Here is a 144,179-nt window from a genome sequence, read left to right as displayed (position 1 = left end):
ACACGGGGCATGAGCGGAGGGTGGGGGGAACAGGGGAGACACGGGGCATGAGTGGGGGGTGGGGGGTAACACAAGGGAGACACGGGGCATGAGCGGGGGTAGGGGAACAGGGGAGCCACGGGGCATGAGCGGGGGGTGGGGGTAACACAAGGGAGACACAGGGCATGTGGGGGGGTGGGGGTAACAGGGGAGACAGGGCATGAGCGGGGGGTGGGGGGTAAAACAATGGAGACACGGGGCATGAGCGGGGGTGGGGGGTAACACGAGGGAGACACGGGGCATGAGCGGGGTTGGGGGTAACACAAGGGAGACACAGGGTATGAGCGGGAGGTGGGGGGTAACACAAGGGAGACACGGGGCATGAGCGGGGGTAGGGGGTAACAGGGGAGACAGGTCATGAGCGGGGTTGGGGGGAACAGGACACATGGGGCTTGAGCAGGGTGTGGGGGGAACAGGGCACATGGGGCATGAGCGGGGTGGGGGGAACAGGGCGCACACAGGGCATGAGCAAGGGGTGGGGGAACAAGGCGCACACACTGGGCATGAGCGGGGGGTGGGGAAACAGGGCGCACACATGGGGCATGAGCGGGGGGTGGGGGGAAAGGAGAGAGACACGGGGATGAGCGGGTGGTGGGGGAACACGAGGGGGACACGGGGCATGAGTGGGAGGGTGTGGGGGGTAACACGAGGGAAACACGAGGCATGAGCAGGGTGTGGGGGGAACATGAGGGAGACACGGGGCATGAGCGGGGGTGGGGGGTAACACGAGGGAGACACGGGGCATGAGCGGGGGTGGGGGGGTAACACGGGGCATGAGCGGGGGGGTGCGGGGAACACGAGGGAAACACGGGGCATGAGCAGGGGGTGGGGGTACAGGAGGGAAACACGGGGCACGAGCGTGGGTAGGGGTACAGGAGGGAGACACGGGACATGACCGGAGGGTGGGGGGGCACAGGAGACATGGGCATGAGCGGGGGTGGGGGGTACACAAGGGAAACACGGGGCATGAGCGGGGGGTGGGGGGAACAGGGGAGACACGGGGCATGAGCGGGGGGTGGGGGTGACAGGGGAGACACGTGGCAGGGCATGAGCGGGTATGGGGGGAATAGGAGAGAGACACGGGGCATGAGCGGAGGGTGGTGGGAACAGGGGAGACACGGGGCATGAGCGGAGGGGTGGGGGGTAACACAAGGGAGACACGGGGCATGAGCGGGGGTGGGGGAACAGGGGAGACACGGGGCATGAGCGGGGGGTGGGGGTAACACAAGGGAGACACAGGGCATGAGGGGGGGTGGGGGTAAAAGGGGAGACAGGGCATGAGCGGGGGGTGGGGGGGTAAAACAAGGGAGACACGGGGCATGAGCGGGGGGTGGGGGGTAACACGAGGGAGACACGGGGCATGAGCGGGGGGTGGGGGGTAACACAAGGGAGACACAGGGCATGAGCGGGAGGTGGGGGGGTAACACAAGGGAGACACGGGGCATGAGCGGGGGGTAGGGGGTAACAGGGGAGACAGGTCATGAGCGGGGGGTGGGGGAACAGGACACATGGGGCATGAGCAGGGTGTGGGGGGAAGGGGAGAGACACCCGGGGCATGAGCGGGGGGTGGGAAGAAAGGAGGGAGACACGGGGCATGAGCAGGGGGTGGGGGAAGGGGAGAGACACACGGGGCATGAGCGGGGGGTGGGGGGGAAGGGGAGAGAGACACGGGGCATGAGCGGGGGGTGGGGGGGAAGGAGAGAGAGACACGGGGCATGAGCGGGGGATGGGGGAAGGGGAGAGACATGGGGCATGAGCGGGGGGTGGGGGGGAAGGGGAGAGAGACACGGGGCATGAGTGGGGGGTGGGGGGAAAGGAGGGAGACATGGGGCATGAGCGGGGGGTGGGGGAAAGGGAGAGAGACACACAGGGCATGAGCGGGGGTGGGGAGAGACACACGGGGCATGAGCGGGGGGTGGGGGAAAGGAGGGAGACACGGGGCATGAGCAGGGGTGGGGGAAGGGGAGAGAGACACGGGCATGAGCAGGGGGTGGGGGGAAGGGGAGAGACACAAAGGGCATGAGCGGGGGGTGGGGGGAGGGAAGGGGAGAGACACACGGGGCATGAGCGGAGGGTGGGTGGAAGGGGAGAGACACACAGGGCATGAGCGGGGAGTGGGGGTAACACGAGGGAAACACGGGGCATGAGCAGGGGGTGGGGGAACACGAGTGAGACACAGGGCATGAGCGGGGGGTGGGGGCAACAGGAGACATGGGGCATGAGCGGGGTGTGGGGGGAACATGAGGGAGACACGGGGCATGAGCGGGGGTGGGGGGTAACACGAGGGAGACACGGGGCATGAGCGGGGGTGGGGGGGTAACACAGGGCATGAGCGGGGGGGTGCGGGGAACACGAGGGAAACACGGGGCATGAGCAGGGGGTGGGGGTACAGGAGGGAAACACGGGGCACGAGCGGGGGTGGGGGTACAGGAGGGAGACACGGGACATGACCGGAGGGTGGGGGGGCACAGGAGACACGGGGCATGAGCGGGGGTGGGGGGTACACAAGGGAAACACGGGGCATGAGCGGGGGGTGGGGGGAACAGGGGAGACACGGGGCATGAGCGGGGGGTGGGGGTGACAGGGGAGACGCGGGGCAGGGCATGAGCGGGGATGGGGAGAATAGTAGAGAGACACGGGGCATGAGCGGAGGGTGGGGGAACAGGGGAGACACAGGGCATGAGCGGGGGGGTGGGGGGTAACACAAGGGAGACACGGGGCATGAGCGGGGGTGGGGGAACAGGGGAGACACGGGGCATGAGCGGGGGGTGGGGGTAACACAAGGGAGACAGAGGGCATGAGGGGGGTGGGGGTAACAGGGGAGACAGGGCATGAGCGGGGGGTGGGGGGATGAAACAAGGGAGACACGGGGCATGAGCGGGGGTAGGGGGTAACACAAGGGAGACACAGGGCATGAGCGGGAGGTGGGGGGGTAACACAAGGGAGACACGGGGCATGAGCGGGGGGTGGGGGGTAACAGGGGAGACAGGTCATGAACGGGGGGTGGGGGGAACAGGACACATGGGGCATGAGCAGGGTGTGGGGGGAAGGGGAGAGACACACTGGGCATGAGCGGGGGGTGGGGGAGAAGGGGAGAGAGACACGGGGCATGAGCGGGGGGTGGGGGAAGGGGAGAGACATGGGGCATGAGCGGGGGGTGGGGGGGAAGGGGAGAGAGACACGGGGCACGAGTGGGGGGTGGGGAGAAAGAAGGGAGACATGGGGCATGAGCGGGGGGTGGGGGAAAGGGAGAGAGACACACAGGGCATGAGCGGGGGTGGGGAGAGTCACACGGGGCATGAGCGGGGGGTGGGGGGAAAGAGGGAGACACGGGGCATGAGCAGGGGTGGGGGAAGGGGAGAGAGACACGGGCATGAGCAGGGGGTGGGGGTGGGGGGAAGGGGAGAGACACAAAGGGCATGAGCGGGGGGTGGGGGGAGGGAAGGGGAGAGACACACGGGGCATGAGCGGAGGGTGGGTGGAAGGGGAGAGACACACAGGGCATGAGCGGGGAGTGGGGGGAAAGGAGGGAGACACGGGGCACGAGCGGGGGGTGGAGGGTAAAAGGGGAGACAGGGCATGGGTGGGGGATAACACAAGGGAGACACGGGGCATGAGCGGGGGGTGGGGGGGTAACAAAAGGGAGACATGGGGCATGAGCGGGGGTGGGGGAGTAACACAAGGGAGAAACGGGGCATGAGCGGGGGTGGGGGGGTAACACAAGGGAGACACGGGGCATGAGCTGGGGGTGGGGGGTAACACAAGGGAGACACGGGGCATGAGCGGGGGGGTAACAGGGGAGACAGGTCATGAGCGGGGGTGGGGGGGAACAGGGGTGACACGGGGCATGAGCGGGGGGTGGGTGTCAGGGAAGAGACACACGGGGCATGAACGGGGGTGGGGGGAAACGAGGGATACACAGGGCATGAGCGGGGGTGGGGGAAAGGAGGGAGACGCGGGGGGTGGGGGGAAGGGGAGAGACACAGGGCCTGAGCGGGGGGTGCGGGGGAAGGGAGAGACACGGAGCATGAGCGGGGGGTCGGGGGAAAGGGGAGAGAGACACACAGGGCATGAGCGGGGGGTGGGGGGAGGGGAGAGACACATGGGGCATGAGCGGGGTGTGGGGTGAAAGGAGGGAGACACGGGGCATGAGCGGGGGGTGGGGGGAAGGGGAGAGAGACATGGACATGAGCGGGGGGTGGGGGTGGGGGGGAAGGGGAGAGACACATGTGGCATGAGCGGGGGGAAGGGGAGAGAGACACACGGGGCTTGAGCGGGGGATGGGGGAAGGGGAGAGACATGGGGCATGAGCGGGGGGTGGGGGGGAAGGGGAGAGAGACACGGGCATGAGTCGGGGGTGGGGGGAAAGGAGGGAGACATGGGGCATGAGCGGGGGGTGGGGGAAAGGGAGAGAGACACACAGGGCATGAGCGGGGGTGGGGAGAGACACACGGGGCATGAGCGGGGGGTGGGGGGAAAGGAGGGAGACACGGGGCATGAGCAGGGGTGAGGGAAGGGGAGAGAGACACGGGCATGAGCAGGGGGTGGGGGTGGGGGGGAAGGGGAGAGACACAAAGGGCATGAGCGGGGGGTGGGGGGAGGGAAGGGGAGAGACACACGGGGCATGAGCGGAGGGTGGGTGGAAGGGGAGAGACACACAGGGCATGAGCGGGGAGTGGGGGGTAACACGAGGGAAACACGGGGCATGAGCAGGGGGTGGGGGAACACGAGTGAGAAACAGGGCATGAGCGGGGGGTGGGGGCAACAGGAGACATGGGGCATGAGCGGGGTGTGGGGGGAACATGACAGAGACACGGGGCATGAGCGAGGGTGGGGGTAACACGAGGGAGACACGGGGCATGAGCGGGGGTGGGGGGGAACACGGGGCATGAGCGGGGGGGTGCGGGGAACACGAGGGAAACACGGGGCATGAGCAGGGGGTGGGGGTACAGGAGGGAAACACGGGGCACGAGCGGGGGTGGGGGTACAGGAGGGAGACACGGGACATGACCGGAGGGTGGGGGGGCACAGGATACACGGGGCATGAGCGGGGGTGGGGGGTACACAAGGGAAACACGGGGCATGAGCGGGGGGTGGGGGGAACAGGGGAGACACGGGGCATGAGCGGGGGGTGGGGGTGACAGCGGAGACACGGGGCAGGGCATGAGCGGGGATGGGGGGGATAGGAGAGAGACACGGGGCATGAGCGGAGGGTGGGGGGAACAGGGGAGACACGGGGCATGAGCGGGGGGTGGGGGGTAACACGAGGGAGACACAGGGCATGAGCGGGGGGTGGGGGGTAACACAAGGGAGACACAGGGCATGAGCGGGAGGTGGGGGGGTAACACAAGGGAGACACGGGGCATGAGCGGGGGTGGGGGGTAACAGGGGAGACAGGTCATGAGCGGGGGGTGGGGGGAACAGGACACATGGGGCATGAGCAGGGTGTGGGGGAAGGGGAGAGACACACTGGGCATGAGCGGGGGGTGGGAAGAAAGGAGGGAGACACGGGGCATGAGTAGGGGATGGGTGAAGGGGAGAGACACACGGGGCATGAGCGGGGGGTGGGGGGGAAGGGGAGAGAGACACGGGGCATGAGCGGGGGGTGGGGGGGAAGGGGAGAGAGACACGGGGCATGAGCGGGGGGTGGGGGAAAGGGAGAGAGACACACAGGGCATGAGCGGGGGTGGGGAGAGACACAAGGGGCATGAGCGGGGGGTGGGGGGAAAGGAGGGAGACACAGGGCATGAGCAGGGGTGGGGGAAGGGGAGAGAGACACGGGCATGAGCAGGGGGTGGGGGTGGGGGGAAGGGGAGAGACACAAAGGGCATGAGCGGGGGGTGGGGGGGCAAGGGGAGAGACACACGGGGCATGAGCGGAGGGTGGGTGGAAGGGGAGAGACACACAGGGCATGAGCGGGGAGTGGGGGGAAAGGAGGGAGACACGGGGCATGAGCAGGGGGTGGGGGCGAAGGGGAGAGAAATGGTTCATGAGCGGGGGGTGGGGGGTAACACAAGGGAGACACGGGGCATGAGCGGGGGGTGGAGGGTAAAAGGGGAGACAGGGCATGGGTGGGGGGTAACACAAGGGAGACACGGGGCATGAGCGGGGGGTGGGGGGGTAAAAAAGGGAGACATGGGGCAAGAGCGGGGGTGGGGGAGTAACACAAGGGAGAAACAGGGCATGAGCGGGGGTGGGGGGTAACACAAGGGAGACACAGGGCATGAGCTCGGGGTGGGGGGTAACACAAGGGAGACACGGGGCATGAGCGGGGGGGTAACAGGGGAGACAGGTCATGAGCGGGGTGTGGGGGGGAACAGGGGAGACACGGGGCATGAGCGGGGGGTGGGGGGAAGGGGAGAGACACAGGGCCTGAGCGGGGGGTGCGGGGGAAGGGAGAGACACGGAGCATGAGCGGGGGGTCGGGGGGAAAGGGGAGAGAGACACACAGGGCATGAGCGGGGGGTGGGGGGAGGGGAGAGACACACGGGGCATGAGCGGGGTGTGGGGTGAAAGGAGGGAGACACGGGGCATGAGCGGGGGGTGGGGGGAAGGGGAGAGAGACATGGACATGACCGGGGGGTGGGGGTGGGGGGGAAGGGGAGAGACATGTGGCATGAGCGGGGGGGAAGGGGAGAGACACACGGGGCTTGAGCGGGGGGGTGAGGCGAAGGGGAGAGACACACAGGGCATGAGCAGGGGGTGGAGGGGAGGGAAGAGACACACAGGGCATGAGCGGGTGGTGGGGGGAAAGGAGGGAGACACGGGGCATGAGCGGGGGTGGGGGGAAGGAGAGAGACACGGGGCATCAGCGGGGGGTGGTGGGTAACACAAGGGAGACACGGGGCATGAGCGGGGGGTGGGCGGTAACAGGGGAGACAGGGCATGGGTGGGGGGTAACACAAGGGAGACACGGGGCATGAGCCGGGGTGAGGGGGTAACACGAGGGAGACACGGGGCATGAGCTGGCGGTGGGGGGTAACACAAGGGAGACACAGGGCATGAGTGGGGGTTGGGGGGTAACAGGGGAGACAGGTCATGAGCGGGGGGTGGGGGGGAACAGGGGAGACATGGCATGGGTGGGGGGTAACACAAGGGAGACGGGCATGAATGGGGTGGGGGGTAACAGGGGAGACAGGTCATGAGCGGCGGGTGGGGGGGAACAGGGGAGACACGGGGCATGAGCTGGCGGTAGGGGGTAACACAAGGGAGACACGGGGCATGAGTGGGGGTTGGGGGGTAACAGGGGAGACAGGTCATGACCGGGGGGTGGGGGGGAACAGGGGAGACACGGGGCATGAGCGGGTGTTGGGGGAGGGGAGAGACACATGGGGCAATGAGCGGGGGTGGGGGGAAAGGAGGGAGACACAGGGCATGAGCGGGAGGTGGGGGGAAAGGAGGGAGACACGAGACATGAGCAGGGGATGGGGGAAGGGGAGAGACACGGGGCATGAGCGGGGGGTGGGGGAGAAGGGGAGAGACACATGGGGCATGAGCGGGGGGGTAAGGGGAGAGACACACGGGGCATGAGCCGGTGGTGGGGGGAAGGGGAGAGAGACACGGGGCATGAGTGGGGGGTGGGGGGAACAGTAGGGAGTCACAGGGCATGAGCGGGGGTGGGGGGAAGGAGAGAGACACACGGGGCATGAGCAGGGGGTGGGGGGAAGGGGTGAGACACACGGGGCATGAGCAGGGGGTGGGGGGAAAGGAGGGAGACATGGGGCGGGGGGTGGGGGAAGGGGAGAGACACGGGGCATTAACGGGGGTGGGGGGAGGGGAGAGACACACGGGGCATGAGCGGGGGGTGTGGGGGAAGGAGGGAGACATGGGGCATGAGCAGGGGATGGGGGAAGGGGAGAGAGACACGGGCATGAGCAGGGGGTGGGGGTGGGGGGAAGGGGAGAGAGACACGGGGCATGAGTGGGGGGTGGGGGGCAAGGGGAGAGAGACATGGGGCATGAGCGGGGGGTGGGTGGAAGGGGAGAGAGGCACGGGGCATGAGTGGGGGGGTGGGGGGAACAGTAGGGAGACACGGGGCATGAGCAGGGGATGGGGGGAAGGGGAGAGACACATGGGCATGAGCGGGGGGTAGGGGGGAAGGGGAGAGAGACACGGGGCATGAGCGGGGGTTGGGGGGACAGGGAGAGAGACACGGGCATGAGCGGGGGGTGGGGGGAAGGGGAGAGAGACACGGGGCATGAGCAGGGGGGAAGGGGAGAGAGACACGGGGCAGGAGCGGGGGGCAGGGGGGAAGGGGAGAGAGACATGGGGCATGAGCGGGGGGTGGGGGGAAGGGGAGAGAGACACGGGGCATGAGCGGGGTGGGGGGAAGGGGAGAGAGACACGGGCATGAGTGGGGGGTGGGGGTGAAGGGGAGAGACACACGGGGCATGAGCGGGGGGTGGGGGAAGGGGAGAGACACACGGGGCTTGAGCGGGGGGTGGGGGAAGAGGAGAGACACACGGGGCATGAGCGGGGGGTTGGGGGGAAGGGGAGAGAGACACGGGCATGAGCGGGGGGTGGAGGTGGGGGGAAGGGGAGAGACACACGGGACATGAGCAGGGGGTGGGGGGAAGGGGAGAGACACACAGGGCTTGAGCGGGGGGTGGGGGGAAAGGGAGAGACACATGGGGCATGAGTGGGGGCTGGGGGGAGGGGAGAGGCACACGGGGCCTGAGCGGGGGCTGGGGGGAGGGGAGAGACACACAGGGCGTGAGCGGGGGGAAAGGACGGAGACACGGGGCATGAGCGGTGGGTGGGGGGAAAGGGGAGAGACCCAGGGCATGAGCAGGGGGTGGGGGTAACACAAGGGAGACACGGGGCATGAGCAGGGGGTGGGGGGTAACAGGGGAGACAGGGCATGGGTGGGGGGGTAACACAAGGGAGACATGGGGCATGAGCGGGGGTTGGGGGGTAACACGAGGGAGACACGGGGCATGAGCGGGGGGTGGATGGCTAACACAAGGGAGACACAGGGCATGAGCAGGGGGTGGAGGGAGTATGACTTCACATACTCCCCATCTAGGAAATACTTGCACCTGCACTAAACATTTTGCTGCACAAGTGGAATCTGGGTGTGTTCAGGGGTCTGCTTATATCCACCTTGAGAACGGACAAACCACTACGATCAGGTATCTATATCCATACCATACTTGTATCATATCGACATAGTCGATATGCAAGTGCTGGAAAGGGCCATTAGGTCTCAGAATGACTCTGCTAACTGTGCCCAATGTATGCCCAGCTGTTGTTGACACAACATACAGTTCACTATATAAAATTCAACATGCTCCATCAAATTTGGTACAAACCAATCCTCAGCAATAGTTGCAGCAAGATTCTCCCTAGTTGTATGCGCAGAGTAGTGGAGCTGTTCTAACGAAACCCGTAATAAGGCTACAGGCATCACTGGTTTACCAGTGCTGTCCTGTTGCGACAATGCTTCAGAAGGGTTTAACGAACACCCTCTTTGCATCTACAAATTCTTTTCCTCGTGGTGTGCTTCCCCCTGGATTTCCACCAACTGCGTTTTAGACAAATGGTTATACCCTTCAGATGCAATCATCATTACAGTCATTCTTTCATTTATATCAAAAGTTTCAACATTCATCATCCCTATATCTGTAGTTGCTATGCGCTTAGCCTCAGCATCCGCTGCTTGATTTCCATGTGAGATAAAATCTGCCCCTTCAGTATGGGTTGTGCATTTAATGATTGCAATGCCTACTGGGAGTTGTAGTGCCTTTATGAGCCTATCCAATAAGGCGGCATGTTGCACTGGCGTGCTGTCCACTCGGAGGCAGCCCCTCTTCTTCAAACGTGTTAGCACTGCATGCAACATTGACGTCACATGGGTGGAATCACTATACACTGTTACTTCCTGGTCTGCGTGACTCTCGATCGCGAGTATCAACACTAATAATTCTGCAGCTTGTGCAGAATAATGAGACGGCAATCGAGTACTAATAAGCACCCGAAATTCCCCATTAGCCGTGTGCTTTACCACAGCGGCACCTGTATACAGTTGTCCATCATTTTGATCGATCCTTGAAGAACCATCAATGAAAACAATCTCTCCTCCTGCTAATGTATTCACCTTTATTCTGAGGAGCTCATCGCAGAACTCTTCATAGTTTGCGCAATCGTGTACAGGCTCTCCCTCTGTCATTGGCTCAGCTATAAACATGGCTGCATTCACTATTTTACATCTAACTATTTTGATCGCTGGGTTGGATATAACTACCTCATAGGCAGAAGCCCTTTGAGAAGTTAGTGTGCCTTTTGGTTTTTCTAAAATGGTAAATAGTGCATGCTCAACAAATAACATCATGGAACATCCCATTACTATGCTTGTAGCTTTCTCTATGGCGAACGCAGCGGCGGCCAAACTTTGTTCATATGGAAAATGACCCTTCATTACTGGGTCTAAGATTCCGATGTAATGTCCAAAGGGCTTGTACCCCAATGTGGTTTTCTGCGTGAGCACTGCTGTGATAACAGTGCCGTCTGTATGTGAAAACAAGAAGAATTCCTCTGCATAATTGGGAATCCCTAAAACTGGCACGGTGCAAATTGCTTTTTTCAATTCGTCAAACCCTTCTTCCATCTCCTCAGTCAACACAATCTTTTCCTGTGTTGCCTGTGCTTTCTTCAAGGTCTGTATTAGGGGTCTTATATATGAACTGTAGTCAAAGACCCATGTTCTGACATAGTTACATAGTCCCAAAAATCTCTGCATGTGCTTTATCATGTGTGGCTTGGCTGTTTTCAAAATAGCCTCAGCTCTTTCAGGGGTAACCTTTTTCCCTTCATGCAAAATCAATTGGCCTATGTACAACACTTCTGGTTGACAATATTATAACTTTTACTTGTCAACCTTATATCCTTTGTCAGCGAGTATAATCATTAGCTGAATAGAATCTTGTCTGCACTCTTCCGCTGAGGTGCTGCAAACTAGAATGTTGTCCACGTATTTCAACACAACGCTTTCCAAAGCGATATTGGTTAAGTCCATCTGAAGGAGTCTATTAAAAATCGATGGGGATTCACAGTACCCCTGGGCTAACTGAGTGCTTTTTAGGTGACTTTGTCTGAACGTAAATGACGTCAGATTCTGTGAGTCTTTATGCAATGGGATTGAGAAAAATACATTTTTCAAGTCAATGGGCCTCATTACGACCCAGGCGGTAAGTTACCGCCTGGGTCGTACCTTTACCACCATGGCGTAAACTACGTTTACACCATGGTGGTTGGCGGACTTACCGCCCCATTCCGAGGCTGGCGGGGCGGTAAGTCCCCATTAACCCATTTACCCTTCCCCATTCCCATTTTTGCCCCATAGGGCATAATGGGAGTGGGGAAGGCGTTAATTACGCCACCGTAAATTACGGTGGCATAATTAACAACAAGGTCCCTTAGCGCCATGGATTTTAACACCTGCTAAAAGCAGGTGTTAAATCCTCCATGGCGCTAAGGGACCTCGGAATCAGGCAGTAAGGGTCGGCGCTGTTTACGCCACCGTAAACCCCTTACCGCCTGGGTCCTAATGAGGCCCAATCACTGTTAAATATTGTGCGTCAAAAGGTATATTACATAGAATTGTAGATGGGTTCGGGACTAGAGGAAACTCAACCTCTACAATTTGGTTTATTGCCGTATGGTCCTGTATTAAATGCCATGACCCCCCTTTGATTTTTTATAGGGTACCCATCAGTATTACATAGTGACTCTGACGTCATCAGGATGCCCTGTTCCATCATGGCATCCATCATGGTGAAAATCGTCTTAAAAATACCTTCCTCTGCCTCTTGAGACATGGAATATTGTCGTGCTTGAAGTAAAATTGCTCCTGGTTTCAACTTAATCTTCACTTCTCCAACCCCCTTCAATAGCGCAACGTCATAGTTTTTTCTGCACTAATTTTGCCACCTCGCCTTTGCGAGCATCGTCTTTTTTGCTGATTCTTTCCTGCAGTAGTCTGCAGTAATGCGCAATGGTCAGCTGAATTTCCGACCATGGTTTAGCCTCTATCCCAACTAACCTTTTGAGATGCTTCTGTAATGGCTCTGGCAGCGCTTGACATAATATATGGTAGAACACTGGTATAGATTTCCCCCAAGATTCACACCTTTCCAACACCCAAGATTCCTGAAAATGTTGAATGTAAACCAACGGATCATCTCCTTGTTTCATCTTTTTTGTCATTATAGCTCCCATATCAGACATGTCTGGATATAATACTCGAAGCGCCTTCCCGACTGCCACTATTCAGTTGCTGAACGGTGCTCCATTGTGAGCCGTGTTGACTGTACTCACACTAGGTTATCCTGCTGTCAGGTGAGGACAAAGGCAGTGAATATGGCAAGGAAAATGTGCACAAAACCATACAGTGAATAGTTTTGACTCAAACAGTATGCACACAGGAACCAAGACTCATGTATACTAAAACCCAGGAGTGCAAATAGAGTGTGACCACAATACAAATATATAAAAAAGGGATGTGGGGTAAGCACTTAAAGCTCCTTATGACTGAAAGGAAAGTCGGCAAGCTCCTTACACACAATTGCTGTTACAGGTACTGACAGCGCTTAGCCCACGTAGAGGGCAAGCAACGACAGGATATGTGAGCTAACACTCTTGATGGCATTGAATAAGGGAACTTAAAAACAGTCCTCACGAGGACGAGAAATACCACTTGAATGTCAGCAAGCCCACGAACCCTGTTGATCAAACAGGGACCCAGAAAGGCTATAACAGCAATGGGAGCATAACTAAATACATGTGACTCAAGACAAGGGGCAAGTAGGAAAAGTGATTACAGAATAGTGAGGAAAACAAAGGCATTCACACAGGTGCTAGCTACAACAGCACGCCACACCTAATAATCAATAGGAAATAAATGCAGAAGTCCAAGGGAAAACATGGAATGGATTCCAAGAGAAAGTAAAGGAACAGGAGCAGGGAAGATGAAATTACAAAGGCAAACTTCCCCCACCCATCCAAGGAAAAAGGCAGGAAGCTAAATCTAAAGAGGAAAGACTAAAACATCAAGGTTTACAGCAGCAAAGGACAAAGTCAAAGAAATATAGAACACAGACAAACTGGGCTGCATCAAAGGGGAAAGCACTGAGAAATGCTGCCTGCAAAGAGAGGAAGACAGAAAGGGAATCTAGGAAGCAGAAATCAATTAAGCACATAAATACGAAATCCAGGGATAAGGAACAAGAAATAGAAACTTGGAGCTAGGCACAAAGCTAAGAACCTGGAACAAGGGACCAGTCACAAACAGGAACACTGCATCAATGACCAGCGCTGGACTGAGGCAAACTGAGGCTTAAGGCTGCTTAACGAGCACACGCCTCAGGTGCGCTGCTTGCTGCACCTTCAGCCACAGGTTTTGCCTATCCTCCAACCAGCCTTGTCATGCAAGGGTGGAGATTAAGCGGTGGGCCATGCATTCTGGGAAGCATAGTCATTTGATTAAAGCATCATACTGGCTGCCAAAAACCTGGAATGGATCCGGAAGGGAAGTAGCTTGGAAAATAAGGATTTAACACTCCCAATTCATTACAGCACTGTAGACTAAGGTTTGGAAGGAAAGTCCAGTAGGGAATAAACCCCAAATCATGCCCCCAAGTGGTGGGAACAGGAGCGAAGGGAGCGAATCGTGACACCTGCCCTCGTCCACACGTCAACTCTCTCACCAAGTATGGTGATTAAAAGACCTTTTATGTCCCCTATAGCCAACTTGTTGCATCCTGTCATTTTCTCTAATTCATGTATCCATTTCCCAGTGCCAGAAGTTAAACTCTGAAGTTTACACCTTAAATTATCCTTGTGCATCTGGGGCCACGGTATATACTGTGGTCTGTCCCCTCCTTTTAATAACAAAGGAAACTGTGACGCCCCAAACTCATTTTCATCTCTCATCATTTGTCTGTCCACCGCAGGGGCAATATTGCCACATCGCCGTCTACCTGGCAATGATCTTAACCTTCTTGCATAAAGCAGCGACTCCCCACTCTGACCGTGGAGTGCCCCCGAGGTTGGTCTGATAGTGCTAATGGCTCTGTTGCCTTAGACACATGCATGTTTAAATCTGACCATCTTACTTCCTTATCCATAGAAAAGCATCCCTCAGACACACATAAGTCATCTCTCTCTTCCCCATGGAAGGCTTCTCTTTCTTCGTCTGACATTTCTTGTGCCCAACTCGTGCAACTTCTCTCGTCTTCACTTCTATTTAGAGTCAGCCTGTCTAAAGACAGCTACTTATGTATCGCACTACATGAGGCTTACCCCTTCCCCCGTGCCATAAAACTGAGTGCTCTTGAGATGGTCATTTTTTCCCTTCCCCTTTGGCTTTTTCTGAGCCTTCATGTCATGGTATACTTTATCGATTGCTTCCGCAATGTTCCTCGAGTCACACTTGTCTTCTAGATTTGCTCTACACGTGCCTGGTAATGACTCGTATTTTGGGAAGAATTCCTGTATATCCTCCCATGCTACTTTTGGATTAGGATCTCTTACTTCTCTTTGCTTTCTAGCTTCCTCTCTCACTTTGTCTTCCTCTTTCTTTTTCATATCCCTTCTTTCATTTGCCCTTCATATCTCCTCATCCCTTCGTCTTTGCATCCTTTTATCCCTTAACTTTTGTTCCCCTTCTTCTATTATTTTTCTTTCTAACCTCTCCTGTTCATCAACTGTTCTTTGTTTATTGTCATATTTTCTTTGCTCTTCTGCTCTCTCTTGTTTTTTAGCCTGCTCTCGTGTGTCTATCTTTCCTTTTCGCTCCTTCGTCCTTTAATTGTTCTTCTCTTTCCATGACCCTTTTATTTTGCTTGTCTTGATCTCCCCTTTGTATTACATCCACGATGCCTTTATCATCGAGTTTAAGCAAAATCTGACCTCCCATCCATTCATTCTGTAAGAGCGCTACCCCATCAGTTTTATCTCTTGTGGGATATTTCTACCCATGCCAAATGTGCCCCACTGCCTCAATTTACAAATGGGGAAAGAAACAGCCAAAAATGGAAGCGCTAACCCCTATGCATGCAAAAATCTGCCAAACTGCGCATGGGTCACACTCACCAAAGGCTGCACACAAAGTGGGGGTGACAACAGAATCTCACTGCAGGAGAATGCCAGTGGGAGCTGTGACAGTTAACATGAAGCAAGGCCACAGAATGGGGCTAAAAAACAAAAATGCCTTTTAAAATGCAGCTTTTGCAACCTTCACAGTGCTGTTTTGGTACTAGATCCATTCATTGTCCAGTGAACTGTTGAAATTAAAAAGGGTACAGATCATCTAGTGTGGCCAGAGAAGCCGGGCCTCATTGACTGACAGCAGCTAAGAAATGTATCTTATGAAAAACCAGCTCAATAACATTTGGTTCCATTTCCACTGGAAAAATGCGGCTAAAAATGGCCACATGTAACAAATTCAGCTGTGCAGAGAGAACTCCAAGCAAAGGCTGGATACGTACATCCAGATTGCAGACACATCCCAGCACTCAAGGATAGAATAATACTGAGTTAAATGTGTGTGTGCTGCATAAGAAAATTGGATTTAAAAGACTCAGGGCCTCATCACGAGTTTGGCGGTAACCCTTAAATGCGGTGGTAGCACTATTACCGCCGCATTTAAGGGTCCACCAAATCACGGGTTTGGCAGATTTTCCCCCAGCTCTGAGCTGGGGGGAAATCCGCTGAAATTTCGCACTATTACCACCGGCGGGAAATCTGCCGGCGGTAAGAGCGTGAAAATTCCCCATTGAGCACAATGGGGAATGGGGAATTCCCGAATGGGCTCAGTGGGGAATGGGCAATACCCGTTCTGCCAAACCTGTGATCTGGCACTATTAGCGTCGGGGGTTTGGCAGTAGGGCTATTAACACCGGCGCTAATAGCGCCGGTGTTGCCGCCCAACTCGTGATGAGACCCACAGTCTAAAGGTGTTTTTCCCTGAAGAAAGTGCAAAAAACGCCTGTTTAAAAGTATGTTTTTGTGAAAGCCCTAATTCTTTAAATGTCCAAATCCCTTATAAATTGTGTTAATTTTTATATGTTTTAAATGAAAGACCTTAAAGTGAATCTTAAAGTCAAAACCCAGTTTGGAGCGAACTATTCAATTCTGAGTTGACAGTAGCCAGCCTGGGAAAGATGACACTTCATGTTGACACTCTACTATTAGCAGTAAGGCTTAATTGATGCTGGAGGTTCTTCCATATTGACAACAATGAACTGATTAGACATTCGTCTCTGGCCCAGCCAAGGACAATGGCAAGCTGAGCACTGTTCCCTTTAGGTGAGGGGCTGGGAGCTTCCCGCTCAAGAAAGTGGACACCCCACCCTGATCAAAGGAATTTGACAGCTGTTGCCAGTTGAATGAAAGTTTAAAAAAAACTGACAAGAACCTTTGGTGTTTAAATGCCTATTTGTGATTAAATTTTGAAACTCTTTAACTTTGCAACATGAAGGAGGACAAATCTAAAAATTGGTAGTTGTAAATCTAATTGTATGTCCTTTCTTTGAAGATGTGAGTGAACCCTGTACTACATAAGGAACAAAAGTTACACTTAAAGAATAATTGTGGCAAAACTATTTATGCTGCAAATATCATATTGTATACCCGTGTTCTAGGGGTAATTGCCCAGATATGTACTGAATTAGGAATTGTTAGGCCAAACTGTTATGATTAAAATTGATAAAATTCCACAGAACAACAAAGACAGGTCTCACTGAGATGGGAATTGAATGTAAAGATAACCTATCAAATATGTAATGCATGTGTTTGATTTTAGTAGAACGCATACTTGTAGAAATGTGCATTTGTGGGAAAGTTAAATTGTGGTTCAAATCAATGTGGGAGTTCCCAAATCACATCATAAACAAATGACAGCTCTTTCTGACTTCCAAACAGAAAAAGGCAAGTGCCTTTGACCTATCACAGCCTTGAGGGTGTGGTTTGAAATTCTGCCTCTACCATAAACTTTGTGATGTCACTTGGCATGATAAATATAGGAACTTCACCGCATACAGACACACACTGATTCCTGACTCCATCCTGAATACCGCGTGACGCCCTGTTCCTGAATTCTTCATCTTGTCCTGATTCCAGACTTCTTTGCAAAACCCAGGCCTCAGCATTTGCTGAACTCTTTTCAGCTAGCCCCAAATCCTGAACCATACCAAACTTAAGGGAAACCATTCTGATCCAGTCTGGCTTGCTACCATCAAGGATTGCCCGCTGAAACTCACCATCACGCTAACCTACAGTGTCCAGTGACCAGAAGGGCCAATCCATCTAATCCAACCTGAGGTGCAGTAATATTGACCAGAAACACCCAGCTGACCATCCTGCCAGAGGTGCCCAGCTGCTGGTAGACCTGACCCATCATGACCAGAACCCTGACGGTCCAATCTTAATTTACAGTGGACTGTAAGTATAAACAGGAATCATAGTAACCCATAGTATATTTGCCTTGTCCTATCCCAATCTCAACCTATCCCATCTTTAACTTCAGAACCTCCAATATTGTCAGTAGCATTCTTGCAACCCTGTTTGTAATCCATAGTGCAGCACTGATTTTCTCCTTTGTTTCATTAGACCATAAGCTATTAATGATTTGGATTAAATAAAGTAATTCCCATACAGAAGACGTAGCATCCGCCACTTGAAGAGTTACAAACGGTTGTGCGTAACTGTGGAGATTCCCGGGCGGCATTCTATTTTTCTTAGTCATTAATATAGTTTAAATAAAACCAATCTGTAATTTTAAAACAGAATTTCTGCTTTGCTCTGCTCCATTTCTTTCAAAAACGCCTCTCATTAAAACTTACATAACTTCTTCAATTTTATAGCTAGAGTCCAAATTTCAACATTTTTATTAAAAATCACATAGCGGAAATTAGGCGTGAATTTACATTTTGCAAAAGTTCACACGTGTCTTTTTCTCATTCAAAGTATTTCCACACTCCCATTCTGATTTAAAGTGGGTTCTGTTGCTCATCTTGTAGCGTATGTTTGGTAGAACCTGTTCAGTGTTGCCTCCATAGGAATTTACATCAATTTAAGCATTTTTGCACATTTTTCATTGTTTTTCCAAGCCAATTTCAACTGTCAGTTAAACGTGTCAAAGTTCCAAAAACGCTTTTCTCTCTTGTTTGGGGAGGGAAGATTACATTTAAACTCTAGACACTGTTCTACATTCCTGAGTACCTGCTGCTTACTGACATTTGTGTAGAACTGCTCAATTGTGAATTAAGAACTTTGCAGGGGGAAATCTTAACCTAAGCGCTATCTGTTCACAAACCAAAACTGTCTTTTCCCTGTGTTTTATCTTCTGTGCTGCTCAAAAGTGAATTCAATTGCCTTACTTATTTTCTGATTTGTATTTGTCACCACATTGGTGATTGCTGCCCCATATATATTAAAACTTATATTTGATTTGAATTTTAAATAAATAAATTAATATTTACCTTTACCAACCAGCCTGATTCCTGGTCCACTGTGACCTGGGGCGGGGGGTATTTTGAGATGGGTGTGATGTGAGTGATATATTACTTAGAATATTGAACCTATAGACATAATAAATAAGTATTTCATCTGTGCATTACATGCTAGGCGAGACCCAGGTGTATTGCATGATTGAAATCCTTAACACTCTTTCTCCTTTGCATCTCTTTATTTCTCTTCCTATATCTAGGAATGTGCTTGCTTGATCACTTCTCTCTTTATCGCGTCTCTCCTTGTCCCTCGGGACCTTGGAGCTTACATCTTTCTCATTGTTTTTCTCCAGACCCTTGTCACTACTTTGCATAGGTGACTCATAAACCAGGTTTCTGTACCTTATCGCTGCTTTAAGTTCCCTTGATGGGTATAACCCATTGTCTTTCTTATTCTCGTCTTTTATTTCAGACGGGGCGGGCGGAGCAGAGGGCTCTTAACCCCCTCTCTGCATACATCAAGTATCCAATCTAAAGGAGGCTCCTCATCTTTCTCATGTTGATACATTTTCCAAAGTTCTAAGCTCGCTATGCGTTTTTCTAGCTTTTTTCCAGTATACGCAGCATGCAGATATGTCGTTATATGCTGCAAGACTGCCTTCGACAGTGATCCGCCTTGTGGCCATGGCATGAACATTTTGTCTGCGGTCACTTTAACCCATTCTGCACTGTACTGTCTAAGTTTAGGTGCATGTTTTGGCAACTGCTTGCAGAGATGCACAAATGGAGTAACATCCTCCATTCTTAACCCTTCACTTTTAACTTGTTAACTCTTGCTTGCTTTAATCACAGGTTCTAAAAACACGTTTTCAAGAAAACAGCACAATATGAGTGAGCACCAATCGTCGCAAGCTCCAATCCCGTTTATCCAGACTTTTACTTTAATCTTGCTAAAAAACAACCATCAAGTGCAATTAAAGACAATCACTTTCTTTTCCTCAACTTCACACTTCACTCATTTATCATACATTTTTCCTTTGGCTATGACGTCATCGTGCTTTCAAAACTACATAAAACAGACAGGCAAACTTGATCGGTCACATAAAGTTTTCTACAATCTTCTTTCTTAAGACTTGTCTTACCCTCTAAAAAATGTTCCTTGCGGAACTTAAATCTATCTCATTAGGACCGTCTTTAACCGGACCCATTTTCTAGTCATCCACAAGCGGAATTTTAGAAAAGATTTCTTCTAACGTTCTTTAAAACTTAGGTATAGGGCGTATCCTCTTTATCGTGGCCTCTCACACGATTTTACTTATTATATTTGCTCGGCCAAAATAAAGTCAATATCTCATTCCCCCTATATGTATATATTTATTTATTTATTTTTCAATTTGTATCTTTTATTACGTTTATCCTGCCTCCCTCCGTTACTCTCCTTTATTTTACTAGGAATGCATCAATTTGCCACACTCCTTAGTTTCTACTAACTATTCACATATTTTTTCTTCTTCAGACCCTCGGGATTGCCACCTTTGTTACCGCCTCTTCAAACTGTGGTCCGTTCCGCTCATCGTAGGAGTGGGAGGGGATACTTATAGAAAAAAAGGGACCTGTCACACCTTCATTGCAAGGATATTTTTGTCATTCATACTTACCACTATCTACAGGGAGCTTCACGTCCTGTCAGCCGAATGCCAATGGTCGTGCAATATTACAGAGACTATAAAGTTTACTTATATCGATGATGGTCGATGGACTTTTAAAAACCATCCTCTCCCTTCTACCAACTGAACTGGGTTCTTCCAGCTCTTTAAGATGAGTTGCAATACCCTGGTGATGGATGGGTCGTAGATTTTATTCATACATCAATAATCAAAACGCCTCGGGTAGTTTGGCAAAAGGGGAGTCCATTTTATTAACAAGTATATAAAACGGGGAGTACAACGAACATTAGCAGTCGTTCGACTCTCTTACTCAATGCATCTTAGTAGAAACTGAGGTTATATTGCATAAAATCGTCATCATTGACGTTGACCTGTGTCACTACCTACGTGGCAAAGTACAAAAACCTATCGGAGGGAGTGATTGGTTCTAAGTGAATGTATAAGCATACGTTCCATATTAGTATAGAACTGTGAAGGAAAGTGATAGGGTGCTTAACATCAGGTGGGGCAACTAAGCCCTCCCTAATCATGGCCACTATGAACGTCACTAAATCATGACGTTCCATTGGCTACACAAACTATAGGACCCTTGATTACATGGTCCTCTACAATTGGTTGGCTTCCTCCCGCTATCAGTACTTTTCCACCTACGTTTAGCAGCATGCAGACTGAACATCCATGTGCTATTGGGCTCATGTAGAAACCAGCTTCCCACCAATTATTATATCAATCCATCATCACCTCAACAGTCCAGTGTCAATTAGTGCTCTGAAGTTTGGCCTTGGGTTTGTGCTTTGCTCTGAGAATTTTAAGGAGTGTAGGCACAGCCATCCTTCATGCGTAGGTGTTACCACCTTGATTGTCCAATTTCTTCCTTCCACGTGACTAGACACCATGAAATCGAGCTTTTCGTGTATTTAATATTCTTTTTTAATAGTCCTTTGATGTATTTTGTTTTGCTCAAGCTTCCTGAACAGGAGCCCCTTGTTCCTTCACACTATTTGTATCCAATGTCAGCCAAGTCCTGTCTGATAAGACTTTTGGCTTCCTGGCTCATCCTATCTCCGTCTGCTGAGATTCATTCGTGCAATTAAAACTTGTTTTTATCTGTACCAAACTGAAGTGAGGCCTTCTTATTTATGTTCAGAACTGCTTTATAACGTACACTGGAAACATTTATCTTTTATTTCTCTTCCTCTCTTTTTCCTTCTCTTCCTTGTATGCTTTCTCTTATTCTATTTCTTTCTTTTCCCGCTCTTCTCTTTCTTCTTTTTCTCTAAACCCATCAAAGCCTTGGTCATCTAGTTTGAGTAATATCTGTCCTCCTATTGATTCAATCTGTACTATCATCACTACGTTAACTTCGTCTTTTACTTTGCTTTATTTTTTTGCTTCTTCGTCTATCTCTATTTTTCTGTTCAGTTTGGCCTTTCTTTCATCATGTGTTGACATAAATTTGTGTTCTCTGCTTTTGTCCTCTTCCATGTTCCAAGTCCTCATTGTTGTAAACAGGGGGCTTGTATGTCAGATTTACATACCCCGCTGCTGCTTTTAATTCCTTTAAAGGATAAACTCTCTGTTTCTCTGTATCTGTGCCCTTGTTATCAGAAGTAGAAAGGAAAGCTGAAGGCGTTCCATCCTCCCCTTTATGCTGATTAAATATTCACTCCTTCTCAGGTGGATCTTCCTTCTCCCTCTGGTACATTTTCCACAATTCTAAAACTGCTACCCTTTTCTATAACGTTTTCCCCTTGTATGTGGCATGCAAGTATGTTATAACATGTCGCAATACCGTTTTTGCTACAAACCTTCTTGGGGCCATGGCATAAGTGGTTTATTAGTTGTGCCGTTCACCCACTCTGCGTGATACTGCCTTATTTTAGATGTATATCTCGCCATTGTCCTGCATAGATGTAAAAGAGGAGTGTCCTCCATGCTGACAAGTTGGTTTTCGACTACCAATAATTACCAGATCTTTTATTCTTTTATTTGCTTCATCAAATATACCACACTTATTAATTCGAGCAGGCACCATCAATCGCCACCCATCACCAGAAAACCACATTTTTGAATAATTTAAAATGAATCTATACAATAATGTCCTTTTTACTTCTTCATTTTTACTTTCTGTCACTTTTTACTGTCTCGTTGTTTTATATCTCTTCTTTATTTATGTGTTATTTTCCTTTGATTTTTATCCTTCTGATTGAAGTCAATCTCTTGATTTAAAACTCTGGCGATCACCTTAATGTTTTACTATCGTTTCATTTCTCTTAATATAAACACAATAAACGTTTTACACTGACATACTTATAACCCCCTACACTTGTGTACTTTTACTTCTCTGCATACGTCTTCCTTTACTATCTCTAGTAAATGGGTCTCATCTCATTTTTCCCCATTTTGGAATGTATTACACATTCTTCTTTTTGGCCTTGCCTCAGGAATCCTTAAATAATACTCCTACTTGGAGTTAGAGAGCCCGATTTATGGAATTATTTGCGCATAAAATAGGGTACTTGCGTCCCAAAGTGCATGCAAATCTGCGTTCATCAATTCATGGACTTGAATGCACTGTACTTTTCCTGGACTTGCGTGGAGTTCATGCAGGCTTGGCACGTGTCTGTGAGCTGTTGAGGGACTTGCGCGAGACTCCAGAAAGAGCGTGGGCGTGGCTTACGCAGAGGGCTGGGAAGGGGGCTGAACAGCAAAAAGGGGGAAGAACTTGCCAAAAAGTGGGTGTTCTAGTGGGACGGCCTGCAGGCAGTCCCTCGCACGTCCACAATCACGCAGAACGAGACATATTCATGGATTCGATCCTGCAATCTCTCGGTCGGGAAATGGCCATGCAAGTCTGTCATACTCTACACTTGCTCAGAGTCTTTACTCAAGGGTGAGTGATTGGTGTAATGACAATCACAGGTGTTCTAGCCTCTCAAACCTTCAAGACTACAATTAAAACATCCACCTGACTCTCCAGGAAGTGCAAGCGCTGTTAAAAAAAAAACAAATGAAAGTTTCATTGTTAATTGAAATAGAAACTCAGCAAAATCTGCCCCTGTGATAATCCAGATAGTCAACTTTATGTAGCCCTTCATAAATGGTTTGTCCAACATCTAGGTACTATGATTATTATCCGACCTCTGAAAGATGTTAGCCAATAAGATAGCTCAGCTGGTTGAGCACTCGTTGCTGCAATCTGTGCGTGATCTGTAGGTTGCAGGTTTGAATCCCGGCAATGCCAATTCCACCTTTCGAGGTCAATAAAGGAGTACTGACTTTAGTTTGGTGATAATTGTGATAAATATGTTCCATCTACAGTGCTTTGCCAAACGTGATATATAAATAACCATTTGACCATTAAAATTTAGCATGATGTCCTTGCTTCTTTGCACTGTTGTTTCATAACATTGGCATACCATTAGGTAGTAATAGCTCCAGGAAAGCAGGACTTTCATTAAACATCAAAAGACAATTCTGCTATCGAACCTCAAAACACAATACAATTCATGTTTGCTTTACTATGTAATTGGCTAGGTTTTTTTGATTTCAACATTTAAATATATACAGGAGAGATCAAATGGCCAGACTTTACAGAAATAATGAAAGGTATATTCTGTCAAAATGCAGAAAGCTGCCGCATAGTAATTATTTCCATACAGTTTTTGCACACATCGGCTGGATGTCACATATATTTTACTCTCTTGCAAAGGAGAAAAGTCATTTTTACTCTCTTAAAATCCCATTTACTCTCAAAGTTTAAAAATAGGGAGTAAAATACTCCCACCTCAAAGTCATATCTGAAGCACTGCCGATAAGTATGTACTACATCAACAAGCAAGGGGGGAACCAGGTCCCCTGCCCTGTGAAGACTGTGGATCATCATGTGGGAATGGGCCTTGGAGAAATAAATCTTCCTCACGGCAGTCCACATTCCGGTGGAATCCAACCTGGAAGCGGACATGCTCAGCAGGTTGGGAGCAGACAACGAGTGGCAGCTGAACAACCACGTTTCATTGGAGATCTTCCACAGGTGGGGCCTCCCCCAGGTGGATCTCTTTGCCACCAGGCACAACAAGAAGTGCCCCCAGTTTGCCTCCTGGCAGGGGCAGGGCCTAGGCTCCCTGGACGATGCCTTATGGATCCAGTGGAACGGCATGTCGGCCTACGCCTTCCCGCACACTCCACTGATTCACAGAGTGCTTTGCAAGTTCAGGGAGTCTCACCAGCTCAACGTCATTCTGATAGCTACGTGGTGGCCAGGCAGGCCATGGTTCTCGGAGCTACGCAGCCTCTCGGAGGTCCCACCAATCCACCTCCTGACGGGCCCAGCACATCATCTGACACAACAGGAGGGGAGGGTCATCCACCCCGCCCCTCAAAAGCTGGCCCTCAAAGCGTGGTTCCTGAGCAGGTGATACTCGGCCACCTCAACCTATCCCAGGCCAATCTGGAAATCCTACAAATGGCTAGGAGCAGGGCTACCGGAGCCCAGTATAAAAGTAAATGGACCAGGTTCTGCCACTGGGCCCGCTCCAAGGATATCGACCTGCTGGCTTGTTCATTGGACGACGTACTGTCATTCTCGGCGCACCTCGCCAACTCTGGCGTGCAGCTGGACACTTGCCGTACATACCTCTCTGCCATTGGGGCCTAGAGGAATTCTAGGAAGGGGTCTGCACTTCCTCCAACTCGATGGTCAGGAGACACCTGGCCGGACACGCTAGACTCTACCCGCCCATCAGGAAGTCACACCCCACTTGGGATTTGAACCTAATCTTGGGCGCCCTCGCACACAAGCCGTTTGAGTCTATGGCATCCGCGGACATCAGGCTAGTCACCATCAAGTCGGCCCTACTAGTTGGCCTTACTTCGGCATACAGGGTTAGCGAGATCCAGGCCTTATTTGCCTCAGAGCCGTGCACTACCTTTCACAAAACATAAAACAACCTAGAATTCACGGAAATGATCGGTTACATGAACAGATCTGAGTGCGTGGAACAGATCTGAGTGCAGGAAACGGACTGGAATGCGTGGAACAGACTGGAGTGCGTGGAACGTTTCGGAGTGCGTGGGACGGTTCGGAGTGCGTGGGACGGTTCAGAGTGCGTGGGACGGTTCGAAGCGCGTGGAATGGTTCATAGCACACTAGAATGCATGGAACAGACGGGAGCGCATAGAAGTGCGCGACATACATGAATGGTTTGGAATGCATGTAACGTTTGAAAGAGCATGACCATCTTATCACATCACCATGCTTACTCTCCTCTTTACATCACCATTCAACTAGAACACAGAGATCCTATGGGACCATTCGGTATAGCTGTTCTCATACCAACATCTGCCTCATTCTCCACATCACCCTAACTAATCACTGCTGGTTTCACACCCCCCAGCCAGGCGTTCTCCTCAGGCCTAACGCAGCCAGAACCGGTCTGGATAAAACCTGCCAGAACGAACACATACCCCTGATCTCTCAACCACCACACCTACCGCTATGAAGCAGCTGTTACACAAATGCCACACCAGCTGCACACATATCCGGTGCTCACAAGCACCTTTGACTCTCTCTATTCTCTCCACTGAATTGAACTTCAGTTCCTGGGGCCGTTCAACCTACCAGCGCCTTCAGACCATACCAATTGTACATAAGGCGCTATATAAATGCAAAGTAACATAACATAACATAGCAATTGCAGCACAGAGGTGGGTTGGCATGTTGGATTTTGGGATGCTTGTACACAAACAGAATTCCGATCCAACTTAGGGGTGCGTGTACACAGTGTAGCAGCGAGCAGGAATGGTTTACGGGGGTATGCACACAGATTTGTCAAGATTTCAAGCAGGTTACGATTTTTCATTTGCATGTTGTTAGGTGCCGGATACAGTTACGGGGGACCCTGCGCAGGGTCCCTGAGATGCAGGCCTGCTTGCCGGGAACCCCATGCACTGTTTGAAGGGTGCGTGTAGGCGCACCCAGGGGAGCATGCACAGGTAGCTGTCGTGGCTGTTTTGCTTTGCATGTGGGCATTTTGGGGGGCGTTCCGGGCACGACTTGCGAATATGGATACTTTGTACAGTAAATTCCATGAATACGCAGATGCATATTTTTAATCTGCACGCAGGCTCACACAGTGTCCTTTCTGCGCACATTTCCATGAATCGGGCCATTAGTGCATACCCTTCTGCCCCACTTGGAACCAGGAATCAAGGTATCTCTTTCTTTTCTCACTTATCCCCCAAAAATCCATTACTTTATATACCTATATTCACAATACAGTCCCTCCCGCTATGTTTGCTATTCTCGATGCTCTACTTACACCCCCGGCTCAGCGCGAGTGTCTCGGCATCGACTCTTCCACAATCGACCAGTTCGCCTTCCGTCCATGGGGCACCCATGGAGACTGGACAGGGATTTCGTGAAAGGGGCCCGGTTTTTCCACGTGTATTTGCGTGCCGCTCTCCGTAGGAAGCTCCACAATCTTGGGATAATGGCAAAAGCAGTCGATTGTCTGAGAGTCTGGATCAAGGCCCATGTCGACTGGACCAGATCATCTGCGCTGCTACCAAAATGTGCTCTAGCCAGTGGTCCAAGTGTACGAAAAGAAGTAGGGAACTATGTTCCCTACTGGTCTGCACCGCTCCCCAGAAAGCCCATTGCCACACACCCTCCCATGCACAATAAAAACCCCAAAACACACTGTTTAGGGGAACGCTCAGTGCAGTGCAATGAAAGTGAAAGTTTTGAACTCTTTCCCACACTTTTATTTTAAAACTAAACCATTCCAGAAAGCTTTCTTTTTAAAACAAAAGTATAGGAACAGTAAAACTTAATTAAAGAAGTAGAAGAGCACCGCTCCCGACCGCTCCCACCCTCTTCCACCACTGGCTCTAGCACCTTAAAGCATCGTGTGTGCTAGATTGAATTATCAATAATGATCTAGGCCCTAAATAACCAGACAGATGGAAAGAATATGGCAAAGTACTACTTTATTGTGAGCATGAATGAAGTAGGGCAATCTGGGAAAATACAGGTAGTATGCACTTACACTTCACTTTTAGTTACACAAGGCTTTATACCACAATGTACGTCAACTATGACATCATCCTATGTGGCAAACTGTAAAAACCTATTATGGGGAGGGATTGGACATATGTACCTGCTACAGGCTCTGTGTTAGCGGCCCTGTAGTTATGGTTAAGTTGCTCAACTCATAGAAAAAACACTTTTTCAGCGGTTTATAACTTTGCCCCCCACTGGACGAATCCTCACCAAACTTTGCGATAAAGGTATATGGCCCTACAGAATGACTTTCCGCAGTTTGGTGTGGTTTCGTCCAGGGGGGAAAAGTTATAGGGGGGGTCTCAAAATGTTTGGAAATTTTTATAGATGCAATGGAAAAAAATTGTTTGCTTGCACCTATAGCTCAAACCACTGGACGGATGTTTACCTAATTTGCGCCAGGAGTGGTGGCTTGGTCTCAAAAGCCTGCTTTTGTAAATTTGGTGTAAATTCATCCAGTATTTTTTTTTTAATAGGCAAAAAGAAGGTACAAAAAAACTTTGTGATATTTGAGGCCGGTCCGCAGGCTCATTCCCTGTTTCGGAGTGCGCAAAAGCCTCTTGGAAAATCAGAGGACGGCGTGATGCTCGTGGACATCATACGTGCCTACTGATTGGTCAATTAAAAACATGAGGTGCACCAAAACATTTGAAACGGACACCATGTGGGATTCACAAACACTGCCCGTAGTCCACACACATCACTGTAAAAACATATTAAAAAACACAACATTGCACTAGTCAAACTATCTCTGAGGAGGTGGGGGTGATGAGGATTGGATGGGATAGGGCCATAAAAAGACACAAATCAGGTGTCCGGGGACAGTCCTACTCCCCTACTCCTCTACACATTCATTCTGTCTTAGTTCCTTTTCACTGCTTTAATGTGCATGAAGGTGCCAATAGGAGCTACACAAGAAACACTCATACATACATTCATACTTAGTTTAACTCTGTATTGACTTCCGGTTCCATTTATCCTTTTGAGTTGTGGACTTTTATAGAGTTACACACCTGGAGCCCTATTACAGAATCTTTGCACTGGCATAATTGCAGTTTTGCACGGTGTTTGCACTAATTGCCCAAGTGCAAAAAACGTAGGGGCTGATTCATGGAACTTTTTTCGCACTGCCAACCAACACGTTGAACCAGCCCTGATTGCCAGAGCGGTGCAAAGTGTATGTTTGCGGAGCAAAGTCACTTTGCACTGCCAAAGTACTCTTTGCACAGTGCTAAAAGTTCCATGGATTAGGCCCATATTCTTTTAAAGTATTTTTGCACCAGTACTAAGATTGCATTATTTCTAATACCGTTCATTGTTAACACTAGGACAAGCTTTTCCCTAGTGCAAAAAATTAATTGCAAGAGTTTGCTTTTGCCTTGGGGTAATGTTTGCAACATTGCACTTAACGCTTGTCAAAGTCCCTGGCATACAGCCCCTGGTGTAAGAGTGTCTTTAAATTGGAGAAACCCGCTTTGGTCCCGATGTGTACAAAGCCATCAAGCTACATGTTTCCCTTGGTCCAATAAAAGTTATCTGAACCAACAACATTTAGAATTCCGTAGTGTGCTTCGGGGCATCTGCGAGAAATGACGTCAGGCCGACGGTTGGAGTTTAGAGCTTGAATTCGGTCTGGGAACTCTCGCTAATCCGTTCCAGACGCATATAGGAATATTGCATTTCACAGTCATATAGGGGGAGTAGACAGCTATAGGTTTCATGGGAAACAGATGAGCGGCCTCCATCAAAGCCACAGTATTATAACATCAACCCCAAAAGTAAATAAATGGACCCACTCGACAGAGAAAAGAACCTGGCGTATTACCATGCGCCTTCTCCATCATAATTTTATTGCATTCCTTAACGGAGAAGCGAATTTGACATTTTTGAAAGTTTGGCCCGACTCCTGCTCGATTGTCGTGTCATTGTAGCATGGCCCTGGCCCAGGTTTACCATCAGGGAGCTGTGCGTCCACCGCTGTTCAGAGGTGTCCACAGAATAATCGAGAACTTGCAAAAAATCCTTGGTTGATGTTTGGTGTTTCGTTATATATGAGTATCCAGTGGTCGAAGTTTACAAAAAACAGTAGTGAAGATATTTTACCAACTGACCACCGCTCTCACCTCTTCCACACCAACTCCATTCCCCAGCTCACAATTAAACCTGGGTCATGCCATTCCTCCACTCCTACCCCCCAACACTGCTTTACATCTGTACCATGAAGACTGAAAGTGAAAGAAAATGCACCTTAAATGACAACCCTTGTTCTGCGCAGCAGAGTATGCAGCTTTATGCGCCTTCCACTTTTAATCCCACACATTTCGCACCTCTTGAGGGACATGCCAAAGGGTATTGCCCTATCCCAAAATCCACCTCCATCCGTTTCTTTCTCTCACTCGTGGGCACACACGCGTAGTGCTTCGTGGTGGCCCAGGAAGGTCTTTATGTCCCAAGAAGGCCATTAGAATAAACAAAAACGAAGCAGTGGCTCCCAGGTAGCTCAGCAACATTTTATAATTGGTTATTTATAAGCGCGGACCAGGGATTGCATTTGTGTTGCTCCACGTTGTCTTGCTTCCAAAGAGAGCATGTTGCCCTTGAGCTATCCTCCCGAGAACATTAGACATTAGAGCATTCCCTGCAGGACCCAGGCTCATATCCCCGTAGGATCCTACTTTCCAGGAAGTAAGGGAACATTGGCAGATTTTCCCAAAACACTGCAAGCTTCATGTCCTTTTTACTTCCTGTCCACTCTGACCTAAGTAGGTATTGTTATGTGCCTGGTAGATACTTATTAAAGTAACACACAGGAGCCTTCAGCATAAGTCCTTACTTATTTAATCATCAATTGTAACTGACTCTAGCCCACCACCACATTCCAGAGTTCCCCCAGCCCATTCCACATTCCATTCTGTTACATCACTTATATGGATCTCTAGAACATTTCATATGACAGACAGCCAGCATATCACATATAACAACCCCCCTTACTTATCACCTAACTGAGTACTTACTCATCAACAAACGTATCATTAACAATGCTTAAATATTATATAACTTTGTACTTACAGATTGATGACTTCAATCCTATATTTGTTCAATCAATCAATCTTGCTTATGAAGCACCCTACAAGGGCAACAACAATGTCCCGTGACTCAGAGTTATCACAGCACCCTAAATCACAGGAACTTGAACTCACAGGAACAGCAGGAACAGTATCCCCACCCACAAATTCAGAATGTCCAGAAATATCCTCTGAGCCCATGCCATGGAGATATCATCCAACATAGGACAGCCAGGAACCATCACATCAGGTTCTTCATCATTGTCAGAGTCCCCATTAGGATGCTCTTGAAACATTTGCCTAAAGAATGAGGCATTCCTTGTAATGTCATAGTTGTCTTCTCCCGCTGCTGTGACCATTTGTCCCTTAATTGTTTTCACTTTTAGAATCATGGGTTTATATCTTGAATCCAATTTCGTACGCATCTTTTGTCACACTACCACAGTCTCGCCCGCTCCTAGGTGATCATCTTTGGCTTTTCTCTTCCGATCAGTCCACTCTTTAACTCTTCTTCTCTATTATATCACGTTCTCTAATCTCATCATCCTCCTCCAGTGTATAATCATCCAATTGAGGAAGTCTGATTCGAGGTTTGTAACGTATCATTAACTCTGATGGCGAGTTACCAGTCATTTCATGCGGAGTGTTACGATAGCTTCGTAACATCTGCGAAACAGCTTGAAGTAATGCCATGTTATCCACAATAGCCTTCTGGCGGACCCGTTTAAAATTAAGCATACATCTCTCCACCATACCATTTGCTTGAGGCCACAGGGGTGTAACCATTTGATGTTTGAAACCCAGGTGTGCCGCAAATATTCCAAATTGATGTCCTTGAAATGGTGGACCATTATCAGTTTTGACTGCTTTGGGAATACCCCATTCACTGAATAGTTCATCCAAAACCACAGCCACATGATGAAATGCAGTTGACATCACATGCTTCACCAAACGAAATCGAGAGTATTCATCCAGGGCCATGACAGATATCAGCCCTCTTCCAGGGGCCCATAAAAATCAATAGCCACCCTGTTCCATGGACCGTCAGGTAACGGCACAATCTGAAGAGGAGGTACATTACTAGTAGAGGCAGACATTTGGCATGCAAAACAATTCTTTAGAATGTCCTCAGTAAACACATCCATGCAAGGGAACCATACTTGATTTCTTAATATCTTCTCTGTATTCACCACTCCACGATGCCCTTCATGTGCCAGCATCACAAAGACTTTCCTCAAACTTTTTGGCGCCACAAGTCTATTTCCCCTTAGAAGTATTTCATCATCTGCTGTCAATTCACTACTTATTCTCACCAACCTTTGAAGATCCTTCATATCTACCCCTCCTCCTGCACTTTGCTCCTCTTCTAGCCTCCTCCACTTGCCAGCCATGGTGAGCCGCACTGCCACCTGAATTGTTCGATCGCTTTTACTTTTTTCCATAAATATTTCCTTGGACACTGCTGGTGGTAAAGCATTTAGAGATAAATATGACACATAATCCTTTGCCTCTGTTTGCATCTCCGCACCAGGCTCTTCTCTTGGATGTTGGGACAAAAAGTCTGCAGGATTAGCCTCTTTTCCTGGTTTATGTACAATAATATACATATACTCCTGCAGGCGTATTCCCCATCTTTCAATACGTGGAGGCATTTTGATCCTTGGGTTCCCAAAAGGTGAGATCAGGGCTTGATGATCCGTAATGAGAGTGAATGGTCTTCCAACCACAAAGTGATGACATATTTCACAAGCCCACAAAGCAGCTAAACTCTCTCTTTCTGCTTGTGAGTATGCTTGTTCAATTTTACTCAAAGCACAACTTGCATATGTCACAATGTACCTTGCACATTTCTTCTTTGGTTCCACTTGCGCCAAAATCACTCCTAACCCCATGAGGCTGGCATCCACCGTGATCTCAGTTTCCCACTCTGGATTAAAATAAGCTAATTGTTGGTCACTGACAAGTTCTCTTTTGGTTGACTCAAAGCCTTCCTTGCATTTCTCATCCCATGTGAATACCATCCCTTTTTTTAACAATTGTCTAAGAGGAACAGTTAGTGTTGCATAATCAGGCACATATCGAGCACAATAACCAGCCATTCCCAGAAATGATCTTAGTTCAGCCACATCTTTTGCTGGCTCCAATCTGGATCAGCCTTTATTCCATTTTCTGAGAAAATGTGCCCAAAAAATCTTAAACTTCTTTTGTTCACATCACATTTCGGTCCATTTAGAGTCAAACCACTCTTCTGCAGGATCCCACATACTTGTTCTAGTGCTTCATCATGTTGTCTCTGGTTCACTCCATAAATAAGTATACCGTCGCTATAGTTGAATGCATTTTTCACTGGTGCTATGACTTTCCTTATTGATTCTTGAAATATCTTTGCAGCAGATGATATGCCAAAACTTAATTGCTTATATCTAAATAGACCATCATGGGTGGTAAATGTGGTTATAGGCCTGGATTCTGGATCAATTTCCAACTGACGGTATCCCTGATTCAAATCAAGCTTTGTAAATCTGTTTGCCTGATTTAAACAAATAATCATGTCCTCAATATTGGGACCTGCATGCCTTTCTCTCTGTATTGCTTTATTCGGGATTCTCATGTCCACACATAAACGAAGACGCCCATTCGCTTTTGGAACCACCTCCAACAGAGATACCCATGGTGTAGGACCACCCTCTACTCTTTCAATGATGTCATTGTTGGTAAATTGTTGTAATTCCAGGGACATCTTCGCTTGGAGATGGAAACCTATCCGCCTTGGATGATGAGGAACTGGATTAACTTTGGGATCAATGTGCAAATGTATTGCCTCTCCTTTCAACTTTCCTACACCACTGAACAATTTAGGGAATTTTTCCTTTAGCTTCTCTAGATCCAATGTCTCTTCTGTCATAGCTTGTATATTATGACTTTGTGACGGCATCCCTTTTTTCATTTCCTATTGACTGTAATTAATATCAATGAGTTGTCATTTCGTCGCAGTCTTGCAGCTGATCAGGCATCTCCCTACCACAGGACTGCTTATGAAGTGCATTTCAATTGGTACACAATTATCCTTGTGAACCAAATCACAATGATATTTTCCTTTAGAAGCTAGCGGTTGCGTAGCTCCCAATTGGAAAATATTCGCTTTTGATGGTCGTAATGGGTATAACTTAGCTATCTTTTCATATGCTTTTTCACTCATCACATTCAGCCTAGCACAAGTATCGACTAGAAATGGTATGTTCTGTCCACTTAGCTTTACTGTGACCTTCATGGCTACATTCCCATCTGAAGTGCTATTGATTAGTCTTACATACTCTTTGCTGTACCTGTTCTTATTCCTGGTATTCCTTATTCATGCACTCTTCCTCTAGTGATGGATTCTCATACAGATCTCCATATGACATTCTTTCTTGGCTTTGATCTTGGTATGACTGTGAGGCTTGGATTTCTTCCTGTTCCACTTGCTTTGTTCCTTCCACTTGTAAGTTATCCATAGCCCTCACAAATCCCTGTTGTTGAGCCTGTTGATTTGGATTTGTTCTTGGACTCCCAGTTGGCCTTTCCAGCTCCTTCTCGGTGTATGCTCTTGTATTGAAGCTCCTCTGAATGTCATACATTAGACTTGGGAATGTCTGTATATTTGGTTTATACATAGGCACCACTTCTTGACCACATCACAGGCATGTTTGCCCTATGGCAGGACACGGACCTCTGTGCGGGAACTCAAACCCACACCTGTAGCATTGTCTTTCCATGGTATATACTTATTGAAGTAACACACTGGAGCCTTCAGCATATGTCCTTACTTATTTAATCATCAATTGCAACTGACCCCCGACCACCACCACATTCCAGAGTTCCCCCAGCCCATTCCACATTCCATTCTGTTACATCACTCATATGGCTCTTTAGAACATTTCATATGACAGACAGCCACCATATAACATATAACAGGTATCATGGATGTTTTCAACCTTCAATGTAATAGAACAGCACAGTATTAAGAAAGGAAACCATATACATGAAGCATGGTGGACATTACATTTACAACTAACCATGTAACGTTTTATGTATTGAATGTTTGTAAGTGATTCTATGTCAAGACTTAGGCAAGCATTTTGCTTCTTCTTCCATTTATTCCTGTCTCCAGCATCTTCAACAATAAAATACATTTTTATAACTTCCCACATGGGAAAAACATTTCTTTTTTACTTTTTCAAGCAAAAACTACATTTCCCTTAGGTCCCAATCCCACTGTAGTCCCACACTCCTGGTCACATTCTCCTAGTCCTTCTTCTTCCTGTTCTCTTCCTCTTCTTTCCTGCTCTTCATGCAGATGAGTGGCCTTTATTTTAGCTGTGTATATATTGTGTGTATACCGATAGAGTACCATGTGACAAGCGTGGACATTGAGCAGGGAGCAGCTGCGCCAAGCTAAATTACCATATTTACGAGCGTGCAATTCATATATAAATAGCTATTTCATTTTGTTTTCAATATTACAAGCGTGCAGAGACAACAGCCCTGTGCCACATTCATGGCATAACAGGGGCTCGCCGTCATCCGCAGAGAGAGTAGGCAGGCCCCTCCTTCAGGGAGGAGGAGAGAAGCGCGATGGCCAGTGCGCTCCCTCAGAGCAGCCCCCACCGGCGGGAGGGCGGAGCCAGACTCGCAGGAGCAGAGTGACGCGCTAGAACATCACGCACTAGAGAGGAGCGCTCATTGATGACGGAAAGGCCCCCACCCTTGGAAAGAAGGGGTCTTCACTCATCGGTTAACAGATCTCGGCTTCAGAGATACGATCAGTGCACACGCTTCGTTCTGAAGCATTTAAAAGTCAAGTTAAAGCTACATTACACCCGCAGTGTGGATAAAACACCGGAGCCCTCCAATTCTGACGACAGGAGACTATAATACTCGCCTCCCACAGTCAGGGATATGCAGGGCAGGACATAACAATACTGTCTAGAAGCCAGCTCAGCAGGCCAGAAGGTGCAACCTCAGTCAAAGAATACAGTGAGCTAGTGGACATGCCACTACACATGAGCAGGTATCTAAGGCATACCCAGCACAGAAAAGATGGCTGAGTTTGAATGGAGTGAGGAGGAGCAAGAGGCAGCCTATTCTGAGGATCTAGCCTATAGCTTCAAGGAATTGCTGGGGGACTCACTAATAGAGGCAGTGGCTCAAGGGGTGAAGTCCCTGCAAGACAGACTGGAAACAACTGAGGCATTCCTGAGCCAAAAAGAGACAGGCACCTTACCCAAAGAAAGCATGTCCACAAGGGTCACGCTAGAAGACCCACAGGGGTGTATGTAGGCCCAGAAGAGAAAGAACTCTTCTGACCTTCTGGGCCGTACAGACGGGGTGGAACTGAAGGCCCTTGAGGCTACTGACGCATTTATAAGATTGCAAGATGCATTCATACAGAAGTCAGGAGTGCCGTGCCTCAAGACCTACTACCCAGGGGAAGATAATATGGGCAATGAAGAGCAATTCTCCAAAGAGGAGCCCACAGGGTCCCCGCGTTTCTCAGAAGAGGAAAACAATAAATAGGAGGCGATACAACTCCCACCTAAGAAAAAGTTGAGGAAACTCAACAACACTGAGGACGAAGAAAGAATATCGGATATGTTCGAGCCAGAGGACATCCGATATCCTAAGTCCTCGGTATGGTTGCCATCACCAACGGTCACTAAATAAATGACCCAAAGGTTACGTAAAACCCTAGAGAAAGAGACAAAACAGAGGATGCAGGCAGAATGCCCGAAGCCTGAACTGCCAGGGAAAGTAGCGGAAGCACCGGAGCTCGATCCAAAGATGCTGGCCTTTGTTTCAAAGACCACCAGAGATCCCAGAAAAGGGATTGAGAGATCCTGGTGCAGTTGACAAGAAAAGGTGCTCGATCTAGCGGGACTTCTCGCAAAGATCATGGACCCGGCCGAACGGGCAAGAGATACAAGAGAAGAAGTGGACCCGGAGGTACTCGCTAACTGGGCCCAAAGAGCAATATGTCTCTTGGGTAACGCTTATGGCGCTATCTCGTCTGAGCGCAGAAGGGGACTGCCCCTTAAAATAGACACCAAGCTAGGTGATCTGGCATCCTATGAGGCTGGTGAAGCAGCCCAGGGACTACTATTTGGAGAAACCTTTGGGAAGGAAATGGTGAGTTTTGTAGGAACCTACAATTCCTTGGAGAAGGCCCAGGCCTTAATGAATACAATATTTCCTGGTAGAGATTTTGACGGAACCGGTCGGTACAGAGGCCAAGCGACCGGTCGCTACCAAACCACTAGAAGGCCTCAGAACAACAGGGCTCACTATTGGGAAAACAGGCAGCAGGATGCTTTTTTTCCTCCAAAAGGTTGTTTCCCGAGAGGAAGGAGAGGCAGAGGACAGGGAAGAGGACAGAACTTCCCCACAGGTGAGACAGTTCACGTACCCACCAGTGGGGGGGAGAATGTTAGAGTTTTGGGAGAACTGGTGCACGCTTTCCAGCAACGCCTGCGTATTGCAGACAGCCAGAGGGCTGCAGTTACAATTTGTACAAATGCCCACACAATCCCGTCCCCCCCCCTACACTCAGCACAGTTAGAGAAGGAGACCTTAAACACAGAACTGCAGAGTTTAGCACTCAAAAGAGCGATAGAGTCTTGTGGTTCAACATCAACGTTTATAAGCAACATGTTCCTGGTGCACAGGAAGGACAAAGTAAGGCCCGTAATAAATTTGCGAGAGATGAACAGCTGGGTGGTTTACCACCACTTCAAGATGGAGGGAATACACCAGCTCAGAGATACACTCAGATACCCTCAGACAGGGCGAGTGGCTCACGACAGTGGAACTCAAGGATGCATATCTCACGATACCCGTCCAAGTGGAAGACTGCCCCTTTCTAGCGTTCGACTGGGACGGGCAATTTTGGCAGTCTGCGACGATGCCGTTTGGGCTAGCCTCAGCACCATGGGAATTCATGAAACTCATGAGGCCGATAGCCGCGGCAAGCAGAGAGAAAGGGATAAGGATGAGAATATACCTAGACGACAGCTTGCTGATGGTGGACAGCAGAGAAACATTTTGATATCAGACAAACTGGGTAACAGACCTTCTGATGTCTCTAGGGTGCCTAGTGAATTGGGAAAAATCAGAGGTGATACCAACAAGGAGGATAGGGTTCGCCGTAGACACCAGGGCGGCTACTCCAGAATTGCCGGCCAGGAAGATTAGAGACATAAAGAGAGAGATAAGAAATGGCCTTAGCATAGCATAATCTACCTGTGGACGATAGCGAGAGTAGTCTGTCTATTTGCAGCATCGATCCGAGCAATATTTCCAGGGCCCCCTCTTTTTCGAGCCCTCCAATGACTGAAGATAAAACACTTACAACAGGGTCTTCGATACCATCAACTAGTGCCGCTAGACGTAGAGTCAAAGAACTAGAATGGTGGCAACAGAATATGGAAGTGACCACAGAAGTGATGGGTGGAAGGTTTCCAATGAATCTGAACCACTGGCATTGCTCTGGGAAACCTTCCACACCACCGTTTTTTAGCCGGTATGCGCCATTGCAAAAGGGGTCCAGCCATATGCAAATCAATCTGGTACTGCCACCAATGGTAGCAGCCCAGCCCAAACTGCTAGGTAGGTCCCCTCGGCACGGAAACACAAGCAACCCCAGACATGTTTCAGCCTTGTTGGGCCTCCTCAATGAGGTGCAGCTTGGTTCCCTATGGCGCAGCGAGCAAGGGACCCACGTCTGGGCATACCCTCTCTCACATAGTGAGACAAACTGTGACCACAAAAGTGATGGGTGGAAGGTTTTGAATGAATCTGAACCACTGGCATTGCTCTGGGCAACCTTCCACACCATTTTTTAGCCCGTCTGCGCCATTGCAAAAGGGGTCCAGCCATATGCAAATCAGTCAGGTACTGCCACCAATGGTAGCAGCCCAGCCCGAACTGCTAGGCCAGGTCCCCTCTGAACAGAAACACGAGCAACCCCAGACATGTTTCGACCTTGTTGAGCCTCCTCAATGAGGTGCAGCTTGGTTCCCTATTGCGCAGCGAGCAAGGGACCCACGTCTGGGCATACCCTCTCTCACATAGTGAGACAAATTTGACCACAAAAGTGATGGGTGGACGGTTTTGAATGAATCTTAGCATTTCTCTTGGCAACCTTCCACACCACCGTTTTTAAGCCCATCTGTGCCATTGCAAAAGGGGTCCAGCCATATGAAAATCAGTCAGGTACTGCCACCAATGGTAGCGGCCCAGCCCAAACTGCTAGGCCAGGTCCCCTCTGAACAGAAACACAAGCAACCTCAAACACGTTTTGGCCTTGTTAGGCCTCCTCAGTGAGGTGCAGCTTGGTTCCGTATGGCAGAGCGAGCAAGGGACCCATGTCTGGGCATACCTTCTCTCACATAGTGTGACAAACTGTGACCACAAAAGTGATGGGTGGAAGGTTTGAATGAATCTGAACCACTGGCATTGCTGTGGGCAACCTTCCACACCACTGTTTTTTAGCCCGTCTGTGCCATTGCAAGAGGGGTCCAGCCATATGCAAATCAGTCAGGTACTGCCACCAATGGTAGCAGCCAAGCCCGAACTGCTACGCCAGGTCCCCTCTGCCCGCCATCACCTCTTTTGATGTGCTATTGTCACCCCGAGTGGGACTGGTATGCCCAGATGTGGGTCCTGCGCCTGCTGGGCCTGGAGACCCGAGCTACTCCTCACTGATGACGCCCAACAAGGCTGAAACATGTGTGGGATGCTTCTAGTCTCGTGCAGAAGGGATGTGACCTAGCAGTTCGGGCTGGACTACTCCTTGGGGGGGCGAGACCAAGCCTGATTTGCATATGGTCTTTGCCCTTTTGCAATGGCTTGGCAGATGAAGAACAATGGTCTGGAGGGTTACCCAGAGTAATGCCAGAGGTTAAGATGTATTCTAAACCTTCCAGCCATCACCTCTTTTGTTGTGCTATTGTCACCCCAAGTGAGACGGGTATGCCCAGACATGGGTCCCATGCCTGCTGGGCATGGATATCCAAGCTACTCCTCACTGATGACGCCCAACAAGGCTGAAACATGTCTGGGGATGCTTGTGGTCTCACGCAGAAGGGATGTGACCTAGCAGTTCGGGCTGGACTACCCTTAGGGGGTGGGACCAAGCCTGATTTGCATATTGTCTTTACCCTTTTACAATGGCTTGGCAGGTGAAGAACGATGGCCTGGAGGGTTGCCCAGAGCAATGCAAGAGGTTAAGATTTATTCGAAACCTTCCAGCCATCACCTCTTTTGTTCTGCTACAGAATATGGATGCCTGGAATGAGAAAGCCATAATTACCGATCGGCCCGACCTCATGATAGAATCAGACACCAGCAGAGCAGGCTGGGGAGCTTGTTGCTGAGATCTAGAGACAGGGTGCAAGAGGAGTACGGAGAAACTCAAATTGCACATCAACTGTTTAGAACTGTTAGCCGGGTTGCTTGCGATCAAGGCATTTACGAAAGACAAGGTGAATTTGTGTATCCTTCTGAAGATGCACAACATATCAGCAGTCAGATACATCAATCATTTAGGAGGGACGAAGTCTAAATTATTAGCAGAACTGGCCAATGATTTCTGGCACTTCTGCCTAGAGTCAGGGACCTCAGCAGTAGTGGAATTTCTCCCGGGTTCGCTCAATGTTGTAGCAGACTGGAACTCCAGATACCTAGCAGACTCCAGCAACTGGATGCTAGACAAGACCATATTTCGACAGAAAGAGGAACTCTGGGGACCAGCACACACAGATCTGTTTGCATCCAGACTGAAAGTGCAAAAGAGCAGATACTTCAGCTGGAGGCTAGACCCCATGGCGGCAGACATAGATGAATTTCTCCAAGATTGGAGAGGGGAGACGCACTAGGCCTTCCCACCATTTTTTATGATGAACAGGGTGTTAACAAAAGTCCACAGAGAGCGACAATGATAGTAGTGGCCCCGATCTGGAAATCGCAAGTATGGTTTCCAACATTGATGGAACTGGTGACCGATTACCCGAGAGTACTACCCCCAGGAGACAGCCTTCTCACCAACCCAGTTGGGTGGTATCATTTTCTGAGAGTGAGAGGGACTCTTCTGCTGATGGAGTGCATGATAGCAGGAGACACTGGACTCTCCCAGGAATTTTGGCGTAGGCTGCTAGCCTCATCGCTGAGTCATGGGCACCATCGACTAGAAGGAGCTACAACGCAGCTTGGATTAGATGGTCACGGTGGTGCAAAGGGAGAAGTCTTCATCCCATTTCAGCCCCTCTAGTAGAAATATTGAACTTCTTGGTGGAGCTACTCCAAGACGGGAAAGTATATAGAACCATCGTAGTATACAGATCTGCAATATCAGCAGGCCATGTATCCATAGAGGGACTGCCCATAGGGGAGAACATAGCAGTAATTAGACTACTCAAGGGAATATGATTTAGGAAACTGCCAAAGCCAAAGTATGACACCTTATGGGACGTTTCAGTAGTCCTGAAACTATTAGCCAGCTGGCCATGGAATAAATACCTCTCATTGAAGCAGCTATCAGGACAATTGGTGATGCTTCTGTGCCTAGTGTCATGTAGGAGAGTGGCAGATCTCAGAGTCTTAGATGTAAATAGGAAAGTGCACGGACCAGAAGGAATAACCTTCACTCTAGTAAGAAGAACGAAGACAGATTCAACGACAATAGTCTAGCCATACCTGCAGGAGCACCCCAAATGGTGTATAGCATCCTGTATAAATAAATACAAACATAGAAGTGCAGAGATGAGGTTGATGGGGATGACGCAATTGCTAAAAGTGCACAGGAAACCCCAAAAGGCTGTAGCGACAGCCACAATAGCAAGACGGGGTGGAGAAGTGATGCAGTTAGGAGGAATAGATATGGCTAAGTTTAGAGCGCATTCCGTTAGGGGCACAGTGGCTTCAAAAGGGCTAGCACAGGGCGCGATGTTGCAGGATAGCCTACATGTGGCAGAGTGGGCCAGTGATAATACTTTTAGAACATTCTATTTTAAGCTGGTACAGTCAGTGGCAAAGACAGTGATTACAAGCTTTGAACAAGCATAATGTTCGCCTCCGTCTTGACATAGAATGAAGATTACCCCTGCTAATAGTGCAGGGAGTCTTGATTCTATTAATGACAAGGAGGCAAGAATTACTTTCCCGCTCTAGATACACAGGAGAGTTAAAGTTGATTGTATAACGATGTACTCTCATAAGTTTTTCTCACAAAATAGGGTGTGTATCCACCTCCCTAACATGCTCTGTTGTATCTTTCATTAGGAGATGACCAGAAGAACAGTTGAGCCAAATGAGGGGGACTCACAAGCTGTCTGAAAGCAAGACCACCAGTTTATTGCGGAAGAATTGCAGAACAGGACAGTGGTAAGAACAAAGATTATGTGTGGACTAGTTCAGAGTTCAGTTCAAGGAGTGCAGTTGAGAGCATTAAAGAAGAGGTTGAGAACAGGAAGAGGAAGGACTAGGAGCATGTGGCCAGGACTGTGGGATTACAGTGGGCCTGGGACTTAAGGGAAATGTAGTTTATGGTTGAAAAAGTAAAAGATTTTTTTTTCCCATGTGGGAAGTTACAAAAATGTGTTTTATTGTTGAAGATGCTGGAGACAGGAATAAATGGAAGAAGAAGCATAAAGCTCGCCTCCCCGTCTTTAATAGAATCAAGACTCCCTGCGCTATTAGCAGGCGTAATCTTCACTGGGAATTATGATATGATATGACATGGTAACAGACCTGTACACGACCGTTTCTAGGCGACGACAAGACATGGGGGAAACAGAAGGAGGACAAACAAAGATCTTACTAGGCCTTGTGTCATTCAGATCGTGCAAGTGCAGAGGGGAGGGGAGATGTGTGAAGGGCGGGTGGGGGTGAGGAGAAGTGCAGGTGACTCAATAAGTGGGGCCAGAGGGTGGTTCTTAGGTGCAAAGAGAAGACACTGTGGATACAGACCCTTAAGTGCTGAGGGAGCCCAGAGGCCGTGAGAGGGCAACTGGACAAGCAGGAGTCTGGGCCCGAGTTCAGGGGTGGCCAGGTGAGCAGTGTGCAAAGCTATCAGGGACATTAGCAGGGGAGGGGAAGAGAGAAAACGGAAGCAAAGAGGAAGGTCTTGAGTTGCTTCGGAAACGGAGGTGGTTCTGTTCAAGGTTTAGAGAGGCAAGGAGGCTGTTCCAGAGGGAGGCCCCAGTTGAGGAAAGAGATATGCTCCCCATTCGGAAAAGTATCTGATCCTCAGAGAATTGGAGGTGGGTGAGTGGAGAGCTCGAGAAGGAAGATGTTTAGGTAGAGAAAGTTGGAGGTAGTGCACCCCCAGAAAGCCTTGTGACAATGCAAAGGGTCTTCAATTTGATTCTTGCAGCCATAGGGAGCCAGCGCAGAGATTTCAGAGCTGGAGAGATACGACCCCTGCGCTTGTGGCCAAGGACAAGTCTCGCAGTCCTGTTCCGGATGAGTTGTAAAGGTCGAAGAGTAGAGACAGGCAGATTTAGAAAGAGGCTGTTGCAATAGTCCAGCCTGGAAAGGACCTATGCTCTAGAGACAGTGAGCTTCTGGGGGAAAGTAAGAAAAGGCAGAACACCTCTGAGGAGGTGTAGCTGAAATTGTGACATCTTAGAGACATCAGAGATGTGAGGACAGAAGGAGAGGGTGGAGTCGAAGATGACACAAAGGTTCTTTGCCTCACAGGAAGGATTAGGAAGAGGGTCCAGGGTGGGTGGCAGTGAGAGAGAGGAAAGGAGGGAGCATGTGTCCTGATGAGGAGGATCTCGGTCTTAATGCCATTAAGGTAGAGATCATTGGCAGCACACCATTCCTGAATTGCCAGACAGTCTGGAATGAGAGAAGGAGCAGAAGTGGCTGAGGGAAGCCTGAAGGAGAGCTGGGTGTCATCCGCATAGCACTGAAATTTAGAACAGAATGTAGCTATGCGGGGGGCCACAGGTGCCAGGTAGTGGTTGAATAGCCAGGAAGAAAGGTTAGACGCCTGGGTACCACCACAAGTAGAGAGAGAGATAGAAGAGAGGAAAGACCCCAGTTGGACCTGGGAGGGTCAGTCAGTGAGAAAAGAGGTCAACCAGGATAGGGCCTGACCAGTGATACCCAGGATGTCACAGAGGCGATTGAGCAGGATGGCATGGTTGACAGTGCCAAAAGCAGACTATAGATCGAGGAGAATGCGGACAGAAGGAAGATTAGAGTCAAGATTAGAGAGAAAGTCTTCACAGGTTTTCAGGAGAACAGTTTCTGTTATTCTGGCAGCTCTGAAGCCAGACTGGTGGTCGTGGAGACAACCAACAGATTCAGTATGGAGATTAAGCTGGGAGATTTTGCCAGCTTTTCCAGGAGTTTTCCCAGGAAAGGAGTGATGGGGAATGGTCGATAGTTAGCCGGAGAGGAAGGATCGGCAGAGGGCTTCTTAAAATGGGGGTGCACCAGGGGTGCTTAAGGAGGAGGGGAAGGTTTCAGCTGCAAAGGAGTGATTGCAGAAATCGCCCAAGGCTGGAGCCAGTGTATCGATGTGGTCCTTAATGGTTCTGGATGAGCAGGGGAGAACCTGCTTTGACAAGACTTTCAAAGATTGGACTTGTCTAGAAACATCGTCAGGGGTGAACAGGGGAAAGTAAGAGAAAGGAGGAGGGTAAGTGGCCAAATACTAGCCAGGGGTGACAGAGGATGAGGTAGAGGAAGAGAGAGTGGACAGGATGTCCTAGTTTTAGTGGTGAAATGAGGAGCCAGGGCCGTGCAGAGCAACTGGGAGGGAACAGGAGAGGTAGAGACTGCAGCAGGATGTGCCAGCACTTTTCAAAAACTTGGCCAAGTTGTTAGATGCCACAGAGACACAGGCTTGGATGTAGGCTCTCTTCTTAGAGAGGACAGATAGTCTGTACTGCCTTTGTAGCAGGAGGTAGGCCAGTTTGTCAGAGGGTACGCCTGATGCCCTCCATTTCCTCTCAGCCACCCTACACTTGCGTTTAAGGGTGGTGAGGTCAGAATCATACAAATTTTCTCTTAATTGTATATTATAGAGGCCGAATATCCATATACATTTAATTATTGTTTTTAAATTATTTGTTTTTATTGTTTTTGGTAACAAAGCCTTTAAAAAAGCACACAGATAAAATATCCATAATATATCAATACATTCATCAAAAACAACATCAAATAAAAATAAAAAAGCAAAAATAAATAGATACAGGAATAATATTTAAACATACAAGGACAATTTTATATCCATTAAGAGTAAGAGAATAAGAACACAGTACATCAGCATTATCCTTTAAAACATGCAAGGCCAAACAAACTGTTCCCTACATTTAGTGATGCCCACTCAAGGATCCCGCAGTGAAGCCATGGAGGCGGCCTTCATTGTCTCTTCAAGGTTAAGGCTTTTAATAAATCCCACAAATGCGAAATCTAATATCTAGATATACAGCCATAATTTCATATCCATTAGGAGCAAAAACATTAAAACACTGTACTTCATCATTAACCTTTAAAACATGCTAGGCCAAAAAGACTATTAGTGATTACTACTCAATGATCCCGGGTGTAGTCATGGAGGCGACCTTCGTTGTCCCTTATAAATTAAGGCTTTTGATGAATCCCACAACTGTGATAACTATACTGGTGGTATACCTTGATAACACCTCAGGCCAAAACTCCACAGCACCAACACCATGATTTCTATAAAGAAACATCCTAAAATACAATAACCACTTTGTTGTTAGCTCTGGGCAAAATATAATCAGGTGTTCAAGATCTTCCACCTCATCATTATTCCTGCAGAAACGGCATTTACCCATAGGGGCCTCGCACTGACCATAATGAATCAGTATCTCTTTAGGCAGTGTAAGATTAAGTCGGAACAATGGAAAGGCTCTTCTCGCATTACGCTTGGGATAAATTGACAAATAGGGAGCACGCTCTCAACAATTTCAGTCCAGTCTTGCCGGTAAAGTGTTATTTTCACCTTGGATGGATTTCTCCTAAAACCGTCCTAAGTGAGACCCAGCTGAACCAGGGTCTCTTCACAGAAGTCAAAGACTTCATTTGAAAAGGAGACCCCTCTGCTTGACATTTTTGACTCTAGATCCTGATATAAGAAGTCAGCCAAAGGATATGCAATTTTCCCATACATTATCAAAAGTCTCCATATTGCTTGAGACCTCAATGAGTCGATGCCCAATTCAAATTGAATAATGGCTAGAGGTACTGATTTCTGCAGATGTAAGACTCGTTTCCAGAATAAACTTTCAATACACAGGAGAGAATCAATGGTCCAGAAGAGATGGATTTCACAACCATACAGTAATTATTGTACAATTCTCCTTTCATAGAATCTAAGTGAAGGAAGAACAGAGAACTTAGCATACTTTAAATCCACCAGTACCAATTGATTAGTTAAGGTAATGTAACAAGCCTTCAGCCACCCTCTAATCAGGAGATTGCATGGTCTAGAAACAATTGAGAATCCTAGATAGACAAAACTATCCACCCCTTCTAAGGGTTGATCTTTTAGCCTCCATCTGAAAGCAGTTGATTTTTTTCTTAGAGAACAGTGTTTTATTTTTGTTTTCTTTGGATTGATTGTTAACGAGTGACCTTTTACAAAGTTGCCAAAAGCCTTCAACTGCCTTTGAAGACCAATTTCTGTGGTGTCAAATAGTAAAACATCATCAGAGTAGCTTAAATAGGTCACTCTCATATCATTCAATTGTGGTGGTGCATGTGCCGTTAGATGTAAATTGGCCCCCACATCTGTCATTAAACAAACAGGGAGCCTGTATGCACCCCTGTTTGACTCCCCTAGATGTAGAGATGCACCTATACAGTACACCAGTCGCATTAAGTCTAACCAGAATCACAGACTGTTTATGCTGAGCAATCAGAACTAAGGAGACCCTTCGAAATCTCCAAATTATTTCGTTTAGCCCAGAGTAGACTTCTAGTAACTGCATCAAAATTAGGCAGATAAGTCAATGGTGGCTATAAAAACAGAATAATATTTTTTGTCCATACGAGAGATTGCACAGATTTTAGCAACACTCCATTCAGCGAGATACTCATATGCTTACGAAAGCCGGTCTGACATTTCTTCAAAACGCCTTCCACCCTAGCCCATGTCTGCAACTCATCCAACAGCAAGCTTGCGAAGACGGCATCTAACAGGGCTTTTGGCCTATAGTTGCATGGATTTGAGTGGGACCCTGGTTAATAAATTGGCACCACATGTGCCACTTGCCAAGAGACCGGGGAAATGGCAGTGGCACATATGTTTAAAAAGCAAGTTTAAAACAATTAACCAATTTTCATTTTCTGGGAACTTTTAAACAAGGCATTCGACAATTTGTTGGAACAGGCTGCTCAAGATTAACCAGTCTTTGCTTAGATACCTTTGATGGTATCCTGATCAAATGAAAGAGTCCATACATTTTCATCATTATCTTGAAAGGAGGGAATCTCCACATTCTCAGCTGGTATTGCACAGAACAATTTCTCAAAATGAAGGAACCCATTCAGATTTTGATACTTCATTTACTTGGTTATCCTGCAGTTGATTCGTATACTGATTTACACGGTCCCAAAACTCATGGGTGTTTTCGTTTTTTAAAGTGCCCAACATTGCCTCTAAATCCCGTTGTAACAGAATCCCTCTATGACCCGTAAGCCAATAGCCATACGCTAATTTGTCCTTCTTAATGGCAGCAGCACTCCCACCCTCTTATGGCTTATATCTATGCTCTTAAAGCTCGCTTTCTGTCCACTACCTCACCCTCATAGATATGAGTATTCTGGCCATTAGTATGTTTAGATCTTGCCAGCTACAAAAGGCTCAAAATGATCGGCTGTGACTGTTTCTAGTCTCCAGTTATATGAGGTCTCCATCATAAAAGACTGAAGCGACTCATTAACTAGTCTGATATTCCGCAGATTCCATGAGATCTTATTACCTGTAGTATTCACCCAAATATTTCTAAGGCCATTTGCGTGACCTGGAGGGCCATCTATTAAAAAAGTGGCAGTCAACATATCATGGCTGCTAAAGGTAGTGTCAAGAACACAGAACTCTGAGCATATCGCATGGAGCAGGTTTCCACAAATATGTAATCTAATGTGGAGCTCACGTTGGAATTCCTCCATGTGTATTTAGATGGAATGTAAACCAAGACCTTGTAAAATATTCAACCACAACCACCCCCAGTAGTCTTTTACTTTGGCTTTAGTCAAGCTACATATTGCAGAACAGCTCTGATCAGTATCTATTCAATTGGCATTCAGATCCCCCAGAACCATCAAATGCCCTCCAGGAATGTTAATATACCAATCATTGGCCAGGGTCGCTAGGCAAATAAAGGCTTTCTCAAGATCAATGACATTGTTACGCCAATAAATATTTATACACAAGAGGTGTAAAGGATGCCCCCAATGGAGCAATATAACATGGCTAGCTAGAAAACCTCTGAAAATCTCTATAGATTGTACAATTTGTATGTCTGGACTGGATTTCACCAAGATCTCAAGACCACCTGATGGCCAGCCAATCGGCCCTTTAAGTGCAGGTTGGCAATGAGAAGAAACAACATCAAATGCTGGAGATTCTGTTAGCTAGGTCTCTTGTAGGAATATCAAATGATGGTGTTTAAGAGACATTCCCAATGCTGGGCTGGCCAACATGATCCGATGGTCTCTTGTCTTCCAGGACAGGATAGAAATGTTGGGTTTGTGTTCCAGAATCTGAGCATTACTGTCTGTATTCATCAAGCCTCGATGTTCCCAAGGCTCCAGTGATCCACAACCAATCCTGGACTAGGCCCCTATTCTCAAGCCTTGGTCTGGCAAAGGTAACCTCTCTTCCCATCCGTCCATCCTATCTGGTAGATATTAGGACTTCACTGAGAAACCTGCTGAAATATAAAACAAAAATGTATAAATTTTCTAATAAGTCTAGTAAATCCCTTGCATCATATCTTAACCTTAAAAAAGGATTTCACTGAGGAGGGGAAAGCGCCCACCCAGACAATCTTGATCGTTATGAGTCTCCATTGGGAACACACCTCTATAGGGTGACATGTCGAAGCCCAATTGTCTCAATGTTTGTGCCTGTGACAAGATTACATCAAAGACTAATTTTGACCATAGATATAAAATCAGTTCTTTGCAAGTCAATAAAATACACTCTCCCAATGTCCTTGGAGGACAGAGCTCGCAGCTCAGGGACCTCTCCCAGCAGATGAAGTATGTTTGATCGATTTAGCATCACATCTCTGTTATCCGGGAGCAGGCTAGCAACCAGGATTCTCAGCTCATGGCAATTATCTTGTATGACACTAGACGCTGCTCCTAGGGAGCCGGAATTTGCAGCAGGCCCCCTAGAACTTGTCAGACAAAAATCGACCCTCTCTTCAGGCCGCACGGGGTCCTTACAAACTCTCCAAATATCAGAAGACTGCCAGGGTAATGATTGTAAATGAGTCTCAGCTTGAGCTCCTCAGAGAGCCCCCTAGGGTGTTCCATACGTGAGGGTCCTGACTTGTTGACACTTCCAGACTGAGGCTGGAAGGCACCATGCTGATCGCCAATAGTGGGTCCAGCTGACAGGCCAGATCTCTTATTTAGTAGGAATTGAGGAACACGTGGCATTTAATGTTGATCATGTCGAAGGACGTTGGCAAAAAGAGGGTAAAGAGTGAAATAACTGCCTGGCCCCAGACCCCACTGTAAACGCACCAGGAGTTTCCTCTACTGTACACATCGCTGTTCCCTCCAATACCAAAGTCATTGTAAGTGGCCAGAGAAAAGAGTCAGTTTGAGCCTCCTGCAACACTCTCGTTATGAGAACAAAATTCTCTTGTTTGCAGTGGATAGAGGAATTAGTATCCCCTGCTTGCGATTTCTGCCACTGTCTCACTTTATTTTTAAGGTTTTCCTTTGGGGGGACATTCCGTAATGCAGCCATGACATTCAGCTGCTTTGTAAGCGTGCGCAGGGATTTACGCGATGATGTTTAGCTTTTAGTTGGGGTTTATTTTTAGATTTAGATTTAGATTTTCACGGAATTCCAGATGACATTTAGTCATTTACACTGTATCAACACCAACGATGTTAGAGGAAGCTTCGTTCTGTCCATCCGGTCTGCAACAATAAGCAGGGGATCCAAGATGGGAGGCACGAAGGAAGTATCACATTTCTCACCCCTGTGCTGTAGTTTAGATGTAGCAGCCCGCACTGGAACAGGCGGACTGGCGGCATCAGGCATTCTTTCAGCTTGCTGTGCACTCCAACATTACATTTGAATAACAAAGGCTCCCTCCAGCAGTGACGGGTGAACTTGGGACTCGACTTTCAAACTTCCATACAGAGCCACTAGAGCACATAGAACCTGGTTTATTTCCAAAAGAAGAGTGTCTTGGCCGGACCCCACTGGTGCAGTGATACCATTGTCCACACATTTTAGCAGTGCTGACACCCGTCTGGGAGGAAAGCCACTGGAGTGGGGGGGTATAATCATGGATAGTAACTTCCATGAGTTCAGAAGTGTCCTCCAGACTTTCCTGATAACTAGAGACCCGGTCAGTTCTATAGACAGGAGCATTCAACACGCCATCATCATCGGAAATTATGACCTCCGTGTGACTCGATGGGTGAGAGAGGTGCTTGTACTGCCTTAACGTTACTGCAAGCATGATTAGATGTCTCCGTCCGTTCAGAAACTGGATTAAACAAAGCTGTTCTGGCACATTTTTTGCTTTACTTTTGTTACTTACTTAATGCTTTACTGTTTTAGTTCCACCAGGCGCACAGGCTGCGATCGCAGAGAACCTTACTTCAGAGTTTCTCTCTGACGAGCCATCCTCACACAGCGAGTCGGGTAATGGTACATCTACAGCATATTGTATTAAGTTAGTAGTTTCTGGACTCATTGCCAGGGTCGGATTGGCCCCTCTGCCTTTCGGCCCGTGGCCGGGGCGTAATCGTCCCTGGGGGGTGGGAGCCGGTTTCTGGCCATGCCTAGGCTGGGTTGGAAGAAAAAAAATTGATAAAAAAATAATTTTTTCAAAGAATTTTTTTTTTCTCCAAAAAGCCTTTCATCCATCATGTCTATAAATGAGTACCAACACAGGTTGGGTGATATTGTATGCATATTTGTTTTATAAAAAGACCTTAAGCGTAAGTGCTATACAATAACATTATCATTTGGCCTTGGACGTCTGCTTGGATTCACAGTAATTTAGTGTACTTAGGAAAATGCTATTTGATGCCACTTACTGTTTTGTCAAGGGGTGAAAGATCGTGTTTCATCACTTCCTGAGATGTCACTTTGGGAGGGGCGGTCAAATGACCACTTCTGGTGATGTCATCAGAGGTCAAGGGTTGTGAGGTGAGGGGTTGGCCACTTTTTTTGAAGCAAGAAGTGGGCAACTTTTTTTTGGGTGACTGGGCCTATTTCTTGTCCCAGTCCGACCCTGCTCACTGCAGCTCTCTTTGACCTACGATTGAGCACGCAAAGTAATTAAATACAGTCATGAGGCAAGCACACTCTTCAACACTCACGATTGGATGAAAAACTTCTACTGATAATGGTTGGTTAGAACAGGCCGCCACTGGTCATCGTTCAGGTGTTTTGGCTCCAGCACCAATTAGCACACTATAACTCTAAAACACACTGTGCACATCGCGCGCTCTGCACCAGAGTGTAATTTTAAGTCTGCCAGGGATAGGGAAGAAAGACTCCAAAACTGTTCATACAATCCAGTAAAATTTGGCAGCACCTCCTGCCAAACACGAAAACAGACTGCACACACCCACATTTAATTAAATGAAACAAAACTTAATCAGGTGGGTTTTTGCAGATAGACTTTACAGAAACTTTAATAACTACACATTTGGACACATGAAGTGGGCAGTAAGGTGGCTGTGCAGGGCAAACATTCTCGATGACTGTAAAGTGTTCCACTTTTCTTTGACTGGGATTCCGACCTCTCACTGGTACAGAACCAAAGGATCAATGCCCATGGGCTGCAAATGCCATGAGTGCCCCAAAAATCCAAAGTACCAGACCAGGATGTGGTGGTCGAGGTGAAGAGTTCCAGGATGTGAGAACCATTCGTGCTGGAGCAAGAAGAAGGATGGGCAGGCTGTCTCCCAGTGTTGCTTAGGTGCATAGGTTGGAGGGGGTGTGCCTCACCTCATTTATGCAGCCGGGAGTGGCAGTGAAGGTGAACTGGGTCTCCCAGCCCTTTAAGATGAGTAGCAATACCCTGGAGATGGATGGGGATGCAGATTGTATTCATACATCAGTAATCAAAACGACTCAGGTAGTTTGGCTAAAGGGGAGTCTGTTTTATTAACAAGTGTATAAAACAGGGAGTACAACGAACATCAGCAGTCGTTCAATCCTCTTACTCGACTCATTTTAGTAGAAACTGAGGTTATATTGCATAAAATCGTCATAATTGACGTTGACCTGTGTCACTACCTGCGTGGCAAACTACAAAAAACTATAGAGGAAAGTGATAGGCTCTAAATGAATAGCCAAGTATAAGTTCCATATCAGTATAGAACTAATAAAGAGATAAGGTTCTTAACATCAGGTGGGGCAACTAAGCCCTCCTCTCAAAATAGCCACTATGAACGTTACTAAATACACACCATTCCATTGGCTACACAAACTATAGGACCCTTGATTACACAGTCCTCTACAATTGATGGCTTCTAACCCCCATCAGTACTTTTCCACCTACGTTTAGCAACACGCAGACTGAGCACCCAAGTGTTAGTGGGCTCATCTAGAAACTAGCTTCCCACCAATTATTATATCAATCCATCATCACCTCAATGGTCCAGTGTCAATTAGTGCTAGTTTTGGCCTTGAGTATGTACTGTGCTCTGAGAAAGTTTAAGGAGTGAAGGCATAGCCTGCCCTCTTGCGTAGGTGTGACCACCTCGTCCTTCCAATTTCTTCCTTCCACGTGACTGGAAACCATGAAATTGAGCTTTTAGTGTGTTTAATATTATTTTTTAATAGTCCTCTGACGTATTTTGTTTTGCTCAAACCTCCTGAACAGGAGCCTCTTGTCCCTTCATACAATTTGTATCCAATGGCAGCCAATTCCTGTTTGATAAGACTTTTGGCTTCCTGGCTCATTCAACTTCTTCTGCTGAGATTCATTTGTAATTCAAATAGCTTTTAACTGCGACGTACTGAAGTGAGGTCTTCTTTGCCCATGTTTATGTTCAGTACTGCTTTATAATGTGAAGTGGAAACATCCATCTTTTATTAATTTCAGAGATATATATATATATATATATATATATATATATATATATATATATATATATATATATATAATGGACGAATCCTCACCAAACTTTGCAAAAAAAGTATATGGCCCACTCGGATTTTTCTTGCAAAGTTTGGTGAGGATTCGTCCAGGGGGGGGGCAAAGTTATAGGGGGGGTCCCAAAACTTGTTTTTTTCCCATAGACTGAATGGGAAAAAAATGTTGTTCGTACCTACAGCCCAAACCGCTGGATGGAATTTCACCAAATTTGGACCAGGAGCAGCGGCTTGGTCCCGAAAGCGTACTTTTGCAAATTTGGTGAAAATCCGTCCAGTAGTTTTTTTTAAAATGACCAAAAAGTAGGTAAAAAAAAATTAGTGATATCTGTGTTCGGTCCGCGGACACACTTCCCTGTTCGCTCTGCGGACAGTGTCCTGATTGGCCAATGGGCTTACGTGATGTCCGCAGACATGCAACGTGTTCGCTGATTGGACGGTGTTAAGCGTGAAGCGCGTCAGATTTTCGGTAGCGCCCGCCATCTTGGATTCGCGGACGTCCGCGGACAGCGCGGTGAAAGTTTGTTCTAAATGTGTATTTAGTAGAGTGTGTTGGTGTGTAGGAGTGTTTGGGGAGGATGGAAGGGAATGAGATAGGTTAAATGTTGTGCTTTTCTATGTGGTAGACGTTCTTTTTGTGTTCGATTTGTCTGCGGACATCAAGGGTGTTCTGAAATGTTCTAAATAAACTGAATGGGGGGTGTTCTGAGGACTCAATATGTGTCCGTTTTGTTCGCAAGTAAGCTGAAACTGTTCTAAGAACACTCGCGGTGTCCTGAAATGTTTGCAAATAAACAAAATGGGGGTGTTCTGGGGACGCTGTCCGTATTGTTCTGTGGCAAGTTGAATGTGTTCTAAGAACACTCGGGGTGTCCTGAAATGTTTGCAAATAAACAAAATGGGGGTGTTCTGGGGACGCTGTCCGTATTGTTCTGTGGCAAGTTGAATGTGTTCTAAGAACACTCGGGGAGTCCTGAAATGTTCGCAAATAAACAAATTGGGGGTGTTCTGATGACGCTGTCTGTATTGTTCGTTGTCAAGTTGAAAGTGTTTTAAGAACTCTCGCGTTGTCCTGAAATGTTCGCAGGGGGTGTCCTGAAGACGCTGTCTGTATTGTTCGAAGGCAAGTTGAAAGTGTTCTAAGAACACTCGGGGTGTCCTGAAATGTTCGCAAATAAACAAAATGGGGGTGTTCTGAGGACGCTGTCCGTATTGTTCGTTGTTAAGTTGAAAGTGTTCTAGGAACTCTCGCGTTGTCCTGAAATGTTCGTACATAAACAAAATGGGGGTGTGTTCTAAAAACTCTCGCGGTGTCCTGAAATGTTCGTAGGGGGTGTCCTGAAGACGCTCTAAGAACACTCAGGGTGTCCTGAAATGTTCGCAAATAAACAAAATGGGGGTGTTCTGGGGACGCTGTCCGTATTGTTCTGTGGCAAGTTGAATGTGTTCTAAGACACTCGTGGTGTCCTGAAATGTTCGCAAATAAACAAAATGGGGGTGTTCTGATGACGCTGTCTGTATTGTTCGTTGTCAAGTTGAAAGTGTTCTAAGAACTCTTGCGTTGTCCTGAAATGTTTGTAAGGGGTGTCCTGAAGACGCTGTCCGTATTGTTCGATGGCAAGTTGAAAGTGTTCTAAGAACTGTCTCGGTGTCCTGAAATGTTCACAGGGGGTGTCCTGAAGACGTTGTCCGTATTGTTCGATGGCAAGTTGAAAGTGTTCTAAGAACACTCGAAGGGGTCCTGAAATGTTCTCAAATAAACAAAATGGGGGTGTTCTGAGGAAGCTGTCCGTATTGTTCGTTGTCAAGTTGAAAGTGTTCTAAGAACTCTCGAGTTGTCCTGAAATGTTCGCACATAAAGAAAATGGGGGTGTGTTCTAAGAACACACGCGTTGTCCTGAAGTGTTCTACAAACTCTCACGGTGTCCTGAAATGTTCGTAGGGGGTGTCCTGAGGACGCTGTCTGTATTGTTCAATGGCAAGTTGAAAGTGTTCTAAGAACTGTCTCGGTGTCCTGAAATGTTTGTAAATAAACAAAATGGGCGTGTGTTCTAAGAACTCACGCGTTGTCCTGAAATGTTTGTAGGGGTTGTCCTGAAGACGCTGTCCGTATTGTTCGATGGCAAGTTGAAAGTGTTCTAAGAAGTGTTTTTCGGTGCCCTGAAATGTTCGCAAATAAACAAAATGGGGGTGTGTTCTAAGAACACACGCGTTGTCCTGAAATGTTCGTAGGGGGTGTCCTGAGGACGCTGTCCGTATTGTTCAATGTCGAGTTGAAAGTGTTCTAAGAACTCTCGTGGTGTCCTGAAATGTTTGCAGGGGGTGTAATGAAGATGCTGTCCGTATTTTTGGATGGCAAGTTGAAAGTGTTCTAAGAACACTCGGGGTGTCCTGAAATGTTCGCAAATAAACAAAATGGGGGTGTTCTGAGGACGCTGTCCGTATTGTTCGTTGTCAAGTTGAAAGTGTTCTAAGAACTCTTGCGTTGTCCTGAAATGTTCGGACATATACAAAATGGGTGTGTGTTCTAAGAACACATGCGCTGTCCTGAAATGTTCGTAGGGGGTGTCCCGAGGACACTGTCCATATTGTTAGTTGTCGAGTTGAAAGTGTTCTAAGAACTTTCGCGTTGTCCTGAAATGTTCGCAGGGGGTGTTCTGAAGACGCTGTCCTTATTGTTCGCTGGCAAACTGAAAGTGTTCTAAGAACACTGGTAATGTCCGCGGATAGTAAAAGTTTCCATAGGCCATAGCTGAAATGTTTTACTCTATGGGTGTGATATGCTGCAGTGGTTGTGGCCAGGGTATAGAGTGTTGGGTGCATGGCCATTTGGCCATGCACCCAACACTCTATGCCCTGGCCACAATCACTGCAGCATATCACATTTATAGTTGCTTATAACTTTGGGTCAAAAACAAATTTATAAGGAACAAAGTTATAAGATACTATGGGTGTGATATGCTGTGATGGTTGTGGCCAAGGCATAGAGTGTATAATATACTTACTGTTTGGTTTAGTAACTGGAGTACATGTATTTCTTGTTAATTCCTGTGATAAAAGAAAATAGCATGTTAGTATTAGCATTTTGTAATGACTTTTTACATTGTATAATCAACATTTTTTTTTTGGACCCTCATATATAGTAGATTACAAACCAGAGTACTGTGCAATTTGCTCAGTTTCGGTGTTCGTTGCTAAAATCATTGGGTCTGTCGGAGAAAATAAAATCCATGTTGGATTAAAAAAAAACCTTTTTCTGTTATGCTACAGTTTATTTGTTTGTTTGTTTTCAGTGTTCATTTGTTGTTTTTGGCTAATGCTTCATACATTGGGTTGTTGCATTTTTTTGGAGCAGTAACGTATTATTTATTTGTTTGGATATTATGAAATTTTGGAGCAGTTAGATACCAGTAGGCGTATTCGTACTGTCTATTTTTTGATATATTTTAGTGGTATTGCTTTATCTGTTTGGATATTGTTAAATTTTGGGACAGTTAGATACCAATTGGCATATTCTAACTGTCTATTTTTTTTTATATATTTTAGTGGTATTGATTTATCTGTTTGGATATTGTAAAATTTTGGGACAGTTAGATACCAATTGGCGTATTCTAATTGTCTATTTTTTGCTCTAATTTAGTGGTATTCATTTATGTGATTAATTGTTTTAGAATCTTTGGGCAGTTAGATAGCTTTTGGAATATTCTAACAGTTTATATTTTTTACTACAAGTTTACTTGAGGTTTAAGTACAGTTTAGTTATCAAATTTTGGTTTTAAGAACATTAAATAAGTGTTTGTAAGATTTGCTGGTAATCTCTGCTTTAGAGTAATGGTACTATCGTTACATTGAAACCATCCACATTTCTTTTTTATATATGCAGTGTAGTGCCCTGAATTGGTTGTGGCTCCTGCGTGGTAGATTATACCTATTGTTTTGAAGGTGATATTTGACCATGTGTGAATCCAGTCAGCTTGCAGTTGTTTTTGGTACCATCTGCATTGTAACGTAGAAGCATTAGTATTACGTATTTACTATGTGTTTGTATTTCTAACGTGGAGAGATTATCTGAATTGCAGGTAGAATATAATCTACCATGGTTTGCATTTTGTACAAGTTGCTGAAATGGATTCACAATTAGGTATTGATATATATACGAAGCGTTCATTGGGAATTTGTTCTTGTGTCACATTGTTGCAGAGAGTGCATGTATGTTTCCACATGTATGAAATCTGGAAGATTTCATTTATAGGTATGTTTTTGTTTTCCAGTACTTGTAGTAAGTACATTAGAAATTCTTGTGGATCTTCCTGTGAGTTTCTAGTGAATTTCACCATTCCAGCACAGTAGTCCAATTGTTGTCTTATTCCATAAACACTATACGTGTTGTGAGGATTGTTTGCTGCATTTCTGTGAAGTACTAACATTTGCAAACACAATGGGTCTGTACTGTGTAAGTAAATGTTCTCAACAATTGGTGGTAATTGAAATAGAATATTCATTGCTACATTTGCATAGCAACTTATACCAACTGTATTTGAGAGTTTAAATGGACCAGGTAGTTCTGTATCTGACTGCTTTTTTTGGAGTTTGTCTTCCTTCTTTGAAGAAGTACTTTGTTTACTTTCCCTAATTGATTCTTTTTTGCTTGTGGCACTTGATGAAGTATTACTTTCTTTTACTCTCTTTGGAGGATTTGCAGTGACATCCTGTTGCTTTTCTGTTTGATTTATTTTTCTTTTATAATGTTTTACTTTTTGTGGAACAGAATATGTGTTTAGATGGGGAGAGTATAGTGAGCGAAGTCTATTGTATTCTAAAATGCAAGGAATATCAGCGTTTATTTTACTTGCATCAAAGTATATTAGAAATAGACCGTCAAGTGTACGTAAGCATGATAGTGCTACGTAGCTCATGCCTTCTTTAAAGACTGTGTTACCAATATCTATCATTGCTTTGTCTAGGGTAAGACCTTGTGATTTATGAATCGTGACTGCGTATGCAAGAGTTAGAGAAAATTGTTCTCTGCGTACATATATGTCTTTGAAGAGAAGGAATCGAGCTGTTGAGCGTCCTATCCTTTTAACTTCTGAAAGTTTGTCAAAGAGTATATTGACAAACTGAATTTTGTTGTCACGTGTATATGTTTGAAAGCCAACAACTGCACCCAGTGATCCATTAATTAGTCCTTGGTCCACGTCAAGGTTACGTTTAAGCATTACTCTGCAATTTAAGGATAATTTTAATATCTTTTCTAAGCCTGCTGTGTTTGAGATTGATTTTTCTAAACTATTTAGTCTTGTTGTGGCTTGGTCACACATAGGTAGTGTCATACCATGTACATCTAGTTTGTCTGTGGCGCTAATTTCCATTATTGGTTGCATTTCTTTACTTAACATTATTTCATTGAATTTGAAACAGCTTGCAAGAGTTGGCATTAAGGCCATACAATTGACATTTTTGTGGGCTAATTGTTCCATAACATCTGTAGCACATGCATTATCGCCATAAAGTGCATTAATTTGCCGGGTTTTCAATATTGTTTCTGCTTCTTTAGAGAGTATACCAACTCTGATACTTTTAAAGATGTTGGCATAAGTGAGATCTGCAGATTGCCACATGTTTTCTGTTAATTCTCTGTATTGGAAATGTTGCCAAAGGTTGACATTTCCAATGCTGCCGACAGGTTTTACGGCAGAGTTTGTGTCCTAATGTTTTAAAAATAGGCTCACCTTTTACTGGTGTCAATTGAAGAAGATCTCCGAAAACAATAATGTGTTTTCTTGCAAAGAGCTCTTCATAGTTTGTTTTCAGTACTTCTTGTAATCTGAGGTGAATCAAAGCCAACATCAGGTTGGAGACCATGCTCACTTCATCTATTAGCAGCATTTTCATTTGTTTCAATACTCTGTGTAGTTCCATTGCAGCTTCTGCAGAAAGTTTGTAATAGTCTAATTTGTTCTGGTGTTCTACTGGCAATAGTAGTAATCGGTGTAAAGTGACACCACCTATGTTGTAGGCAGCTAAACCTGCGGGGGCAGTGGCAACAGCTGACAGTTTGTTGTTTGTCAATTGTTGAAGGAATTTACTGATGATTTTGATTAGGAAAGTTTTTCCAGAACCAGCTTCACCACTGATGTACAGTAGTATAGGTTTATAATTATGGCAGGAACATTCTTTATTTTCATGTTGTACACCATGTGCAATTTGTTTTGTTACTTCTTCAAAAATGCTACGTTGTTCGTTGTTTAGTTTTGATTGTAGTATAGTTAAGTCTTCTTTATCTTCATACTGACACATGGTGTTTTCTACTACTATCATAGCTAATTCTGCCTCATTTATTATTAGTGGTTCTCCAAGTGCTTCTTGGCTTCCTGTTACAGAAGGTTGACTACAAATGGATATTTCCCATCTGTGAAGGTACAGTGAGCAAAAAGCAATGGCTGCGAACTCTCAATGTGGTTAATAACCACTGAACAGGTTATCATGCCTTGTTCTTTCGAGAGAGGGGCTCCTGCTACCTTTTTTGTATTTATGAAAGGAACTTGGGGTTGGTCACCCTAGGTTACCTGGGGGCAACCAGACATGGACTCCCTGCTCACTGTGCTTAGAGAGGCTCAGCTTCACCTCACTGATGATGCCCAACAAGGCTGAAACACGTGTATGGGGTTGCTGATGGTACTCTTGTTCAGAGAGGAATTGCCATAGCATTTCGGTGCTGGACTGCTCTTGTGGGCGGGACAAAGACTGATTTGCAAATGGATATTTCCCATCTGTGAAGGTACAGTGAGCAAAAAGCAATGGCTGCGAACTCTCAATGTGGTTAATAACCACTGAACAGGTTATCATGCCTTGTTCTTTCGAGAGAGGGGCGCCTGCTACCTTTTTTGTATTTATGAAAGGAACTTGGGGTTGGTCACCCTAGGTTACCTGGGGGCAACCAGACGTGGACTCCCTGCTCACTGTGCTTAGAGAGGCTCAGCTTCACCTCACTGATGATGCCCAACAAGGCTGAAACACGTGTATGGGGTTGCTGATGGTACTCTTGTTCAGAGAGGAATTGCCATAGCATTTCGGTGCTGGACTGCCCTTGTGGGCGGGACAAAGACTGATATGCAAATGGATATTTCCCATCTGTGAAGGTACAGTGAGCAAAAAGCAATGGCTGCGAACTCTCAATGTGGTTAATAACCACTGAACAGGTTATCATGCCTTGTTCTTTCGAGAGAGGGGCGCCTGCTACCTTTTTTGTACTGTCAGGAGTGTCTTTATCTAGTTTGGCCTGGAGTTCTTCTTCGTGTTGCTGTTCATTGTGCAACATTGTTTTGTATTGTGTAAAGTTTACATCAGTTATAGTGCTTTCATTTTCTTTGAAAGCATCTTCATATGAGTCATAGTTTTCTAGTATGTCTTATTCTTTTCTCCATGGTTTAAAGAGTTGTAGCAGGGACATGTAATATATTTCTTTATGTTGAGGAGTCTTCAATGACAATATTATATGATTAATTCAATTTGGTTTAGTGAGTTTAACTAAGCTGCCTTCACAGTTTGTCACTCTGTATTTACCTTTTTTTTCATCAGGTTTTATATTATTTTTGTATGTGTAGTTTTTTGGGCTATGTGGTATAGACACATGGTTTACAAAGTATTACTTCTGTTTGGGTAGTATGTGTCTAATAAATTGTTTTTTAAAATGTCTTGGCTGTTGGGATCATGTTTGGCTATTGCTTCTATATCTTCGTATGTTTTTAGAACTCTTTTTCTAGATTTAGCTGGACCAAGACTTAGCCATACTATATTTTCAGATTTACCATACAATGCAGTACCAGTTAAACGATCAGCTGCTTCATATGATCCACGTTCTCTATGGGAGAGCATTTTTATGCCCAAACTGTATAATTTCTGAGACACTGTTTTATCTGATGACAGGTCATTCCAGAGGTCTTGGAGCTCTGTCTTTTCTGCTTTGGTTAAGTATGCTGTTACATATTGTGCAACTGCAGTAGAATTGTCTGCAATGTACTGCACATCTATGTTTGCATTCCATAAGTGGGCAATGATTGCATTATAATCATTGATATATTTTTCTTCTTCTTTTCTTTTTATGTAATATGTATTTTTAGGTGACTTACCTTTAACACTATGTCTAACTGAAGACATGAGGTTGTTCACTTGACCTGTATCTGTAACTGGTCTAGGGAAACCAAATCGGCATTTGGTGTAGTATTTCCCTTTGTTTTTGTATTTGCGACGACAATATTTGCCACATTTATGTCTTTGAAATTGTAAAATTTCTGCATGAAGATCACTATTTGTGGATTCTGATGGAATTTCACAAGTGACATATTTTTCAATAAACTGTAAAACAGTGGCATCACTGTCTTGACCAAATTTAGGAGCATCTTTAATCCATAAAAGCATGTGGATATGTGGTGCTCCTCTGGCTTGGTATTCTTTTCTCCAAAAGAAGTATTGCACTTCTCCAAGGGGAGGAACAGTTTTATTACAAATAAAATGTAGCATAGCAATGAAGCAATGGTGAACATATCTTGAAACATTAACAGGATCCAAAAAACAAAGTTCTCCTGGTGTTAGTATATCTATGTTTGTTTTGTTTTTATTTGATATGCGTAGGAAATCATGTAAATCTTCCCATGCATATTCTGCACAACTTAATGTAACAAACCAAGTGGGTGGGCCAAGGTTTCTGATCATGAAACGTACATCTCCGTGACGTCGAAACCAGTACTCTTTAGTACCACGCATATTTGCTAATATATTTGTAATATTTGATTGTAAAACCTCATCCTTTTGTTGCACTTTTTCTAATAATTGTGTAGCTGTCATATTTTGAAGGTTTGATCCTGATTTTAATATGTGTGCAACTCCGTAACATAAAGTTGCTAGTTCACTTTCAAAGAGTAGGTGGAGTATGTATTCCACATTTTGTCTAAATCTGGGATCTTCAGAATACATCCGTAATGAGCGGTATTCTGAAGCTGATATTTGAATAGGTCTATCATCATACCTTCCTCCTTTGCCAGTAGGAAAGAGTAGAGGAAAAGCACGTGCTTCTATACTTTTTTCCCAGATGCTGATTGGTGATCCTTTTGTTTGACGCATTTGGTATGTTTCCAATGCATCTTCTATGGTGTCATTAGAGTGCAAAGGATGAATTGTATAATGGTCTAAAGTATTTGATATTGTAGCAGGAACTAGTAGCTCAAATTGACCAGCTTCTTGTGTTTCTTGAATTATTTCAGTTGTATCTTTCAAGTTTTCTTCAATATTAATTTCTTTGTAATATTCATTATTCTCTTTAAGATATTGTAAGGCTTGTCTAACTTACAGCTGTTGCCATATTTTTTTGTCTTTTGTAGGTACTCCATTTACTAAGATAATTAAAGATTGCTGCATTGGACGTTGCACTCCTAGAGTATGCACATTTTCTTTTAGATCTAATGGTAAATAAACTACTTTTCCACAAATGCCTTTTACCAATTCAGACGGAGGTAATTATATTCTACTTACTTTTTTTCTAAAATGAGCAGTTTAATTCTTAGTTCTTCTTTGTTCTTGAAATTCGGCTGCTTCTTTTCAGGAGAATGGTCTTCACTGCAATTGTAAAAGAAACAAATTAGTAATTTTGTTTGTATATAGCATTGTTTTTAATTTAGATATTGATTTTTTAAATTGAAATCCTCAGCGCCTTCCTTAAAACCATTAAAACTATCTTAATCACATAAGATACGTTGCACCTGTTCAATACATATGATATGTTCTTAATGAACAAATTGTATTGTAATGAGTAACTGTTACAAACAACATATCTTTAGTATGTTTTGTGAAATTCATAATGTACCACTGAATACCACCATTTCTGTAACTAAGCTGTTTTAGGTAATAGCTTAGCAGTGCACGGTGGTGGCGTGAGTTATGGTTGCTTAGCTTACCATAACTGGCGAATTTCAAGGGTTTTTCAGTTTTACTTGGAACCATAACGTCCCTTTAACAACGTTTTTTCACTGAATTTGATAGGTTTTTAGTAGCACAACTTAACCATAACATCCCTTTAACAAAGTTTTTTCACTGAATTTCATAGGTTTTTAGTAGCGCAACTTAACCATAACGTCCCTTTAACAAAGTTTTTTCACTGAATTTCGTAGGTTTTTAGTAGCACAACTTAACCATAACATCCCTTTAACAAAGTTTTTTCACTGAATTTCATAGGTTTTTAGTAGCGCAACTTAACCATAAAGTCCCTTTAACAAAGTTTTTTCACATTGGCGCTTGCCGCAAACTATTTACTATAAGCTTGATGCTAGCTTTCAAGATTACTTTGCTGCTTGCGTTTCAACTGCGTCTGTACACATGTAAAATGACTTGATATCTTCATCAGTTTCTGCGGCATAAGCTTATTCACCCTGAGCCCAACATGTCACTTATCCTTGTTGCTTTCTTGATGCCATATAGAATATCTGCATTCTCTGATCTCTTTATCTCTTCTGTGTGCAACATCTCTTTTTGTTGTGACGTCACCATTCATCCTTGCCTTTCATCTGCTCTGCTTCTTCGGGAACCTATTCAAATGGCCATCATATTTTCTTGCATGCAGGTATGGTTTTCTCAATGCGTACCTTGCCTCCCAGACTCTTTTAGGTATTGGTACTCTTATTGGTACTGCACAGAGTCCATGCTCTGCTCTTTTCTGATTCAATTGTTCCACATATGTCACATACTTTGGTTCCCATTCTATAGGTAATAAGGGTGGGGCAGTTGGAGGGGGAGTACTTGGCTCCTCCTCTACAAAGGCGTCATCCCATGACAAGATAATACCGCCTGTGAATCACATGTGTGCCAGGGCACGACACTGAGTGCGGGGATCCCCCAGGTCACTCACTGTGCCACTGCATAGATAACAACCAACCGTATAGGCGGTGGTGAACACGGTGCCCATTGGGGCACAAGGCACAAGGCACCACCAGATCATTGAAAGTTTGTGGGCCCAATTACTCTGACTACAGAAAACCCTAAGGCATGGGACCACCATCATAATTTTGATTAGCACGGGTTGCACGACACCCCACGTGGTGAACCGGGTGCTGCAAGAATCAAAGGACCTCCCTGGGACCAGTGATGTGGTGGTGTCCCACGAGGTGCAACGGGCAAAGCAATCAATGGAACAGTGTATGGGGTGGGCCATCCCTGGGGACCCAGTAAGTAGGGGTAGGCCTACCTTATGACAGCAGAACACAAGAGAGGTACTGAGAAGGGTGTGATTGACTGCAGCAGTGAGAGGGGGTGATAAGTGGTCCCTCCCTGGCTTGTGGGTAAGGAATGAGCGCAAGCCACCAGGCCAGGGCAACACACATCAGAGCCACAAATAGAACAGAAGGTGATCTAAGAAATGTAATGGTAGACTCTTATAAAGGATGGACTTCCAGTGATGGAATAATGATTAAGGTTAGTTATGCAAGTATTTAATGTACATTTCTTTGACAGAATTCCGCTTTAGAAGAGGGCTCACAGTGGAGCCTTTACAAAGAGCTAGAATATTTAACCAGGTGTTTTCCTAATAGAGCATGGTTTATGGTGAACGGAGGATAGCACAGAGGCAACACGCTGGTCTTGGAAGCAAGACCATACAGAGCAACAGATGTTCGAATCCCGGATCTGCGCTTAGAAACCAAACTCAGGTATGGTATTAGACACTTTATAAAAAACAATTAAATTAAATGAAGGTGTAGATTGTGAATGGGAATACAAGCTAGCTTAAATGCAGTGTTTTTGCAGGTGATCTGCATACAGAGAAAGAGAGGCAGAGGCAGATAAAAGAATGTTCAACATCTATCTTGACTAGAATAGAAGCAAACTTAATTTGTAAGCTGGTGTTGATATTGAAGAAGTAAATAGCAGAGCTCGTGTCATGCACTTAGAGCCAAAAGCCAGATTACTCAAAAGGTTCTGCACTACCTGAGGCGTAGGTCTTACCCAATCATCACACAACTTCCTTTCTTTTGGGAAGGAAGGCAGAGAGCTTCTGGCAAGTGTTATTTAAGCTTTTAAGGGATATGCAACATTTCAGGCCTAGTGCACATAATTCTGGTATAGCAGGGGGGCTGTTCGTGATCAATCAAAGAAGGAAAAGCAGTGCACTGTAATGAGATATATCTAAGTTATTTATATTTACTGTTTTTGCTGGTTCTTAATGATGGGGAAATATCCCTGCTCTATTAGTCCCCACCCCTACAATGACACTTTGCAATCTAAGAGAAGAACCGCCAGTTTTACTATTTGTTTTTGAATTGTTTAATTTTTTTATTATTTGTATATAGTTTATCAAAACGTTTACAAAACAAGAATAAGCAAAGAAACAGCATCATATATGTCCAAAAGTATATACAAAAGAAACCAGCAAAACTAAAACAATCTTTCTAACAATTGCATCATTATACTATACAAACCTAATCAGAAAAATCAATAAAACAAGAAATTAACAACTTTGCTGATAAACTGAAGATCTACATTGATTTTCATATCTATGATACTATAGTCTAAGAATAACATTTTACATTCATAAAACAGATTATATATAAAAACACTTTCTTAAATTACTCAAAATTCAGCTTATAAAAATTCATTAATAGCTGCAAGCTCATTAATTTACATTTCACAGTTCACTAATCCTAAAATATAGGTTCAACTTGTATAAACATATTATTTAAACTACCTCTCTAATTACCAGGATCGTTCTTATGTTAAACCACAAATGTTTTTCAAGATTGCAGTTAGTCTGATTTTTAGTGCAGTTCTGTTACCATGCAGCATTTGGTACCATAACAAGTCTCTGTTCACATAGTAGATTGACTCAACAAAGTGTGAAAACTATGATATTCTTTGCGGAAGGAGAAGTGGACACACGTGTAATAAATGTTGAAGAGGTTCCTCTACTCCTTCCACTTTACAAAACCGACACCATGAGCCATTACAGCTGTTTTTGCTTCTAATCTTCATTATCTCATTGGTCATCATAACATTAATTCTGAATCTCATAGTTTGATTTTGTATGATCTTACTGGGGTACTTTAATAGATATACCTCTATTGCAGGATAGCATTTCAAAAAGGAGCATTCCTGATTATAGATTCTCGATTTAATTATTTCTAGACCAATCATAAGTTTGGAATATTTTTTTTACCTTATTCGATTCTTTAACAATATAGATAGGGGTAGACCAAGAGTACATGATACAATTTCCACCTGAATTTTCAATTTTAGCATAAAAATTCGTGCAATATCGGCCCTTGCTGTCGCATAGAAATCATCCTGTTTAGATATTAAACGCTTCCTCAGTAGCAATGCACGTCTCCAAGTCACATTAGATTGCAGTGACTGTAATCCAAAATCATACCTAATCAACTCAATAGGCACACTTTTAGGCAAAAAGAATAGCACACCTTTCCACACAATTTCCGCCCTCCACAACTTCTAGATAGTCCATGCAGTCGTACGCACAGAATTCGAGTCAATACAATAATCTTGGAAGGAGTTTCATCCTATAAAATTATCTTACTGGTATCATGGAGTATTTACCATATTTTCTCTCGACTATGCGCATTTGTCTAAGTGCGCATTCAGCGTTTGTCTTTAGACACTTTTTAGCTATAGTTGAGGAAACTGTTCCCATAAAGGAATAACCAAGATACCGCAAAGTATTTTGGGACTTACCTGATTGCCTTCACAATGCCAGGAGAACTTATTTATTTTGCCCAAACGCACAATGACAGCCTTAGAGGGATTAATTTGAAGCTTTAAGTCTCCTACAAATTTGCAAAATTCATTAATCAAACGTTGCAGTCCTACTTTAGTGCAATCCAGCAATAAGTCTGCAGGACGTTTAATGTTCCGGTGGCACCGGGAAGTAAGCATCAGTGGGTTACTTCCGTCCTCGTAATGAGGCCCAATGTTTTTGGCATTGAGCATTATGAAATTGTAGTCTGATTAGCTTGCTTCCCTTTCAGAGACTGAATTGCCTGCATTGTTTTATTGCTAAAAATCAAAAATGGTCAGATTTTCTGACCACACGAGTTTGAATCTGGTCACAGTATGTATGTGTGAATGCATGTCCCTAATTCTAATTCTTTCAGCGAACCACTCACTCTGAATTTCTATCTTCTGCAACACCTTCACTGCTGCCAGTAACTAGTGAAGGTGGCCCAACATGGTCTCCCAAACCAGAGACTGCTGGTTCAGATAAATGCTTAGAACACAGAAACAGCAATAGCGTCTTATTCTTGCTGTCTCACAACCTAACAACACTCCCTGTTGCCTGGCATCTGTGAGCGTAGGGCCCTTTGGGTAACGTGCATGCAATGGATGGGATGCAGAATAACTCCGAAACCAAATAATCGAACCAACTCAGGAAGAATGCAAAGGCTGCTGTTTTATTTACAATTATCTAAAACAGGGAGTTACAAAGGACATCAACGGACATTCGCTCGAGCTCTCGGCGTATCTTACAAAAAAATCACATTTATATACTAAAAATGTGTCATAGATGACGTCACACTACGTTGCAAATAAGAAAAACCTATGAGGGGTTGTGATAGGCACAAGGAGACTATCTAAGTATACTTTCTATAAGGGGTGGGATTGTGATTGGATATCTACTGTCAGATGGCCAATTTATGCCCACATCTAAAGCAAGTAATCTTCAAAACTATTAATTACACAGTATATCATTAGCTCACAAATTATAAGGCCCTTCATTATATTCCCCTCTACAATTGGTTGGCACTCTCGTGCCATGTCTGTAACATTCGGTTCACTTAGCAGTACGTAAGTTCACACACAGGTGATAGGAGGTGGACTTGACTTTACCTCCCCACCCAATTAGCTCAACATCTCTGACCACCCATGCCTTCTGCCATGAAGATTGTCTTTGAACTTGGCCTTGCAGAGTATTCTTGTCTTTGGGAATATAAAGGAGTGTGAGCCTGCACTATCGTTATTCAAGAACTCCATGCTCAACTCTATTTTCATCTTTGGCACACGTGACAGGAGACCATGATTTGGACCCTTTTGCAGCATTTAAATGTCTTAAATGAATACAACTTGGCACGCTTGGTGTTCATTCTTAGCACCTTAACAAGGGATGATTCATCATTTCACGTTCACTGTCTTCAAGAATAGATAACCAGTCTTGTCTGCTTCAGCTTTGACATCAGGCCAGACAGCCCTTGATACTTCCACAATCTCAGCTAATTCTTGCTGTGACACAGCTCTCAGCCTTTCTCGTCATGGGTCTGGGCTTACTAAATTCATGACACTGATGTCTAGCTTCTATACAATGGTGGCTTCGCCTGCAGTCTATTCACTACTTATAACCAGCTTCTAAGATTACTTGAAATACTTGCGTTACAGCATCTGTACAGTTATTGAATGGTTGCTTTTTATGCAGTGCTCTTCACATGTGCATCTTCTTTTTGCATATGAATGTTTACTCGATTCTTAACTTTGTCGTCTGTTTCTATACTGTCCATGTATTCCTCTTAGCCAGTATTCTCAGTGCTTCATACTTGTCTTTCGTGACATCACTAGCTCCTTTTTCTCTCATTTTCATATCCCTTCGGAAGTTCCTCCCTCAGATTGTCATCTCTTCAGTGATACATTTGATAGGGTTTTCTCAGTGGATACCTTTTCTCGAAGATTTGCAGTGGAAAGGTCACAACTGCTATTGTCAAGCATGGCACAATCTCAGGCTTCCAACATACAGGTGGTAGGGGGGCGGGACACCCTGCAGAGCCATGCAACTGCTCCTCTACATCGGTATTGTTTTGTTAGTCAAATGGAAATGGCAGTCTTTTGGCATTCAATAATCCTTTCTTTTTTTCCTTGTTCATGCATTTTATTGATTGCCCAGAAATACAACGGGACATAAAAAGCACACATAATCAAACCTATAGATACTATTAATGCATAGTAGACAACCAATTAATTTAAATTTTTGAAGCAAAATATAATAATACAAAAATAGATACCTTTTGTGCTAGGGCTAAGAATTTAAGAAACACCTCCTTGTGCTGTAACTGTTTAGGTTTGCCATATCTTGTTAATATTATTGTCTCTATGCAATAAGTGTCCATAAACTCTGCACAATATTTATCTGCTATTGAAGCATCATGGTCCTTCCACTGCTGCACAATCTCCAATCATACCAACAGAACAGTCTCAGGTAGCAACACCTGCCCATTCAACAAACCCCCAGTTAGGGTCACTCATATCCAAACATAATCCCTTCTAATAAAGTAAAGACATCTGTCCCTACTATTTCTGAGAGTGTATTAAAAAGCCATGATAAAAAATCATTCAGAATACTAAATGCAATAAATGTGCTTACTAGGTGTACAGTCACAGCCATTCATCTTCTACTTGTAGAGCCATCAGTTAAATCTCACAGTGCTGTATTAATATTCTATGCTGGATAGTCATATTTTGCTTTTGGGTAGTAAGCAAGTATTCTTTCATCTTAATCTGAGGTTTAAAATAAGGAAATACAGTTGTCACTCACATCCTTCCCACCGTCTAAAAATTCATGGATCACTGGCAGCGCCAACACTTTTGCCTTTTGTGAAGGCATGGGATAGACATTAGCCAGGTGCTGCCATAGTGGTTCTTCCTAGCCATAAAATGGCAACAGCTGGAAAATGGTGCAAGCAGCTATGCCTAGGAATACCTATGTTGGGTGTTTTTCTCCACAGAATATAAAATGCATTGAAAGATATGAAAGAAATCTGAAGATTGGACCTCGAAAATATAAATAATTTAATTTACACATGAAGTAAAGATAGGTGTCAGCATGCTGGAAGTTTAAACCATGTAACTTCAAGTATATGTTTTATAATATGCAAAACAAAACCAAATGTGTGTTTAAATTGAAAATGGATGTTCTGAAAATAATCCTTTTCTCCAAGGAAGTCCTCATGTGCCCAGAAAACTGTGAAAAATAATGTATTTATTTTACAGCAAACTGCTCGGATAAAGATGATTTGCTGTAGAGTAATCTGGCTGACATATAGTTCAACATGGAATTGAAAAACCATTGTATACTAAGAGACCAAGGCAAAATAAATGAAGTCATAAATCACTTGAGACAAGGTCCTATGGTCTAAAAATGTAAAATAAAAACTTGAAACCACACCATGTTCCTAGATTTTCATGCATTTTCTTGACCAATTTTCATTGTAAGTAACAACATACTATTAATGGAAAAGTTGAGCAAATAGAATCTATTATCGTCTGTTAACTTTATCCTCAAGGTCGCTAAATGTAGTAAACTCAAAGCTAATAGCATTCCGCAGTGCAAATAAGTATGTAAAATAAGCACTAATGGAACAGATATCGTTGTTGTCATATGTCGCAGGAGAGGCGGTAAACAGAGAATGAGTTGAGAAAATGAAAGTGTACTTTAGCTTATTGTGTTGTTAAACATGTTTAAACTGGGTTTAAATGTGCTCAAAATGTAGAAAACACATAAAAAGCCATAACCCGGCCTCCCAATGTCCTACAAAAAACAAATGTGCCTGGTCATGATCATATGCTGCATCCACACATATGAATATTAATGGCATTTTAGAGAAATGGGAAGAATTGTACACAGATTAACCAGTAGGAAACAGTTGTTACTAACTGTATAAGCGCCTAAAAATGACCAATCAATAAAATCAAATCAAAATGTGATTTAATAAACTGCTGAATACAGTGGACTGATGTTTATAAAATTGTGGAATCAGTCTGTCTATAGTCTTTGATTCAATGATGTGCGATGCTAGTAGGAGGGTTTATTAGGAAATTAAACCAGAATTTAAGATGGACACTCTTGTATCCAGTCTTCTTATGTAGGAGAGCTAATAGGAAAATATATAGGTGTGATATGTTTCATTTCTCCATGGGTGTAGATACCAATCAAAGAGACTGACAAATAGGTTTTAAACTCAAACACATCTGAAATAGAAAAGTTTGGGAAAACAGAGAAGCAAGATAGCCTGTGCAATAAGGTTCTGCAAGGAGGCCAGTCTGTCTCCTTACCTGTCCTGGGCATTTTAAAGATGGACAAGAAGTGAGTATCTATGCCTCAAGATTTAGACATTTACCTGAAAATGTATTAATTTCCAGATAGCATTTTAAAGCATTTTTAGAGCCCTGTTTAAATAGCTCATGGTATTATAATTAAAACCTAAACCCTTATTAGCACATACTGAGACATTCTCCTGTAATTTGAGATCCCTGGAAGCTTAATACATCTCAAATTATAAGTGGAACAACAAGTTACAAAATAAAATGTAACCAGCCAACAAAAGCAAGGAGAAGGGCCCTTGTGGTTATGGAAAAATTAAAGGAACTTATGACAGTGTCTGTTCAATCCAAAATGCTGTGCCAAATGATCTTGCGTGGGTGATGTTTGCTGGGTATTTCAGGTCGAACACATATGAAGAAGGGAGAGTTCTTGGGAAAACAGAGAAGCAAGAGAGGCCGCCTGACAGGAGAGAAGCCGAGTAGAATTCAAACTGGATATAACTGATGGCAAAATCTTATTACAAGGGCCCTATTCCAAATGGACTAAATTCAGATTTCTTTCCCAAAAGCAGGGCCAGATTACCAGAGAGGGACTTTGAGAGCAGGTACACAGAGTAAGGAGAAACCTAACCTGACAGAGCTGCCAAAAGCCAGTCAGTGTCCCTACCTGTCCCGGGCTTTTGATAGACAGACAAGAATTGAGCAACCATGACCTAGATATTTAGATATTTAGATTGCTTTCCCAAAAATTGAATACATCTCATATGTTATTTAAAAGTATTTTGAGAGCCCTATTTAAAAGCTGTATCACTGAAAAAGTGAATATAGTGCAAGGTGGATGTACTTTATAATGTATAAGTAAAAGTAAAACCGCAGGTAGCATCATTGTAATAGGACCTTTCTTCTGCAATTTGAGATCTCTGAAAGCTTTAGACATTTCAGGTTGAAATGCTGAATAACAAATCCTGGCATAGTCAATAGAGTAATTGAAATCTATTCCTTAATGAATACATGGTACCAGGATGTTGTGAGGGTGAACCTGATTACTTGAAAATAGTGAGTCATTTAGGCCCCACTGTCCCAGCATTCCAAACGCGGCAGAAAACCAGAGAAACCCAAGCCTTTACAATTGTTTGTATGAAGTCTGTCATTCTAGTAGATGCAGTTAAGTAGTGTCTGTCTCAAGCTAGAAATCATCAATAGTTTGTGATTGATTGTGTCTAACAGTTTAGTATGAGTAAACTGTTTTTAAGCCCTCATTATTTCTTCCCCTTATTGATTTCAAGAGAGATGTGAGTTAAACTAAGCATAGATCTCTGTTTTAGATTGTTTGATTTAATTTTTCATAAAACTATCATGTCAAGTTGGATGCTTACATACAGATTTGGTTTAGATTAAGTTGAGGGACAGTCCCATTTTAAGTGGGGGATCACCTGTCACATTATTTTGATACTATCTTTTTTAATAAAATACATTGGTAGTGCAGTTTGTTGCTTGTCTCAGAGTTTGAGGGTGGGATTGTTTCATGCTAAATTAATAAACTGAGGGTGGTCCAAGACTGGAACGGGGAACTCAACATGTAAATGTTGATTGTGCTTTTCTTATTTTGTAGTGGGTTGTTATACTTCCTTAGAGGGTGTCACTGAATTCATATAAATAACCTGATACCTGTACACAAGCCACCATATTTGGCTTTTCCAATTTTTGTTTGAACAGGACTAAATGAAGTGGCTAAAGGTGCACTTGGTTAAGACATTTGTATTACACCAGTAGAGCCTTTAAGCCATTATCTCTCAGAAGGCTGCTTAGAAAGGAAATGGCCCAAAATGTCGCCCTCACAATTGCGACGGGCTAAATGCCAGACTTTCTTTTTTTTTTAAACACCCCCTTTTCACCACAAATATATGTGGGGGGGTATGGGATATTATAGTAATATGCGGGCGATGTGGGGGGTATACCCCCACATATCTATGTGGTGTAAAGGGGGTTTAATTAAAACATTTGTTTCTAAAAAGTCAACATTTTGGTCCGTCGCAATTATATGTGGTCGCAGTGATCACATAGATCGCTTAGAAATAACCATCATAGGTATATAGCACAAAGTATGATGTTACTGCTTACAGAGAGCAGCATACACTTAGCATTTGCTTAAATACAGCAAATAGAACAACAACTACATAGATAGAGCTAGCTCAAAGTGTTCCCATGAGTGTGTGTTTTGGGTGAGGAACACAGCTGGTTGGTGACAATGTCTATAGGGTTTAGCATGGCAAAGGGGAGTCAATGGGTGTCATTTCAATCCTATCTGTACTCAATGCAATAGTTTGGGCTTATAGCTGACACTTTAGAAGCACCTAATAGCTAGAACTAATACAATAAATAAAGGTGTTGATAACATGCAAAGTGCATTTTACTTTTACAATTTTTGCAAAAACTGTCACAGCGCTCTCTGATGTCTCCTCCCAACTTACACTGAAATTTATAAAGTCAGCTGTAAGAATGTTAGCAACTGTCTAGTTCACAAGCCATGCCACCTTAATAGCTGTTTAAAAGAAACTGTGCTAAATCTGAATTAGGAGAAAGACACTCTGTCATTTTTGTAAGGATTTTTATATTCCCAATGGATGAACGCAAAGGATACGAAGAGAGGATAAGAAGCGGTAAATTAAAGGGTCCACACTGGGCTTCCCAAAAACTTACATGTGGAAAAAGACAATAAGAGGGTTTCAGCACCTAGGAGGGTCTAGGAAGTGCAAGACTCAAGTCGAGGTGGGCAAGAAAAGCTGGAGAAGGGATATCAGAGGAAAACCTCAGTAAAAGACAAAGTAGTCCCGTAAGAGAGCACAGCGCCGGCTACAGAGCTCCTCGCCATAGTTCAGTGGACCGAAGAAGACCTTCCCCTGCTTGTCCAAGAACAAACAGATGAGAATTTGCAGGAGGTCTGGTCTGCCTGTGAATGGAAGGGGGATCAGTAAACCTGGAATCAACCACAGCCTTGCCATCCGGTCCTGCCTTAGAAAAGGGAACAAATCACAAGGTGGTCCCTGCCACAGAACAGCATACCTACTAGGTAAGTCTTAGATAGATTGTAAATGGTGGGTTTTCATGCAGTTTGGTAGATCATGGGCCAGACAAAGCAGACTTTGGACACCTAGGAGTGGGCTTGATCGAAAGGGGGTGAATGTGTGATGAAGTCCTATGCCTGGAACTTCATCTAGTGACCATAAGCCCGGAGACTTAGAGTGATGGGTGCGTAGAAAAACCAGTAGTGCAAAAACACATTTCCCACAATGCACCTCAGTAAGAGAAACAAAGCCCGGACCGGATCTGGGAAGCAGATTCAGGGGCTGGGGAAAGAGATAACCTGACAAAATACCCAGTCCTATCACTTAAGACTGGGAAGACATCGGAAAACCTCTTAAAGGGCATTGACAACAGAATTGTGCAAATAGCCCATCCTCGGATGGATTACATCTCCCACAATCCCCTTCTCTCTCAATCAGAAAACCGTAACAGATCAGGGAAAATATAAATTATCCCTTCAAGGACAGGGAGACCCTCGGGGAAGCCTAAACACCCTAGAATCCCCCTAACACAGGTGCAGTGCAGCATGATACCTTCACACAAGCAGCTTGTCCAACTTTCCCATGCACAAAACGTTTCACAATGGCCACCGTGATTCTTACAGAGTCACCCCAGCCCTCACAGCCGCTATCTGACTGTAAGGAAGTGAAAGAGCCCAGTCAACCCCAACACTCATACCTTTTAGGCTCGCAGCTGCAGACTATCAGTCCCAATTCGAATCGGGAAGAGAAATCATGTTGCTATATAAGCCAAGCAGCACAGTTCATTGGGGCATCTTCTATTTGGAGAAGGTTGGAGAAGAAAGACTGTTGGAGAGGTTCCACAGAGAATTTCGAGACTGGCAACAGGAGTGTGCTGTATTAACCCCTGTCATTCGTTTGATATTTATCAGCAGAAGTAACAGTATTCTGTAATATGTACAATCATATGTGCAAAGATGTACACTTGTTTAATTTTATGTTTTTTGTGCAAATAGATTTGCTTTACTTTATAAACAAATGATGTTCAACTTAAAAAACCACCAGTAATTGAATATTCTTATATATCAATAGAAGTACCTTACAAACAATGAGGAATGGTGCTTTCTTTACTGGTGCAAAATGAAAATGGTGAACGAGCAGTGAGGGGCTTGAGCATTTAACCCTTTCACTTTGTTATTTTCGATTGAACCATCCTGCGCAGAATAGGGTTTGTATCCAGGAGCCCATATATACAATTGGCAAACTACAAAAGCCTAGGTAGGTGATAATACCGGTTCTAATCCTTTTTTACAACCAGGTCCACCTGCAGGAGAATATGAGCTAGAGAGTTTGAAATGAATCAGACGCACAGGGGAGTTAAAGGGGAGATATCTTGACATCTCCAAGCTCTGCGATAAGTGGTATGGGCAGAGGCAAACTGCACACACATAGCCTAGTGGCAATCCCTGCTCTATTACAGCTTGTTTTTAGATGATAACATCTGGATCCACCTGCAACAGAAAGAAGGATAGAGAGTTTGGCATGAACCATATACATAGGATGGGGGTTGCTAGGAAGAGGCCATGCCTCCACCAAGCACAATGGTGTGAGTTTTGGAGGCAGCCATACTTGATATACCCTTTCTTACTTTATCAGCATATGGTGAAGTATTAAAACTGCATTAATCAAAAGTAAACAACGTTGCTTTAAAAAGGTCAAATGGACAGTGTCAAAGCATATGTATACCCATCAAGTTACCACCTTACCTTAAAAATGATTTCCTGACAACCAGCCCTACTTGGGTGCTTGATGATTTGGGAGTATGTCTAGAAATCTTCAGCCAACCATCTCAGCAAGTAAATCCACATTAGTGCATTAACAGTAAACAAAATAAAAACAATTCATATCTGTTAAGGTGGATTTCTAGAATCTGGCCGGTGGACAGATGTTAGGAAGTCACCCTAGTTGTGGTGAACAGGGAGCTCTGAGAGTTTAGCTGTCATGATGCCTAACCCCGGGGACCCAGACCAAGTCCAGCAACCCCGGAAGCAAGCATCAAGTTACCCCAAGCAAACCCAACAAACCCCGCTAGGGGCTATTTGGGTGCAGTCCTAGTGCCTATGGTGCCAGGCTCATATGGAGAGTCAGTCCTGGAGCCATAGGCGCCAGGCTCATAGATTAAAACTTACCTGATGCAGACCATGCTGCAAACTTACCTGATGCAGACCATGATGCAAGAGCTCCAAGCCAAACGAGGCTTGGAAGGGACTATTTTACCTATGGACTATTTTTTTACTCGGGTGGGGCTGGGGAGGAATACTTACCTGGGACTACTTTGGAGGCTATTTAAACCACGCCCGAAGAGTAGCACATGCTTCGCGTTATTCTGCATCAGCAGCGTAACGCTCACCGTGCCTGCAAGTCTGCATCTAGTCTTCTGCCACGCCCGCCTCGAGTTTGGAGCTCCTAGAAAAAGGGAGAAAGAAGGAGAAAAGGTTAGAACAAGAGCAATACCTTTGATCCTTACCTGAATTCCCGATCCATCGCGCCTTTGAGCTGGAAGAAAGAAGTTATTTTATGCGCGTCGCCACGCCTGCTCCAGCGCCCGGCTCAACTCACCGGCCTTCGCAGCATCTTCACATTTCACCGCATCCTCCTGCATGTTACCGCTGCACTCCGGCACCTAAGGAGAAGACAAGAAAAGCAAGGTGAGCCAAGGGAATACACAGAGGAATACCCCCATAGACTTGCCTGATTTTACCACCGGGGGTACTATTCTTCTTCAAGGGTCGGCGCAGCTTCCACTGCATCCTAGCCGAACCCCGGCCCCTAAGGGGAAACAAAAGCACAGCAAGGTGAAACAAGGGACTAACAAGGGGAACCCTCCTCACCACAAAAGACTTACCTAATTTTACCGCCGGAGGCATTATTCCCCGAGACTTCATACTTTCTCTCAGCGCCTGAATAAGGGAGAAAGCAACAGGTTACATATGGACATTATTTTATCGAACTGTGTTGGATAATACAAATCCTTACCAGAACATTACCTTTTTCCACGAGGAACTCTTCAGTAGGGTCAAGCTGCAACCTGCAAGGAATCGGACAAGAGTGAAAGTCAGGCATTTGAACTCTTACGAACTACATACTTACAGCGTCTTGCTGGGAATATCGGAGTCAATATTGTCCTGGAACTCACCAATTCCTTCGAGCCAGTGAAGCAACTGGTTATCTACGTGCCCCTGCGCTCAATGCAGGATGGAGAGCTCATCTTTTCAAATCATTAGGTGAGACTATAAGAGGGAACATCCAAGGTGATCATTGGGGAGAACAGCGGGGTGGGGGGATTTACGCTCAACTCCACGGGTAGTTAATTCCCTTTCTGCACTTGCAGAAGAATATTCCTATGGGCCAAGCGAAGGAAGCTAGGTGGGCCAGTCCAGTCAGTCATCTCGGCCCTACGCGTCACATTGGTGGAGACCGCAGCAGTCCAGTCCAGATCGACGCCTCTGTGGGAGCCAAATGAGCGTAACATTAGCCCAAACCTTATCAAGACAGAGTAGAAAGCAGTCAAGCCTTAGTCTCAGGAGAGTGTTAGCATGGTCAATGAGTCTACACAGAATGAGACACAGAACTGCAGCTTAGTCAGTTATAAATATACTATTATTTGTTAAGTCCTTTAGAAAACACTGAAACATAGAATTAGCAGGTAGTATTATCACACACAATTCTGTTATACTATAAACAATCACCAGTAGGTTCAATCTCTAGACATCATCAAATAACTTAACCAGGGTATTCAGGTGATTAGTACAGATAAAGTAAATTATGGGAACCAGTCACAAATACAATAGCCCTTCCTTGATAAGTCCAGACTTAAAATATATGGGGCCTAGTGCCCAAATGTCACAGCTTCTAAGACAAGATTTCTCACTGGTTCTCTCAAAGGATGCAATGGGCTTGTATTGATGAATAGTTTCAAACTATTTAAAAGTTGAACTACTATTAATCAGAAGATAGGCAAGTTCTCTCATATCTTCCAGACCCAAGGCTAACCCAGGGGCAGGATACCCAACCCAGCTTTGAAGACCAAAGGTGAACAAATGAGAAATAGGAAGGCACTTATCCCCAATGTTATCCTATGGAGGAGAGGGGGGACATGCACACTAATGCATACATACCGCTTGGCATTGATTTTTCTCAGGGATCATGATGGGTTGACTAGGGGTTGCTGGGACTGTGGTCTTCCATTCTGTTCTAGTGAGGGGTGCCCAGGGGTTGCAGGTTCAAGGATTTTTCTGGTTGGGTACAAATGCACAATGAAATCCTTGTTAACAAAGAAATGCAGATTGCAATCATGCAGATCTCTACATGATACTTCTTTGGATGGAGGAACTCGAGTTCTAGTGATGATCACCATTTGCAGGTGAATTCAGACATCCTTCCAGTTGTTGTAACAGAAACTGCTCCCGGATAGGTTCCCTTCACAATAGGAAGGGGGAATTCAGGGAGAAGGTGACTTGTGGCACAAGCTGGTGACCATCAGAGTTCTGGGCTTGAACACAGAACAGCAAAGGTTCTGGTGAGGTAGCCCATGAGAGAGCTGGGCAGTCCACTGGATAGTCCTGGGGCACTTCTGGTGGCTCTGAAGGGCTGGATCCTTGAGAAGGTGTCAAGGCTAGCTGGTCCCACTAGTACAGGGGCTGAAGCAATGCAGAGGGTTTTCAGAGATCAAGTAGAGGAGCAGGGCTTTGCAGGGACTGACACTGTAGGGAATGCTGGGCCACTTTAGGAGTTGTCTTTTGGTCATCAACACGCTGATCTTCTTCGAGGGATTCTTGGCTCCAACATAGATCTCAGGAGTCCTCCTCTTATCCAAGCTGGAAGCAAGTCCAAGCCCACCAATGGCAATGATCTGCACCATTGAAACAGCCAGTAGTTGTCCAATCAGGGACAACTACTGGTTTCCCATCTGCCCCAATAGCAGACTTTCTGGCACCAGTGATGTGGACTGGGACTAGACAGTCCCTGCCCCCATCCTGGGCCACACACACACAAAGGCTCACTAGCCGGCAAAAGCAGTGACATTCCTGGGCAAGGGCATGACCTTATAAGGACTTTCCTAAGCTGGGAAGGCAGGAAGAAGGCCAAACTGCAATTTGGCCAAAGAACATACAAATATCTCTTGGCACAGCCATTTTAAGACACTAGCCAAGTTTAGTAGCCATACATGGTAAAAGCGAACATGCATACCAAAAATAATACACACATTGTTAAAATGTAACTGTTGCCACCAGCTTGTCTTTAGGCACATATACAAGTAAACTCCCATGTGTAAAAAAACTAGGGGGAGCAAATGTATCCCCATTGCACTGTACTGTAAGGTGCTGTGTGCAATGTAAAATACAAGAATTCAAAAGAGAAAAAAGTTGCCCAGTATTGATAGACTGAAGCAATGATCAGCTTCTCCATAATAAATGAGCAAGTGGGAAATTCAGGACCGGATCAAAAACAGAGCAAAAAGAATGGGGTTCCATAGGAAACTATGGAGGGAAAGTTGCAAAACAACATTCTTTCCTAATACTCGATGGAACAGATGGAACGAAAGAAAAGATGTTCATCTAGACCTCGCCCTGAACCCCTGTACATTCCACCGAAGTCGGAATCTACAGAGAAACCCATGCAACTGGGAACAGCCTGGGGTCCCTTATCATTCAAAGAATTATCATTCAAATCATTCAAAGAAAGAGACCGCAGACATACACAGGGATTGTGCATGTACTACGGTTCCTCTTCCCATCTTGTGAGAGGATGTCCCGTGGCCCCTCCACAGCCCTGGGAGACCCGGAAGCCGGGAAACGCTTTCGCCCAGTGGTACGGGGAACCTCGGCTGGGGTAGATCAGGAAAGTTCCCCGGATTCTCCAGTACTCTCTCAAAAAGCTGAAAACTGCGAAGACTCCATGGTGGTTATGTTCTTACATTTCAGTTTTGAAGACAAAGAAATCCGGAATGTCCCCGCTCTCGTTGATTGCAGAGCGGCTGGCAACTTCATTGACGATGAATGGGCCAGGGGTAAGAGAATCAGAAGAGTCCCAAAGACTGTCTCTGTTCCCATACAGGGGAGGACTGCAGCCCATTGGTCTCAGGTCCTATATAAGAACAAACAATGCCCCTTAGCTGTCAGATTTCCTCTCATCAAGAGACTTTATGCTTTGATTTAATTAAGCTGCCTATTTTCCTGTGATTCTTGGGCTGCCTTAGCTACGGTTGCACAACCCGTACATCAACTGGTCGGCAGGAACCTTATTTTTGGGCTCCAAGTATTGTATAGCACACTGTTTATCCAGTAAATCAGTCGGAGTTCACACAACTCCTTCCAAATCACTGACAGGAACTGTTTCCACAGTTCGCCATTTGGCTAGCATCCCAGATTGCTATCATCAGTTTGCTCAGGTCTTCTCAAATCCGCAGTTTTCCTATCTACCTCCGCATCGTAGGGATGATTGCCATATTGAGCTGTTGCCCGACCAACCCATTCCCTTTGGTCAAATGTACATGCTTTCACAGAAAGAAAAGGCAGTACTCAAATAATACCTATAGACGAATTTACAGAACGGACTCATAGCCGAATCCACCTCACCAGCAGGAGCCTCATTATTCTTTATTTCAAACAAGAATTCGGAGGAATTACACCCTTGTATTGATTACAGGGGGTTAAACAAGATCACCATACCCGACAAATATCCAATTCCACTAATACCAGATATTTTTGAAGCAGTTTCGAGTTTTGAGTGAACTCAATTTATACCAAGTTGGATCTCTGTGGGGCGTACCATCTCATCCGAATAGCCCCAGGAGATGAATGGAAGACAGCATTCCGAACAGTCTTTGGACACTTCAAATATCATGTGATGCCCTTTGGTCTTTCTAATGCTCCATCGATTTTCCAGCGCTTTATGGACCACTTGTTTGCAGATGTGCTACTACATTTCATAGTAGTATACTTAGGTGACATTTTGATATATTCGGCAAACAAGACCCAAAACACACAACACGTTAAGATGGTATTAGAAAGACTTCAAGCTAATCAACTGTACTGCAAGGCAGAAAAATGCAAATTTCATTGTTCACAGGTCACCTATTTGGGATTTGTGTTGTCTTCTCAGGGGATTTCTATGGACGCTCAGAAAGTGTCTGCAGTTGTGGATTGTCCTCTTCCGTCAAACATAAAGGAAATCCAAAGGTTTATCAGTTTTGCTAATTTCTATCAGAAGTTTATTCTCTGAGATTATTCTCCCTCTCACAAAAATTCTAAAGAAGGGAGTAACCTTTTCCTGGGACTCTCAGGTCCAGAATTCGTTTGACACGTTGAAAAGACTGTTCACCACTGCTCCTATCCTCGTCACTCCAGATCAACAAAGACGTTTTATACTAGAAACTGATGCATCCCATTACGCTCTTGGCGCAGTTTTACTTCAAGAAACAGTGGCACAGAATTTCCCATAGCCTACTTTTCGAAGTCCTTCAATCCTTCAGAAATTAATTATTCAGTCCTTGAAAAGGAGCTTCTGGCAGTTAAAAGATCATTCGAGGAATGGAGGCATCTATTATTGGGATCCCAATACTCTATCAAGGTTCGGACGGACCATCAAAATCTTAGGGTACTGCAATACGCTCAAACCAATAACAGTCGTCAGATTCGCTGGGTCCATTTTTTCTATAAGATTTGTTTCACCTTTCTTCTGGGACAACAGAATCTCCGAGCAGATGCTCTGTCTCGTAAGGACCAAACCACTGCCAGATTTTGCACCAAAAATATTTTTCCTAAGGCCGTTTTCATTCACATGGTTACAGACTTTCTGCAAAGGGTCAAACAAGCCACGCTGGAACACCAGGCCTCTTGCCAGGAGCTATTAATAACTCACAAACTCACTAGGAATCAAGGGTTTTATTTTCATGGCCACAATGTTTTGATACCCTCTGAAGAGCTTCAAGTGGAAGTGCTACACATGTGCCATGATTCTCATGCAGCCAGGCATCGAGGAGTGAACAATACTCTCGACCTCATACAGAGATACTTTTGGTGGCCCTCTTTGCCAAATGATGTCCAGGATTATGTATCGGCTTGTTCTGTTTGTCTCCAATCCAAGACTTCCCATCGGTTTCCACTGGGTCTACTCACTCAAATGCCTATTCCTACCAAACCTTGAAAAGTGATCTCTACTGATTTCATTGTGGATCTTCCCCTTTCTGATGGTCACACTGCTATCATGGCCACCATTGATTATTTCACAAAACTGGCCCATTTCTCTTCTCCACCAAGAGTCCCTTCTGCGTCCCAGATGTCTAGAATCTTCCTGTCAGAGATCTTCTCCCGTCATGGTCTACCCGACACAATTGTGTCAGACAGGGTTCCCCAGTACACTTCCAACTTCTGATGGAAATTATGTACCCTTCTTCACATTCAACGTGTTTTCAGCTCTGGTTTCCACCCACAGACGAATGGTCAAACAGAGCGATTGAACCAGACGTTGGAGGGGTACCTGCGTTGTTTTGTTTCAGCCACCCAAGACGATTGGGTGGAACTTTTACCCCTTTCAGAATTTGCCTAAAACAATGCCACACACTCCGCCTTGCGATCCAGCCCTTTCTTTAGTTCCTAAGGCTATCATCCATCCTTCCCTCCTGCTGTGGTTTCTTCCTCCTCTCGTTTTCCATGGGTCGACGCCCCGGTAGCAGATATCTATCAGGGCCAGCAGTTGGCCCAAAAAGCATTGCTGGACGCTCAAGATCGTGCCAAATGTTATGCAGACCGGAAACGCCGACCCGCTCCTGATCATCTGTGTGACTGGCCTCTAAGTACTTACCTCGTCACCTGGTGCCCTCCAAGTTATCTCCTAGATTTTTTGGCCCATTCCGTATTACTCACTTGGTTGGGGAGGTGGCGGTGCGCCTTCAGCTTCCTCCATCCTGGTCTAGGATTCATCCAGTGTTCCAGTGTTCCATTTATCCCAAATAAAGTTGGATGTACCGGATCGGTTCCCATGAGGGTCCGCGATGCGTCCTCCACTAGTCCTCACTCCCGTGGGCACATAATTTGAGGTGTCTGGGATATGCGATTCCTGTTACTACAGAGGCCGTTTGCAATTTCTGGTCGATTGGAAGGAGTATTCCCTGGATGACCGGTCTTGGGAACCTGCTTCAGGGGTGCATGCCCGACGCCTCGTCAGGAGTTTCTATCGGCTCCACCCGGGTAAGCCGCGTTGTCCGCCTCTGAGAGGGGGGCATACTGTCACATCTCACTACTCTCACTGGTCATGGTGGCGCCGTGGCCGACTTCATTGTGCTGGTGCTCTGACTTCTTCCAAGATGGCGGCCGGGAAGCGCCGATCTAATGAGACTGTTCTGCCGGTTACAGAGTGCAGGGAGACTCCGCCTTCTTGCAGTCATGTGATGGCTTATAGGCAGTTGAAGCCGGTGCTCCTGTGCGTCGCTACTCTTGAGATTGACGCTCCAGCTACTCCCTCTGTGGTTGCTCCCTCTCCAGGATCCCGCCCTCTCCCTCTGCCCATTACTGTTCATAGGGTTTCACCTTCAGTCTCTGCTCTCGGTTCGCACAACACTCGACACCCAGGAGATTCTGAATCACTGTAGGGATACACATTTATCTTTTAAGCATCCTGACTGTAACCAAGACAGTCGTGGTAATTTCTCTGTCTCTCAGTTGGACCTCAGGAAACGACACGGCACCTTTGGAGACATCTGATTGTTCACTGCATAAAACGTATGGGTCGACAAGCATACACGTCCAAGTAGGTTCTAAAGGGATGGGAACGCATTACTGAGGAATCTGAGAACGCTGTCCTTATTGTTCCCTTGTTACCTGCATTGGAGACACGCCACATTCTGGGGGTAACATTCCGGCCCTCAAGTGCATCCACCGCCGCTTGGATAAAATCACCAGTGCTACCGTTACAGGTGCTGATCTCTACATTTCTTTCTATTGTAACCTCTCTCCTCTGGCAATTCTACATACCAGTCTCTTATCTTTGGTAGACAATCTCCAGACAAATGCTATAGAAGAAGTCCAGTTCATGCTTCCGAAGATCCAAAATCCATTGCTATCATCGCTCCCAAGTCCGGCACAGGGTTTCCTGTTCCAGTCAGGCGGAGTGTGGTAAGGTTCACAGGGGAGTTTTCCTGACACCCAGGGATTGTCTGCTGCCCAGGTTAGTGGCTATCTGCATCTTATGTACCAAGTTTGTAATAGTCATAATACACTACCCTTTTCATGATCTTGTGACTTAAGGGAAGAAGATTGTTTCAGAATGCCAACCCTCTTTCACGTTTTGCCTTTCCCCTCTTCATGCTTACCAGAAGCATGCTTGTCCTTATGGGACAATCTACGGGATACCCAAAGGTCAGCAGCCATGGCCAGATTCTTAGGATCTAATTCCTGAATCTGTCAAGTGCTGCTTCAGCTCAGGGGAACAAAAGACAAAAATGTGTTCAAGCATGACCAAATTGATCATACCTTCAAAAGTGTTTACTCTATGGCCTGCAACCCAACCACACACGTTTTTCAAAGAATCATTCACAAATGTAACCCAAGTATTACCTTCTTTTTTATGGTCTCTAAGTCTCTTGAAGTATAGGGCAGGAGCTTCTACCAAAACATCAAGAGCAGAGCCTGCTTCAAGTTTTTAAAGTCATTTCTGTCAGCCTTCGACAACTTCATAAAGGCACTGCAGCCAGTATGTGAAAGTCTGCTGAGCATCCATACAATCTTCTTAGGTTCTCCTACTTCTTGCAATTCAAAAGCAGTTAACCGATCTATGATATCATTTTTGTCATCATACATACCTAACAGAGCCATAGGAAAGATTGGATGATGGGAGGACCCAGGGCCACTTCCAGACCCTCCCGGAGGAGCCTTGAAACCCTTGCAGTCTGGCCAATCATGCTGGAATTCTCTGTTCTTCTTTTCAATCCTATCAAACTCCAACTTAACCTTGTTAAACTCAAATTCTTTTGCTCTGAGCCTAATTTTTTCTTTTTTTCAATTCAAACACACCTTCAGTGTCAGAAGTAGTGATGAAGGTTTCAGAAACCCTCACCTGTGTCTTCAATAGTAGCAGTTACCACAAGACCATAGCTACAGTTAGGCCCTGTCCAGCATAAACTGAATCACTAACCACAGGCAAAGGAATAATTCTAGATTCTTGGTGATCCATTAGTCTCTGTATCAAATCAGCTTTTACTCCACAGGAGGCAACCCTCTCTCTGAACATACCCTTTCAAAGCTATTTACCTTAAGAGCAGCAAGGGTAGTCATAGTGCATTTTTCCATTATATACGATGTGTAGGTAACTGTTATATAGCCTATTACCTTTAAACTTCATTGTTATGTGTAATCATAGTTAGAGTCTTACTCCATCGTACTACAATGGGTTCCCAAGACCTTATTCTCACTGCTGAACACCAACTTCTTCAGATGGATTTCTAAAATCATGCCGGGTGGACCGATTTTAGGAGGCTGTCCTTGTTACTGTGAATAGAGAGCTCTGAGAGTTTAGTCAAAACCCAATGAAGGTAGAGTGGGGAGCGGTCAAGGTTTAGTCTCAGGAGAGTGTGAACATGGTCAAAGGCCCTCAATGAGTCCACACAGAATGAGACATAGTAATTAAGCGTAGACAGTCAGTTTTAAAAATACAGTTTTTATTCAGACCTTTAGAACAAAGTGAAAAATGAATTGAGCTGGTATTATTATTACACAACACTCTGTAATACAAAAATATACAATCACCAGTAGGTGAGACATCATCAAATAACATAACCAGGTAATACACGTGAGCAATGCAGATGCAGTGAAATGATGGGAACCAGTTAGAAATACAATAGCCCTTTCTTGAGAAGTCCACCCCTACAATATATGGGGGCTAGTGCCCAAGGGTAAAAGGTTCCAAAAAAAGGTTTCCCACAGGTATGGGTTCTCTCAAAAGATGCAATGGACTGGTGTTGGTGAATAGGTTCAAACTATTTAAAAGTTGAACAACTATTTATCAGAAGATAGGCACATTCTCGCCTTTGTTCCAGACCCAAGGCTAACCCTGGGGCAGGATACACAAACCAGGTTTGATGATCAAAGGTGAGTAAAAGAGAGATAGAAGAGAAAGGGGCATGTTCTCAATGTTATCCTATGAAAGGGGACAGGCCCACTGATGCTTATTTACCCTCCTGACTCTGATTTTCCCAGGGATCATGACGGGTTGCTTGGGGGTTTCTGGGGCTGTGATCATCCATCCTTTGTTCCAGTGAGAGCTTCCCTGGGGTTGCAGATTTACAAGATGCAATCCCTGTTGACAAAAGAATGCAGATTCTAATGATTCAGCCCTCTTCAGGACATTCCTCTGGATGGAGGAAGGTGAGTTCCAGTGATGATCACAGTTTGCAAGTGAAGACAGGCGTCCTTCCAGTCGCAGTCACAGATCTGCTCCAAGTCAGGTTTCCTGGAAGATTGGAAGCTGAAAGTTGGGGATATGGTGACTTGTGGCAAAAGCTGGTGACCAACAGAGTTTTGGGATTTGAACAAGGAACAGCAATGGTTCTGTTTTGGTAGCCCACGAGAGAGCAGATCAGTCCACCGGGTAGGCCAGGGATCCTTCCGAAGGCTCTGAAGGGCTGCATCCTCAAGACAAGAAGGCATTGAGACTAGTTGGCCCCACTAGTCCAAGGGCTGTAGCAGTGCAGAGAGAAATCAGGCAGAGGGTCAGGGCTACACTGGGACAAACACTGGAGGGGATGCTGAGCCACTTGAGAAGTTGTCTTTCGATCATCAACGGGCTGCTAATCTTTGAGATATTCTTGGATCCAATGTAGATCTCAAGAAATAGCTTAAGGAGTCTTCCTCTTATCCAAAATCATAGCTGGAAGCAAGTCCAAGCCCACCAATGATAATGATCTGCACCATTCAAACAGCCAGTAGTTGTCCATTCAGGAACCCAACAACCATATAGAGACGTGGAGCCATTTTAGATAGTGGGAGGAGTGGGAGGGAGGAGCGTAGGAGGAGTTAAGGAAGAGTGACAGCTAGATATAGGGCGAGGATAAGACCAAGTGGGGTTTCAGTTTCTGAAAGGCACCAAGAATCCAATTTAAGTCATCCCTGATCTCTTAGAGTAGAGATCATTTAGGGTTTTCCCCGAGGGTAAACTTAGACAGATAAGGTGTTTGCCTTTAGGCTATCAACTTTTTTAAAAACAGGCTTTAGACAGAAGGGGCTATCATTCTCTAGTGACCAACCTGGGCCTGAGGGATGTCTGTTTTGGAGGGACTGCCCATTTATGGTTTAGACAGAGGGGATCAGCCACTTGACTACAAAACACATAAAAACTCTTGAACTGCCTTCAAGAGTCGGTGTGCTCTTGAGTGGTTCTAGGTTAAAGGTTCGAAAACAAAAGGCTCAAATGCCTTTTTTTGCGACACCAAAAGGACCGAAAAAAAGGGTCTAATTTTTTTTTTTATGGGGGGGTTGCCTCCCCAACCCCCCGTTTTCTCGTTTAAAAAAACTTTTTTTCACATACCAAACAACAAAATATATAAATAAATAAATACAAAAAATTCGACCCTTTTATTTTCGATCCTTTTGGTTTCAATCAAAAGGGCATTCGACCCTTTTGATTCGAAACTTTGACTGGACACCCTCTTTCTTGAGTCCATCTGTGACAGTACATGTTATGTTATTGATTCCTCTGGCCACATTAAATGCCTGCATGACCTGTAAAACACTTTCTCATTCCAGATGGTCCCAAATATACATCAACATTCCACTGTTAAGTAGATGTTCATGATGCCACTGTCCTCAATGCCAGCATGCCCTAGTAAACCTTTGCTGATACTGGCACATGACAAACACATATACACACAGCAACAATGTTGATACATTTCACACTGGTCCTACGATTCCCACATCATTGTTGTGTGTATATTTATAGGGTTATAAATAGGCCAGCTATGTTATGTTATTACCACCGGGGCATGAACATGCTTAGGCAGAAAAGGATGGACTTTCCACAGTATTTTCAGTTGGAGATATCCTGTGTGACAGGTGGCTCCAATTTGGGCCTCCACAGAAAGAGAGGAAGACAACTTCACTCCCAAGTCCCTGACAACCGACACTGGTGTGGGGAAGGAGCCAAGTACAGAAGGCCAGAATAATGGGGTCCATAGGGCAGTGGCAGATGGAGGCCCAGCCACAAGGAGCTCCGTCTTGTGCCAATTCAATCTGCACTAGCTAGAGCCCATCCAACACCCCACAGCCTCCATGCAACTCCTGATCTAAGATGACGTATCAGTATGCAGCACATTCAACTGGATTAGAATCTGTGTATCACCTTCAAATGAGTAGCACCAGAAGCCACAGGAGTGGATAAAGCCCACCAGTGGTTGCATGTATACATTAACCCACATGACAGAGGAAGAGAGGCCAAACGGAAAAGAAAAAGCGAGAGTATTTGTGCCCTATCGGACATAAAAGAAGAGAACCATGCCAGCACCAGGCCAGAGTTGCCAGCCTGGGCAAGGCGGTCCAATAGGGCGCGGTGGTCAACTGTGTCGAATGCTACTGATAGATCTAATAGGACCAGCGTCCCCCAATCGACCCTGATCGGACATCGAGCTCCTGCTGAGGACGTAGAGCCGACAGCCCTCCTTCAGAGTGAGTGTGCCCAAACAAATACCAGCATGCCACTATACATTCCATGTTCATGATGCCTCTGTCCTCAGTATGTGGCACCATGACCCTGTAAAACACTTGCTGATGCTGGCTTTTGCCAAATGTACGTCAGCCTAACACTGTAAAATACATATTCATGATGTCTCTGTCCACAGTATATGTTAGTATAACCTGTAAAAGATGTGTCCATGTTGGCTGTGCCCAAATATATGCCAGAATGCCATTGCAAAGTACATTTTCCCAATATTTCTGCTGTCAATATACACCAGCGTGTCCCTTTAATATACGGGCACATGCTGACTGTGGTCAATTAAAAGCATCTTTGTGCATGCGTGGTCCCACTCCTTGCTATGCAAAAACACAAAACACTTGTACACTCTGTCAATACACATGCACACCACGCACATACACACACATCCAAACTCACTCACACTGTTTCAAGGTCCCTTACACACTCACACACATACACACACACGCATACACACACACACGCAGACAGACTCTCATACGTGTGCATGTTCATTCCAAATATCTTACAAAAACACTGCTTGCATTCTAAATATGCACTCATATATGTACTTTTTTTCTTACCAAATATATGCATCTTCCTGCTGGTGTAGTCCCCCCTATTCACCAAACGAACACCAATGCAAACATCACATTCACAACCTAATGCTATGTTCTCGAAGACTTTGTCCACAATATATGTCAGCACGGTCCTGTAAACCATTTGTTTAAACTGGCTGTGCCCAAATATATGTCACTATGTCACTCTAAAGTACATGTTTGTGATGGCTGCATCCTAAATATATACCTGCATGGCCTAGTAACACACTTTTCCATGCTGAATTTGATTTGTCCAAATAAATGGATCTTCCTGCTGGTGCAGTACCCCTAACCACAATAAAAAGCCAGATGTACCCTCACACTTGCTCACACTCTCAACTATAAAGACTGACACACAAACACTCATTCAAGGCCTCTTGATCGCGCACACACACACACACACACACACACGCGCTCACTAAACACACACACACACGTGCTCACTAAACACACACACACGTGCTCACTAAACACAAATATGCACACTCATTCCAAATATTTTGCACACTCAGACACACATGCCTTGCATTCACAGCACACCCGCCCACCTTTTTTTCTTAATTACCTTTATGTAGTGCCATGACAGCAATGGAGGGCATTCTTCTTGTCTGGCTGGGGTATGGCTCCCTTCAGTCAGCTTCAAAGCAAAACCCCATAGGAAGATCTTCCATGTTCCACAGTCGTCTGCCCATCTTTCTCCATGCAATAGGGAATCAAAAAAGCCACCTCTAGTTCAGTCCAAAAACAGGGATAAGAGGATGCTGCCACTATCCTGCAGCATCTCCCACCCAACCGTGTGAGGTTGACCAGCTGCTGCCTAATGGGCAGTGCGGTCTACTCCATAGCAGTAAACAGATTAGCGGGGGAAAAGAGCGACCTAAGCTGTGCCAGACCATATGTTTCTCCCCAAAATACTTGTTAAACACTAATTTCCCCTGACAAATGAAAAAATGGTCTGCTTTTCAAATCTGAAAATGCAATGATCAAGCAAAATATCACAGGGGATATATAAAAGATGTTGGTGCCAGGGTGCACTTTTGAATTTAGAAAAGTCACTGGATGGATTTCCACACAACCAAAAAACACTTACTCCGACTTTTTCCACACCCTTAAAAATAATTAGCAAAAATCCATTCAGGCTCCACCCACAAGAAACATGTTTGCATTTTCCCAAGGAAAACCAATCTTAATAGTGAAGACCACATCATTTTTGGATACAATGTACTTTCATCCTGACGATGAAATAACATAGAACCAATTTTTGGTGCTTTATGACTTTTGAATCATTTGACGGATTTGCACCAAACCTTCCAGTTTTGTTGCTACTGGATTGTCACACATTTTTCCATTAATTTGTCAAATCGGTGAAAAGTTGATAGACCTAGATTGTTCAGAAAGTCAATCGATCAAGGATTCACCTTAAATTTAGGGTGATGGAAAAAAACATTTTTACAAAATAGGGTTAAACCAACTATTAAATAATAACGTTAAGGTAACAACATAATTAATGAAAGAATATATTATATTAAAATCAAATATCATAATTTCAGCCAGTTTTTGGTTTTCAATATTCTCTTTTTGCTATAAAATGTTTTATAGTGTAAGTGATTTAGGGGGTAATTCATAGAATTCAGCGCACAAGTGGCGCACGCGGCTGGCGCACAGTTTGCGCGTGCGGAAGTCCGCCCCAGCCACGTGCACCAAAACCCATTCATGGATTTTAACATCCCTAAGCAGCCGTGGCGAAGAGTGGTGCAGCGACCCTGCAGCAGCGCCAGTTACGCCCCCAACCCCGCCCCATGCGCCATGAACAGCGCACAAATCCAGTAAATGGCGCACAGGCCAGTGGACCAGCATACAGCCCCCCAACCTCGAAATACACATACCCCGCTCGCGCTAGGCCAATCGCGTGTAAAACTCCCCGTGCACCCCTCGGAATACACGTACCCCGCTCGTGCTAGGCCAATCACGTCTAAAACTCCCCGCGCACCCCTCGGAATACACGTACCCCGCTCATTCGTGGGAAGTTTCATACGCGGTAGGCCTTGGGCGAGTGGGAACGTGTATTTCTGGGGTTTGCGGGGAGTTTCACATGTGGTAGGCCCTGTGTTCGCGGGGTACGTGTATTACTGGGGTTCGCAGGAAGTTACACACGCGATAGGCCTTGGGCGAGTTGGGCACATGTATTACTGGGGTTCGCTGGGAGTTTCACATGCAGTAGGCCCTGTGCGAGCGGGGTACGTGTATTACTGGGGTTCGCGGGCAGTTTCACACGCGGTAGGCCCTGTGCGAACGGGGTACGTGTATTACTGGGGTTTGCGGGAAGTTTCACACGCGATAGGCCTTGGGCGAGCGGGGCACGTGCATTACTGGGGTTCGCAGGGAGTTTCACATGCAGTAGGCCCTGTGCGAGCGGGGTATGTGTATTACTGGGGTTCGCAGGAAGTTTCACATGCGATAGGCCTTGGGCGAGCGGGGCACGTGTATTTCTGGGGTTCGCTGGGAGTATCACACGCGGTAGGCCCTGTGTAAGCGGGGTACGTGTATTACTGGGGTTTGCGGGAAGTTTCACATGCGGTAGGCCCTGTGCGAGCGGGGTACGTGTATTACTGGGGTTCGCGGGAAGTTTCACACGCGATAGGCCTTGGGCTAGCAGGGCACGTGTATTTCTGGGGTGCCCAAATGAATTGGCAGTGTGTGTCCTCCCAGGTGTGCCCTCACACCCCTCCCCAGGGCCTTCAGACAGACCACAACACAGGGGAACACACTGCACCCCTGGCCATGCCCCACAGGCAGCCCATCCACCCTGGCGAAGCTCCCCAGCCAGCCCACATGACACCACACACAAGTGAGCACTGACTCATGTCCCCCCACCCCCTCACCCACCCAGCAGTGAAGGGCACCTGACAGCAGGCCCCCACTCATTTCCCCCCACCCATCCATCCATCCAGCAGTGAAGGGCACCTGCCAGCATGCCCCCACACATGTCCCCCCACCCACCCACACACTCAGCAGTGAAGGGCACCTTTCAGCAGGCCCCCACTCATGTCCCCCCACTCACCCACCCAGCAGTGAAGGGCACCTGCCAGCAGGCCCCCACTCATGTCCCCCCACCCATCCATCCACCCAGCAGTGAAGGGCACCTGCCAGGAGGCCCCCACTCATGTCCCCCAACCAACCAACCACCCACACAACAGTGAAGGGCACCTGCCAGCATGCCCCCACTCATGTCCCCCCACCCACCCACACACTCAGCAGTGAAGGGCACCTTTCAGCAGGTCCCCACTCATGTCCCCCCACCCACCCACCCAGCAGTGAAGGGCACCTGCCAGCAGGCCCCCACTCATGCCCCCCCCAACACGTCAACATGACCCACAATCATGGCCCTCATGGCCACCCAAATCCCACTGCACGCCACCCCTGCCCAAATAACCAACCAAGCATAACATACACCACACATTGAAATGGCCATTACATGAAACAACCCAAATGGCATGTATGTACATCAACATATGTGGGTGCCAGTGAATGTGAAAACCCACATCGTGACATGCATGAAACCAATGAGCGAATACCACACATTGAACGGGATAAAATGTATAGAACAAAAAATGTGGTGAAACAAATTTAAACACCAAACAATGGACATAAGCAAAACAATGCAGAATGTCAAATAATGATAAAAAAGGAAATCAGAATCAAAATATATGAAATCAAAAATGTCTCCAAAGTCTCCCTCCAACAAAGCAAATCCAAACAGAAATGAAAAAGTAAAATCCATTGCTCCATGGAAAAATAAAAAAAGAAAATGCCGACAAATCCACACTCCAACTATTTACAAGGATGAAATCCTGGGTCCATGAGCCCAACTGTCCAAATGAAACCTACAAAAATACACAAACTAATGAAGAACTATATACAAAAATGTGGGGTATTGTCCAAGCGCCCCAAAAAAAAAATGAAAACAAAAATGAAACCTAACACTAACTAACTAACTAACTATTTACAATGGCAGCGGGCTAGTCCGACAGCTCACTTATTGATGTCCTGGGACAGGGCATCATCGAACTCCCGCTCAATGTCCTGGAGGCGGTCCTCTTCCATGGCCCCAAGGGTTCACAGGGATGATGACATGTTGAATCCAACTCCCTGCGAATTGCTTCGAGGCACTCGGCCCGCCTCAGTGCCCTCCACATGGAGTTCTCCGCCCTGACCATTGTGAGCCGTGCCTCTTCCGCCCACTGCCGCTCCGCATCTATGGCGTGGCCCAACCGCTGCCACACGGAAGACACTTGTAATCCTGGGTCCTCCTGCCCTCTGTCCGATGCCTGCCCCTCCGATGTTGAAGGCCCCGAGCCATCATGCTCCCACCATGTTGCTGCTGCTGCTGTGCCTGTGCCTGCGCCCTGGCTCTTGCTGCCTGCACGTCCTCCTCTGGCTGGGGTGCAGTTGTTGTGGTGGCCACCTCTGCTGGACGTCCGACTCCCTACTGCGGCAGGGTGGCAGGGATGTGTCCTCCACCATCCTAGCCGCTGGGTCAGAGGCAGCTCCACAGGGTACCCAGGTGATACATGGGTGGGAAGATGGCATGCAGGATGACTGGCGCATAGGGGTTTCAGGTGAGGAGGGGGTCGCAAGAAGGTCCAGCACACGGAGGAATCCAGCACTGGTGACTCGTCCCAGTAGGTCAACGCAGTCAAAGAGGCATCCGAGATGACGTGCAGTGTCTTCACGAAAACACTGCAGGTCACCTCGCATGCCCCGTTGACGCAACGCTATCCCAGCCAGGACAGGCTAAACCCGGTCCCGGATAGCCACGTCCCCGCAGGGAGAGGAAGGCCAGTTGTTGTGCGGCCATCCCCTCCCTGAAAACAGGTCTGGACATAGGCATCCCTGCTGGTGCTGGATGATGCAGTCACAGGATCAGGGACAGGATTACACACAGGCACCTCTGCGGCGGCCTGTGCTGCCTCCTGACCCTGCCCCTGCACTGCACCACTAGCACCAGTGGAATCCCCACCTCCATACCTCGTGTGTCCCTTCCACGGCCTCCTCCTCCACCAAACCCCCCACCAACCTGGATGACTCCATGCCATCTTCCTCCGTCGGACCCTGTGTGGTCTCAGCTGCCCCTTCTGCTGCCAAGGAGTCCATCTCCGACCTCCACCTCTTGGACCTACCTTCGGTAGCTGCGGCCTGGGACGCGGCACCAGATTCCTCACTCCCCGACAAGATGACAATCTGGGAGGGGAGCCGGGCCATGTGTCTCCGGCTGGTGGTGCGATCCCTGCCGCTTTGCTCCACAGTACCCTCTCCGCCCTCTTCATCAGTTGACACTGTAGACAGGGAGAGATAGAACACAGGCATCAGGGCACAATGGACTGATACACACATGACAGTTGTACATGAGTGGCAGTGTCAAACGTCAGACATGTCATCACGCTCCCTAACACACATGTCATTTCTACTCACACACATGAGCAATTCCACAGCAATATTGCTCCAGGCAGCACCATCCATACACATACATACACATACAACAGCATCAGCATCTGAAGGTGAGCCTGACGTCACATGAAACACGGGGAGTGCACAACACATGCACACACACCAACACACTTACATGCATGTATACATGTCCACCATCTGTCACAGTGATGAGATTGCCATCCATGTCACATCTGACATTCAGCCTTCTACATGTCAGTGCCACATGCATCCATGTTGTATCACAGTTGCACACCTGTCAAATACACACACATGCACACAGCGCAGATACATGCAGCTGGAACCACCATCCATGTGTGACAACACAACCATGCCAATGTACATACACAGTAATGCAAACTTGTGTGCTCCCACACCTGCATTTGGCCTGCATGCTTACCAACACATACACCATCCATGTGTCTCACATGTGCCTCACATGTAGGGCCATGTATGTGTCTCACGCCCCATACATGGCCCTACACAAACACATGTATAACCTGCACACTACTGGCACAGCATCCAATCAGTATGCATGTACACTTACCGCTCGACTCCAGACGGGTCTGCCTCTCAAGGACCTGGACGTGGAGCGCTGCCTTCAAGAGGCGCTGGGCCTTGTCGTGGGTCCTGAACCTGAAGTCGTCTGAGCGCTTCCGGACATGTTTGATGTCGCGGACTGACACCCCCTCCTCGTTGATGGCAGTCACGATGTCCATCCAGATCCTGGTCCGTCCTTCATTGTCGGCGCGCAAACTTCCAAAAAGGGCATCATACTGCCCCAGGACTTGCTCCACCAGGACACCAACTTCCCTGGCACTGAAGCTGGTGGCCCTCTGCCTCTCTGGCTGGGGGTTTACCAGTGGTGCCTGATGGTATTGTGCCCGACATGGCAACCCCAGAGGCAGGTGTGGGTGGGCAACTGGGTCCTGGGGCTGGGCTGTGGAGCGATGGTATCCCAGTCGAAGTCTTCAGTTCCAGCAGGGGTTGTCACAGCAACTGCACCCTTGGCTGACATGCAGGCACCAAATAGCAGGGCACGTGGGCAGCAGGTAGGCAGCAGCAGATGGCAGGTGGGAGCGTGCTCGGGGCTCTGGGGGGCAGTAATTCAGCCTTCTGGGCAGGAGCGTGGTCTTCCATGTGTTGTTGCGTGGCCAGCTTGATACGGAGTGATTTGGCATGTGAACAAAATTGTACGTCAGCGTGTAATTCGAGGAAAGGCCCTTAGCGCGTAAGCGCGTCTGTGACGCGATGCGCGCGGGCATTTCCCTCGTAACATGGGCATAGTGGTTCAGTGCGCGTGTGAAAAAACTGCACGTCCACGTGTGAATGCGTGTAATCCGAGGAAAGGGCCTACTCGTGTAAGTGGCGCGATGTGCGCAGGCGTTTCCCTCAGCACGGGTTAAAGGTGAGCGGGGCCAGCAGTTCGCTGTACGTGCCTTTTGTGGAGACCGACGTGTGTTGCTACTTCGTGTTGTTTCGCGCGCCATCACAACTTCACAGCGGATCAAGCACGTATCTCTTCTTTTGGCAGGGGTATTGGCTACGCATGTTTTTCATTATCACGCTAGTCAAACGGTGAGTCGCGCATGCTATTTTTCCCACTGCGGGTGCCCCTGTGTATCGCACCCATTTTCGAGGTCATAGTAACCTGCGTGTCCCACCCGTACAAGTTTTTCGTGTTACTGGGTGCCACCGTGTATTGCGGGAGGTTGATTCCACGCACGTAGGCTGCAGGGTTGCGTGCACGGTTTTACTGCAGTTTTGGGGTGCCTTAACGTTGCGTGACCCATTACTACATCACCGGGGTCACATACAGCCTTGCAGGTTCAGGGGGGCTGTTAACATCTTGCATCCCACCCCCTTCACCCCAATTGCCGAGGACAATTGTGGTGTACACCTCCCATTGGCACTCCTTCATCTGTGCCAGCACTACTCCACCTGTGCCATGGTTGGGAGGCCACCAATGGTGAGGGGTGCCTCAACTGGGTGTCCTCCTTGTGGCGGGCGTGGTCAGGGACGTGGCCGGGGTGAGCAGGGAGTAGGGGGACTCCAGGGTCCAGGGCAGCCACAGAGGGGGAAGAGGCAGGGGTGCGCCACTTGAGCACGATGTTGTGCCATGTGTCGGTGCAGTCATGCCACCACCCCTGTGGTTCCGGGAGATGCAGCTTCTGCATCTGGCACTGGCGCCCATGTGACACGGCAGTCTGTTCCATCGACTGCCACGGGCCCAAGGGTAGTGGTAGCTGCAGGTGCAGCTGTGAACACCACCACCCAGGCTCAGGGTCTGCCAGCGCGGCCTGCGCTGGCACTTGAAGAGCCCTTGGAAGATTTCTAACAGGCCAGGAGGGAAAGCATAGGGGCACGCAGGGCTGCCCTGACCAAGACACATGTCCCTAGGGCAGTTATGTCATCTGCTGCCCCGAACAGCCGGGTGTTGGCAAGTGCAGGGGCAGATGCACCCAAAAACACCCCGGTTGTGCGTCTGCCAACCAGGACAGTTGCGGTCAATGACCTTGCCACAGTGGATGTTGCTGCGCAGGGTCCATTAGAGGGTACCCAGCTGCCACTGACACAAGTCAGGCCTTTGGTCATCCTGCCACTCCCTTGGCTCAATCCACCGAACCCACTGGCCATACTGATCAGGGCGGCATTAGCCAGCCTGGGTCTGTGCCACAATCCAAGAGGAGGAAGGTTGCACCTGCAGCACAGGCTGGGACCCCACACACAGCCACGACCTCCTGCACATCGAGGAAGAAGCCTTTCTGCAACCAGGAACTGGACTTCCTCGTGGACTACGTGCGGGACCAGAGCCGTGACATGCTAGTGGATGCTAATTGTCAGACTATGGCTGCCCACCGTGATACCCACTGGAAGCAAGTTGCGGAACAATTGAGTGCATTCGGCCATGAGGTGCGCACGGCGCAAGAGTGCAAAAAGCGTTGGAATGACCTCAAACGCAGCACTAAGGCTAAGCGTGCCCCAAATTACAACTTGACTCTGGTGACTGGCAGTGGGCCTGCACCAGAGGAGGAAGACCTCACTCCGCATGAGTCACTCGTTGCGGAGTTCATACCATCTGAATTGGTCGAAGGAGTGGGAGAGATGCCAGACTTTGATGCCCAGTCCAGTGAGTGTTGATGCGTGTTTTGTTGAGGACGTGTGTGTTTTACTTGTGTGATGTGTTGTGCATGACTGCCACTACATGTCACGTGTACATGGTTCTGATGTGCAAGTAATGCAATGCTTCCCTGATGCATGTCTACTCTGCTGGATGGTGGACATGTGGAGCAGACGGGGACTGTCCGCATCACCACTATTGCACCCTACTCACATGCTGGTTACCAGTATGCCCCTCCGGTCAATGTTCCAGCTCACTGGCCCTTCTGCATGTAGCGTGGGGTGACCTTCCTCTTAGCCCAGGGACAATGTCATAGCATGACCGACGTGCATCTGTCCTCTGCCTGCATGCGGGTACTCCATGTAGGCATGCTCCCTTGCCCCTCCACCCCCCGCTCTGCACCCCAATTCCACTTTTGCACTGGTCTGCTTCAATATTGCCGTTGGTTACTTCCCTGTTCATGCGTCCTGTGTCCATGCTCAGTTCCAGCGGCCAATCTGCCAGACATATGCGGTGTGGTACATCCTTAGTACTTGATGCAGGGTATCTCACTTGGACTGTGCAGAGGTCAGATGCCCCGCAGGGACATGAGTGCCCATTCACTATGCCTATGTGTCCTTGACTGGATGATCACTGTAATACAAGTCCTGAGTGACATACATTGCATGGCATTTCATCAGCCTTCCCATGTCCACTGTGGCTCAGTACTGCGTTGCACACATGTTTAGGGCCTGACAGTCTGTGTGGGTCACAGGCCTCAGCCTGTTTAATGGCCAATGACTCTGTCCAACTGGTGTAGTGTCTTCTTCACACGTGGGTGTACGCCAGAGGTTTCATCATGTGTCCTGCTTACTGTCCCATCATCATTTGCTGTGTGGTCACTTGACTCACATGATGCTGTTGATGCTAGTCAACACTGTCTGTCAATACACAGGTCTATGTTCAGCCTTTTGATACCATGCTAGGCATCCCTGCATTAGCACTTGGGGGGAGGGGTGGTTTGCTTGTAGACATGCTACCCATTGAATGCACATTGCACGTGATGCCTGAAGTTGACCGTGCACTGCCTTCACATTTTCTGACACACATCATGAAGTTCTTGTACATGTAGATAGTTAGTAACGTACATATTTGCTGCACTGCATTGACCCACTTCAGTGCAAACTGACACCTTTCAACATGCCTAATCACAAAAGCAATTTCAAGTTGACCCAGCATGCATGGCAGGTTCTATTTTGTGTGTGACATGTCTGCTTGATGTGTTTGGTGTGTGTGTGTGTTGTGTGCTTCTAACATGTGTAGTGACCTTTTTTCTCTCTACTTTTCAGATGATAATGCAATGGAGCCGGAGGATGGTGTTGTCATGCCAGGCACAGGGTTGTTATCACTACAGCGACCCGGCACGAGTGGGGGTCGTGGGGTGGTAGGCCATGAAAACCCACATGTGCTACAACCCATCTTGTCTGTGGCTGGCAATGAGTCCAGCCCTGATGACCACTCTGACGTCCATGTCGAGTTGGATGAGCATCAGGTCCATATGTCAGGGGTGAGTGATTCTGATGTGGGCACTCCTCTGTCCGCGTCACCTGCACTGAGGGGTCAGACAGTCTTGGAACCTCCGCCTGTGGTGGATCGGGACGCACGGTCACCCTCCACACCAGTCACTGATGTGCCTGGGCCACCACGTCGACAGGGGCATGTAGTCGTGCAGCCACGGGCGGTGCCACCACAACGAGGACACCCAGTTCTTGGGTCCCACAGGGGTCAAGCCCAGCAACGCGGTCGTCGCGCGCAACCGCAGTATACTGAGTGGGAGCAAGACATGATTGCCAATTCTGAACGGCAGGGGGCAGCAATGGAAAACATCGCTGAGAGCATGGAGCGTGTGGCCCAATCTGTGCTCCCCCTGCTAGGCAGGTGCTTCTTCAGCAGCAGGCGGCACGGTCCACGGCCCGCTCAATCAGGCTGGGCACGGCGGCCTCAGACAGGGCACGCCAGGCTGAAATGTCGTCTCTGCGTAAAGCAATTGCTGCTCACGCAGAGGCACACATGGAGGTCCTGAGGCAAAAGTATGCTTCCTTCAGATCCACTCTGGGTGTCCTTCTGATGTCCCAGAGGGAGCGGGCAGAGGAGAGGTTTGCGCAGCTTGAGCGTACAATCTCGGCTGAGCTACATGCTTGCCGGGAGGTGCAGCAGTTGTCCATCCAGGCCTTGCAGGAGGAACTCCGTGTTACACGTGCTACCTTGCAAGAGGAAGCATGTGTATCACGGGAGGTTCTGCATGCAGACCTATGTGTGATCGCCGCACAGAACCAGGCTCACCCGTCCGGCATACTTGCTGCCGGCGAGGGGCAAGCAGCGGCTAGGCGTGGTCAGGCTCCTGTGCCACGTCCTCCTTTCCAGGAAGAGCCAGACTCGGACGACAATCTATCTCCCACATAGGTGGGGCTGTGCAGGCGTTGAGCCCATGGAGGTTTTTCTTTCCTCAACATCATCGCATGTGGGTGTTGCGCAGCACCGTGTACCTCCCCCCTCCTGGGTGCCCCCCCCCCAGGTCGTATGTGGCCATTTTTGATTTTTCTTTTAGTTTAGTTAGTTTAGTTTCTATTTGATAGTTAGTTTAAATAGGTAATGTAGGTTTTTCATAGTTAGTGTAATTAGTTAATATAGTTTAAAATTGTTTGTCTATTGTGCTTTCATGTGACGGTGTAGTGCTTTGTGGCTTTTGCCAGCATCCACTGTCTGTTCCAGCTGGGCCCTTCAAGCTTGTCTTGTGTATGTGTTTGCAGCTTGGGGTCCTTGACTCACATATGCCACTCCATCTTCCCTTATCCATGGGCTCGCAAGGATGGTTCGGTGTAACAGCCTATTACACAAGGGCTCTGGACTGTCATATCTGTGGCATCTCTGCTGCTGGGAAACTTGTGTTAACACCTCTAGTGGGGATGATAGGGGTGTTATTGACCACTGTTCTTAATTCGCTAGATGGGGGGTTTCATGATTGATGTGTACATTCATTGCTATTCATTGTGTAGTATGTTTATTATCTATACTGTTCATGTGCTTGTTGCAATTCATGGCGTAGATGGTGTGTTCAACAGTTTGCCTGTGAAAGACGGACTGATGGTGTGATTTGTGTTGTACGTCTCTGACATGGTCCAGTCATGTAATGCCTGAAGAGACACACACAGATGATTTTAAAGCATTAATCATGTGTCTCATGCCTTTTCTGCAGGGGGATGAGCCTCCAGACCACCTTTGCCAGCAGACATGAGCCATTTGACGTTTGGAAGCTGGACACGTTTGGTGGTGCCGACATGCGCATGTGTGCGCAAGCAGAGGCACAGGGATTGCGCTCATACATCCGAAAACAGCTGATGTGTTTCAAGGGACTCCAGGCAAGGTGAGCAGCACAGGGGGGCCACAACGCAGCAGACCTTCCACCTGGCCAGTTGGACATGCATGCTTAGTGGAAGCACTGACGGTGAGCTTGGACAAATATTGGTGTTGAAGCGCACAATACAGCTGAGATGCGTTGGTGGACTAATGGCTAGTTGATGGGAAAGTTGTCTGGGGCACCTGCAGGGCCAGTGGCACATACCCTCTGGTCCATCATGGTCCATTGAGGCACTTGTATTAGCCATGTAGCATTCCAAGACATAGTAAGAAGCAGCTCACAGGGACAGACAGCAAGGGACAGACTCGTGTGCAGTGCATTTCATTAGCATGTAGAATTTGACATATGCACTACCTACTTTATTTGGGTCATGGTGGAACACGACTTGTTCTGTAGTCATACCTTGCTATATGCGTCTGGCTGCTTACCCAGGGAACATTGCATGTTGTGTGATTCGTGACACATTGGTCTTTCATTTGCAATGCACCCAGCGGCGCATGACTTCCCGCATTGACTGTGTATGAACAATCACAGGGGTAATGTTACATATGGGTACGCAGCATCCACACCAGGTTGTTTGTTTGTAGAATATTTTGTTACTTTGGGGCATATATGGTGGTGTGTTTGTGTGTTATAGGCACGTACAGATTAGTAACTGTGGCTCTCTTTGCAGCATGAAACTGCTCCTGTTACCGGACCTGATAGTGCGCAGGCAGGAGGCCAGCACTCACCCCAGAGATAAGTTTCTCTTTGTCTTCCATTTGAGTAATTTGTTACTATGTGCATGACGATCAGGTTTTGTGTACTTGTGTATGTGTTAATGTGAGTAGTACAGTTTTATGCATTTCCTACTTTCCCGTGTGAATCCTACTCCCCTCTCATGCCCCTCATTCCAGTTATCCAGTATAGCAATGCCTGTCCTGACTGCATATCCCTGACCCTCCTTCCCAACCAGGGTCTCAGAGGCCTGTGTGAGTTTGACCTTGCAGGCACCCAGACCACAGTGGGGGTGGTTGGTTCGTGCCATTCCTGCACCTGTACACAGGAGCTGTGACAATACACATCAGTTCGTGGTGCATTATTCTGTGTTATGTACCACACATGGTACACATCCTGTTGTGACATTGTTTTACTGTGCTACCTTGGTTGTTACGTCATTCTGCTAGTACTTGGGCTTTGTGACATACTGCTACTTCAAGTCATCTACTGGAGGCTCTTCTGGTTTGTTTTGCTGCCTGCAGGCTTTTTGCTTGGCTTCTGTCATGGCCTGCTTTCAGTTCTCTTTGATTTGGTGTTTTTGCAAGTCAAGGTGGCCTCTGAGGGTGCTGGACACTTTTTGCACACAAGGTGGGAGATGGTGACAAAGGGGAAGTGTGATCCTGTGGCCAGGTGAACTTCAAGGATGAAGGCTACATAACCCAGGTGCAGTTGTTCAGTGGGTCATGGTGATTTGTGAGGGAGGGGGGGTGTTTTGTTGTTGACAGTTGCCTTGCCCTACAGTGTGATGCGCACCCTGACATTGTAATTGCGGTATCCTATGTACATGATGTATTCTGCTGATCAATGCCTGTTCATGTGTTGTGTTTAGCTTTCAGGTGTGAGGGAATAATTGTGGCTTGACATGCTGGGGTGTACACATGGTGAATGTTCACATGTGATGTGTAGAGGAAACTGATGGTCACTTGATTGCACATGTATATATTGAGTGCATGTCCCTACTGACCCACACACTCGCACTATGATCCACTACATGTACAACCACCCTTCCATGTCCACATGTACACTCTGTTTGCCTTCTGGTGCCCACTGTGTCCCTGCAGCACATGATCTATGACAAATTGTGGATCCTGTACATGCGTATTTTGCTTTTTGATGTAGTTTGTCGCTTAGATGTGATGCTTAGGGTGTGCGTCACACACAATGGCTGTTCACTATGCTGTGCGCTGAGCAGTGTGTTGCATGAGGTGGACACAGCACACAGAAGGTGCAGTGTTGATTTTGCTATGCACAATGTGCATGTAGGCAGGCATTCATTGTTATGTTACAACTACAACTGTTGGAATGCATTTGGGTATGACTTCTTTTGGGTGGGAGGTTGTTGGTCCGTCATTTCATCTGATTCCTTGTCAGGCATCATTGTCTGATGCCACTTTACATTTTTTACATGTCAATGTGTACCTTATTGGTACTGTGTTGGTGTATAGCTATTGCTTGCCATGTCCTGTTGTGGTTTGGGAGGGTTTTGGTGACATAAGAGTGATAGTCATGGTCTGTTTTGCAGGTCTGTGTGATTCACACCATGCATGTGTGCCTTCTGGTCACACAGGATTGCTTATGTTTAAGTAGCTAGGGATGTAAACAATGTGGCACTTCCATGGCAACATCCTCAGGGTGGTAAGGTTGTGACAGTTGACTGTCTCTTTGTCATCATCGATTGTCACCTGGTATGTGCCAGGCCTGTGTGCACTCCGCAGGGGTGGGAGTTTAGGTGAAAAATGTGGCCACAAGCTGGGTCCGGGCTTCTTCGCCACGTGCCCTATCCCCTCCCATGGGCAGCGCCTATGCCTGTGGTTGGGGATGTGGGGGCACCACCATGTCCACCGGTACGCCTGCCGTGTTGCAACATTGTGCAGGACACATGCTGCCACAATGTTCCTGCACACTACTGCAGGTGCATAGAGCAGCTGCCTGCCAGAGTGGTCAAGGGAGCGGAAGCTTGGCTTGAGCACTCTGAATGTGCGCTCCACTATGGCCATGGTTGCAATATGGGCCACACCTGGGGTGGTGTGGTGGGGTTCCGGATTGGCGTCATCATGTGGTTGCTCAGACGGTAGGCACTGTCCCCTGGAGAGGTGATGATGGTTGTGATTATTGGGGTTTGTGTATTTGTGTGTGTGTGACATGTATGCATGTGCACAGGCATTTGTACTCACCTAGAAGCCATGTGTCGCCATGCTGCCCAGCTTCCAGGGCCCGGCTCAGGGCGGACATTCTGTATATGAAACTGTCATGGGTGGAGACAGAGTAGTTTGCATAGACAGAGATCATGATTCCCTTTCCATCGCATACCACCTGCAAGTTAATGGAATTCCAGTGCTTGCGGTTTCGGTAGATGTGCTCAGTGGCCCGAGGTGGACCTAGGGCCACATGGGTGCAATCTATGGCACTGAGCACTTTGGGGAAGTGTGCCACCCTGTAAAAGTCCTGGACAACGGCCTGCCTTTCTGCGGGTGTTCTGGGCATGTATATGTGCCTGCGGACTGAGGGGTGTGCAGTGATGATTGCCAACACCTGGTGTAGGCAGCGTGACTGCGTGGCCTGTGAGACCCCCCCCCCACTATGGCAGTAGTCCGCTGAAATGACCCAGTGGCCAAAAAATGCAGGACATTGAGCACCTTCTCCAAGGGGCTCAATGCTTGGGAGCAGAGGGTGGGGGGTGTAAGGTCATCTTCCCACTCCCTGACCAGGTGTAGGATGATATGAGGTGGAAACCTATACCTGCCGTAGACCTGGTCGTCAGGCATCCCAAAAAGGCTTGTCTGGGGTGAAAAAATGCGGGCCCTGGCTATTCTCCTCCTCCTGCAGTGTCCCACGATCAGTGCTGCGACAAATGGGGCATTCATCGTAGCTGTGTGTGCGGATGCATCCGCCTGCCTTCGTGTGGCGGACGCGTTGATGCCTGTGCGCGTTTTTTGCCGTGCACGGGTTTCCCATATTCGAATCCATGAATACGGGTTGTTCGCGTGCGTGTGGGTGTTCCGTGTAGTTCCCTGCAGTACTTTCCCAGTTACGCCTTCTTTTTAACGCGTTATTCCCCATTCCCCGTGTTCCGCCCACTGTTCCGCCCACTTTTGTTGTGTGCGCCGCGCTATGTGCGCTTTCCCTGTGCACGTAGCGCACGCCGTTTGATGACGTGTGCGCCCGTGTGCGCCATGCACGGATTTGGCGCACAACCAGTGGAAAACACGCGCAGCGCCTTCCTTGAATCGTATGCGTGAACGTGCACTTGCTTTCTCACGCTTGCACTGGGATTTTCGGCGCACGTTTGTTCCATGAATCGGCCCCTTAATGTGTTGTGTGAATATTTGAGTTTCATAAACATGTTAAACTTTTTTAATTTATTTATATTTTTAGTATGAAGTACATTTACACTGCTTCCTTATTTACTAAATTCAATGTAGTACACATATTGCATGTCTGCATATTTTTGTATGCATAGTATAATGACTTTGCACTTTAAATAATACAAACTTTGTACATTATATATCTTGTTAATACAAATTTACAGTGATGTTATTTTTTTGATGTAAATGGTACTAGTTCTTTTGCATATATTTTAATCGTTTTTTAGTTTACTGTACGTTTCCTTTCCATGTCATGTTTATTGTTTACTAAATAATATACTTGCAATGATTACATGCAGTTTCTTAATTGATATTATTTGATATGTAAGCTATAAAATTGAAAGGCTTATGTATATTTTGTTATTGCAAAATTATGTTTATTTTGCTTATATTCTTTAAATATCCTTTGTATTTAATTTTTTTAATTGCATGTTTTCAGAGGAATTATGCTTGTTTATATTACAATTTAAGTTTGTTGTAATATCAGTTTTTTTGTAATACAAATACATGTATACTTTGTTTTAACATTTATTATAGGTGTATATTTAATCTACTTATTAATCAATTACTTGTTTGTATGCATGTAACTGTTATTTGTTTTATAAAAATATTGTATGCTTTCATGTTTGAGGGTGAGTTAAGTTTACCATGATATTTGATTTTATTATAATATATTTTGTAATTTATTGATAAAGCTTATTAGGTTGTTACCTTAATGTTATTATTTCTAATGTTTGCAGACTTTACGTTTTTGTTGGTTTAACCTTGACTGTTTTGTAAATAAAAAAAAAACATGAAACTTTCATTTTTATGGTCCAGTGTCGCAGGAGTTCTTGTTGTAGGATTGTGTGTTGTAGGACCGTGTCTCTTAGGAGCATGCATCGTAGGAGAATGTGGCAAGAGGGTTTTGTAGGGATGGATGTCAAAGGAGCAAATGTTCTGTTGTGTGTCATTGGATAATGGGTCATACGAGCTTGTGTCCCAAGAGCTTGTTGTTAGAGCTTGTGTCATAAAATTGTGTCATAGGGCGTATGTTGTAGGAGTGTGTGGTAATAGGGTGTGCTATAGGAAGACATGTCATAGGAGCATGTGTCATAGGAGCACCTGTCGTAGGAGAATTTATGCTGTAGGAAGACATGTCATAGATGCACATGTTGTAGGAGCATGTCTCATAAGAGCGTGTGTCAAAGGAGTGTGTGTCCTGGGATGGTGTGTTGTACGAGCGTGTATTGTAGGAGCGCTTGTTGTAGGAGTGTGGTGTAGGGCCACATTTCATAAGAAATGTTGTCATAGGAGAATGTCTAGTAAGAGTGTGTTATATGTGTGTGTGTCATAGTACCGTGAAGTAGGAGTGTGTGTAGTAAGAGTGCGTTATTAGAGTAGTTATATACAAAATGTTGATCTTACAAGTTTAAGGTTTTAATACAAAATGTAGCTTTATTCTGCTCATGTATTTTATGCCTCCTATACATATGAAAGGTCAGAAAAAAGTCAAATCTAACGTTGATGTGCATTTTCAATGTGTGCTAGAGTCGTATACGACTTTTACAATTCATACTTCAATAAATGTGCTCAAACTGTACAAAAAGGCATATGAGTTTTACAGTTAGTACATTCTGCAATTTAAATCTCCGGTAAACTGACATCAAGGTCAGTCCTCCCTTTCATGTGAGTTTTCAGGAGATTACAATTGAGTAATGCATAAACTGCAAAACTTATACTCCTCTTGGTACAGTTTGTGGACATTAATAACATCTAAAAACAGACATCAAAGTCAGCCCTGACTTTCATGTGAGTTTTCTGAAAATGCAATGGCGTAACGTATGAAATGTGAAACTCATACGTTCTTAGCACAGTTTGTATGAAAGATGAACATTCATTATGGGCATGCTCCAAAAATAGATAAATCTTATAACCTTAATGTCTCAAAATGGGCCAGTCCAATTTTCAAAACATTACTCCAGTGCACCAATTCCTGATGAACTGTAGGTGCATGCCGAAAATTGGGAAAATCAAAGCTGCCATTTTAAAGATATTTGGTTCGAAGAAAAATGTTTTCCCTATGGGAAAACCCCATGTTAAAAGCTGTTCAAAACACAATCTAAGTAAAGATTTTTTAAACTATAAAGCCATTCACTACTAATTCTGAAATGTTGCATGCACAGGTGGCTACCTCCAAATATGACTGTTGAATTTCTTCAGATTTTTCTCATTCAAGGGTCCAAAAGTTATTAACAAAAGCTATTTTATGTTACTCCATAGAGACTTCCGAGGTAATTCATAGATTTCAGCGCAGAGGCAGCGCACGCGAGCAGCGCAGAGAGGGAGCGTGCGCTAAACAGCATTCTGGCGCGTTGCGTATTCATGGAATTGCCAAGCCATTTTGAGCGCTGGCGCAGAGAACATCCCGCAGCACCAGTTACGCCCCCAAGAAATCCCCTTGCGCAAGGAAAAACCATTGAAATCCCCAATGCAGCGCAAAGGGGCGCGCTACCCTGGACCAGCTAACAGGGCCGGTACACTGCAATCACGCGAGGGGGAACGAGTATTTCTGGGGGGCGTGGGAAGTTTCACACGCGATAGGCCTTGGGTGAGCAGGGTACATGTATTTCAGGGGTGCGCGGGAAGATTCACACGCGATTTCGCTTGCAGAGCGGGGTACGTGTATTCTGAGGGGTGCGCGGGTACTTTCACATGCGATTTCGCTGTCTGAGCGGGGTACGTGTATTCTGAGGGGGGCGCGGGTACTTTCACATGCGATCCCGCTTGCAGAGCGGGGTACATGTATTCTGAGGGGTGCGCGGGTACTTTCACACGTCATCTCGCTTGCACACCGGGGTACGTGTATTCTGAGGGGTGTGCAGGTACTTTCTCACGCGATTTCGCTGTCTGAGCAGGGTATGTGTATTCTGAGGGGTACGCGGGGAGTTTCACACGCGATAGGCCTTGGGCGAGCGGGGTATGTGTATTTCATGGGTGCGCGGGGAGTTTCACATGCAATTCCGCTTGCAGATCGAGGTGCGTGTATCCAGTGGGGTGCGCGGGGAGTTTCACACACAATAGGCCTTGGGCGAGCGGGGTACGTGTATTTCAGGGGTGCGCGGGGAGTTTCACATGCGATTTTCAACAGAAAAATCTCCACTAGACCCATCAGAGAAGTATACTCCAACCAATTAGTGATACCCCCATTTAAACTAAGTACGGCCGGAGGAAACAGCTTCCCGGTCAAAGCTGCCCAATGTGCATGTAGGCAGGCATTCATTGTTATGTTACAACTACAACTGTTGGAATGCATTTGGGTATGACTTCTTTTGGGTGGGAGGTTGTTGGTCCGTCATTTCATCTGATTCCTTGTCAGGCATCATTGTCTGATGCCACTTTACATTTTTTACATGTCAATGTGTACCTTATTGGTACTGTGTTGGTGTATAGCTATTGCTTGCCATGTCCTGTTGTGGTTTGGGAGGGTTTTGGTGACATAAGAGTGATAGTCATGGTCTGTTTTGCAGGTCTGTGTGATTCACACCATGCATGTGTGCCTTCTGGTCACACAGGATTGCTTATGTTTAAGTAGCTAGGGATGTAAACAATGTGGCACTTCCATGGCAACATCCTCATGGTGGTAAGGTTGTGACAGTTCACTGTCTCTTTGTCATCATCGATTGTCACCTGGTATGTGCCAGGCCTGTGTGCACTCCGCAGGGGTGGGAGTTTAGGTGAAAAATGTGGCCACAAGCTGGGTCCGGGCTTCTTCGCCACGTGCCCTATCCCCTCCCATGGGCAGCGCCTATGCCTGTGGTTGGGGATGTGGGGGCACCACCATGTCCACCGGTACGCCTGCCGTGTTGCAACATTGTGCAGGACACATGCTGCCACAATGTTCCTGCACACTACTGCAGGTGCATAGAGCAGCTGCCTGCCAGAGTGGTCAAGGGAGCGGAAGCTTGGCTTGAGCACTCTGAATGTGCGCTCCACTATGGCCATGGTTGCAATATGGGCCACACCTGGGGTGGTGTGGTGGGGTTCCGGATTGGCGTCATCATGTGGTTGCTCAGACGGTAGGCACTGTCCCCTGGAGAGGTGATGATGGTTGTGATTATTGGGGTTTGTGTATTTGTGTGTGTGTGACATGTATGCATGTGCACAGGCATTTGTACTCACCTAGAAGCCATGTGTCGCCATGCTGCCCAGCTTCCAGGGCCCGGCTCAGGGCGGACATTCTGTATATGAAACTGTCATGGGTGGAGACAGAGTAGTTTGCATAGACAGAGATCATGATTCCCTTTCCATCGCATACCACCTGCAAGTTAATGGAATTCCAGTGCTTGCGGTTTCGGTAGATGTGCTCAGTGGCCCGAGGTGGACCTAGGGCCACATGGGTGCAATCTATGGCACTGAGCACTTTGGGGAAGTGTGCCACCCTGTAAAAGTCCTGGACAACGGCCTGTCTTTCTGCGGGTGTTCTGGGCATGTATATGTGCCTGCGGACTGAGGGGTGTGCAGTGATGATTGCCAACACCTGGTGTAGGCAGCGTGACTGCGTGGCCTGTGAGACCCCCCCCCACTATGGCAGTAGTCCGCTGAAATGACCCAGTGGCCAAAAAATGCAGGACATTGAGCACCTTCTCCAAGGGGCTCAATGCTTGGGAGCAGAGGGTGGGGGGTGTAAGGTCATCTTCCCACTCCCTGACCAGGTGTAGGATGATATGAGGTGGAAACCTATACCTGCCGTAGACCTGGTCGTCAGGCATCCCAAAAAGGCTTGTCTGGGGTGAAAAAATGCGGGCCCTGGCTATTCTCCTCCTCCTGCAGTGTCCCACGATCAGTGCTGCGACAAATGGGGCATTCATCGTAGCTGTGTGTGCGGATGCATCCGCCTGCCTTCGTGTGGCGGACGCGTTGATGCCTGTGCGCGTTTTTTGCCGTGCACGGGTTTCCCATATTCGAATCCATGAATACGGGTTGTTCGCGTGCGTGTGGGTGTTCCGTGTAGTTCCCTGCAGTACTTTCCCAGTTACGCCTTCTTTTTAACGCGTTATTCCCCATTCCCCGTGTTCCGCCCACTTTTGTTGTGTGCGCCGCGCTATGTGCGCTTTCCCTGTGCACGTAGCGCACGCCGTTTGATGACGTGTGCGCCCGTGTGCGCCATGCACGGATTTGGCGCACAACCAGTGGAAAACACGCGCAGCGCCTTCCTTGAATCGTATGCGTGAACGTGCACTTGCTTTCTCACGCTTGCACTGGGATTTTCGGCGCACGTTTGTTCCATGAATCGGCCCCTTAATGTGTTGTGTGAATATTTGAGTTTCATAAACATGTTAAACTTTTTTAATTTATTTATATTTTTAGTATGAAGTACATTTACACTGCTTCCTTATTTACTAAATTCAATGTAGCACACATATTGCATGTCTGCATATTTTTGTATGCATAGTATAATGACTTTGCACTTTAAATAATACAAACTTTGTACATTATATATCTTGTTAATACAAATTTACAGTGATGTTATTTTTTTGATGTAAATGGTACTAGTTCTTTTGCATATATTTTAATCGTTTTTTAGTTTACTGTACGTTTCCTTTCCATGTCATGTTTATTGTTTACTAAATAATATACTTGCAATGATTACATGCAGTTTCTTAATTGATATTATTTGATATGTAAGCTATAAAATTGAAAGGCTTATGTATATTTTGTTATTGCAAAATTATGTTTATTTTGCTTATATTCTTTAAATATCCTTTGTATTTAATTTTTTTAATTGCATGTTTTCAGAGGAATTATGCTTGTTTATATTACAATTTAAGTTTGTTGTAATATCAGTTTTTTTGTAATACAAATACATGTATACTTTGTTTTAACATTTATTATAGGTGTATATTTAATCTACTTATTAATCAATTACTTGTTTGTATGCATGTAACTGTTATTTGTTTTATAAAAATATTGTATGCTTTCATGTTTGAGGGTGAGTTAAGTTTACCATGATATTTGATTTTATTATAATATATTTTGTAATTTATTGATAAAGCTTATTAGGTTGTTACCTTAATGTTATTATTTCTAATGTTTGCAGACTTTACGTTTTTGTTGGTTTAACCTTGACTGTTTTGTAAATAAAAAAAAAACATGAAACTTTCATTTTTATGGTCCAGTGTCGCAGGAGTTCTTGTTGTAGGATTGTGTGTTGTAGGACCGTGTCTCTTAGGAGCATGCATCGTAGGAGAATGTGGCAAGAGGGTTTTGTAGGGATGGATGTCAAAGGAGCAAATGTTCTGTTGTGTGTCATTGGATAATGGGTCATACGAGCTTGTGTCCCAAGAGCTTGTTGTTAGAGCTTGTGTCATAAAATTGTGTCATAGGGCGTATGTTGTAGGAGTGTGTGGTAATAGGGTGTGCTATAGGAAGACATGTCATAGGAGCATGTGTCATAGGAGCACCTGTCGTAGGAGAATTTATGCTGTAGGAAGACATGTCATAGATGCACATGTTGTAGGAGCATGTCTCATAAGAGCGTGTGTCAAAGGAGTGTGTGTCCTGGGATGGTGTGTTGTACGAGCGTGTATTGTAGGAGCGCTTGTTGTAGGAGTGTGGTGTAGGGCCACATTTCATAAGAAATGTTGTCATAGGAGAATGTCTAGTAAGAGTGTGTTATATGTGTGTGTGTCATAGTACCGTGAAGTAGGAGTGTGTGTAGTAAGAGTGCGTTATTAGAGTAGTTATATACAAAATGTTGATCTTACAAGTTTAAGGTTTTAATACAAAATGTAGCTTTATTCTGCTCATGTATTTTATGCCTCCTATACATATGAAAGGTCAGAAAAAAGTCAAATCTAACGTTGATGTGCATTTTCAATGTGTGCTAGAGTCGTATACGACTTTTACAATTCATACTTCAATAAATGTGCTCAAACTGTACAAAAAGGCATATGAGTTTTACAGTTAGTACATTCTGCAATTTAAATCTCCGGTAAACTGACATCAAGGTCAGTCCTCCCTTTCATGTGAGTTTTCAGGAGATTACAATTGAGTAATGCATAAACTGCAAAACTTATACTCCTCTTGGTACAGTTTGTGGACATTAATAACATCTAAAAACAGACATCAAAGTCAGCCCTGACTTTCATGTGAGTTTTCTGAAAATGCAATGGCGTAAAGTATGAAATGTGAAACTCATACGTTCTTAGCACAGTTTGTATGAAAGATGAACATTCATTATGGGCATGCTCCAAAAATAGATAAATCTTATAACCTTAATGTCTCAAAATGGGCCAGTCCAATTTTCAAAACATTACTCCAGTGCACCAATTCCTGATGAACTGTAGGTGCATGCCGAAAATTGGGAAAATCAAAGCTGCCATTTTAAAGATATTTGGTTCGAAGAAAAATGTTTTCCCTATGGGAAAACCCCATGTTAAAAGCTGTTCAAAACACAATCTAAGTAAAGATTTTTTAAACTATAAAGCCATTCACTACTAATTCTGAAATGTTGCATGCACAGGTGGCTACCTCCAAATATGACTGTTGAATTTCTTCAGATTTTTCTCATTCAAGGGTCCAAAAGTTATTAACAAAAGCTATTTTATGTTACTCCATAGAGACTTCCGAGGTAATTCATAGATTTCAGCGCAGAGGCAGCGCACGCGAGCAGCGCAGAGAGGGAGCGTGCGCTAAACAGCATTCTGGCGCGTTGCGTATTCATGGAATTGCCAAGCCATTTTGAGCGCTGGCGCAGAGAACATCCCGCAGCACCAGTTACGCCCCCAAGAAATCCCCTTGCGCAAGGAAAAACCATTGAAATCCCCAATGCAGTGCAAAGGGGCGCGCTACCCTGGACCAGCTAACAGGGCCGGTACACTGCAATCACGCGAGCGGGGAACGAGTATTTCTGGGGGGCGTGGGAAGTTTCACACGCGATAGGCCTTGGGTGAGCAGGGTACATGTATTTCAGGGGTGCGCGGGAAGATTCACACGCGATTTCGCTTGCAGAGCGGGGTACGTGTATTCTGAGGGGTGCGCGGGTACTTTCACATGCGATTTCGCTGTCTGAGCGGGGTACGTGTATTCTGAGGGGGGCGCGGGTACTTTCACATGCGATCCCGCTTGCAGAGCGGGGTACATGTATTCTGAGGGGTGCGCGGGTACTTTCACACGTCATCTCGCTTGCACACGGGGGTACGTGTATTCTGAGGGGTGTGCAGGTACTTTCTCACGCGATTTCGCTGTCTGAGCAGGGTATGTGTATTCTGAGGGGTACGCGGGGAGTTTCACACGCGATAGGCCTTGGGCGAGCGGGGTATGTGTATTTCATGGGTGCGCGGGGAGTTTCACATGCAATTCCGCTTGCAGATCGAGGTGCGTGTATCCAGTGGGGTGCGCGGGGAGTTTCACACACAATAGGCCTTGGGCGAGCGGGGTACGTGTATTTCAGGGGTGCGCGGGGAGTTTCACATGCGATTTCGCATGCAGAGCGGGGTATGTGAATTCAGTGGGGTGCACGGGGAGTTTCACACGTGAATTGTCAGTGTGGGTCGGTCCTCCCAGGTGTGCCCTCTACCCCCTCCCCAGCCCCTGCAGGCAGCCCACACCACAGGGGACTACCCTGTACCCCTGGTCATGTCCCGCAGGCAGCCCATCCACCATGGGCATGCCCCCCAGCCAGCCCACATGTCACCTTGCACTAGTGATCACCAACTCATGTCCCCCTACACCCCCACCCACCCAGCATTGACGGTTAGGGCCCAACTCATGTCCCCCTGCACCCCCACCCACCCAGCATTGACGGGCAACTGTTAGCAGGCCCCGACTCATGTCCCCCTGCACCCCCACCCACCCAGCATTGACGGGCACCTGCCAGCAGGCCCCGACTCATGTCCCCTTGCACCCCAACCCACCCACCCAGCATTGACGGTTAGGGCCCGACTCATGTCCCCCTGCACCCCCACCTACCCAGCATTGACGGGCACCTGTCAGCAGGCCCAGACTCATGTCCCCCTGCACCACCACCCACCCAGCATTGACAGGCACCTGTCAGCAGGCCCGACTCATGTCCCCCTGGACCCCCACCCACCCAGCATTGACGGGCACCTGCCAGCAGGCCCCGACTCATGTCCCCCTGCACCCCCACCCACCCGGCATTGACGGTTAGGGCCCGACTCATGTCCCCCTGCACCCCCACCCACCCAGCATTGACGGTTAGGGCCTGACTCATGTCCCCCTGCACCCCCACCCACCCAGCATTAACGGGCACCTGTCAGCATGCCCCAACTCATGTCCCCCTCAACACTTCATAAGATGCACAATCATGGGCCTCATGTCCACCAAAATCCCATAGCACGCCACCCCAGTCTTGAGAGGCAATCAAGTCCTCAATCCACCCCACACTGAAATGCCTATTTCATGACACAAACCAAAAGTCAACTATGTACATCAATACATGTCCCTCACACACACACACTGGGTGCCAGTGATTGTGTAAATCCACATTTTCACATGCAGTAACCCAATGAGCGAATACCACACATGGAAGTTATAAATCAAAATGTATTATGAAATAAATGAATGAAATGAAATGAAAGCATGAAAAATATTTCAAACATGAAATGAAATGAATGTCCAAAACAGAATAAAAAAAATATGAAGAACCAATCCAAAGTAATCCAAAAGAAAATTTGTCCAAACTCTCGGTCCACCAAAGCAAATCCAAAGGAAACGCAAATAGTAAAATCCATTCAACCATGGTGAGTAAAAATATATAAATTTCTCTCATAAATCCACTGTTCAACTATGTACAACCATTTCATCGAGGGTCCATGAGCCCAACAAAAGAAATGAAACCTATCAAAAAAACTACCTAGGAAATAACTATATACAAAAGTGTGGGGCATAGTCCAAGCAAACCAAAATAAAGCAAAACGAAAATGAAACCTAACACTACAAACTATATGCAATGGCGGCGGGCTAGTCGGACAGCTCACTTTTCAATTTCCCGGGCCAGTGCATCATCAAACTCCTTGTCTATGTTCTGGAAGCGCGCCTCTTCCATGGCCCCGAGGTTCCGCAGGAACAATGCCATGTCCAACTCCCTGCAAATTGCCTCGAGGCACTCGGCCCGCCTCAGCGCCCTCCGCATGGAGTTGTGAGCCGTGCCTCTTCCACCCGCCGCCGCTCCGCATCTATCTGCTGGCCCAAACGATGCCACACAGAAGACACTCCCAATCCAGGGTCCTCCTGCCCTACGGCCGATGCCTGCCCCTCTGATATTGTTGGCCCCGAGACATCATCGCTCCCACCTTCAGCCTGCTGCTGCCGTGCATGTGCCCTGCCCGTTGTTGCCTGCATGTCAACCTCCTGCTCGGGTCCAGTTGTTGGGGTGGCCACCCCTGCTGGACCTCCGACTCCCGACTGTGGCAGGGATGTGTCCTCCACCAGCCTGGCCGCTGGGTCAGGGACAGCTCCACAGGGTGCCCGGGTGGCACTTGGGCAGGAAGATGGCACGGAGGGTGACCAGAGCATAGGGTGTTCAGTTGAGGAGGGGGTTGGCAGAAGCTCCAGCACACGGAGGAACCCAGCACTGGTGACCCCGCCGAGTAGGTTGACGCAGTCTTCGAGACATTCGAAATGACGTGCGCTGTCCTCACGAGAACCCCGCACGTCATCCTGAATGTCACGAACACGCAACGCCCCCCACCCAGGACAGGCTCAAGCCGGTCACGGATTGCCACGTCCGCAGAGAGAGGAAGGCCAGTTGTTGTGCGGCTATCCCCTCCCTGAAAACGGGCCTGGACGAAGGCATCCCTGCTGGTGCTGGTTGATGGAGTCACAGGATCGGTAACAGGATTACACACAGGCACCTCGGCGGTGGCCTGTGCTGCCTCCTGTCCCTGCCCCTGGACTGCACCACTGGCACCAGTGGAATCCCCCCTCCAGGCCCCGTGTGTTTGACTTCCACGGCCTCCTCCTCAACCAAACCCCCCACCAACCTGGATGACTCCGTGCCATCTTCCTCCGTAGGCCCCTGTGGGCTCTCAGCTGCCCCTTCTGCTGCCGAGGAGTCCACCTCCTCTTCTTGGACCTACCCCCGGCAGGTCGGTCGCCCCCAGACCACAGTGCACTTAGCCTGTCCCTGACGGCATTTAACCTGTCTCTGATTGCATCTAGCCTACATATGATTGCTCCGTCTAGCCTAGAGGTACCCGACTCTTGCAAACCAACTGCTCGAGCCTAAAACCAGGCCACAATGATACTAACCTTTATTTACCTGTCAGCCTTTTGGACCACAATGCCTAAAGTAAACTACTATCCGAGGCCCACACTACAGGGCTTACCGCCTGTGGATGAAGGACTCTTAACTCCCCCCCTAGAACCCAGCCATCAACTTTCACACTCACTTATTACCCACCAATCACTAACATACCTTCCCTGTGACATTGCAAATAGAAACGCAAAACTACGTTCAAGACTACCTAAAATTTACGAACCATTAGCTAGACTCAATACCTCTTGCAATAGAAGTAACGCTAACATCCGAAACACTCCTCCTGTAAAAATTGACCTCCATCGCAACAACCGCCTAAATAAGCAGCCCAACGCTAATAATAGCATACCAAAAAAGAAAAGTAATGCCACCCAGGCCACAGCAAAGCCGAACATCCAACTGAAGTGCGCCCTTATTAATGCCAGATCGCTAATAGCACACGCTACCGAAATTGCGGATCTCATTCAAATAGGAGAATATGACATCTTCGCCATAACAGAAACTTGGCTGCACCAATCTGCAGGACCTGCCCTAATGCTTGCCTTAACCCATAATTACACCATACTTAGAGAAGACAGAGTCAACTCTCGAGGAGGTGGCCTAGCTATTATTGCTAAAAATAATCTCACCCTAAAAATTGAATCAAGTTCAACGACTAACTCCTGCGAATCATTAACTGCTAAACTCCTCGCATCTCCCTCTCAAACTATTACTATTCACCTTATCTATAGACCACCAGGCCCTATTGGCACATTCGAGGAGGACATTTCCACAATCCTCTCAAACAACCTAAAAACTTCATCCCAATCCATCCTTCTGGGAGACCTAAACCTAGGCTACAATGACCCTAAAGACCTGCAAGCAACTAATATCACTAATGTCATCTCAGAACTAGGCTTCTCCCAAAAAATCCTACAACCCACACACGAAAAAGGCCGTATACTTGACTGGGTTGCTGACTATAACTGCAATACAACGATTGTCGATATCACCTCACAAATCTGGACTGATCATGCACTGATAACTTTCCTCCTAAATGTTAACCTGGCCCTACCTATTGAAAATGCTCTGGCTCCCCCCTTGCCAACCAGAAACAAAAAACTTATAACCACAGAAAAACTGCTACCACTCATCCTCCCCAGATTAAACTCTCTACCTGACTTATTGGACACCTCATCACTAGTAAATGAATTCAACTCTTCCATAGCTACAGCTCTAGATACTATTGCCCCACTGAAACTGAGAAAGAGCAAGCCCAGAGCCCACCTAAACACCTGGTTTACTCCTCACCTCAAATCTCTAAGACTTGAAAAACGTAAATGCGAATCTGCTTGGCGACTAACCCCAACAGAGACAAATAAAATTACACTCATCAATGCCTCCAAGATTTACAAAAATGAAATAAAGAAAGCAAAAAGAGATAATTTCAACAACAGAATACTGCAGGCCAAATCTGGAACGAAAGAACTATTCCTTATACTAAAGGAACTAGAAAACCCTATTCCTGTCCAAGATAACTGTGACAAAAATAAAATATGGTGCTCGAACATCCAAAAAGCACTAAATGACAAAATTGCCACACTCCAAACAAAAATTGAGACAAAGAAACAGAATATTCCACCCTCAACTAACCCAAGAGGCAAACCACCAATCAGCACTAAACTAGACCATAAATTTAACTTCTCGAAAGTAACTATACTCGAAACTGAAAAGATAATACTTTCACTCAAGCCATCCAATTGCCGAGGCGACCTATGCCCAGCCCAACTAATAAAGGACGCGGCCAGAGACCTCTCCCCATTCATCTCTAAGCTTATTAATGCCTCCTTTGCCTCAGGCACTATACCAGATAACCTCAAGCAATCCTGGGTCCTCCCCCTCCTAAAAAAACAAACACTGGACCCGTCCATCCCGACTAACTACAGGCCTATCAAAACGGTACCCTTCCTGTTAAAAATCCTTGACAGGGTAGCCTACCTGCAGATCCAAAAACATCTGGAGCTGCACCACCTTTTAGTCTTCTCTACTTCTGCTGCTGCTGACCCTGTATCCATCACATGTGGAGTCCCACAAGGTTCTTGTGTCTCCCCCACTATGTACAACATCTTCACGAAGCCCTTGTTCGATGATCTAGATGATCTGGGTGTTACCTACACTAACTATGCGGATGACACTCAGATTCTCATACCACTTTCAGGGGATTATGAACAAGATTTGGCATTGGTGAACAAGACCTATCTCATCATTCAGGCATGGATGGCCACCCACGGGCTATGCCTGAATGATGACAAAACGGAACTTATCATACTGGGGAACAAACAAAACATCAATAGACTAAAAGAAGAATACTCCTCCTTCGTCATAGACGGCAACACTATCAAGGTGGCAAAAGAGGTAAAAACATTAGGGTTTTACCTTGATTCCCACCTTTCCCTAACCGAACAGGTGAGCGCAATGGCATCCAGCACCGCATATACCTGCAAGCTGATTAGAGCCGCAAAACCATACCTATCCACTGCCAATTGCCTAACCCTTGCTCGAGCATTAGTGCTGTCGAAATTGGACTATTGCAACACACTATACTTAGGGGCCAATAAACATATGCTGCAAAAGATTCAAACACTACAGAACAATGCTCTTAGAGCTGCCTTAGGAATTCCAAGAAGGGAGCATATCTCAGAGGCTAGAAGACAATCCAACTGGCTCTCCACAGCGGACAAAATCAAACTCAAGACAGCTTCTCTAACTTTCAAAAGTATCAACCATCTAGCACCCAAATACCTAACTGCTAAATTCAACAGAAAAATCTCCACTAGACCCACCAGAGAAGTATACTCCAACCAATTAGTGATACCCCCATTTAAACTAAGTACGGCCGGAGGAAACAGCTTCCCGGTCAAAGCTGCCCAGCTTTGGAACTCCCTCCCGCCCGGCCTGAGATCTACCCAATCCTACGCTCTCTTCAGATCTAACTGTATCAACTGGATCAAAGAAAATGACCGATAGTCCCGCCCTACACTAACATAACTACTGTCCTACAGACGTACTATGCACATAATTATATACTCTCTATCTTCCTACTGCATATTTCCTGTACATATTATGTTATATGTTTATTTTATGCACAATGTATATTCTCCCTACTGTCCTGCATTATGTAATTTCTACGATGTATAACCACCACTTGTAAGCATGCGTAACCTGTAAAGTTTAAAGTATCCTTGAACAACGCGCCCGGTTACCCTCGGGTTTGGTGCGCGCTATAAATAATAAACAAACAAACAAACAAACAAACTAGATTCCTCACTCCCCAACGAGATGGCAACCTGGGAGGGGAGCTGGGCCTTGCGTCTCCGGCTGGCGGTGGTATCCCTGCCTGTGTGCTCCACAGCACCATCTCCGCCCTCTTCATCGGTTGACGCTGCAGACAGGGAGAGACAGAACACAGGCATCAGGGCACTGTACAATGGTCTGATACACACATGACAGTTGCAGATGAGTGGCAGTCTCAAACTTCACACATGGCATCATGGCATCACACTCCCCAACACACATATCATTTCAAGCGATACACGCGCGCAAATGAACAGGAATGTTGCAGCAGCCAGCCCCATCCATACACATACCCCTTTGCATGCTTTGCCTTCAGGAGACGCCGGGCTTTGCTGAGGGTCCTGGACCTGAAGTCCTCCCAGCGCTTCCGGACTTGTTGCAAATCGCGGGCTGCCACCTCCTCCACGTTGATGGCAGCCATGATGTCCGTCCAGATCCACTTTCGTCCTTCATTGTCGGCGCGTGAACTTCCAAAGAGGGCATCATAATGCCCCAGGACTTGCTCCACCAGGATACCAACTTCTGCAGCACTGAAGCTGGTAGCACTCTGCCTCTCTGGCTGGGGGTTGCCAGTGGTGCCAGATAGTGTTGTGTCCGACATGACAGCCCCTGAGGCAGGTGTGGGTGGGCAACTGGGCTGTGGAGCAAGATGGTACTCCAGTTGGGAGTCTTCTGTTCCAGCAGGGGTGGTCACAGCAACTGGACCCCTGCAGATGGCTGACGTACAGGCAACAAATAGCAGGGCACGTGGCCAGCAGACTGGCAGGCAGCAGCAGATGGCAGGTGGGAGCATGCTCGGGGCACTGGGGGGCAGAAATTCAGCCTTCTGGGCAGGAGCGTGGTCTTCCGTGTGTTGTGCATGGCCAGCTTGATACGGAGTGATTTGGCACGTGAAAAAACTGCACGTTAGCGTGTAATTCGAAGAAAGGCCCTTAGCGTGTAAGCGCATCAGTGACGGTACACACACAGGCGTTTCCCACAACACGGGTGCATACTGAATCAGTACGTGAGAAAACTGCATGTCAGCATGTTATTGGAGGAAAGGGCCTTAGCGCGTACACGCGTAAGTGACGTTGCACGTGTGGGCTGGCTCAAAAGGAACGCGTATGATGCCATTTTCTCATACGTGCTATTTTTGGAGAGCGAGCGGGTGATTCTTGTATTTTTTGTCGGTTCACATGCGATTACTTCACAACAGTTCCTGTTCGTACTACTTGTTTCCTCAGACGGCGTTCATTTCTTCTTTTGGCGGGGGTGTTGCCAACGCGCACACGCGTGTCTTTTTCACGTTCTTTTTCCAGGCAGACGGTGACTTGCAAACGTATTTTCCAACTGTGGTTGCCCCGTGTGTCGCGTGCCCCTTCAGAGGTCATTGTAGGTTGCATGTATCGCACATATTCTTATTTTTGTGTTTCTGGGTGCCACAGTGTAGTGCGGGCTCATTTTTCCACGCACGTGGTCTACCAGGGGTTGTGTGCACATTTGATATTGTTTTCGGGGTGCCTGTGTGTTGCGTGACCCGTAATCTTCCCCCAGGGGTCACAAACAGCCTTGCTAGAGCACTAGGGTACGAATACCATCTAGTACCCTACCCCTTTCATTCCAATTGCCCAGGACGATTGTTTACTGCAACTCCCATACGCACAACAATATCAGTGCCATGGTTGGGAGGCGACCAAGCAGTAAGGGAGGCAAAGGTGGTCGACCTCCAAAAGGTGGGCGCGGTAGGGGACGTGGCCAGGATGTGCAGGGTGGCCCAAGCAGGCAGTGTGTGGAGGACCAATCGGAGCCACCTATGCCCCCCCAAATGGTTGTGGGAAATGTAGCTGACACCATACCAGCTCAGCCCTTGTTAAAACGGCCCATATTGTCAACTGAACCGGCACAGGATTACTCCCAGGCTGACTTCCAGGTCACCAAGTCTAAGCCACGTGTGGCGGTGAAAGTTCCTGTCACCAGCCCACGTGGATCTGAGGCAGCAATATCATCTGCTGCCCCAAGTAGCCAGAGTGAGGAGGCTGCAGGGGCAACTGCAGCTCAATCCACCCCAGCTCTGAGTCTCCCAGCTGGGACAGTGTCGGTCCAAGTCCATCACACCGACGTTGGTCCTGCCAACATCACCCTGCAGCCAGTGCCTGCACCGAGACCTTTGGTCATTGTGCCTTCGCAAACTTACAGTACCCAGTCCACCTGCGCTTCTGCCCCTACCAACCAGAGCGGCGTAAGGCACTCAGGATCCGCACCACCTCTCAAGAGGAAGAATGGTGCTCTTGCAGTACAGGCTGGGACCCCAGACACGGCAACACACTCCGGCACGTCAAGGAAGCCTAGCTTCAATGACGCCGAACTAGATGCACTTGGGGCCTATGTGTTGGCACATAGCCGCGAAATGGTGGTGACTGCAGGGTGCAAGACTACGCCTGCTCAACGTAGGGCCCACTGGCAGACCATCGCGGACCAAATTAGTGCCCTTGGATTTGTGAGGCGCACAGCTGATGAATGCTACAAGTGATGGAATGACCTGAAACGCAGAGCAAAGAACAAGCTGGCTTCCAATCATGCCTCTACTCTGGTGACTGGCGGTGGGTCTCCACCAGAGGACGACCAACTCAGTGAACATGAGCCTGTTGCTGGAACCTTCATCACAGAGGAACAGAACCGAGGTGTGGGAGACCTACCAGATCTTGAAGTATTGTCCGGTGAGTGCCCATGCATGTGTGTGTAATCCATGTGTATGTTGCTTGGGTGATGTGTTCTGATTGAGTGCCAGGTGAGGGTGTGTAGTCATGACTGGTATTGGTCACCCATGTGGTTCCTCCAAACCATTACCCGGCCTTGGGTTTGGGTATGAAAGTATCCCTTCTGACCACAGTTGCCAAATTGCACCAGATTACTGCAGTTGCCCTTCAACTGTCATCTTGCAACAACATTGTTCAAAATGTTTTCCTGTTCATTCAGCCTGATTGTTTCAATCCTTGTCATTGTTACGATGCATTTTTATGCCCTACTGCCACAAATGTGACATACTTCTGTCATAGATTACACCCCACAATGTCCCACATTTATTACCTTGTTATGGGAATGATTTAACCATTCAGGCTGATTGAGTAATGGGCTGCACACAATCACTTTTGGGCCCTGTTTATGTTGAACATGACTGTTGTCTTCTGTCATGTTGAAGTGACCAACCATTGATGTATTCATCTGCCTGCCATCACTGTATCAGTGAACACTGGATCTGTAGCAGCATGTGGCACATGCGTGTTTTGTCACACTATTTTGCATGTTGTATCTCATGATGTCCATCTCACATGGATGGGTGACAGTATTTATTTCCTACCATATGGCTGTACTTGTCAAATGTACCATGGCTATGCTACGTGCCATCTATGTGCTGGCATGTGTCATGTATGTGTATTGGACATGCCACTCACAGGCTAATGTGTGATGCCAGTGCTATCCAGCATGCAGCACATGTGTTGCTTTTCCATCTTGGAGTCCTCAGTGTCTGCTTCTTGCCTCCCCTTCCAACTCATTGACAGTGCATGCATGCCATGGTTATAGTCATGTGGTTTATGTGTAATTTATGTACTGGATCTCTGCCTCGTCAGGCCTATGTGTGTGCTATGGTACTCATGCTTGTTTCCATTTGTTATCTTTCATGTTTTTGCAGGTGATGAGGCACTTGATGCTGTTGAGGAGGAGCAGATGGTGCAGACCCAGGGGGAATCACAGCCACAACCGGGCACCACTGGAGGAGGTGGGGTGGTGGTGGGTGAAAACCCATTTGTCCTACAAAACATGCTGTCCGGGGGTGTCTCTGGGTACACATCCGCAGACCTCTATGAATCAGGTGCTGAATCGGACAGTGAGACATATGTGCCGTCGCAGGTGAGTGTTTCTGGCAGGGATGCTGTTCTGTCCAACCCACCTGCACCGGGGGTAGACCCCTCTATGGGGATTTCAGTGTTTGTAAATCCGCCGTTGGCGGTTACGGATGTAGGGTCACACTCCACAATATTTGCTCCTGTTCCTGGGCCAGCAGATCAAAGGAGGAATGCAGTCCTGCAGCCTCAGGCAGTGCCAGCACAGCAAGGTGCAGATCGCCTTGCCCCAAACAGGTGTGGTGCCCGTTAACGCGGTGGCCGTGCGCCACCAGGCAATACAGTGTGGGAGAACTCCATGTATAGTATTGTAGAACAACAGGGAGCATAGTGTGAAATTATGGCTCAGGCAATGGATAGGGTGGCCACTTCCATTCTCCCCCTGAAAGGCAGATGGAGCTCCAGCAGCAGGCAACAGACTCCATTTGCCACTCACACAGGGAGGACATGTTGACGACCACCAGGGACCGATGGGCTGGACAGGAGGCTCTGCGCGAAGCCATATCTGTAGAGTCACAGGCCCACAGGGAAGCCCTGAGGTTAGAACACGGGTTCCTCAGAGATACTCTGGGTGAACTTGAGGCTTCCCGGAATTTCAGGTCAGAACAGCAGCTGGAGCAGCTCACAGGTTCACTCTCGGCTGAGCTCCAGGCAACCCGTGCGGAGGTCCGGGCATCACGCGAGGCCATGCAGGCAGAAATGCTGTGAGGTGCTGCATGGGGATCTCCGTACTATCATCCTGCAGAACCAAACCCTCCAGACCCGCATGCTTGCTGCCATGGAGGACCATACCAGGGCTTTGCGTGGGCTGCCTCCCATATCATGGCCACCTCCTGATGTAGCAGCAGAGGGTGAAGAGAGCGACGGCAGTTCTCCCACTGTAGCGTAGCCGTGCAGGCCATGAGCCCATGGAGGTATTTCTTTTTCTCAACATCCACGCATGTGGGTGTTTGGGTGCACCCTGTACCTCGATGGTGCCCCCCCCCCAGTCCACACATGGCCATTTATGATTTTTTTTTTATATATATTTCTTTTACAGTGTGTTGCTTTGTGTGGCTCCCGTGGGCATCCAGTGTGTATTCCAGCTGGGCACATGCAGGCTTGTCCTGTCTTTGGGTTAGATGCTTGGTTTCCTGACACACACCCCTCCTGCTTCCCCTTTCCATGGGCTTGCAAAGGGTGTGACCAAGTGACAGTAACTTACACAGTGACATTGGGCTCCCATGAGTTGTGTGGGCAGTCTGTAGTGAAAACTGTGTGTACATCCCTAGTGGGGATTGTTGTTGGATTCTACACTGCATGGTGTATTGATAAGGGCTTGTGCATCCATGTCTTTCTCCTTATTTACATGTAGGTTCTTCATGTCTTCACAAGGCCGTCTCCTTTGCAAATGCAGTTCATGTTGTATGCAATACACTGAGACATTTGCCTGACAGCAACACCCTCCAGTTGGAAGGGGTCAATGTGCTGCATTAGTCAGGTTGTGAGGCTTGCACTACTTCAATTTTTTACTGTTATATATTGACACGGTTTCATCCTGAACTGATGTTTTGTGTTGCTGGTAAGTATTTGTTCATGTGTGCTGTTTCTTATTGATTGCTGAGCGCTTATTGTCTGTGGCCTGTTTACATTATGGACAGTGCACTTTGTGACACTTGTGTCATGTGTTGTACATTCATTTGGTTGCTTTCACATTGCATGCCATGGCAGGGTGTGTTGGGTCGCTGAGATGGGGAGGGGTTGGGTGACATGGTACTATTTTGATGTGGTATTTTGCAAGGGGGTAGTCATTCCTGCTGCATGAATGTGTGTCTTTTTGTGACACAGCAGTGGGTGTTTTTAAGTAGGTAGGGATGCACACAATGTAACACTTCTTTGTGAACAATCTCAGGCTGGTATGGTTGTGACGGTTGACTGTCCCTTTTGTCATAATTGATTGTCAGCTGGTATGTGCGAGGCCTGTGTGCACTCCGCAGGGGTGGGATTTTAGGTGAAGTAATTTGCCACAAGCTGGGTACGGGCTGCCTCACCACGTGCCCTTTCACCTCCCATGCGCAGCAGGCGTGCATGTGGTTGGGGATGTGGGGGCACCACCATGTCCACCGGCACACCCCGGCGGGTTGCAACGTTGTGCAGGACACATGCTGCCACTATGATCCTGCACACTACTGGGGGCGCATATAGCAGCGGCCCACCAGAGCGGTCAAGGGAGCGAAAACGTGACTTGAGCACTCCGAATGCGCGCTCCACTATGCCCCGGGTTGCAATATGGGCTGTGTTGTATCTTACCTCGGGTGGTGTGGTGGGGTTCCGAATTGGCGTCATCATGTAGGTGCTCAGAGGGTAGGCACTGTCCCCTGGGGAGGTGATGATGGTTGTCATTAGTGGGGTTTTCCCATTTCTCAGTTCCTGACATGCATGCATGTGCAGAGGCATTTATACTCACCAATTAGCCATGTGTCGCCATGCCGGCCAGCTTCCAGTTCCCGGTTTGGGGGTGACATTCTAAATATGAAACTATCATGGCTGGACCCTGGATAGTTGGCATATACTGAGGTGATGATTCCCTTGGCATCACATACAACCTGCACGTTGATGGAATGCCAGTGCTTGCGGTTCCGATAGATGTGCTCAGTGGCCCTGGGTGGACGTAGAGCCACATGGGTGCAATCAATGGCACCTAGGACTTTGGGGAAGTGTGCCACCCCGTAAAATTGCTGGACAACAGCCTGCCTTTCTGCAGGTGTTCTGGGCATGTATATGTGCCTGCGGACTGAGGGGCGCGCAGTGATGATTGCCAACACCTTGTGTAGGCAGCGTGACTGTGTGGCCTGTGAGACCCCCCCCACTATGGCACTTGTCCGCTGAAATGAACCAGTAGCCAAGAAATGCAGTACATTGAGCACCTTTTCCAAGGGGCTCAGTGCTTGCGAGCACAGGGTGGGTGATGTGAGGTCATCCTCCCACTCACTCACCAGGTCTAGGATTATGTGTGGTGGAAACCTGTACCTCCAATACACCTGGTCATCAGGCAACCCAAAAAGGCTGGTCCTGGGTAAAAAAATGCAGGGCCCGGCTATCCTCCTCCTCCTGCGGTGTCCCACGACCACTGCTGCGAGGAACGGTATATTCATCGTAGCGTCTGTGCTTGTTTGTTGTTTGCGTGCAGTTTAATGCTGTGCGGGGGCGCTTAAGCCTGCTTCCTGCTGGCGTATGTGTTTCCGGATTTGCGCGTCTTTTTTGGTGCACGCCTTTCCCTTGTTCGATTCCATGAATACGTGTTGTTGGCGCACGTGTGGGCGTTGCGAGCATGTACCTCCTGTACTTCCCCGTAACGCCCACATTTTCATGTGTTGTTCCTTATTCCGCGTGTTACGCCCTGTGTTCCCCCCACTTTTGTTGTGTGCGCTGCGCTATGTGCGCTTTCCCTGTGCGCATAGCGCATGCCGTTTAATGAGGTGTGCACCCGCGTGCGCCACCCACAAATTTAGCGCACATCCCAGGATTTACATGCGCACTGAATTCCATGAATCAATCTGCGCAGCTTTGGCACGCGTGCGCTGCAATTTTCACGCTTGCGATCCCCTTTTCAGTGCACATTTATTCAATGAATCGGCCCGTTCGTCTTCACCTTAACTATGCCATGTGCTAGCAACTCCCCTATAGTTAAGGTGAAACATATCAACCATTGACTTCATCACAAATTCAAAGCTTTGGATTTGTTTAAAAGTTTGATCTGAGAATGTCTGAGCAGGGACCCCATACTGGAAAGTTTGGGGTAAATTCATCCAACAGTTCAAAATTGATGAAGCAAAATGAAATCCCATTAATTTTCTCATCGGCGAAAATGCCTATCCTTTAAATGCACAGCAACAATCAAGGAATGGATTTGAACCAAACAAAAAAAGTAGATGTGCCTTTTGGTGGTTTGGTGTAAATCCGTCCAGAATTTTTATAAAAATTTGATGTGGAAGGGGATACCCCCGGCCAAAAAACGATTATGTATTTCTCATTGTACAACTTAAGCTTTTCAGAAATGAACTACGCCATTTTTTCCATTTGCCAAACTGAGAAGTTTCTGCAATAATACTACAGGGACGTTAAATAGAAAAGGGCTCAAAATTATTTTTGGAACAGAGGGGATATGCAGAGGGTTTAGAGGACCAATTGTGAGTTGGACACTTTGGGAGGGTTAGAGAGGCCTTTTTCAGTCCGATCGTTTTTGTCTTTCAGTGTAAATGTCACAGTAATATCATGACATTGTTGAGGGAATATGAAATGGTTCACGAGACGAATGAGGGAAAAGTGAAATTATGAGAGGGTCTGTGGATGCTTTGTCAGCAGGGATATCAGTGAGACCAACAAATGAAGAGGAATGGTGGATAGGGAGAGTTGTAGGAGGCTTAAGAACAGATATTATTTTCATGTCATTTTCATCTTTCTGGCAGAGGCTAAAAAGACGTGTTTCCACAACTAGCATTCTCGTGGGAATGAACAGAAGTGCAAGGGTTCTTGAGGAATATTCTTGGGGAAAATCCTCTGGGGAAAATCTTGAGGGAATGAAAGATGGGAAACAAAAAATAAACTGTGGCCACAGGTCTTTACACTAAACTCTGCAAAGTGGCCACTAGCCATGGCCTTCTTTGTACCTTTTACCTTAATTGAGGCAAAAGAGGCCAGTAGCCATGAAAGAAGGCTGTGTCAAGCAGACCAGAGTCTTTTACCCTGATTGGAACAAAGTGGAAGGGGCATGGTTATTTACTACTAAAGGGAACGTTGGTTACTGCCGGAGACCCTGAGCTCTGTTCATGTTTATTGACTACTTCAGGTGGGGGTAAGATATAGTATAAAAAGAATCCTTGGAATTCAGTAAAATGAAAAATTTTAAGAGATAGCTAATGTGAAACAATGTATTGCTAAAAAACCCTTGAAATTCAGCGGGTGTTGGAAGTGACAGCAACCTTAACTCAGAGTCCCCTGTTGCTCAGCCTATGAGCACATAGATGATATCACAGTTGGTAACAGCAATGATATCGTGAAAGACATCAATGGGGTGATTCTGAATTAAGATGTTTGTCGCTTTGTGCCTGCATCAGAATAGACTTCCGACTTTAATTGTTTATTTATTGTTGCACCTCGCAGCAGGTGCAGTAGTTTTCCAACCACCTCCCGTAGCCCCTTCGTGTCCCCCTTTACCCACCCACCTCCCAACTGGTCCCCAACTGCTGATTGGGCCTAGTGCCCTTCCTGAGCTACCTACGAGGGTGCAATCACCCTGCCTGCGGTCCTCACTGATTTTCCATCTCCAGCTGCAGCCTGGGTGAGTGCCAGAGCCCCATCCCGTTTTGTGCCTGAATCCAAACAGACTCCTGACTTTAATTATTGATTTTTTGTCACACTATACCACCTCATGGCAGGTGCTTTAGGTTTCCCACCACCTCCCATAGCCCCTCCATGTGCCTCTTTACTCGCCCGCCTCCCAACAGGCCCCGACTCCTGATTGGGCCTAGTCCCCTCCATGAAACACCTAGTAGGGTGTAATCATCCTGCCTGTGGTTCGGTTATTTATTTTTTGTTGTACTAATAAATGGCTTGTTGATTTTTAACATATTTGGGAGCAGCGCACCCCTCGTGCGTTCCCCTGACCCTGTTTCCTGGCCTGTTCCCCCTCCTGCCTCCCACACTGGCCCTCAATTCCTGATTGGTTATTTGCCCCTTTAATCTACACCCACCCAGGGCAGCCTCGTGCCCGGCAGCCCCTCTGGCTAAGGGTCCAGAGGCAAAGGGCAGCTCTGGAACAAGCAGCACCAAACCTTGTTGGCCGTGTTGGAGTGTGGAGAGTGCAGAGCCTCCAGCCATCAACCAGCAGCGACTGACAAGATATTCGAAGTCTGGAGATGAGGAACAGCAATTTGTGCTCCCCAACTCATCTTATCATCTTATTATATTATCTGCGTCACATCCAAATAGAATTGGGAATATTAGCTTGCGTCACATCTAGACACATTTGTGAATATTAGCTTGCACCACTTCTACACAGAATTGTGAAGATAAGCCTGCATCACAGCTAAAAGGAATTTGTGAATATAAGCTTGTGTCTCATCGAGACAGAACGATGAAGACTAACATGTGTCATATCCAGACAGATTTGTGAATATTATCTTATGTCTCTTCTAGACAGAATTGTGAAGATTAGCCTGCATCACATCTAAACAGAATTGTGACTATTCTTTTTTTTTGTTTTTTTATTGTGTCTTAGTCAAGATATGACTTTTCACAAACAATAAAACACAAATTACGATACATTACATTATAACAATTATCTTCAGTTGCGTCCATTAACATAAAAAGAAAGAAAAAGGAAAAGAGATAAAAAGAAGAAGCCAAAATACATCTCACATCCAAAATACTTGTACACATCTTAAAATGTGTTCAATTAAACTGTTACTCATTCTCTAACAAACAAGTTCACCCTTCCAAATAGTCAAGTCATTTATCAAGTGCTGGGAAACAATGAGGATTCAACTCTTATTAGGTAACTCAGCAGTTCCAGCAAAAGAATAAGAGTTGAATGTTCAATGTTTGTGAAAAGTAAGATCTTGACTAACGCACAATAAAAAAAAAAAGAATTGTGATTATTAGCTTGCGTCACACCCAGACAGAACTGTGAAGATTGCCTGCATCACATCCAGACAGATTTGTAAATATTAGCTTGCGTCACATGATATGATATGTTATTTATAACATGCTTAATACCCAGAGGCTTCTAAGCATGGAGCGGGGGACAAACCTGTGTTGCTCCGTGTCATCTTGCTTCCAAGGCAAGCACGTTGCCGCTGAGCTATCCTTCCGAGACAGACAGAACTGCGTCACATCCAGACAGATTTGTGAATATAGGTTTGCGTCACTTCTAGACAGAACTGTGAAGATTAGCCTGTGTCACATCTAAACAGAATAGTGAATATTAGCTTGCATCACATCCAGACAGAACTGTGAATATTAGCCTGCCTCACATCCAAACAGAACTGTGAAGATGACCCTGTGCCATATCTAGACAGTACTGTGAATATTAGCTAGCATCACATCCAGACAGAACTGTGAAGATTGGCTGGTGTCACATCCAGACAGAATGGCGAATATTGACTTGCATCACATCTAAACAGAACTGTCAAGTTTAGCCAGCTGCACATCTAGAGAGATTTGTGAATATTAGCCTGCATTACATCTAGATGGAATTGTGGATATCATGGTGCGTCCCATCTAGATAGTGATGCCACTAACCAATGCTACTAATAAAAAACTCACCCCTCTGCGTACACCTCTCAAATTCTGAACTAAACACAACCATATCTCTAAAGTACAACAAACCACACATAGGGCCTCATTAAAAGTTTTCCGGTCTGGGAACTACGGTACCAGTAAGCTTTCCGGTACTGTAGTTCCCGGACCGGCAAACTATGAGTTCTGCTCGCAGGTGCCATTACGGCCGCCAGGTCTGACCTGGTGGCCGTACCGGCACCCGCAAGAAGAGCATGTCGGATGCACCGGCACCATTCTGAATGGTGCCGGTGCATCCGACCTCCCCATTCCCATTGAGCCCCATGGGGCTCAATGGGAATGGGGAGCATTCCATTCCGGCGCCTGTGAATGGGCAATTACCGGGTCCGGCAGGGCGTAAGGACCCACTAATTGCCCATTCGCGGGTGCCAGAATTTTTTCGCAAGTTTGGCGCCAATTTATAATGAGGCCCATAGTCTTGCACAACAGCACATGAAGGCTAGCAACCAAAAAACACTCCTAAGCTCAGCGAACGGTGTAAACCAAACTGAAGTTGCCAACAGCACATTACAGCTCTCTTATTTTTTCAGATCCGCTACAGCACCAGGGGCCCACTTCGGTGGTGACAGTCCGGGGTATAGATATCCTTTAACATAACATAACTTCCAACACCTGTAAAGATTGATATTTCATAATGGACTAGATCGATGAGCCTCTCCTCATGGGATTTGTGGATTAAACCTTGAATCATTTTGATGTCCCATCTCTGGACTGTTTTTGACTTCCTGACATGTGGGTCACCAGCTCATCTCTGCATGGTCAGCTGCAAAGTTCAGAGCCTGGATATTTCTATCTGTTCATGGCTCCCTGTTGTCACCAGAGTACACTGTATTAACAACCATCTTGCTGTGAGAGCTGGGCCCACAAATGTTTGGCATTTCATCTGGAGCACAGAGTGAACTAAGACTGGGGAAGAGGGAGGGGGAAGAGGGGGATGTACCACAGGGAGTCCAAGATGGGACATATGGAAAGTGGGTCTTAGGGGTTTGGAGCAAGCTCTTCTGTTATTCTGACCACTTGCCAAGAGCAAGCCCAGGGCACTGTGACACCACTCTGACCCACGAAATAGGAAGACACAATACTAAATGAGAAACAGTATGAAATATGGAGTAAGAGAAAACACTGTGAAGATATGACCATGATAACATGGGTGCAGGGGAGGAGGAGGAAGACGTGTGTAAGATAAGTAAGAGAACTGATGCTAAAATAACTCTTGCACATATCTATCCGATTCAGACTGTTGACTTGTCTGTGTATTGCCTACAGGAACCTACTTTGATCTTGGTTGCACTTTTAATTACTGAAAGTTCTAAATATTTACCAAAGGTATGAACATTAGCTGCATTCACACATTCAGATGCTCTCCCTGTATGTGTCAAGGATTAGACAGTTATAAAAAAAACTAGAATTATGCTGTTCAATAAATGCATTGTAGTCAAAATGCATCATAATTTATTTGTGACTAAACTTAAGGTTGCTACTGGTCTTGTTACATGTATATAGTAGCTAGGAAATGCCACATCCGAGGACAGCATTCATTATCTTGGTTATATCTCTACAAAATTCCACTTTAATAAATGCCTACATGCGTAGGCCACCATCCTATATGTGGACCTTAGGCAAGGTTATTGTTTTCTCCAGATAAAATTAAAAACAGTACAGGACATATTTAAAAACAAAAAGTGTGAAAACATAAACACACAACAGAACATTACAAAACTGATTAGTGATTGTATTGGGTATTACTGCAAATCTTATTTAAATCCACCTACATTTATATAGCCGTATTAATTGGATTTCTAGTGCATCCATCAGGAAGATATCCCATATTGTTATAGATATTATGTTTTATTACAACTCTCCCAATACAAGACATTGGCCAGCATTATGAGGATGCCGGTAGGCCACTGGTAGTACCAGTGGTATACTGGGACCCTTGTCTGGCCATTTCCGCCGCCCGATATCCTGGTAAATTCCCATTCCCATGGAATGGGAACACTGAGGCACCAGCACCATTAGTAACGGTTCTGGTGCTTCAGTGATTTATCTGCCGGTAGGGGCTTGAACTACCGACAGGCAGGCCTGCCGGTAGTTTACTACCCCTACCATCAGACTTGTAGTTTGGCCCTCCGAAAATACAGTGCCAGTGTTACTGGCACCTTATTTTCAGACCTGCAAACTAATAATGAGGTCCCTTGATTTATTTTCAGCCCTTAACAAGTATAATTACACACAAGTTCAATTTAGTCATTAAACAAACTGAGAACAAATCTCTGTATCCCTTTGGTATGTCCTTTGATTACTTTTCTGCATATCTTTTGAATTTTGTAATGAACCTTCCTGTTTTTTACTGCCTGTAATTCCTCAATTTCATTACAAGGCCATAGAACAACCAAAATTCCAAATATCAGGTGAGGGTGTCCAAATTAAGGGCGCAATTCATGGAATCCAGTCCAGGAGTTTCACAAGCGCCTCGCGCAGAGAGGGAGGGTGCGCCACGCGTGTGCCAGGCGCAGCGCAAAACAGCATTTTCGCGCATCACGTATTCATGGATTTCCCGAGCCATTAGCAGCCATGGCGCAGCGAACATCCAGCAGCGCCAGTTACCCCCCAACACTGCCCCTTGTGCAGGAAAAAGCCAGTGAAATGGCCAATACAGCGCATAGGCTCCACGCTATCCATGCCCCAGCACACAGCCCCCCTACATCGTAATTGAGTGACAAATCAGAGCGTACCCCACTCGCGGCAGTGAAAACACGAGAAAATGGCCTTGCCTACCCCCGCAAAATCCTGTACCCGCTCGCGCCAATCAAATCGCGTGAAAAGTGCCTTACGTACTCCCGCGAAATTGCATACCCCGCTCGCGCCAGTCAAATTGCGTGAAAAGAGCCTACCGTAACCCTGTGAATGCATGCACCCTGGCAGCGCAATCCAAATCGCATGAAAATGGGCTTGCGCACCCCCCGCGAAATCACGGGTGTTGGGGGTCCCCTGTGGTGTGGGCTGCCTGCTGGACATGGTCATGGGGGATGGGCTTGCCTCAGGGGCACAGTCATGGGTTTCGGGGGGTCCCCTGCAATGTGGGCTGCCGGCAGGGCATTGTCATGGGTGTTGGGGGTCCCCTGTGGTGTGGGCAGCCTGCGGGGCATGGTCACAGGTGATGGGCTGCTGTAAAACTCACCTGATATCCACAGGGACGCCACTCAGCCTGACTGGACAGCTTGCGATCTCAAACCCCTCCCTTGGACTCTGTTTGGCCGAGGATCGGGCCTGAAATACAGGAATTTCAGGTTTAATCTTACTGTCTCTTGTTACTTGGATCCCACCTCCCTTGTGGACCCCACTTTCCCCTTAGTTCTCTCCTCGCCTTGCTTTATTGTATGATGCGCTCTCTGTCCTGCCTCTCGGTGCCAGGGTGCGTTGTTGGTGTGGGCGCACCACAACCTTGTTGCTTCACTGGTGCGGGCCCTAAGAGTCCAGACCTGCTGTGACTCCAGTCCGTCAAGGTAAGTTTGCTGGTTTTTGCAGTTTGTCCTTTTCTTTCCAATTGCCCCTGTTAATGTCTCACCTTCTTCCTGTGGGAGCAGGAAGAGCTCATTAGTGATGTTGCGCTGCTTGGGGCTAAGCACGAGATGGTAAGTGAAAGCGCGATGCACGGTGCTATCTTGTGCTGACCTGTCTTTCTCTCTTTCTTGCAGGCCGCTGCTATCTCCCAGAATGGATGCTGGCTGAGGAAATAGTGAGCGGTAAGTAATGCGTAGCACACAGCGTCTTCTTGACTTTTCATGTGCTAATCTGTGTTTCCTCTCTTTTGCAGGTCATTGTTATGGGGCGGAATGGATGTTGACCAAGAGCGACTCGAACCCAGGTAAGCGTGCGACTGTTTTAGCTATTTTCGGAATTGGAATATAAACGCTTACTAATGCTGTTTTGTTCTCTTCTTCTCAGGTTGCGGCATTTTCAAAGATCAAGGGTACGTCCCTGAGATGCTGTGTTCTCTGGACCAAAAGAGCGATGGATGGCGAGCAGGATTCACTCACAGGTAAGTGGTATACTGATGGTGTTCTTGTTCTTTCAGGTACGCGGCTCTGGGAAGTCAGGCAAAGATCCGAGCTGAACGTGGTGAGCGTCACGCTATAGAGCACATAGTAACGTGAAGGGTGTTTCTCTGCCCGGGCGTGGCTTATATAGCCCCCAGGTGTCCCAGGTATCCCTAGGCCTGACCACACCTAAAACACTAGACCGCATAGCACGGTTCATTGAACTGAGCTATGCGGGGGCATCCATATTGTACAAAAGTCCATTGCCAAGTCCAGTTCTCAAGTCTTCCTCACTTTATATATGAGCCTGGTGCCAAAGGCGCCAGGACTGACTCCAGGAGAGTCTTGGATGAGATGACAAGGCCTTTAAGGCCATGATGGAGGGTCGTAGCTTAGCCCCAATGCCTTGCCCATTAGGGCCAGGGGCAGGGGTCATGACAGCACTCCCCCCAAGGACCCCTTCAGGGTAGTTCTTCTGTCTGGTCCTGGCTCAGTGGGATGATTTTGATGGAACTGCCTTATCAAACGTGGTGCATGGATATAATAGCAAGGTTCCCATGTTCTGTCCTGCGGGCCATACCCTTTCAAGTCTACTAGATAATATCGTTTAGATCTGACATACTTTGAGTCCAGAATGTCCTTAACCTCGAATTCTGGTTCTCCATTGATCATTACTGGTTTGGGTGGTGTTGTAACACGAGTTCCAGGTTGGACAGGTTTTAGAAGAGATACGTAGAACACAGGGTGGATTTGCATGTTGGATGGTAAGGCCAGTTTAACTGCTACTGGATTTATTACAGATTCGATGGTAAAAGGACCTAAATATCATGGGTGAAACGTCCAAGTTCCTTTTATAGGCACATGTTTCGATGCCAACCAGACTTTGTCTTCAACCTGGTAATTTGGAGCCTTTCCACAACGCTGGTCAGTGTATTTCTTTTGGCGGTTCTTAGCTTGATGTAAATGTTCGATTTCCTTTTTGAAGGTCTGAGAGATAATTGTGTGTATGGTCTTAATGGCTGGCATTTCCAGGGTAGTAGGAACATCTAGTTAGGAAGTACGTGGATGTCTGCCGTATATTGTATAAAAAGGAGTCTGCCCCATACAGGTGTGTAAAGAATTATTATAGTCGTATTCAGCTATCCACAGCAAGTCCTTCCAATTTTCTTCCACTTGATGTAGCATACAGCATAGATATTGCTCGAGTGTTTGGTTTGTTCTTTCTGTTTCACCATCCGTTTGGGGATGGTGGCTAGTGGATAGTCGGATGTCGATTAGGGCCATGGAATAGCATTTCCTACAGAAGTTGAACACGAATTGAGTACCTCGGTCTGAGATCAGTACCGAAGGAAACCCATGGAGCTGTACGATATGTTCAAGAAATACCTTTTCCTGGCTAGATGCATTTGGGAGACCTTTAAACGGAAGGAAGTGTGCCTTTTTTGAAAATAAGTCTATGACCACTAGAATGGTATTTAATCCTTGACTGGGTGTTAAATCAGTGATGAAGTCGAGAGATAATGTATGCCAGGGTACATATCCAATGGTCCAAGGAGTCCAGCTGGTTTTTGCTTTGATTACTTATTTTGCGCACACATGCCGCAGGATAGGATGAATTGAATAACGTCCTTATGCCACTTGGGCAACCAGTAGCTTCGTTTTACCTTGGCTAGAGTCTTAGCAATTCCAGGGTGACCCTCAATTAAAGAGTCGTGATACCCAGAGATGAACTGTTCCTGTGGTTCTTTTTTTGGCAAGAATAAACGATTCCTGAAATATGGTATTTGGTCCTTAATTGTATAGTGTTCTCCTCATGTAGTCCACTCTTGTAACAGCTCAGGACTCATCAAGCGTTGGATCTCTTCTTGTATTTCATTCTAAGTTATTGTTGTTGTAATGCCCAGGAGCTTGTCACTTGGAATAATGGCCACTGGATTGGGGGTCGTGTATACCTGTTCATCAATACCCATACGGGAAAGGGCATGGGCCTTTCCGTTTTTGACCCCTGGTGGAAACGTGATCACGTAATCATACTCCGCGAAGAAAAGGGCCCAGCGTAGTTGTCGTGAGGATTGAGCCTTCGCTGTTTTTAGGTATTGTAGATTTCGATGGTCAGTTATTACAGTGATTGTATTCCTGGCACCTAGGAGATCATGTCACCAGGCCTTAAAGGCTGACTTGATGGCTAGAAGCTCTTTATCCGTGATAGCGTAATTGAGTTCAGGTGGTGAGAATTTATGTGACCAGAAGGCTACAGGGTGCAATTTACCGGTTCTTGCGTCCCTTTGCGAGAGAACAACTCCCATTGCCATGCTTGAGGTGTCCGTTTCTACCATGTAAGGAAGATCTGGGCGAGGATGTTGTAGGATCGGGGAGGAAGTGAACCTCACCTTGAGTTTTTGGAAGGCCTTTTCTGCTTCTTCTGTCCATTTGAATTTCTTACTGCTTTTTCTTAATAGTGATGTGATCTGATGCACTATTTGAGAAAACCCCAGGATGAATCGGTGGTAGAAGTTTGCAAAACCCAACATGCTCTCGATTCCTTTGAACGAACTTTGCGACAGCCAGTTTAGAATGGCATCGACTTTGTGCACATCCATTCGGATTCCATTTGGGGTGAGGACGAAACCGAGGAACTCCACTTCAGTGACATGAAATGAGCATTTCTCGAGTTTGGCATAGAGTTGATGTTGGCTGAGTTTTGTAAGAACGGAACGGACATGCTTGACATGGTCCTGTTTTGAAGTGGAATATACTAGGATATTGTCAATATAGACTAGGGCACAGACGTCGATTAGTTCTCTGAAGACATTGTTCATGAAGTACTGAAATGCAGCGGGAGCGTTGCAAAGCCCAAAGGGCATTACCTGGTATTCATATAGGCCATATTTGGTACGAAAGGCAGCCTTCCATTCGTCACCCTTTTTTCACTCGAACGAGATGGTACGTTCCTCTAAGGTCCAATTTGATGTAGATTTGGACGTCTTTGTCTTGATCTAACAGTTCCGGAATAAGCGGCAGAGGGTAGCGATTCTTTATGGTGATTTGGTTTAATGCGCGGTAGTCGATGCAAGTCCTCAAATCTCCTTTCTTCTTTGGCACGAAGAATAGAGGAGATGCTGCTGGTGACTTCGAACGGTGGATGAAACCATTTGCCAGGTATTGATCTAAATAGGACTTCAAATGTTGGTTTTCTGGTTCTGTGAGTGCATAGATTCAACCACAAGGGATTTGTGCACCGGGTACCAGGCCAATCTGGCAATCATATGGCCTGTGCGGCAGTAAGGTATTAGCGTGTTCTTTCTGAAATACATCTTGAAAGTCCTGGTATTCACTTGGTGGGGTACCGGTTACACCCAGAGTTATTGCTGCTGTTCCATGAGCAGATGTACTTGTATCTGTTGGCTGTTTTTCTTTGTGGTAACAAGTGTGAGTACAACTTTTGGAAAAGGTCAACTCATTTGCACACCAATCTATTTGAGGATTGTGAGCTACCAACCACGGCATCCCTAAGATCAACTTAAACTGGGGCGCCTTGATGAGGTCAAAAGCAATAGATTCCCAGTGTCCATCCTGGCACAGAAGGGTTAAGACTGCTGTGCATTGGGATACTGGACCGGAAGCTATTTCTGTACCATCAACGGTGGTGACTGTTTCAGTGGTCGACTTAGGGCATAGAGGAAGCCCCATCTTTGCTGCGAGATCCTGGTCCATATAAGTCCCCACTGCTCCGCTGTCTATGTATGCTTCTACGGTATGCATCAGAGATGGTTGCCGGTGGTTGATCAGGATCACAGGCAACGCAAAATGGGAAGTCTGTAGTTCACCTTCATCGCTCGACAAATGGACCCCTACACTTGCCGGGCTTGGTAGTTTTCCAACTTCTCGTTCGCATCTTCTTTGTCAGTGGCTCCCATGGTTCTCCTCGGCCGCCTCGCTGGACACCCTCTAAGGAAATGGCCTGATTTTCCGCAGTATAAACATAACTGCTGCTGCCTTTTCTTGTCCCTTTCAGCCTTGGTTGAAGGGGCCCTTACCCCTCATATTTGCATTGGTTCCACTGAACTTTCTGTTGCTCATGGGGCATTGTCCTTTGATCGTACGTACGTAACATAGGGCGGGTGTCCAGTCTACTCCGATCTGCTCTTCGGTCTTTCAACCTATGATCTAACTGAACAACAAGATTAATGAACTATGCACAGTCTTTTGGTGGATTGACCACTGGAGCAAGAACATCTTTTAGCTCCCCCCGTAGGCCCCGGTGGAATAACATAGTTCTCTTCTCCTCAGGCCACCCTGCTTCGACCATGAGCCTGTTGAAGGTTGCTATATATGTTAATAATCTTGGTTTACTTGACGAAGGGACAAACGCTCGTTGTCTAGTGCCTGTCCATGGGTACGACGAGCGAAGAGCTTTTCCATTTCCTGCTGAAAACCCCTGAAGCCATGTAGCAGAGGATCATCCTGACTAACAAAGGGTACAGATCAGTCTGCAGCACTGCCACTCAAATAAGATAGCACGAAAGCAACCCGTGACTGGTCGTTAGGGAAGACCCCGGGCCTACAAAGGAAATGGAGGCGACATTGGTTCATAAATGCTACATACTTCTTGGGATCTCCCATGAATCGTTCAGGTGGGGCCAAAGGAACTGCTCCAGGAAGGGTTATCTGTACCGGATTGGCTGATGGTGTTGGCACTGATGAGACGTTCCCAGGTAATGGAGCTTGTCCCGCCTGTGACTGGAGGAGTTGCCTACTCAGGTTGTCAGTGCGTTCCTTAGCAACTATCAATTCCCTCCACAGGGCGTTGGTCTCCTGTCTGGCTGAATGCACCTCAGCACGTAACTGCCCCAGCATTTGAACTAACTGGTTGGTTTCTGACGTTTCCATGACTCCCAGGTGGTTTGCGGTTTTTTAAGGCTTTGCGTTCTGTAACGCTCACCTGATATCCACGGGGACGCCACTCAGCCTGACTGGACCACTTGCGATCTCAAACCCCTCCCTTGGACTCTGTTTGGCCGAGGATCGTGCCTGAAATTCAGGAATTTTGGGTTTAATCTTACTGTCTCTTGTTGCTTGGATCCCACCTTCCTTGTGGACCCAACTTTCCCCTTAGTTCTCTCCTCACCTTGCTTTCTTGTATAATGCGCTCTCCATCCTGCCTCTCGGTGCAGGGGTGTGTTGTTGGTGTGGGCGCGCCGCAACCTAGTTGCTTCACTGGTGCGGGCCGTAAGAGTCCAGACCTGCTGTGACTCCGGTCCGTCAAGGTAAGTTTGCTGGTTTTTGCAGTTTGTCCTTTTCTTTCCAATTGCCCCTGTTAATATCTCTCCTTCTTCCTCTAGGTGCAGGAAGAGCTCATTAGTGATGGTGTGCTGCTTGGGGCTAAGCACGAGATGGTAAGTGAAAGCGTGATGCGCGGCGCTATCTGCCTTTTCTTGTGCTCACCTGTCTTTCTCTCTTTCTTGCAGGCCGCTGCAGTGTCCCAGGATGGATGCTGGCTGAGGAAATAGTGAGCAGTGAGTAATGCGCAGCACACAGCGTCTTCTTGACTTTTCGTGTGCTAATCTGTGTTTCCTCTCTTTTTCAGGTCATTGTTATGGCCCGGAATGGATGTTGACTAAGAGCGACTCGAACCCAGGTAAGCGTGCAACTGTTTTAGCTATTTTCGGAATTGGAATATAAACGCTTACTAATGCTGTTTTGTTCTCTTCTTTTCAGGTTGCAGCGTTCTCGAAGATCGAGGGAAAGTTGCCGAGATGCTGTGTTCTCTGGACCAAAAGAGCGATGGATGGCAAGCAGGATTCACTCACAGGTAAGTGTTATACTGATGGTGTTCTTGCTCTTTCAGGTACTCGGCTCCAAGAAGGCAGGCGAAGATCCGACCAGAACGTGGTGAGCGTCGCACTGCAGAGTGCAGAGTAACGCGAAGCGTGTTTCTCTGCCTGGGCGTGGCTTATATAGCCCCCAGGTATCCGAGGTATCCCTAGGCCTGACCACACCTAAAACACTAGACCGCATAGCACGGATCATTGAACTGAGCTATGCAGGGGCATCCATATTGTACAAAAGTCCATTGCCAAGGCCAGTTCTCAATTCTTCCTCACTTTATATATGAGCCTGGCGCCAAAGTCGCCCGGACTGACTCCAAGAGAGTCTTGGATGAGATGGCAAGGCCTTTAAGGCCATGATGGAGGGTCGTAGTTTAGCCCCAATGCCTTGCCTATTAGGACCATGGGCAGGGGTCATGACAGCTGCCTGCAGGGTATGGACACGGGTGTTGGTGGTCCCCTGTGGTGTGGGCTGCCTGCGGGACATGGGCACGGGTGATGGGCTGCCTGCGGGGCATGGTCATGGGTGATGGGCTGCCTGCAGAGCATGGTCACGGGTGATGGGCTGCCTGCGGGGCATGATCATGGGTGTTGGGGTTCTCCTGTGGTGTGGGCTGCCTGTGGGACATGTTCACGGTTGATGGGCTGCCTGCGGGGCATCGTCATGGGTGTTGGGGATCCCCTGTGGTGTGGGCTGCCTGCGGGACATGGTCACGGTTGATGGGCTGCCTGCAGGGCATGGTCACGGGTGTTGGGGGGTCCCCTGTGGTGTGGGCTGCCTGCGGGGCATGGTCATGGGTGATGGGCTACCTGCAGGGCATGGTCATGGGTGTTGGGGCGTCCCCTGTGGTGTGGGCTGCCTGCGGGACATGGTCACGGTTGATGGACTGCCTGTGGGGCATAGTCATGGGTGTTGGGGTCCCCTCTGGTGTGAGTTGCTTGCAGGGCATGGTCATGGGTGTTGGGGGTCCTCTGTGGTGTGGGCTGCCTGCAGGGCATGGTCACGGCTGATGTGCTGCCTGCGGGGTATGGACATAGGTGCTGGGGGTCCCCTCTGGTGTGGGCTGCCTGCGGGGCATGGTTACGGGTGATGGAAGGGACAGGTGAGCCCCCAGAGGGGAAATCTGATGCAGAAGACGGTGCGGAGGCATCCAGTTCGGTGGTGGGCGAGGTGGAGGAGGAGGCCGCATCAGACCTGCCCATGGGACCTGGAGGGTGTGATGTCACAGGTGTAACTGGTGTAGTCCAGGGGCAGGAGGCAGGGCAGGTCACCGCGGAGGGGCCTGTGCCTAATCCTGTCCCTGATCCTGTGACTGCATCAGTGGGCATCTGCAGGCATGCCTCAGACCAGGCCTGTCCGCAGGTAGAGTATGAGTCCAAGTCAACTGACCTTCCTCTACCTGCGTACCAGGCAATCCATGACAAGGTTGAGCCTGTGCTAGTCGGTGTTGCGATGCGCACAGCCATCATTCGTGATGACGTGCGTGGTTCCTGGCGGGACCATACACGTCATCACGAAGAGGTCTGTGCCATCCTGAACTGGCTAGCACGGCTTTTGTCGACTTGCTACATGTGCTGGACCCTGCTGCGAACCTCTCCTCCTCTTCCTCCACTATGCCCCAGTCATCCTCCCTGGCATCTTCCGGCTCAGATACCACCAAGGCCCCCTGTGGACCTGTCCCAGCCACCGCTCCCACTCTGGTGGAGATTACATCCCCGCCACAGTCGGGAGTCGGAGGTTCAGCAGAGGTGGTCACCCCAGCAACAGGACCACTGGCAAAGGAGGTTGTGCAGGCACCTTCGAGCAGGGCACGTGCACGACGGCCCCGGGGGTTGGCAACATCCCGGAGGCAGTCGTGGTTGCACAGACACATGGCTTCAAGGCAGTAGCAGGCTCGACATAGGAGGCGTCAGGACTCGGGCCAACGACATCACGGGGGCAGGCATCGGCTGACAGGCAGTAGGGGGGCAGGACCTCACATGCATCATGGGACATGCACATCACATGCACACACACCACCGGACAGTCATGCATCTGGCCATGTCTACATCCCGTCACAGTGCACTCATGGACAACTGTGCCGCATCAGTCAATCACACATCATGATGCCCATGTGTCATGCATCCGTGGCGTTTTCCAGTCACACACTCACTACTCAGACACACACACATGTACACCATGCATGCCCATGAAGGTAACATAATCATCCATGTCTCACACCCCAAACATGGACAAGTCCAAACACAGGCATGTAAACACGTGTGCATCGTCACATGCTGGTGCACATCATGCATTGTAACACAGACACAAGTGATGTGGAACACGCTTGACTGGACTCGCATGCAGCACTGTCATGGCCCTGCACACAGACATCCATACATGAGGCATGCCAGACATAAGGCCAAGGTGCACACTCCAGCCATACCTCAACATGCACTACGTTGGACAAGAACACATGGACACTTACCACTCGACTCCAGACAGGGCTGCAACTGTAGGACCTGATGGTGAAGCGCTGGGTTTATGCGCTCCAGGACCCTCATCTGGTTGTTGCTCAACTGGCCACGGTGCCCCGCTTCATCATCAGCCTCAACGAGACACCGGGCCTTGTTGAGGGTCCTGGACCTGAAGTCCTCCCAGCACTTCCAGACATGGTTGTAGTTGTGGGGTGCCTCCCCCGGGCGTTGATGGCACCCACAATGTATGCCCAGACCCTACTCCATTCTTCCTTGTCGAGGTGCGATGTTGAGAAGAGGGCATCATAATGCCCCAGGACTTGCTCCACCAGGATGCCAACTTCATTGGGAATGATGCTGGCAGCCCTCTATCTCTCTGGCGGGGGGTTTCCACTAGCCCCAGATGTTGCTTGGTCTGACATGGCAATCCAGAAGCAGGTATGGGTGGGCAACTGGGTCCTGGGGCTGTGCTGTGGAGCGATGGTACAGCAGTCGGGAGTCCTCTTTGTCAGCAGAGGTGGTCTGAGCAACAGGACCCTTGGCAATGGCTTCTGTGCAAGCACCAAATTGCAGGGCACGTAGGCAGCAGGCACATTGAGTGGGCTGGCAGCAGCAGATGGCTTGTAGGAGGCAGCTCAGGGCATAGGGGGGCAGGAACGTGGTCTTCTGTGTGCTTTCGTGGCCAGCTTGATGCAGAGTGACTCCGCATGTGGAAAAACAGCACATTAGCATGTAATTTGAGGAAAGGCCCTTAGCATGTAAGCGCGTAAGTGACGTGACGCGTGAGGG

The sequence above is a fragment of the Ambystoma mexicanum genome, chromosome 11, assembly GCF_040938575.1.
Source record: "Ambystoma mexicanum isolate Mex_15411 chromosome 11, UKY_AmexF1_1, whole genome shotgun sequence".
Taxonomy (NCBI): Eukaryota; Metazoa; Chordata; class Amphibia; order Caudata; family Ambystomatidae; genus Ambystoma; species Ambystoma mexicanum.
Note: the sequence above shows the minus strand (reverse complement) of the source record.